The sequence below is a fragment of the Eleutherodactylus coqui genome, chromosome 4, assembly GCF_035609145.1.
Source record: "Eleutherodactylus coqui strain aEleCoq1 chromosome 4, aEleCoq1.hap1, whole genome shotgun sequence".
NCBI classification, from domain to species: Eukaryota; Metazoa; Chordata; class Amphibia; order Anura; family Eleutherodactylidae; genus Eleutherodactylus; species Eleutherodactylus coqui.
Genome location: NC_089840.1, coordinates 213,357,062 through 213,501,240, shown reverse-complemented (window position 1 = coordinate 213,501,240; position 144,179 = coordinate 213,357,062). Strand labels below are relative to the sequence as shown.

Below are 144,179 nucleotides of genomic sequence, written 5' to 3'. Positions count from 1 at the left end.
CCGAGTCAGGTCACTTACAAGGACACCAAGGACAGGTACATATGGTGCTCAAGGAAAGTCCTAATTTCAAAAACAACGTTTATTAGTCCATTCCTATAACTGGCTACAAGTCTATGACAATGACTGGGAGAAATTTGTTCCTGATTTCCTTTAGAGTGGTTATCCTATGAAGACCAACCCTGTCCATATGCCCCATTGGCATATATGGATCTTATAGTGGGAGGTTCCCTGCTTGGTACCCGCCTCTATGATCTATATCATGATACTCTGTTTAAAAGTGGTGGACTCAAGCTGTCCTTGTACTTCTTGGATAACCATTTATCTGGATGGCCACCATTTAATACTACATTACCTATCAGTGGCTTCCCGAGCAAAATTGTTTGTTCCAGGAGCAAAACCCAGGGTAAGCCGCTGAATGCCCTTGCTGACATATTATATAAGGAGTTGTCTCGGGTGAGACAAGGTCTTAATTTTACCTCTAGGCATCACTGTATACTTTTGTTCAAACTATTTCACATAACTCCCATCTAGAATTTACAGATGTACATATACACCTCTTCTGTGATGAACCCTTAAAAAACTCTTACCGATCATAGGCATATTTTAAGATTTTATTTATTCTTCGTTTTCTAGGACCCAATAACCCTGAAATGTTGCAAGGATTTAGGAAAATCTAATTTGTGCATATCTTGCATTTTACAAATTCTATTAATAGCAAGATAATAGGCAATTAGTACAGATTAACAATAGAAGAGGAGGATGGCTGCTTCAGTTATTTCCTTGCTCCATCCAGTATGTGTTCCATAACCATTCCAGTCAAAGGCAGCAAAGTCTCCACACTGGGGTTTGCTTCTGGGATGTAGCCTCCTCCTACAATGTAGTGTTGGAAATGTAAAAAGAAGATTAGAACAACTATTTGTTTTGGTTGCTCAGAACTTAAAGGGATTTTTCAAGACTAACATGTTGATGATCTATAGATCATCAAAATCAAATCTGTGGTAGACCAACACTTGGGACCCCCACTATTGAGTTGTTTGAAGAGTCCACGATGCTCATGTAAATGCCATCGCCTTTTCTCAGTCAGGAGAGGTCACGTTTATTATCACATGGCCTGACAGCAGTTCAATCGCATTCAAGTGCTTGGTATGCACTGAAGCGGCCGTGGCTCTCACTCGAGTATCAAAGCTCCTCCCTCGTTTGCATATTACCCAGAAGAGCATGAATGGCCTTATAAGTCTCCTGACTCACTCACCCTCGAGGTACTCTCCCTAAGGAGAAAAGATAGCCTTCCAGACTCAAGAGCACTTCAAACACCTAAACTAAGGATAGCTCATCAATGTCTTCAGTCTCAGAAAACCCTTTTTAATCAGTATTATTAGAGCCTTTAACACTATAGAAACTAACAACAGATGGTAATTTAACCCCTTAACGACCAGCCCATAGTCTTTTTACGTCTTTATTCTCTGAGGACCTAAAAACATGCGTCCTGCAGAGAATAAAGCCACGTGGGCTCTGGACATGACAGCTCCATGCTGTCGGTGCCCGCAGGTAGCCGACAGCATGGAGCTGTCATCCTGGGCTGCGGGCAGTCCCCCCCGGCATTGCGATCGGCGTTATCCAATGCATAGCGCCGATCGCAAAAAAGTAAATAAAAGTGCTTGAAAAGTAAAAGATTCAGCTGTCCTGATGGATCGGATCCATCAGGGCAGCTGAAAATACTCACCCAGGTTCCCCGATGTCTGACACGGAGAAAGGGTCCTCCGGGACCCGGCGCAGCTCTACTGCGCATGCGCGCCAGACGAATGATGTCACGCACGTGCGCAGAAGAATGGGAACCCCGGGGAGTTTAAAATCTCCTGGTTCCCGGCTCCTGAAGGTAGCCGGGAACCAGGAGATGTCCCTGGGGACCGCAGCGAGCGGTCCCCGGACCCGCGATCGCCGCTATCCAGTGGATGGTGGTGATCGCGAAAAAGTTTTAAAAAAGTAAAAATCAGCTTAATTTCACCTCCCCTCATGGATCGGATCCATAAGGGGAGGTGAAAATACTCACCAGCGGCGTCCCGGTCTTCCGGGACCTGAGTCCCCTTCTGCGCATGCGCGCCCGATGATTGACATCGGGCGCGTGCACAGAAGGGCTCAGGACCCGGGAAATTTAAAATCCCTCTGCTCCTGACTGCCATGTGTAGCCAGGAGCAGAGAGATGTCACTGCAGAGATGATCACTGTTATCCAATGGATAGCAGTGATCATTTAAAGTAAAAAAAGTGTAAGAAAGTAATAAAAAAAAGGGTAAAAAAGTAAAAAAAAAAAAGTTTAAAACGCTTACATTTCATCTCCCCTCACAGATCATATCCGTGAGGGAGGATGAAGTTACGTACCTAAGGCCCCCGGATTTATCCGCGGACCTTACCACAGCTTCTGCGCACGCGGCCGTCGCCAAAGCGGCAGACGCATGCGCAAAAGCCATGGATTGCCAGGATAACTTAAAATCTCCCTGCTCTTGGCTACAAAACTTAGCCGAGAGCCTGCAGATTTCACGGGGGGCCGCGGTGAGCAGTTCCTGATCATGTGTTTGCCGTTATCCATTGGGTCACGTAAAAAAAAAAGTTAGTTTCATCTCCCCTCACCGATGCGATCGGTGAGAGGAGATGAAACTTTTTACCGGAGGCCTCCGTATTTGCACCCCGGCGCGATCTTCCTCCGTGAACTTTCCCGGATTCTGCACATGCGACCGCCGGCAAAACACCGGACACATGCGCAGGAGTCGGGGAGCCCAGGAAACTTAAAATCTCCTTGCTCTCAGTGACCAACGGTCGCCGAGAGCCTGGAGCAGTGACGGGTGGCCTCGTTGAGCGGTCCCCGGTCATGTGATAAAAAGGTAGCGATCTACCTTAGGTCGGTCTCACATGACCGGATACGAATTACGGATTCCGTATGCGTTTGATTAGCGGTAATATGCAGATCAATCGCATTGGATTACACAATTCCGCCGACATTAGTGGGTTGGAATTGTGTAATCCACTCGCAGAAAAGAGAACGCAGCAGGTTCTATTTTACCGCGGATATCCGCAACATAGAGCCAATTGTGCTCCATGGTCGCGGATATACGCAACTACATTGTATACGGGCTGCGGGTACCCGCGTCATCGCTAAGCGACGGTGCGGAAAATACAAACAAAAAAAAAGTACTACGCATGACCGCCTGTGTGAGTAGGCAGTTATGCGCAGTACATTACGCAGCCGTACGCAGGGTCACAGCCGGGCTCACAGCTGGGATCCGCCTCGGGCCTCCGCAAGCGGATTCCACCTACGGCTGCGTGAGCACGGCTCTATTCAGACTGCTACCAGTAATACGTATTTTACAAGAAGCCCCGGGAACGCTCGCCTTCATGCAGCTCCAGGAGCAGCTTGTTGAGCACCTTCTGTCTGAGACCGCCGCACTGCAGCAAGATTACAAAGCCTCACAGAGGGCCACTTTTTACACCCCATCCCCGCCGCTGAGGTAACGAAATACCCCCAAGCGAGAGAGGAGGGGGGATACACGGTTTTCTTGCCCCATGTGCCCAACCCAACCAGCCTCCGTAATTACCCCTGTCTTTGGACATAAAACGCGCTTTATATTATCACTTTTATCTAATATTTAGGGAATGCCAAAAAATGGGGATAGCGCGGGTGTGTGTGTGTGTGGGGGGGTATTTTTAGGAAGTCAATTTTTTTTCCGTATAAGTGGGCAATGGGGCCTTGAATTTATTCAGTTGTACCCTGAAATCCAGCGGGCATTCCCTCCATTATGGGCCTAGCCATGTGTCCTGTAAGTAGTTTAGGGCCACAATGGGTATGTTTCTGAGCACGGGACAAACGGAGGTATCCGTTTTGGGGTGAACATCTTCATTCCTATGTACACTGTACAAAAAAACCTGTTTTTAAATTGCCATAATTCCCCAAAAAAATGAAAATCGTAATTTTTTCCTTCTGCTTGGCTTAGATTCATTCAAAAACTGTGAAGTCAAAAAAGTCATCGTACCGCTAGATAAATTCGTTAAGGGGTCTACTTTTCAAAATGGGGTCACTTGTGGGGGTTCTCCATCATTTTGGTCACTCAAGGGCTCTACAAGTGTGCAATAGGACCTAAATCTCCTTCAAGCAAAATTTCTGTTCCCAAAGCCACCGGTTGCTCCTTTCATTTTGGGCCCCATTGTGCATACAGACGTAATACTAGGGCCACAATGTGTATGTTTCTGAGCACAGGACAAACAGGGGTATCCATTCTGTGGTGTAAATCCTCATTTTCGTGTGTACTATAGAAAAAAGTCCTGTCTTTAAAATGACATATTTGCAAAAATATGAAATTTTTGTTTTTCTCTTCTAAATTGCATTGACTCCTGAAAAAAAACTGTGGGGTTAAAATACTCATGACACCGCTCAGTGGTTGTAGTTTTTAAAATGGGGTCACTTGTGGGAGTATCTATCATTTTGACTCCTATGAGCCTTTGGAATCTTGGCTTGATGTAGGAAAACAAAGTGTTCCTCAAAATGCTGAAAAGTAATGTTACATTTGTACGTCTCCTAAATGCTTAAAAAAACACAAAAGTTTTTCTAATGTGCGTCCAAAATAAAGTAAACGGATGGAAATATTTATCTTAGCAAAAATTTCTATATTATGTTTGCACATATTTGAGATATTGCTGTTGGAAATGTGAAAAAATGACGATTTTTTCAAAATTTTCCCAATTTTGGCGCTTTCAATAAATAAAAACAAATTCTATCGGTCTTTTTTTCCTGCCTAAATGAAGTACAACATGTGGCGAAAAAACAAGGTCAGAATCGCTTGGATATGCAAAACCTTTCTGGTGTTTTTCCATGTTAAAGTGACACATGTCAGATTTGCAAAATTTGGCCTGGTCATTAAGGCGCAAACAGGCTTGGTCACTAAGGGGTTAATAATGTAAGGCGTCTTAGTACTAGTGCCCACGGCCGTGCCGTGCTCCGCAAGTGGAATAGCACAGCGGAGCCTGTCACGGCATCCTCCCCAGAGACCCCATACTTACCTCCGGATCCGCCGCACGACGTCCTGCATAACGCTCCGGAGCGCATGCGCAGTAGAGCGCATGACGTGCCGGCAGTGTCATGTGACGCGGCTGGCGGTAGGCGGGGAAGCGGCTTCGCTCTATCTTCCGCTGTGCTTACAGCGGATAGAGAGCGTGACAGACGGCTTCCATTGACTGCAATGGAAGCCATCCACGCGCGACACCCGCGGCAAAATAGAAAATGCCACGGGTAAGTATGTATGATTTCACGATGCGGAATTCCACGGTGGAATTCCGCACTATGAGCATTGTGCTATTAGGTTCAATAGAACCTAATAGCTGCTGGGCAATGTGACGGATTTCTGCTGCGTGATACGTGGCGGAAATCCGCTCGTGGGAATTAGCCCTTAACAATAAAGTGGAGACTTGGATCATTTTCATTCATATCGAAACAATGGAAATCCATTAAAGTGGATGTTTTGGGCAAAATGATAAGTTGTTAAAGTCTTTCTCATTTAAATACAAGTAGTATATGTACTGATGTTTCACCTCTGCACGGGAGTCAGGAAGGATAGCTGGTGGTCTCACAAGTGTTGCGTTGACCGCTATCTAAATGCCTGAGGGCGGCTTCAGACGACTGTATTTGCTTGTGTTTTTGCATGTGTGAAATATTTTTCTGCAATATGCAGAGAATAGAACCCATTCATATCAGTAGGTTCATTCTCATGAGTGTGTCTTGGACCTGCTCTATTTTTGTGTGTATCTGCGCACCAAGGGCCTCATAGAAGTCTATGGGAGGTGTGCAAATGTGCACTTAATATATATGCGCAAATGTGCAATACACCATGCAATACGGGCAGTATGAACTCTAGATATGGCGCTGGCTAAGCTGCCAGATGAACTAGTAGAAGTATGCCTGTGAGTATCTATATGTGCTTATATGTGTGCATACACATGTATATTTAGGTGTGTACGTACTTGGATGTGTCAAGAGGATAAGGGTTGGGTGAGTATCATTACGGTAATACGGGCAGAGCATATAAATATATTTTATGTTGTGATAAAACCTTCATGAAACTCCTTAAAGGGCATCAAAAGGGGTAAAAAGTAATAAAAATATTATAGGTAGTAACAATGAGGGAAATAATCAGAGACCCCAATAACACCGTTGTAGGGAGATACTGCTGAAGAGCCTCAGCTTTAGGCCTCTTTAACACAGGCTACAGCGATCTCACATCTGTGTTCTGTGCGATATTGCTGCGACTTTGTATTGCTACAAAGTCATGATGGCTGTGATTGGTTCATTGATTGCTGCCATGATTGCCTGAGCTGTGGCGCTCAAGAACCAATCAGAGCCAGTGCTTCCTGGATGCGGGGTTTTTGAACCCCTGACAAGGAAACGCTGGGGAACAACTACAAGCAAGTGTGCCAGGGGCCTGCAAGGAGACGTGCAGTGGAGCAGACAGCGCCTCTTAGGTAATGTATTGTGGGACATGGGGCGGAGGGTGGGGTGCTCAGTAGACGGGCACTTGCTCTACTCGCAGGGACCGAAGAGACACCTAATTCCCGCTATTTAACTCTTTACACGCCGCGGTCATGGCAAAATTAGCTAAACAGAAAGTAAATTTCTTTAAAAAGTGTAAAATAAGTTGCCAAAACCCCCCCAAAACTATATAAATTTGGTATTGGTGTAATCGTACTGGCCTTCAGAATTATATTAACATGTTATATATACTGCATGGTGAACACTGTTAAAAATAACATTAAAAACATATCAAAATTGCAGATTTTTTTTGTATAAATTGTTTATTTATAAATTTTGGGGTGGATACTGAAAGAAAAAAAGGAAATCCGCTTATCGGGATCAAAAACCGGGAAGCATGTGGGAAAGAAAAACAAGAAACAGTTTCTCTGCGAACATGCAGAGCATTATTAGAATACCAAATTAAAAGCTGACTATTCTGTTTAAGTAAGAGGGAATTTTTTGCTCCCTGACTACATTCAGCAGATATACTGTCTAATATAGTCTGAAATAAAAAGCAATCAAAACCTTATATGTTCCCAAAAATTGGATAAATGAAGACTAGAGTTCATCTCACAAAAAAACAAGCCTTTATAGAGCGCCGTCTAAACTTCGTGTCTCCGGATCGTGCTGACCCCGAGAATAATGTTATCATGGTATGTATTTTGTAAAATATTATAAAAATGAAATCCAAAAAACTAAATGACAGAATTCTCTGTTTTACCCCCAATCCCCCTAAATAATTAATAAAGGTTCTACAGTACATTATACATATGTAAAAATGATGTCATTAAAAATGAAACTTGTCCTGCAAAAAACAAGACCTCATACTGCGGTGTCGACTGAAAAATTAAAAAGTTATGGCTCTTGGAATGCGATGATGAAAAAAATAGAAAAACTAGTTGGCCATTAAGGCACAAACAGTCTGGGTCACTAAGGGTTAATGTTTCAAACTTTATACACAACAGCAGCGACATGACAAGCAGATGACATCATAGACATCATGTGATGTCACAATTGGTGCAGCTGGTTAAAGTTCTAACGCTGAACCACCTTGTGTCATTTCAGCCTGACATCCTGAAGAGGACGAATCCAAGTATGCGACTCCTTGCTTAGTGCTGAGGCCTCGTACACACTTTCTCAGCTATACGATGTGTGACATCTGGGCGCGCCCTTAGATTGTAAACTTTTAGGACTAGAGTTTCTACTGCATATTAGTCTGTAAGCTCTTAAGAGCAGAGTTTCTATTGTACACTAGATTGTAAGCTCTTAGGAGCAGGTTGTATAACATGTCGCTTTCTTTACAGGATCCTGAGCTTATAATAATATACAGATACAGCAATAGGCAGCAGGACAGATTAGATCCGGGGTGATATCCGATCGCCACATCTGGGGTCAGGAAGGAATTTTTTTTCCCCTGATGACTTTCCGGGGGTTTTCTTCGCCTTCCTCTGGATCTCAGGGTCCAGGGATTCTCATCTCAGAACAATGGTGTGAACGGGCGCAGCAAGTTCTGTGGTCTCCACCGGGCTGACATTAGAGTCTCTGAGAGCCTTCTATTATTTATTAAAGGGCCGGTAATGTTTTATTACAATGTTGCTTATTGCTATTTCAATAAAGACATTAAAAATATAGATATTGTGATGTTTGTTTTTTATCGTCTTATGTGCTGGCCATAATGAGAGCGATTGCTGCTGATTAGTGTTCCAGAAGTACAAATAGACTTATCCTGCATACATAAAGATGTGTATCATCTCCTAAAGACATGGCGGCAGCTGCTGAGGGACAGAAACTCTGGTGGACTCCACATACAGAGAACATATCACTCCACCCATAATGCCAAATCCTGTCTCACGTTACATAACAAGTGTTATGGGGGTTCAGTGTCTATTTTAGGGTCACTAACATTGTGTGTCCTCCAGTCTACACAACATACTACCTGAAAGCTGAAGGTTGGGACAGGAAGAGTAACCAAGTACAGAAGACGAAGAGGTTTTGTATAAAAACAGGAAACAGACTAACGAGTAGAGATGAGCGAGCACACTCGTCTGAGTATTAGGGTGCTCGAGATGCTCGTTACTCGAGACAAACACCACGCGGTACTCGAGTCAATTCCATTTCCCTTCCCTGCATGTTTAGCGCCATTTTCTAGCCAATAAACATGTGGGGAAGGCATTACCACTTCCTGCTGTGACGTGCCAGCCCTCTGCCCGCCAACAGCAGTGAGTGGCTGGGCCGATCAGGTGACCGCCGAGTACTTAAAATGGTCCCGCCCACGGCTCGTCTCAGACGCATGCTGGCAGTGGTTAGGGAAAGTACTGCAGCTGATATGGGGAAAGTGTAAGGCCTCATGTCCACGGGGAAAATCAGGCCCGCTGCGGATTCTCCATGGAGAATCTGCAGCGGGTTCCTCCTGCCCCGCGGACATGAGCGCTGAAAATAGGAATTTAAAAGAATTAACTCACCCGCAGCGGGCCGGGAAGGTCTTCTCTTCCTCACAGCCGGATCTCCTTTTTCGGCCGGCGGATGAACTCGTCACGCCGGCGGCACGTCGCCGGCACGTCGTCGGCAAGCAAGATCCGGCCGTGAGGAAGAGAAGACCTTCCCGGTCCGCTGCGGGTGAGTTAATTCTTTTAAATTCCTATTTTAGGTCTCCCGCGGATCCGGACAGCTTCCATAGGCTTCAATAGAAGCCCACGGGAGCTGTCCCCGCGGAAGACCCGCACGAAAATGGGGCATGGTCCAGATTTTTTAATGCTCCATTTTTTTTAAAATTACTTTTATTGACCATCCGCGGGTATTTATCTACCCCGCGGGTGGTCAATGCATCCCTATGGGGTGCAGATCCGCGTGCGGGAGAAGAGTTAAAATCCGCTGCGGATTTTAATTCTTCTTTTGCCCGTGGACATGAGGCCTTAGAGTAGGATCCTGTCGTCAAGAACCCCAAGGGTCCTTCTTAGGGCTACTCCTTATTGTGTGCATTATAGTTGTGGCTGGCTGGGAGCAGTAGTGCACCAATTTTCTTTTTAAATATATATCTCTCTGCAGGGCATTACAGCTCTCCTTCTGCAGTGCATTAGGCAGAGTTGAGGGAAAGAGCTGCTTATATAGGGAACGTGTTTGAGTAGGATCCTGTCTTCAAGAACCCCAACGGTCCTTCTTAGGGCTACTCCCCATCGTGTGCATTACAGTTGTGGCTGGCTGGGAGCAGTAGTGCACCTTTTTTAATATATATATATATCTCTGCAGAGCATTACAGCTCTCAGTCTGCAGTGCATTAGGCAGAGGTCACACAGCGAAACAGTACTCTAATATTTCCTGGGACACTGCAGATCATTGCAGCTATACCGTCCTATGTGTGCAGTGCCTTAGGCAGAGGGCACATTCTCATCGCTAAATAGTACTCTAATATTTCCGGGGACACTGCAGATCATTGCAGCTATACCGTTATATGTGTGCAATGACTTAGGCAGAGGGCTCACTCTCATCGCTAAATAGTACGCAAATATTTCCTGGCCCACTGCAGATCATTGCAGCTATACCGTCCTATGTATGCAGCAAAGAATCCCCAAACTGTTTCCCACAGCATCCCCTCGCAGCAAGCCTCTGTGCAGAGGGCTAGATGTTCAAAGGTGTGGAGGTTTTTCAGTGAGAGCACGGACGACCGACAAACAGTGGTGTGCAACGTGTGCCGCACCAAGATCAGCCGGGGAGCCACCATTACCAACCTCACCACCACCAGCATGTGCAGGCATGTGATGGCCAAGCACCCCACAAGGTGGGACGAAGGCCATTCACCGCCTCCGGGTAACACCACAATCTGCCACAAAGATCCAATCCCCTTCACAGGACGCTGTCTTTGCTTTCAATTCCTGGTTATTGTTACAAGGCTTGTATAAAGAGTCTAACGTTAATTTGAAGAAATGCTGTCTTCCAATAGGTGGTACTGTGGAGGGTTTGAGTTAGCTCCCTTATCTGTATATTACTCTAAAGTGCATGAATGGCTTTTTAAGCTTTCTCACTCAACGTCTAGGTGCTCTCCCTAAGGCCTTAGTCAGACGGGCGTTTTTTCGCGCGATTTGCGGATCGCATGACGGATGCGCATCCGCAAATCGCGTGACCGGTGCGCGCAAGTCGCCCGCAAATCGCCTGAAAATCTGCTCCTAGCCGCGTTTCATTAGAAACGGGCCGGAGCTGTCCAGCGCATTGCATACAATGGAGACGGCAATAGAGCCGCCTCCATTTAAAGCAATGCGCTGCGGGCGAGCCCGGGATGAATTGTGGGTAAGGGCTTAAATATATAAGCCTTTCCCTGCAATTCATCCTAAAATGTGTTAAAATAAAAAAAAATTCTATACTCACCTTCTCCCGGCAGCCGGAGCTCCGCGCGGCCGTCCTGCAGTGGGTGTGAAGGGGGTGTGAGTCAGACCTGCCCCCTGATTGGCTCAGCGCTGAGCCAATCAGAGGCATGCCTCACTCACACCCATTCATGAATTCATGAATGGATGTGAGTCAGACCTGCCCCTGATTGGCTCAGCGCTGAGAGGCAGTAGTCACTCACCCATTCATGAATTCATGAATAGGTGTGTGAGTGAAACCGGCCTCTGATTGGTCAGGGCTGTGACCAATCAGAGGCAGATCATTCAGCAGGCGGGGATTTTAAAGCCCCGCCGGCTGAATAGTGCCGAGAAGCAGTTCAGGAGAACTGACAGCGGCCGCAGCTGGACTCCGGCTGCAGCGGAAAGGTGAGCATACAATTTTTTTTTTATTTTAACACATTTTAGGATGAATTGCAGGGAAGGGCTTATATATTTAACCCCTTCCCGACAATTCACCCCGCGCACGTCAGCAGCCCATTGCTTTCAATGGAGCGGCTGTATTGCCGCTCCATTGAATTCAATGGGCAAACATCGTTCTTCTCTGCCACAGCTGTTAAAGCTGTGGCAGAGAAGAATGATTTGTCTTCTATATGTTCTCAATGGGGTCGGCGCTGCTGCCGCCGCCCCATTGAGCGCATATACAGAAGAGAACAGGAATCGCAGATCGCAGATAGGTGCGATCTGCGATTTTCTGTTCTATAATTTATCGGACGAGCGCATAAAAAGCGCTCATGTGTCCGATACCATTGCAAAGCAATGGTTTTAAAAAATCGCCAGACGCATGCGCATGCGCAAATCGCGGCTAAAAACGCCCGTCTGACTAAGGCCTTAAGGAGAAAAGATAGCGTTTCTGACCCTCATCACAGGCCTCTCTCCAGCAAAGCCAGAATCCTGCTGGCCAGGATTGAACAAACATCTTTTAATACTTTTTTACTGACCGATATTGGAAGTGTCATATACTCTTTTAGTAAAACGTTTAATGTCAGTTTAGGATAAATCCAAAACTTTCTTTAAAACAATAAAAAAAAAACTCTTTGACAGTAAAGATATAATATATACAGGCCATACATATTCTTCTAAGACTTCTGGCCCATTTAGATGAAGCAGTTTTCATAGACCGTTGGTTACTAGAGTGGGTGCAGCAGAATATCTGGGGTCCCATAAACTAGATTTCATTGGGGATAATTGCAGCCTCACATAGCATTCAGTTTATTAAATGGATTGTACCTAGAGATGAGCGAGCACCGAAATGCTTGGGTGCTCGTTGCTCAAGTCGAACTTTTCGCGATGCTCGAGAGTTCGTTTCGAGTAACGAACCCCACAGAAAGAGATAGGGCAGAGTAGGGGCAGCATGCAGGGCTGCATCTCAGGCTCCCTGGTGCCACTATTAAGCCACAATAGGGGCAATAGTCTGTCCCCCCCAACAATTGTTAATTTGGACAAACCCTCATTAGCAAGGCACACCTTAGCTAAGCACCACACTATCTGCAACCAAGGGCAATCACTGCCTGTGGGTGACACCGCTGCCTCTTCTCCTGGGTTACATGCTGCCCAACCCCCTGCATGACCCTACGTCCACAGCACACACAAAAGTTTCCGTGCGCAGCCTTCAGCTGCCCTCATGCCACATGCTCGCTTCATAGCTACACCACCCTCATGTCTATTAATAAGTGCGTACTGGATGAGCAGTAACCGGATGCACAAATTGCAGACGGTTGGCAGGGCCAGGCAGCGACCCTCTTTGAAACGGCGCGGTCTTTATTCCAATCCTGTGCCACCTCCGTCAGGAGCTGCAAACGTGGCCATAAAGGGGACGCAGGTGCCAGCACTTTTACACATCTCCACAATGCAGCAATACTCAGTGTGGGAAGCACATAAGTGGGCCCAAGGTCAAGCTCGTTCCCAGCCTCCATCTTGTGTGACCCAAGGTGCCGCGAGTTACATAGCAATGGGGAATCTATGTGCCCACACACTATTCATTTTGTGTTGGTGTCGGATAGCTCAATCGACACCGCAAGGGGAAAGCCATCTGCACAATGCCCCCTACCCAACTCAGTCAGTGTCTTTGTGTCAGACAGGTCAAACACCGCTATGGGAAGTCTGTGTGCACCCACAGCAACAGTGGGTCCTAGGCAACCCAAGACATGAACCATGAAGAAATCAGAGTGCCCAAACATGGCAGACTTTTACTGTGCCGAAGACATAGGCTTCAGCCCACACCCTCAGCAATCGCAGGCATGAAGCGGACTTTGATGCTAGTACACCTGTGAAGGTCTCAATAAATCAGTTACGTTTTCTTTCACCGCTCCAAAGAATGGATTAGCCAGGAAAAAGTTCCACAGGCCCATCATCATTCCAATCTTGTGCCACCTCCGTCACAAAAATTGTCAGGAGCCGCAAACGTAGGCATAAAGGGGACTCAGGTGCGAGCACTTCTACACATCTCCACAATGCAGCAATACTCTGTGTGGGAAGCACATGAGCGGACCCAGGGTCAGGCTCAATCCCAGGCTCTCCTTGTGTGACCTAAGGTGCTGTGAGTTACCGTGTGGTGTTCATCTCAAGCACCCTAATACTCGAGCGAGCATCAAGCTCGGACGAGTGTGCTCATTTATCTCTACTGACGATTAATAATGTAAGGCGTCTTAGGCCTAGTGCCCACGGCCGTGCCATGCTCCGCAAGTGGAATACCGTAGCGGAGCCTGTCACGGCATCCTCCCCAGACTCCCCATACTTACCTCCGGATCCGCCGCACGACGTCCTGCATAACGCTCCAGAGCGCATGCGCAGTGGAGCGCATGACGTGCCGGCAGTGTCATGTAACACGGCTGGCGGTAGGCGGGGAAGCGGTTTCGCTCTATCTTCCGTTGTGCTTACAGCGGAAGATAGCGTGACAGATGGCTTCCATTGACTGCAATGGAAGCCATCCGCGCGCGACACTCGCGGCAAAATAGAAAATGCCACGGGTAAGTATGTATGATTTCACGATGCGGAATTCCACGGTGGAATTCCGCACTATGAGCATTGTGCTATTAGGTTCAATAGAACCTAATAGCTGCTGGGCAATATGACGGATTTCCGCTGCCTGATACGCGGCGGAAATCCGCTCGTGGGAATTAGCCCTTAACAATAAAGTGGAGACTTGGATCATTTTCATTCATATCGAAACAATGGAAATCCATTAAAGTGGATGTTTTGGGCAAAATGATAAGTTGTTAAAGTCTTTCTCATTTAAATACAAGCAGTATATGTACTGAAGTTTCACCTCTGCACGGGAGTCAGGAAGGATAGCTGGTGGTCTCACAAGTGTTGCGTTGACCGCTATCTAAATGCCTGAGGGCGGCTTCCGACAACTGTATTTGCTTGTGTTTTTGCATGTGTGAAATATTTTTCTGCAATATGCAGAGAATAGAACCCATGCATATCAGTAGGTTCATTCTCATGAGTGTGTCCTGCTCTATTTTTGTGTGTATCTGCGCACCAAGGGCCTCATAGACGTCTATGGGAGGTGTGCAAATGTGCACTTAATATATATGCGCAAATGTGCAATACACCATGCAATACGGGCAGTATGAACTCTAGATATGGCGCTGGCTAAGCTGCCAGATGAACTAGTAGAAGTATGCCTGTGAGTATCTATATGTGCTTATATGTGTGCATACACATGTATATTTAGGTGTGTACGTACTTGGATATGTCAAGAGAATAAGGGTTGGGTGAGTATCATTACGGTAATACGGGCAGAGCATATAAATATATTTTATGTTGTGATAAAACCTTCATGAAACTCCTTAAAGGGCATCAAAAGGGGTAAAAAGTAATAAAAATATTATAGGTAGTAACAATGAGGGAAATAATCAGAGACCCCAATAACACCGTTGTAGGGAGATACTGCTGAAGAGCCTCAGCTTTAGGCCTCTTTAACACAGGCTACAGCGATCTCACATCTGTGTTCTGTGCGATATTGCTGCGATTTTGTATTGCTACAAAGTCATGATGGCTGTGATTGGTTCATTGATTGCTGCCATGATTGCCTGAGCTGTGGCGCTCAAGAACCAATCAGAGCCAGTGCTTCCTGGATGCGGGGTTTTTGAACCCCTGACAAGGAAACGCTGGGGAACAACTACAAGCAAGTGTGCCAGGGGCCTGCAAGGAGACGTGCAGTGGAACAGACAGCGCCTCTTAGGTAATGTATTGTGGGACATGGGGCGGAGGGTGGGGTGCTCAGTAGACGGGCACTTGCTCTACTCGCAGGGACCGAAGAGACACCTAATTCCCGCTATTTAACTCTTTACACGCCGCGGTCATGGCAAAATTAGCTAAACAGAAAGTAAATTTCTTTAAAAAGTGTAAAATAAGTTGCCAAAACCCCCCCAAAACTATATAAATTTGGTATTGGTGTAATCGTACTGGCCTTCAGAATTATATTAACATGTTATATATACTGCATGGTGAACACTGTTAAAAATAACATTAAAAACATATCAAAATTGCAGATTTTTTTTGTATAAATTGTTTATTTATAAATTTTGGGGTGGATACTGAAAGAAAAAAAGGAAATCCGCTTATCGGGATCAAAAACCGGGAAGCATGTGGGAAAGAAAAACAAGAAACAGTTTCTCTGCGAACATGCAGAGCATTATTAGAATACCAAATTAAAAGCTGACTATTCTGTTTAAGTAAGAGGGGATTTTTTGCTCCCTGACTACATTCAGCAGATATACTGTCTAATATAGTCTGAAATAAAAAGCAATCAAAACCTTAAATGTTCCCAAAAATTGGATAAATGAAGACTAGAGTTCATCTCACAAAAAAACAAGCCTTTATAGAGCTCTGTCTAAACTTCGTGTCTCCGGATCGTGCTGACCCCGAGAATAATGTTATCATGGTATGTATTTTGTAAAATATTATAAAAATGAAATCCAAAAAACTAAATGACAGAATTCTCTGTTTTACCCCCAATCCCCCTAAATAATTAATAAAGGTTCTACAGTACATTATACATATGTAAAAATGATGTCATTAAAAATGAAACTTGTCCTGCAAAAAACAAGACCTCATACTGCGGTGTCGACTGAAAAATTAAAAAGTTATGGCTCTTGGAATGCGATGATGAAAAAAATAGAAAAACTAGTTGGCCATTAAGGCACAAACAGTCTGGGTCACTAAGGGTTAATGTTTCAAACTTTATACACAACAGCAGCGACATGACAAGCAGATGACATCATAGACATCATGTGATGTCACAATTGGTGCAGCTGGTTAAAGTTCTAATGCTGAACCACCTTGTGTCATTTCAGCCTGACATCCTGAAGAGGACGAATCCAAGTATGCGACTCCTTGCTTAGTGCTGAGGCCTCGTACACACTTTCTCAGCTATACGATGTGTGACATCTGGGCGCGCCCTTAGATTGTAAACTTTTAGGACTAGAGTTTCTACTGCATATTAGTCTGTAAGCTCTTAAGAGCAGAGTTTCTATTGTACACTAGATTGTAAGCTCTTAGGAGCAGGTTGTATAACATGTCGCTTTCTTTACAGGATCCTGAGCTTATAATAATATACAGATACAGCAATAGGCAGCAGGACAGATTAGATCCGGGGTGATATCCGATCGCCACATCTGGGGTCAGGAAGGAATTTTTTTTCCCCTGATGACTTTCCGGGGGGTTTTCTTCGCCTTCCTCTGGATCTCGGGGTCCAGGGATTCTCATCTCAGAACAATGGTGTGAACGGGCGCAGCAAGTTCTGTGGTCTCCACCGGGCTGACATTAGAGTCTCTGAGAGCCTTCTATTATTTATTAAAGGGCCGGTAATGTTTTATTACAATGTTGCTTATTGCTATTTCAATAAAGACATTAAAAATATAGATATTGTGATGTTTGTTTTTTATCGTCTTATGTGCTGGCCATAATGAGAGCGATTGCTGCTGATTAGTGTTCCAGAAGTACAAATAGACTTATCCTGCATACATAAAGATGTGTATCATCTCCTAAAGACATGGCGGCAGCTGCTGAGGGACAGAAACTCTGGTGGACTCCACAGACAGAGAACAGAGAACATATCACTCCACCCATAATGCCAAATCCTGTCTCACATTACATGACAAGTGTTATGGGGGTTCAGTCTCTATTCTAGGGTCACTAACATTGTGTGTCCTCCAGTCTACACAACATACTACCTGAAAGCTGAAGGTTGGGACAGGAAGAGTAACCAAGTACAGAAGACGAAGAGGTTTTGTATAAAAACAGGAAACAGACTGATGAGTAGAGATGAGCGAGCACACTCGTCTGAGTATTAGGGTGCTCGAGATGCTCGTTACTCGAGACAACCACCACGCGGTACTCGAGTCAATTCCATTTCCCTTCCCTGCATGTTTAGCCCCATTTTCTAGCCAATAAACATGCGGGGAAGGCATTACCACTTCCTGCTGTGACGTGCCAGCCCTCTGCCCGCCAACAGCAGTGAGTGGCTGGGCCGATCAAGTGACCGCCGAGTACTTAAAATGGTCCCGCCCGCGGCTCGTCTCAGACGCATGCTGGCAGTGGTTAGGGAAAGTACTGCAGCTGATATGGGGAAAGTGTAAGGCCTCATGTCCACGGGGAAAATCAGGCCCGCTACGGATTCTCCATGGAGAATCTGCAGCGGGTCCCTCCTGCCCCGCGGACATGAGCGCTGAAAATAGGAATTTAAAAGAATTAACTCACCCGCAGCGGGCCGGAAAGGTCTTCTCTTCCTCACGGCCGGATCTCCTTTTTCGGCCGGCGGATGAACTCGTCACGCCGGCGGCACGTCGCCGGCACGTCATCGGCGTGCCGCGCGCATGCGCCGGGCACCTCCGCCGAGCCGAAGCAAGAAAGATCCGGCAGTGAGGAAGAGAAGACCTTCCCGGTCCGCTGCGGGTGAGTTAATTCTTTTAAATTCCTATTTTAGGTCTCCCGCGGATCCAGAAAGCTTCCATAGGCTTCAATAGAAGCCTGCGGGAGCTGTCCCCGCAGGAGACCCGCACGAAAATGGAGCATGGTCCAGATTTTTTCATGCTCCATTTTTTTTAAAATCACTTTTATTGACCATTCGCGGGTATTTATCTACCCGTGGGTGGTCAATGCATCCCTATGGGGTGCAGATCCGCGTGCGGGAGAAGAGTTAAAATCTGCTGCGGATTTTAATTCTTCTTTTGCCCGTGGACATGAGGCCTTAGAGTAGGATCCTGTCGTCAAGAACCCCAAGGGTCCTTCTTAGGGCTACTCCTTATTGTGTGCATTATAGTTGTGGCTGGCTGGGAGCAGTAGTGCACCAATTTTCTTTTTAAATATATCTCTCTCTGCAGGGCATTACGGCTCTCCTTCTGCAGTGCATTAGGCAGAGTTGAGGGAAAGAGCTGCTTATATAGGGAACGTGTTTGAGTAGGATCCTGTCTTCAAGAACCCCAACGGTACTTCTTAGGGCTACTCCCAATCGTGTGCATTACAGTTGTGGCTGGCTGGGAGCAGTAGTGCACCTTTTTTAATATATATATATATATCTGCAGAGCATTACAGCTCTCAGTCTGCAGTGCATTAGGCAGAGGTCACACCGCGAAACAGTACTCTAATATTTCCTGGGACATTGCAGATCATTGCAGCTATACCGCCCTATGTGTGCAGTGCCTTAGGCAGGGGGCTCACTCTCATCGCTAAACAGAACTCTAATATTTCCTGGCCCACTGCAGATCATTGCAGCTATACCATTCTATGTGTGCAGTGCCTTAGGCAGAGGGCTCACTCTCATCGCTAAATGGTACGCAAATATTTCCTGGCCCACTCCAGATCATTGCAGCTATACCGTCCTATGTGTGCAGTGCCTTAGGCAGAGGGCACACTCTCATCGCTAAATAGTACTCTAATATTTCCGGGGACACTGCAGATCATTGCAGCTATACCGTTATATGTGTGCAATGACTTAGGCAGAGGGCTCACTCTCATCGCTAAATAGTACGCAAATATTTCCTGGCCCACTGCAGATCATTGCAGCTATACCGTCCTATGTGTGCAGCAAAGAATCCCCCAACTGTTTCCCACAGCACCCCCTCGCGGCAAGCCTCTGTGCAGAGGGCTAGATGTTCAAAGGTGTGGAGATTTTTCAGTGAGAGCACGGACGACCGACAAACAGTGGTGTGCAACGTGTGCCGCACCAAGATCAGCCGGGGAGCCACCACTACCAGCCTCACCACCACCAGCATGTGCAGGCATGTGATGGCCAAGCACCCCACAAGGTGGGACGAAGGCCATTCACCACCTCCGGGTAACACCACAATCTGCCACAAAGATCCAATCCCCTTCACAGGACGCTGTCTTTGCTTTCAATTCCTGGTTATTGTTACAAGGCTTGTATAGAGAGTCTAACGTTAATTTGAAGAAATGCTGTCTTCCAATAGGTGGTACTGTGGAGGGTTTGAGTTAGCTCCCTTATCTGTATATTACTCTAAAGTGCATGAATGGCTTTTTAAGCTTTCTCACTCAACGTCTAGGTGCTCTCCCTAAGGAGAAAAGATAGCGTTTCTGACCCTCATCACAGGCCTCTCTCCAGCAAAGCCAGAATCCTGCTGGCCAGGATTGAACAAACATCTTTTAATACTTTTTTACTGACCGATATTGGAAGTGTCATATACTCTTTTAGTAAAACGTTTAATGTCAGTTTAGGATAAATCCAAAACTTTCTTTAAAACAATAAAAAAAACCTCTTTGACAGTAAAGATATAATATATACAGGCCATACATATTCTTCTAAGACTTCTGGCCCATTTAGATGAAGCAATTTTCATAGACCGTTGGTTACTAGAGTGGGTACAGCAGAATATCTGGGGTCCCATAAACTAGATTTCATTGGGGATAATTGCAGCCTCACATAGCATTCAGTTTATTAAATGGATTGTACCTAGAGATGAGCGAGCACCGAAATGCTTGGGTGCTCGTTGCTCAAGTCGAACTTTTCGCGATGCTCGAGAGCTCGTTTCGAGTAACGAACCCCACAGAAAGGGATAGGGCAGGGCAGGGGCAGCATGCAGGGCTGCATCTCAGGCTCCCCGGTCCCACTATTAAGCCACAATAGGGGCAATAGTCTGCCCCCCCCCAACAATTGTTAATTTGGACAAACCCTCATTAGCAAGGCACACCTTAGCTAAGCACCACACTATCTGCAACCAAGGGCAATCACTGCTTGCGGGTGACACCGCTGCCTCTTCTCCTGGGTTACATGCTGCCCAACCCCCTGCATGACCCTACGTCCACAGCACACACAAAAGTTTCCGTGCACAGCCTTCAGCTGCCCTCATGCCACACGCTCGCTTCATAGCTACACCACCCTCATGTCTATTAATAAGTGCATACTGGATGAGCAGTAACCGGATGCACACACTGCAGAGGGTTGGCAGGGCCAGGCAGCGACCCTCTTTGAAACGGCGCGGTCTTCATTCCAATCCTGTGCCACCTCCATCAGGAGCTGCAAACGTGACCATAAAGGGGACTCAGGTGCCAGCACTTTTACACATCTCCACAATGCAGCAATACTCAGTGTGGGAAGCACATAAGTGGGCCCAAGGTCAAGCTCGTTCCCAGCCTCCATCTTTTGTGACCCAAGGTGCCGCGAGTTACATAGCAATGGGGAATCTATGTGCCCACACACTATTCATTTTGTGTTGGTGTCGGATAGCTCAATCGACACTGCAAGGGGAAAGCCATCTGCACAATGCCCCCTACCCAACTCAGTGAGTGTCTTTGTGTCAGACAGGTCAAACACCGCTATGGGAAGTCTGTGTGCACCCACAGCATAGGTGGGTCCTAGGCAACCCAAGACATGAACCATGAAGAAATCAGAGTGCCCAAACATGGCAGACTTTCACTGTGCCGAGGACATAGGCTTCAGCCCACACCCTCAGCAATCGCAGGCATGAAGCGGACTTTGATGCTAGTACACCTGTGAAGGTCTCAATAAATCAGACTGGATTAGCCAGGAAAAAGTTCCACAGGCCCATCATCATTCCAATCTTGTGCCACCTCCGTCACAAAAATTGTCAGGAGCCGCAAACGTAGGCATAAAGGGGACTCAGGTGCGAGCACTTCTACACATCTCCACAATGCAGCAATACTCTGTGTGGGAAGCACATGAGCGGACCCAGGGTCAGGCTCAATCCCAGGCTCTCCTTGTGTGACCTAAGGTGCTGTGAGTTACCGTGTGGTGTTCATCTCAAGCACCCTAATACTCGAGCGAGCATCAAGCTCAGACAAGTGTGCTCACTTATCTCTACTGACGATTAATAATGTAATAATGTAAGGCGTCTTAGGCCTAGTGCCCACGGCCGTGCCATGCTCCGCAAGTGGAATACCACAGCGGAGCCTGTCACGGCATCCTCCCCAGACTCCCCATACTTACCTCCGGATCTGCCGCACGACGTCCTGCATAACGCTCCGGAGCGCATGACGTGCCGGCAGTGTCATGTGACGCGGCTGGCGGTAGGCGGGGAAGCGGTTTCGCTCTATCTTCCACTGTGCTTACAGCGGAAGATAGCGTGACAGATGGCTTCCATTGACTGCAATGGAAGCCATCCGCGCGCGACACCCGCGGCAAAATAGAAAATGCCACGGGTAAGTATGTATGATTTCACGATGCGGAATTCCACGGTGGAATTCCGCACTATGAGCATTGTGCTATTAGGTTCAATAGAACCTAATAGCTGCTGGGCAATATGACGGATTTCCGCTGCGTGATATGCGGCGGAAATCCGCTCGTGGGAATTAGCCCTTAACAATAAAGTGGAGACTTGGATCATTTTCATTCATATCGAAACAATGGAAATCCATTAAAGTGGATGTTTTGGGCAAAATGATAAGTTGTTAAAGTCTTTCTCATTTAAATACAAGCAGTATATGTACTGAAGTTTCACCTCTGCACGGGAGTCAGGAAGGATAGCTGGTGGTCTCACAAGTGTTGCGTTGACCGCTATCTAAATGCCTGAGGGCGGCTTCAGACGACTGTATTTGCTTGTGTTTTTGCATGTGTGAAATATTTTTCTGCAATATGCAGAGAATAGAACCCATTCATATCAGTAGGTTCATTCTCATGAGTGTGTCTTGGACCTGCTCTATTTTTGTGTGTATCTGCGCACCAAGCGCCTTATAGAAGTCTATGGGAGGTGTGCAAATGTGCACTTAATATATATGCGCAAATGTGCAATACACCATGCAATACGGGCAGTATGAACTCTAGATATGGCGCTGGCTAAGCTGCCAGATGAACTAGTAGAAGTATGCCTGTGAGTATCTATATGTGCTTATATGTGTGCATACACATGTATATTTAGGTGTGTACGTACTTGGATGTGTCAAGAGGATAAGGGTTGGGTATCATTACGGTAATACGGGCAGAGCATATAAATATATTTTATGTTGTGATAAAACCTTCATGAAACTCCTTAAAGGGCATCAAAAGGGGTAAAAAGTAATAAAAATATTATAGGTAGTAACAATGAGGGAAATAATCAGAGACCCCAATAACACCGTTGTAGGGAGATACTGCCGAAGAGCCTCAGCTTTAGGCCTCTTTAACACAGGCTACAGCGATCTCACATCTGTGTTCTGTGCGATATTGCTGCGATTTTGTATTGCTACAAAGTCATGATGGTTGTGATTGGTTCATTGATTGCTGCCATGATTGCCTGAGCTGTGGCGCTCAAGAACCAATCAGAGCCAGTGCTTCCTGGATGCGGGGTTTTTGAACCCCTGACAAGGAAACGCTGGGGAACAACTACAAGCAAGTGTGCCAGGGGCCTGCAAGGAGACGTGCAGTGGAGCAGACAGCGCCTCTTAGGTAATGTATTGTGGGACATGGGGCGGAGGGTGGGGTGCTCAGTAGATGGGCACTTGCTCTACTCGCAGGGACCGAAGAGACACCTAATTCCCGCTATTTAACTCTTTACACGCCGCGGTCATGGCAAAATTAGCTAAACAGAAAGTAAATTTCTTTAAAAAGTGTAAAATAAGTTGCCAAAACCCCCCCAAAACTATATAAATTTGGTATTGGTGTAATCGTACTGGCCTTCAGAATTATATTAACATGTTATATATACTGCATGGTGAACACTGTTAAAAATAACATTAAAAACATATCAAAATTGCAGATTTTTTTTGTATAAATTGTTTATTTATAAATTTTGGGGTGGATACTGAAAGAAAAAAAGGAAATCCGCTTATCGGGATCAAAAACCGGGAAGCATGTGGGAAAGAAAAACAAGAAACAGTTTCTCTGCGAACATGCAGAGCATTATTAGAATACCAAATTAAAAGCTGACTATTCTGTTTAAGTAAGAGGGGATTTTTTGCTCCCTGACTACATTCAGCAGATATACTGTCTAATATAGTCTGAAATAAAAAGCAATCAAAACCTTATATGTTCCCAAAAATTGGATAAATGAAGACTAGAGTTCATCTCACAAAAAAACAAGCCTTTATAGAGCTCCGTCTAAACTTCGTGTCTCCGGATCGTGCTGACCCCGAGAATAATGTTATCATGGTATGTATTTTGTAAAATATTATAAAAATGAAATCCAAAAAACTAAATGACATAATTCTCTGTTTTACCCCCAATCCCCCTAAATAATTAATAAAGGTTCTACAGTACATTATACATATGTAAAAATGATGTCATTAAAAATGAAACTTGTCCTACAAAAAACAAGACCTCATACTGCGGTGTCGACTGAAAAATTGAAAAGTTATGGCTCTTGGAATGCGATGATGAAAAAAATAGAAAAACTAGTTGGCCATTAAGGCACAAACAGTCTGGGTCACTAAGGGTTAATGTTTCAAACTTTATACACAACAGCAGCGACATGACAAGCAGATGACATCATAGACATCATGTGATGTCACAATTGGTGCAGCTGGTTAAAGTTCTAATGCTGAACCACCTTGTGTCATTTCAGCCTGACATCCTGAAGAGGACGAATCCAAGTATGCGACTCCTTGCTTAGTGCTGAGGCCTCGTACACACTTTCTCAGCTATACGATGTGTGACATCTGGGCGCGCCCTTAGATTGTAAACTTTTAGGACTAGAGTTTCTACTGCATATTAGTCTGTAAGCTCTTAAGAGCAGAGTTTCTATTGTACACTAGATTGTAAGCTCTTAGGAGCAGGTTGTATAACATGTCGCTTTCTTTACAGGATCCTGAGCTTATAATAATATACAGATACAGCAATAGGCAGCAGGACAGATTAGATCCGGGGTGATATCCGATCGCCACATCTGGGGTCAGGAAGGAATTTTTTTTCCCCTGATGACTTTCCGGGGGTTTTCTTCGCCTTCCTCTGGATCTCGGGGTCCAGGGATTCTCATCTCAGAACAATGGTGTGAACGGGCGCAGCAAGTTCTGTGGTCTCCACCGGGCTGACATTAGAGTCTCTGAGAGCCTTCTATTATTTATTAAAGGGCCGGTAATGTTTTATTACAATGTTGCTTATTGCTATTTCAATAAAGACATTAAAAATATAGATATTGTGATGTTTGTTTTTTATCGTCTTATGTGCTGGCCATAATGAGAGCGATTGCTGCTGATTAGTGTTCCAGAAGTACAAATAGACTTATCCTGCATACATAAAGATGTGTATCATCTCCTAAAGACATGGCGGCAGCTGCTGAGGGACAGAAACTCTGGTGGACTCCACATACAGAGAACAGAGAACATATCACTCCACCCATAATGCCAAATCCTGTCTCACATTACATGACAAGTGTTATGGGGGTTCAGTGTCTATTTTAGGGTCACTAACATTGTGTGTCCTCCAGTCTACACAACATACTACCTGAAAGCTGAAGGTTGGGACAGGAAGAGTAACCAAGTACAGAAGACGAAGAGGTTTTGTATAAAAACAGGAAACAGACTGACGAGTAGAGATGAGCGAGCACACTCGTCTGAGTATTAGGGTGCTCGAGATGCTCGTTACTCGAGACGAACACCACGCAGTACTCGAGTCAATTCCATTTCCCTTCCCTGCATGTTTAGCGCCATTTTCTAGCCAATAAACATGTGGGGAAGGCATTACCACTTCCTGCTGTGACGTGCCAGCCCTCTGCCCGCCAACAGCAGTGAGTGGCTGGGCCGATCAACTGACCGCCGAGTACTTAAAATGGTCCCGCCCACGGCTCGTCTCAGACGCATGCTGGCAGTGGTTAGGGAAAGTACTGCAGCTGATATGGGGAAAGTGTAAGGCCTCATGTCCACGGGGAAAATCAGGCCCGCTACGGATTCTCCATGGAGAATCTGCAGCGGGTCCCTCCTGCCCCGCGGACATGAGCGCTGAAAATAGGAATTTAAAAGAATTAACTCACCCGCAGCGGGCCGGAAAGGTCTTCTCTTCCTCACGGCCGGATCTCCTTTTTCGGCCGGCAGATGAACTCATCACGCCGGCGGCACGTCGGCGTGCCGCGCGCATGCGCCGGGCACATCCGCCGAGCCGAAGCAAGAAAGATCCGGCCGTGAGGAAGAGAAGACCTTCCCGGTCCGCTGCGGGTGAGTTAATTCTTTTAAATTCCTATTTTAGGTCTCCCGCGGATCCGGACATCTTCCATAGGCTTCAATAGAAGCCTGCGGGAGCTGTCCCCGCAGGAGACCCGCACGAAAATGGAGCATGGTTCAGATTTTTTCATGCTCCATTTTTTTTTTAAATCACTTTTATTGACCATCCGCGGGTATTTATCTACCCGCGGGTGGTCAATGCATCCCTATGGGGTGCAGATCCGCGTGCGGGAGAAGAGTTAAAATCTGCTGCAGATTTTAATTCTTCTTTTGCCCGTGGACATGAGGCCTTAGAGTAGGATCCTGTCGTCAAGAACCCCAAGGGTCCTTCTTAGGGCTACTCCTTATTGTGTGCATTATAGTTGTGGCTGGCTGGGAGCAGTAGTGCAGTAGTGATATATATATCTCTGCAGAGCATTACAGCTCTCAGTCTGCAGTGCATTAGGCAGAGGTCACACCGCGAAACAGTACTCTAATATTTCCTGGGACATTGCAGATCATTGCAGCTATACCGCCCTATGTGTGCAGTGCCTTAGGCAGGGGGCTCACTCTCATCGCTAAACAGAACTCTAATATTTCCTGGCCCACTGCAGATCATTGCAGCTATACCATTCTATGTGTGCAGTGCCTTAGGCAGAGGGCTCACTCTCATCGCTAAATGGTATGCAAATATTTCCTGGCCCACTCCAGATCATTGCAGCTATACCGTCCTATGTGTGCAGTGCCTTAGGCAGAGGGCACACTCTCATCGCTAAATAGTATACAAATATTTGCTGGTCCACTGCAGATCATTGCAGCTATACCGTCCTATGTGTGCAGCAAAGAATCCCCAAACTGTTTCCCACAGCACCCCTCGCGGCAAGCCTCTGTGCAGAGGGCTAGATGTTCAAAGGTGTGGAGGTTTTTCAGTGAGAGCATGGACGACCGACGAACAGTGGTGTGCAACGAGATCAGCCGGGGAGCCACCACTACCAGCCTCACCACCACCAGCATGTGCAGGCATGTGATGGCCAAGCACCCCACAAGGTGGGACGAAGGCCATTCACCGCCTCCGGGTAACACCATCACCTCTTCCCCTGTACCACAACCTGCCACAAAGATCCAATCCCCTTTACAGGACGCAGGCAGGAGCACCCCCCAGCCTGCACCCACACCCTCACCTCCACGGTCCTCCACTCCATTTAGCAATATCTCTCAGCTAACGCAAGCATTAGAGCGAAAGCAGAAATACGCCGCCACCCACCCACATGCACAAGCTTTAAACGTGCACATTGCCAAATTAATCAGCTGTGAAATGATGCTGCCGTACGGGCTTGTGGAAACGGAGGCTTTCAAAAACAGGATGTCGGCGGCAGTCCCACGCTACTCGGTCTCCAGTCACCACTATTTTTCCCGGTGTGCTGTCCCCGCCCTACACCAGCACATCTCCCGCAACATTACCCATGCCCTCAACAACGCATTTACTGGGAAGGTCCACTTAACGACGGACAAGTGGACAAGTACTGGCGGGCAGGGCCACTATATCTCCTTGGGTGAATTTGGTGGAGGCTGGGACTGAGTCAGAGCCTGGGACCACTCACATGCTACCCACACCAAGAATAGCGGTTCCAACCTCGGTGCTGGTATCTGTGGCATATTATGCCACCTCCTTCAAAACCCCCCCTCCTTCTCCTCCGCCACCTCTCAATTACGAAGTGTAAGCACGTCGCCAGCAGTCGGTAGCATGCAAGCGTCAGCAAGCCGTGCTGAAACTAATTAGCTTAGATGACAAGAGACACGCGGCCACAGAGCTGTTACAGGGTCTGACGGAGCAGACCGACCTCTGCCTTTCGCCGCTGAGCTTCCAACTGGGCATGGTCGTGTGTGACAACGGCCGTAACCTGGTGGCAGCTCTACAGCTTGGCCGCATCACACACATGCCATGCCTGGTGCTTGTCATTAATCTGGTGGTTCAGCGGTTTCTGAAAAACTAACCCAACTTGTCTGACCTGCTAGGCAACCTGCGCCGCGTGTGCGCAAATTTCCGCAAGTCCACCATGGATGCTGCCACCCCCAGGACAGTGCAATGTCGGTTTCAGCGGCCAGAGCACCGACTGCTGTGCGACGTGCCCACGCGCTGGAATTTTACGCTGCACATGTTGGCCAGGCTGTACGAGCAGCATAGCGCAATTGTGGAATACCAGCTGCAACATGGACGGCGGAGTGGTAGTCAGCCTCTGCAGTTCTTTACAGAGGAGTGGGCATGGATGGCCGACTTCTGCCAGGTCCGTCGAAACTTTGAGGAGTCTACCCAAATGGTGAGCGGCGATGCGGCCATCATTAGCATTACCATCCCGCTGCTTTGCCTGCTGAGAAGTTTGCTGCTAAGCATAAAGGCCGTCGCTTTGCGGTTAGAAGAGGAGACAGGGGATGACAGTATGTCGCTTGATAGCCAGACCACCCTCACATCTATATCTGAGCAGGTTTTGGAGGAGGAGGAGGAAGAGGGGGAGGGTGAGGAGGAGTAGGAGGCGGAAGAGACTGCTGGCCACACTGCAGAGGGTACCCATGCTGCTTGTCTGTCATCTGTTCAGCATGTATGGGCTGAAGAGGAGGAGGAGCATCCTCCTAGTGAGAACAGCTATGTGTTGCGTACTGGCACTCTGGCACACTGACTTCATGTTAGGCTGCACTTCCCGTGAGCCTCGTGTTAGACGCATTCTGGCGAACATGGATTACTGGGTGTACACCGTTCTCGACCCACGGTATAAGGAGAACCTTTCCATTCTCATTCCCAAACAGGAAAGGGGTACGAGAGTGATGCAATACCACAGTGCCCTGATGGAAAAAGTGATGCTAAAGTTCCCATCTGACAGTGCTAGCAGTAGAAGACGCAGTTCAGAGGGCCAACTAGCAGGGGAGGTGTGGGGATTAGGCAGCATGTCCAGCGCAGGCAGCGGAACACTCTCCAAGGCCTTTGCCATTTTTATGGCTCCCCAGCAAGACTGTGTCACCACTCTCCAGTCAAGGAGGGACCACTGTAATAAGATGGTGAGGGATTTCATAGCCGACTGTACCACCGTCCTCCGTGATGCCTCTGCTCCAAACCCTGCAGTATGATTTTGGGGAAGGGCTTGAAATATCTTAGCTATTCATGAATGAATAGCTAAGCACTATCTGTAATTGGCGGAGCACTCAGCCAATAGCTAAGCACTAGCTGCTATTGGCTGAGTGCTCAGCCAATCAGCACAGCTCTTCCAGGAGGTGGGGATTTTTAAATCCCCGCCAGCTGAAAGTTCTGGACAGCAGTGTCTCGGAGCCAGCCGGAGGACGCGGCTTAGCGGCTGAGAGGTGAGTAATTTGTTTTTAACTTTTTTTACCACTAATTGATGCTTTTCAGGGAGAGGGTATATATTGCAACCCCAACCCGAAAATCATACTAAAGGGTTTGCGAAAAACCACTGCTTTCAATGGGACCGGCAGCAGCGCCGATCCCATTGAAAGCAATGGGATAGCATTGTGCACTTCTGCCACAGCTGTGACAGCTGTGGCAGAGGATTCCTTCATCCCCGCAGGGATGAAGGAAACTCCTGCCACAGCTGTCACAGCTGTTGTGACAGCTGTGGCAGAAGTCTGCGGTATTCTCCATATCTTTTCAATGGGGCTAGCGCTGCTGCCGCTGGCCCCATTGAAAAGACTGGTGATTAGAGATGAGCGAGCACCAAAATGCTCGGGTGCTCGTTACTCGAGACGAACTTTTCGCAATGCTCGAGGGTTCGTTTCGAGTAACGAACCCCATTGAAGTCAATGGGCGACCCGAGCATTTTTGTATATCGCCGATGCTCGCTAAGGTTTTCATTTGTGAAAATCTGGGCAATTCAAGAAAGTGATGGGAACGAAACAGCAACGGATAGGGCAGGCGAGGGGCTACATGTTGGGCTGCATCTCAAGTTCACAGGTCCCACTATTAAGCCACAATAGCGGCAAGAGTGGGCCCCCCCCCCCCTCCCAACAACTTTTACTTCTGAAAAGCCCTCATTAGCAATGGATACCTTAGCTAAGCACCACACTACCTCCAACAAAGCACAATCACTGCCTGCATGACACTCCGCTGCCACTTCTCCTGGGTTACATGCTGACCAACCACCCCACCCCCCCGCACGACCCAGTGTCCACAGCGCACACCAAACTGTCCCTGCCCAGCCTTCAGCTGCCCTCATGCCACGCCACACTCATGTCTATTTATAAGTGTGTCTGCCATGAAGAGGAACCACAGGCACACACTGCAGAGTGTTGGCACGGCTAGGCAGCGACCCTCTTTAAAAGGGGCGGGGCGATAGCCCACAATGCTGTACAGAAGCAATGAGAAATCCAATCCTGTGCCACCTCCATCTGGAGCTGCACACGTGGGCATAGCAATGGGGAACCTATGTGCCACACACTATTCATTCTGTCAAGGTGTCTGCATGCCCCAGTCAGACCGCGTTTTTTTATAAATAGTCACAGGCAGGTACAACTCCGCAATGGGAATTCCGTGTGCACCCACAGCATGGGTGGCTCCCTGGAACCCACCGGCTGTACATAAATGTATCCCATTGCAGTGCCCTGGACAGCAGAGCTAACGTCAGATTAAATGCAGGTGGGCTTCGGCCCACACTGCATGCCCCAACCGGACCAGGGTTTTTAATTCATAGACACAGGCAGGTACAACTCCCTATTGTGAAGTCCCTGTGGACCGACAGCATGGGTGGGTGCCAGGAAGCCACCGGCGGTACATAAAAATATCCCATTGCATTGCCCATCACAGCTGAGGTAATAATGTCATGTTTAATGCAGGTGGGCTTCGGCCCACACTGCATGCCCCAGTCAGACTGGGGTTCTTTAGAAGTGGACACATGCAGTTACAACTCCCTGTGGACCCACAGCATGGGTGGGTGCCAGGAAGCCACCGGCGGTACATTAATATATCCCATTGCATTGCCCATCACAGCTGAGGTAATAATGTCATGTTTAATGCAGGTGGGCTTCGGCCCACACTGCATGCCCCAGTCAGACTGGGGTTCTTTAGAAGTGGACAGATGCAGTTACAACTCCCTGTGGACCCACAGCATGGGTGGCTCCCTGGAACCCACCGGCGGTACATAAATATATCCCATTGTATTGCCCATCACAGCTGAGGTAATAATGTCATGTTTAATGCAGGTGGGCTTCGGCCCACACTGCATGCCCCAGTCAGACTGGGGTTCTTTAGAAGTGGACACATGCAGTTACAACTCCCTGTGGACCCACAGCATGGGTGGGTGCCAGGAAGCCACCGGCGGTGCATTAATATATCCCATTGCATTGCCCATCACAGCTGAGGTAATAATGTCATGTTTAATGCAGGTGGGCTTCGGCCCACACTGCATGCCCCAGTCAGACTGGGGTTCTTTAGAAGTGGACAGATGCAGTTACAACTCCCTGTGGACCCACAGCATGGGTGGCTCCCTGGAACCCACCGGCGGTACATAAATATATCCCATTGCATTGCCCATCACAGCTGAGGTAATAATGTCATGTTTAATGCAGGTGGGCTTCGGCCCACACTGCATGCCCCAGTCAGACTGGGGTTCTTTAGAAGTGGACAGATGCAGTTACAACTCCCTGTGGACCCACAGCATGGGTGGCTCCCTGGAACCCACCGGCGGTACATAAATATATCCCATAGTATTGCCCATCACAGCTGAGGTAATAATGTCATGTTTAATGCAGGTGGGCTTCGGCCCACACTGCATGCCCCAGTCAGACTGGGGTTCTTTAGAAGTGGACACATGCAGTTACAACTCCCTGTGGACCCACAGCATTGGTGGGTGCCAGGAAGCCACCGGCGGTACATTAATATATCCCATTGCATTGCCCATCACAGCTGAGGTAATAATGTCATGTTTAATGCAGGTGGGCTTCGGCCCACACTGCATGCCCCAGTCAGACTGGGGTTCTTTAGAAGTGGACACATGCAGTTACAACTCCCTGTGGACCCACAGCATGGGTGGCTCCCTGGAACCCACCGGCGGTACATAAATATATCCCATTGCATTGCCCATCACAGCTGAGGTAATAATGTCATGTTTAATGCAGGTGGGCTTCGGCCCACACTGCATGCCCCAGTCAGACTGGGGTTCTTTAGAAGTGGACAGATGCAGTTACAACTCCCTGTGGACCCACAGCATGGGTGCCAGGAACCCACCGGCGGTACATAAATATATCCCATTGCATTGCCCATCACAGCTGAGGTAATAATGTCATGTTTAATGCAGGTGGGCTTCGGCCCACACTGCATGCCCCAGTCAGACTGGGGTTCTTTAGAAGTGGACACATGCAGTTACAACTCCCTGTGGACCCACAGCATGGGTGGGTGCCAGGAAGCCACCAGCGGTACATAAATATATCCCATTGCATTGCCCATCACAGCTGAGGTAATAATGTCATGTTTAATGCAGGTGGGCTTCGGCCCACACTGCATGCCCCAGTCAGACTGGGGTTCTTTAGAAGTGGACACATGCAGTTACAACTCCCTGTGGACCCACAGCATGGGTGGCTCCCTGGAACCCACCGGCGGTACATAAATATATCCCATTGCAGTGCCCATCACAGCTGAGGTAATAATGTCATGTTTAATGCAGGTGGGCTTCGGCCCACACTGCATGCCCCAGTCAGACTGGGGCTCTTTAGAAGTGGACACATGCAGTTACAACTCCCTGTGGACCGACAGCATGGGTGGGTGCCAGGAAGCCACCGGCGGTACATAAATATATCCCATTGCAGTGCCCAACACAGCTGATGTTATGTCAGCTGTAATGCAGGTGGCCTAAAAATTAATTGGATTACACTGTAGGAGAGGGCCCCCAAAAATTGGTGTACCAACAGTACTAATGTACCTGAGAAAAATTGCCCATGCCCAACCAAGAGGACAGGTGAAACCCATTAATCGCTTTGGTTAATGTGGCTTAATTGGTAACTAGGCCTGGAGGCAGCCCAGTAAAAATAAAAATTGGTTGAGGTGAAAGTTTCAACGCTTTAATGAGTATTGAAACGTATAAAAATTGTTTTAAAAAATTATATGACTGAGCCTTGTGGGCCTAAGAAAAATTGCCCGTTCGGCGTGATTATGTGAGGTTTCAGGAGGAGGAGCAGGAGGAGGAGGAGGAATATTATACACAGATTGATGAAGCAAAAAGGTCCCCGTTTTTTCTGGTGATAGAGAACGATGCTTCCATCCGCGGGTGCAGCCTACGTATTGCTTAGGTATCGCTGCTGTCCGCTGGTGGAGAAGAGAAGTCTGGGGAAATCCAGGCTTTGTTCATCTTGATGAGTGTAAGCCTGTCGGCACTGTCGGTTGACAGGCGGGTACGCTTATCTGTGCTGATTCCCCCAGCCGCACTAAACACCCTCTCTGACAAGACGCTAGCCGCAGGGCATACAGCGCGAGTTCAGGCCACGTGTCCAGCTTCGACACCCAGTAGTTGTTGGGGGCAGAGGCGTCACGGAGGACGGTCGTGCGATCGGCTACGTACTCCCTCACCATCCTTTTACAGTGCTCCCGCCGACTCAGCCTTGACTGGGGAGCGGTGACACAGTCTTGCTGGGGAGCCAGAAAGCTGTCAAGGGCCTTAGAGAGTGTTCCCCTGCCTGTGCTGTACATGCTGCCTGATCTCCGCGCCTCCCCTGCTACCTGGCCCTTGGAACTACGCCTTCTGCCACTAGCGCTGTCGGATGGGAATTTTACCATCAGTTTGTCCGCCAGGGTCCTGTGGTATAGCATCACTCTCGAACCCCTTTCCCCTTCGGGTATGAGAGTGCAAAGGTTCTCCTTATACTGTGGATCAAGCAATGTGTACACCCAGTAATCTGTAGTGGCCAGAATGCGTGTAACGCGAGGGTCACGAGAAAGGCATCCTAACATGAAGTCAGCCATGTGTGCCAGGGTACCTGTACGCAACACATGGCTGTCCTCACTAGGAAGATAACTTTCAGGATCCTCCTCCTCCTCCTCCTCCTCCTCCTCCTCCTCCTCAGGCCATACACGCTGAAAGAATGACAGGCAAGCAGCATGGGTACCCTCAGCAGTGGGCCAAGCTGTCTCTTCCCCCTCCTCCTCATCCTCCTCATGCTCCTCCTCCTCACTGCGCTGAGATATAGACAGGAGGGTGCTCTGACTATCCAGCGACATACTGTCTTCCCCCGGCTCTGTTTCCGAGCGCAAAGCATCTGCCTTTATGCTTTGCAGGGAACTTATCAAGAGGCATAGCAGAGGAATGGTGACGCTAATGATTGCAGCATCGCCGCTCACCACCTGGGTAGACTCCTCAAACTTTCCAAGGACCTGGCAGATGTCTGCCAACCAGGCCCACTCTTCTGAAAAGAATTGAGGAGGCTGACTTCCACTGCGCCGCCCATGTTGGAGTTGGTATTCCACTATAGCTCTACGCTGCTCATAGAGCCTGGCCAACATGTGGAGCGTAGAGTTCCACCATGTGGGCACGTCGCACAGCAGTCGGTGCACTGGCAGATTAAACCGATGTTGCAGGGTGCGCAGGGTGGCAGCGTCCGTGTGGGACTTGCGGAATTGTGCGCAGAGCCGGCGCACCTTTCCGAGCAGGTCTGACAAGCGTGGGTAGCTTTTCAGAAAGCACTGAACCACCAAATTAAAGACGTGGGCCAGGCATGGCACGTGCGTGAGGCTGCCGAGCTGCAGAGCCGCCACCAGGTTACGGCCGTTGTCACACACGACCATGCCCGGTTGGAGGCTCAGTGGCGCAAGCCAGCGGTCGGTCTGCTCTGTCAGACCCTGCAGCAGTTCGTGGGCCGTGTGCCTCTTATCTCCTAAGCTGAGTAGTTTCAGCACGGCCTGCTGACGCTTGCCCACCGCTGTGCTGCCACGCCGCGCGACACCGACTGCTGGCGACGTGCTGCTGCTGCTGACACATCTTGATTGCGAGACAGAGGTTGCGTTAGAGGAGGAGGAGGAGGAGGGTGCTTTAGTGGAGGAAGCATACACCGCTGCAGATACCACCACCGAGCTGGGGCCCGCAATTCTGGGGGTGGGTAGGACGTGAGCGGTCCCAGGCTCTGACTCTGTCCCAGCCTCCACTAAATTCACCCAATGTGCCGTCAGTGAGATATAGTGGCTCTACCCGCCTGTGCTTGTCCACGTGTCCGTTGTTAAGTGGACCTTGGCAGTTACCACGTTGGTGAGGGCGCGTACAATGTTGCGGGAGACGTGGTCGTGCAGGGCTGGGACGGCACATCGGGAAAAGTAGTGGCGACTGGGAACTAAGTAGCGCGGGGCCGCCGCTGCCATCATACTTTTGAAGGACTCCATTTCCACAACCCTATACGGCAGCATCTCCAGGCTGATAAATTTGGCTATGTGCACGTTTAACGTTTGAGCGTGCGGGTGCGTGGCGGCGTACTTGCGCTTGCGCTCAAACACTTGCACTAGCGACGGCTGGACGCTGCGCTGACAGACATTGCTGGATGGGGCTGAGTACAGCGGAGGTGAGGGTGTGGGTGCAGGCCAGGAGACGGTAGTGCCTGTGTCCTCAGAGCGGGGTTGGATCTCAGTGGCAGGTTGGGGCACAGGGGGAGAGGCAGCGGTGCAAACCGGAGGCGGTGAACGGCCTTCGTCCCACCTTGTGGGGTGCTTGCTCATCATATGTCTGCGCATGCTGGTGGTGGTGGCTCCCCGGCTGATCTTGGTGTGACAAAGGTTGCACACCACTGTTCGTCGGTCGTCTGCACTCTCAGTGAAAAACTGCCAGACCTTTGAGCACCTTGGCCTCTGCAGGGTGGCATGGCGCGAGGGGGCGCTTTGGGAAACAGTTGGTGGATTATTCGGTCTGGCCCTGCCTCTACCCCTGGACACCGCACTGCCTCTTGCAACCTGCCCTGCTGCTGCCCTTGCCTCCCCCTCTGAAGACCTGTCCTCAGTAGGCGTAGCAAACCAGATGGGGTCAGTCACCTCATTGTCCTGCTGCTCTTCCTCTGAATCCTCTGTGCGCTACTCCCTCGGACTTACTGCCCTTACTACTACCTCACTGATAGACAACTGTGTCTCATCGTCATCGGCCTCCTCACCCACTGAAAGGTCTTGAGACAGTTGCCGGAAGTCCCCAGCCTCATCCCCGAACCCCGGGAACTTTCCAAAGGTTGGGCATCATTCACGATAAACTCCTCTGGTGGGAGAGGAACCATTGCTGCCCAACCTGAGCAGGGGCCCGAGAACAGTTCCTGGGAGTCTGCCCGCTCCTCAGAATGTCTCATTGTAATGGAGTGAGGAGGCTGGGAGGAAGGAGGAGCAGCAGCCAGAGGATTCTGAGTTGCAGCAGTGGACGGCGCAGAACTGTGGGTGGACGATAGATTGCTGGAAGCACTTTCTGCCATGCACGACAGGACCTGCTCACACTGCTCATTGACCCATTAATTGTGCGATGAATGTGGGGACGCCAGAAACATGCCTCTCTCCTAATCCCGCAGCAGTCGGCTGCGATACACCTGGATCAGGAGCTCGGCCTGTGCCCACACCCTGACTTGGGCCTCCGCGTCCTCGGCCGCGTCCACGTCCTCTAGGCCTACCCCTCAGCATGCTGTATTACCAGTAATGCAGAAACAGAACGCTGTAATTAAATGTGCCGCTTATTGGCCTGTGGTTGGAGGCTGACTTCGCTTACGGAACGCCAGGAAATAATTTGGCGCAAGCCTGCTGTAACACTTAGCTGGCTGCGTATGATTTTGCAGAACTACTACACCCAGCACAGACCCAGAACACTGAGCACAGTCACAGGCAGGCCAAATAGATTTTTTGCCCCAAATTTTTTAGCAAAGGCCCACTGCCTATATTCAATCAATATGTCTTCTGTCCCTGGAGTATGTCAAAGAACTGCAGACTGTTGCACTGTGGACTGCAATACAGCAGTGATTTCACAGCCCAGACAGAGCCAGGAAATAATTTGGCGCAAGCCTGCTGTAACTCTTAGCTGGCTGCGTATGATTTTGTAGAACTACTACACCCAGCACAGACACAGAACACTGAGCACAGTCACAGGCAGGCCAAATAGATTTTTTGCCCCAAATTTTTTAGCAAAGGCCCACTGCCTATATTCAATCAATATGTCTTCTGTCCCTGGAGTATGTCAAAGAACTGCAGACTGTTGCACTGTGGACTGCAATACAGCAGTGATTTCACAGCCCAGACAGAGCCAGGAAATAATTTGGCGCAAGCCTGCTGTAACACTTAGCTGGCTGCGTATGATTTTGTAGAACTACTACACCCAGCACAGACCCAGAACACTGAGCACAGTCACAGGCAGGCCAAATAGATTTTTTGCCCCAAATTTTTTAGCAAAGGCCCACTGCCTATATTCAATCAATATGTCTTCTGTCCCTGCCTACGCACTTCTGTCCCGGGAGTATTACTGCAGGGCGCAATGCTCTGCACGGCCGATATACCAAAAAAAAAAATGTGCAACACTGCACAAAGCAGCCTCCACAGCACTGCACACGGTTAGATGTGGCCCTAAGAAGGACCGTTGGGGTTCTTGAAGCCTAAAATACTCCTAACACTCTCCCTATAGCAGCTCCACCAAGATACCACTTTCCCTGATCTATGTCAGAACGCATCTGTGGCGAGCCGCGGGAGGGGCCGATTTTTATACTCGGGTGACACCTGATCTCGCCAGCCACTCACTGCAGGGGGGTGGTATAGGGCTTGAACGTCGCAGGGGGAAGTTGTAATGCCTTCCCTGTCTTTGAATTGGCTAGAAAAGCGCGCTAACGTCTCAGAGATGAAAGTGAAAGTAACCCGAACATCGCGTGGTACTCGTTACGAGTAACGAGCATCTCGAACACGCTAATACTCGAACGAGTATCAAGCTCGGACGAGTACGTTCGCTCATCTCTACTGGTGATATCCCGGTCTTATTCCGGCGTCTTTCTTGCGCTGCGAGGCGAGTGTTTTCACATGCTCTCACAGCGCAAGATAGAAAATATCACCAGTGGGTGTCAGCGCTAAGGGAGACAAGAGTTTTTATTTTAAATTTTTAAATTATTTTTTTACTTGTTTTTTTTTTAACTTTGTTTTTATTTTTGCCCCTTTAGGGGACTTTCACAGAGACCCATCAGGACCCCCTGATCACATTCCGGGGGTCCGATGGTGACAGCCCTTTACATGCTGCAGTCATATAGACTGCAGCATGTAAAAGGTTAACACAGCATAGATCGGAGGTTTTCTCTGATCTCTGCTGTAAGAGCTAGTGCCTGGCTATCCTTTGACAGCCAAGCACCAGCTCTCCCTGCCACAGAGACCATCGGATTGCTTCTGACAAGCCGATCATCTCTATGGCAACCTGTAAACAAAGCAGGACTTTGAATTCAGAAGCAGGAGATTGCCAGCAGATCGGCAATATCTTCCTGCTTCTGTTTTTCAAAGTTCTGCACTGGTTTTATGTGGGACTGTGCAGGCAGAGCACAATGCCACAGCTTGTGGCATGGTGCTCTGCAGCTCCCATAGTGATACATAGCCCGGAAATCTTCCGGGCTATATCACTATCGGCAGTGGAGCTTGTCCCGGAAAATTTCCGGGCGTGCCACTCAAGGGGTTAAATTACATTTTACTTAGACACACAGAGAAAAAATGACTCAGACAAAGTATAATAGGTTAAAAAATGTAATATTTATTATTTGTGTATTATATGTGTTTTGGTTGTTACCTCCCATCACTCACGAAGAGGGAACAGCAACACGCAGGACAGGAAAAACCCCCAGTGGAGGAAACCTGTAGGGAAACCATGGCCGCTGTACTGCCCTTCCTCTGGGCATACTAAGGGAGGTAACACTATAAAATGTGTGCAAGGTGACGGTGTGTGACTATCTACAGTGACTGCATGTGACTACCTACAGTGTGCGGGTGTGTAATCATGTTTATTGAAAGTGTTTTTCGTCTGCACGTGTGTGTGCACATGAGTAAGTATGAGCTATGAATGTGTGAGGTCTTGTCTGTGTTCATGTGGTGACCATAGGAAGGAAATATGACGTCTTCATCTGTCGTCGCAGCTGTTGGGATCCGTGTCGGGTTCCCCTTCTGCCTGTTGGACTCTCCACATCGGTGGAAACCTGTGGATGTTCTTACAAAGGGTGCAGGGTGGAGGTGGGCTACCCCATGGGCCGTGGATGGTGAACTCCTCGTGATGTCTCCTGAATATGGGAATGGCCCAGCTGTGTTGTATCTGCCGCTGTCTTCTCCATGCCCAATGTGTAGGATCTTCTGCCATGACCTAGGATTAAACAGTATATGATTAATATTATTATCCCATAGACTCTTCATTCAAGATTGGAGTGTTTTGTATTATTCTTACTAACCCGTTCACAGGTGCTCCGGTCCACCAACGCATTCATTCCCATCCGGCGGAATAGCTGGTTCCGTTGTTCCAGAAATTGTTCCTTCCTCTTCCTCCAGCCATCTCCTAAGGCCCAGGCATAAATTTCATCACAGAAGTCGATGTCTTCCTCCATCTGGTTGGCTAAGAAGCTGCCAGAAAAAAAATTAAACCAGATGATGAACAAGTCAGAATAGTGTAAAGCAGATTACCTGTCTAAGGAAAGACCTGGAGAAAAGGGGAGAGCTAGCGAACACTAAAACAAGTAATGCTATGGGGTCCTTGAATCTTCTCCATAGTTCACTTGGACTCCTGTTACTTGTTTTATATTTCTACATCCGCCTGTAAATACAAATCTGTTGTAATAAAAGCAACTCACAGCGCTGGGAAGAAGTTTATTCTATATTCCTCGGTATGCAGTCCGGCTCTTCTGAAGTACACGAGGACCATCGCCAGGAGGTACTGGTGAGAGGAGAAAGACAGTGAGAGGCTGGAAGTAGATTTACTATCTACATAACTTGGAATTTATTATATATGTGTCAAGCATGTAGCGCTATTCTACCACCAGTCCTGGAATATCTGGGGATGGAAAAAAAATTTTAAAAGTGTAATTGCAAAAATATTTAAAATTATTGTCTGGATTTAACTATAAACAATAATTGTCGCTCCTTTAAATATGATGTAAATTCTGTTACTTGCCAGATTTTCTATTTCTTTCCAAAATATTATCTTACCTTGTCAGATGTTCTCATGCAGCTGTCTCTGGTTAGAAACTTCTTGAAGTAATCAAGCTCTAGAAAAATAGGAGAAATATCAATATTTTAGCAATTAATGTAGCAGTGTGTCTGTTTGACTTGGAAACAGAGCTCTGAAGTCCATGAGGCGGGCCACACTAGACTCTCCTCGCCTGCAGCTTGTTGACTGACAGTCCTCTCTCTGCTTGTGTATAGGGATAGACCTGTCAGTTACCATGATGCGGACGAGGAGAGTCCGGCACGGCCCGCCTCATTGACTTCAGAGCTCTGTTACCAAGTCAGACAGGCAAACTTCTAAGTGTGTTATTCTGAAACGCGGCAGTGTTTCAGAATAACACATGCGGGCACCTTGTATTCCTGTCCTAAGATCATGATTTATCATAGATTTATCTAAGATGCTTTAAACCTGCTGCAACACAAGGAACATGGGATGGAGTCTTACCGAGGACACGGAAGAAAGCTTCCCTTTCCTCCTGTAGTTGGGCCCGGTCATCCCTCCTTCTCTTCTGGAGGTCTTCCTCACACGGGCAGAGTTTTATCTTTCTCTTCCGGCTGGGGCGTCCTCTGTTGTTTCTTCTGGACAGCGTGCCATCCGTAATCCTTAGCAGGGGAAATAAAAAGTGATTATTATTAGGCCAATATTCATAGTTTCTGTGCCCAGTATAAGGGCTCCTACCCACTTACGTATTTTTAACTCTGCGATTACAGCATTGTTGTACATTGGAGTTAGTTATAGCAATGCGTTAAATATCAAGTAAATATTGCTACAGTTGTACATGTCTCCAAATAGAAGCCATGAAAAGTTTGTTAAAAATAGTCAATAATAATTTGCTGCATTTAAAAAAAGATCCGTCACATTATTTGTCTTCTACACATTTATATCTAATTCATGGAACCAAACTGAAATACATGCGCACATTTTGCAAAAAACTTGAAGTAATTCAGACTACTGCTCTATGGACAAATGAGCAAAAAGTGACATTTTCTGGATAACACGGGTGCTAATATTTCTGTTGACATTCAATAACATTCTATTATAAAACTATCACATCAACAGTGACAGTAATATGTTGTCCGCACAACCCAGTCCAAGCCAGAACCCAACAGCAGTACGGTAGTGTAATATCAAGTAGGAAAGTTCTATCTATCTATCTATCTATCAGCCTATCTATCTATCAGTAGTAGTCTGCGCACACCTCTATAGGTAATGGGACCATAACAGAAACTGTTACAAATACTGAATTACACGGTTAAACATAATCAAAACACATTTAGGTTACATCATTATCCTGCAGTTCTGTAACAGCTATCTGCAATAAACACTATCTATCAGAAGGATTTGTCTAACAACTCCCTACAGCTGGACATCCCTCATCTATCACTGCATACCCCCTATATTATGTATAACCCCTACATTATACACTCTACATATAAGACATGTCTATATAATACACTTCTCATATAAGTACACTGCCAAATTATACCCTTGGACCGTATATAAAGTACAATGGCATGACTCTTACCAGGCTCTAGTAGTATAACACATGTTTCTTCCACCCCACCCCTAACCACCCCCCCCCCCCAAACAAAAAAAACTAACAAAAAAAAGGAATAACACAAGAAAGCTGCAGGTCTGTAACACACCTTTTACAAGCAGGCTCAGCATATGGCAGTATACATTCCTCAGATTGGGTACTTACCTCTCCTCACGGACAGCGGGCGGTGTATTCTCCATCACTGATGTGGATCCGAATCTCAGTTGAAGATAAAAGTCGCTGAAGTCGCTTTAATAAGAGCAACAGGGAGCCGGTCTCAACTCTAGTAGAGCAATCGCTGACTGGCACCAACTGTCGTTTTCCTGCTCGGCTTGGAAGCAAATCCTGCGATCCTATTGGCTGTTGCTGGTGGCAGCTGTCACAATGGTTCACACAACAGTAATGTAAAGGGAGGCCGCACTCCCATCATCTTACCATCCATACTCATATATTAGGGCTTTGAATGGCTACTTAAAACTTTCCCTTTCTTGTATTTTCCATTATATTATCCATCTAGCGCCATTTATAGCGGCTGCCATGTTGTTCTTGGGTGAGATACAATCTGTCATGCTGTATATTCATACACTTGGGTATATTACAGCTTTATTCTTATGTTATCTTTAGTGAGTTTTTCCTGCCGCCTCCAGATGTTACCCTCTATGAAGAGAAAACTAGTTTTTTAACCCCTACATTTCCTATTGGTTGTTATTTGCCATTTACATCAGTTTTGTTCCAGCTTTTACCTTCTGATTTATATGGCAATTAGTAACTGTTGGCAATATGTGGATCAGGGGTCAAACTCATTTTCACCGAGGGGCACATCAGCCTTATGGTCGCCTTCAAAGGGCCGATTGTAATTGTATAGTAAGGGTTCGTTCACATGAACATATTTGCGCAGTGCTTTATGTGTGCAAGTGTTGTGTATGTAATAAGCAGTGAATAGAACCTATTGATTTCAATGGGTTCGTTGACATGAGTGTATTTTTTCACGTGACGTGCAATCACCTGGAAAAATATGCAGCATAACCTATTTTGTTGCGTATTACACACCACAATAGGCCATTAAAGTGAATGATCCTGCCAGTGTAAAAAAACAGATAAAAAAAATTTCCCCCTGTGTCCCATCCCCGTCTCCTTGTCCCGTAGTCACCCATCCTGTGGTCAGTCAGTGTAGTGTGAGGTTAGTCAGCATAGTGTCAGTGTTTTCAAAAAATTGCTGCTGTGTTCCCATTCCATAGTCACCCATCCCATCGCTAGTCTGTGTAGCCTCAGCATTTTTCCTGCTGTGTTCCTGACCCATCCCGTGGTCCCCCCACCCCAGTGATCCTCCCGTGTCCTGTGGTTACCCACCAATAATGCACTTTATGCAGTTCTTTGGGTGTATAATAAATGTATATATCTATAGTATGGCCTGCAGGAGGTTTACTGTGGAGGAGACTTACATAATATTTTAAGTCTGAGTCAGACTCAGCTAATGAGGAGGACCCCACTTTTCTGGCATTATCCTCTTCAATATCAAGCGAGTTTGAACCCCCTATACTCCCGAGAAGGTGCCCAAGGACTGCTACACTAAAGGATCTCCGTTCACCTAATGCTCAGTGGATTACCCCAGAAAATTTCAGACCCAGACCCCTGACTTTACTGGGAAGCCAAGGATACAATTTAATACAGCAGGGCTCAGACGGGGGGACTTTTTGGATGCATCAGAAATTGCAAAATTTTGGGGTATTGTATCATGTATTGGGCTAGTAGAAGCCGAGTATTAGGGCCTAGTTAAGTACGGATATTTTATAGCACACCCGCACAATATTCCGCATGGCTCTGTTAAGGGCACATTTTGAAACAACTTAACATTCCAGCATTAGAATGACAATATACAGTGCCCACCCAGCAATGACGCCAATTATGATTGCTTATATAAAATCAGGCTGGTAATAGAGCATTTTAATGCTAAATTTGCCCAGGCATACACCCCTAAGCAGGGGCATAGCTAAAGGTTTGTGGGCCAGGGTTCAAAAGTTTAGCTTGGGGCCCTTCTGAAACTTCACGACCGTGTCTCCCCCATCACGTTTAGCAGCATCGCTCGCTGGCTTTTTTTTTAGTGATTCATTAATGTAGCACAAGCCTTCGAGAGATAAGTACCCCCTCCACAATGTATTGTATATGCACACTGAAGACAACATCAGATAACCTTCATGCCATGTTAGATTCAGACACGGTATAATGGTCAGATATTAGATTTACACAGTGATAGCGATTACAGTGCAGTTACCTTCAGTGATCACAGGTGAGGACATATCTGATTAGGATCATTCACTTTTGGTTTTCACCTCTACCTGGCCCAGACTGCCGTGAAAACTGTTTCCAGCCACCATGCGTCTATGCAGAATTTGTAACACAGACATCTGGCTCCATGGTTTCCCACCACACACCACATCCACACACTATCCACAAACCTTCATCCTGTTGCCCCCTTTCATAATGCCAACCAGCTTTAACATCTAATAAGTCATCTCTCACAGACTGCTCCCTATGCTGCTCTCCCTCACAGAGTGTTCACCTCTCACACAGACTGCTCCCTATGTTGCTCTCTCTCACAGACTGTTCATCTCTCACACAAACTGCTCCTCATCATTCCCTTATCTTTACACAGATTGCTGAAACTCCTTATGGTTCTGCCCTTTCCCCATCACACAGAATGCCCCTCGTTGACGGCTCCTCATTCTCTCCCCTGCCTCGTCATGACACAGAATGCCCTTTCATGGTTCTGTCCACCTTCCTTGTCATACAGAATGTCCCTTATATTTCTCCCCTTCCTCCTTCATCACACAGGATGCCCCTTCATGGTTCTCCTTCTACCTTGTCATACGAAGTGCTGCTTTTTTCCCCCATCACACAAGATTCCCGTTATATTTCTCCCCCTCACCCACACATAATGCCCCTTATAGTTCTCCCTCTGTCCTCCTGTCACACAGCCTATGGAAGTCGTCTGGTTCCGCGGCACACCCGCAGCTAAATTCCTGCTCTCTGGCACGGGTGGCACGGGAGCGCGGGAGAGCAGGAGTTAAAAAAAAAAGTGCATAGCGCATGTACGCAGCACGCTGCCGGCCTGCCGAGCACATCCGCCAGGCCGAAGAAAGAAGATCTGTCCGTGATGGAGGGCAGATCCGCAGCGTCCGGACAGGTGCGTAATTCCTTTTTTTAGGCCTCATGTCCGCAGGAAAGGAGGGACCTGCTGCGGGATTCTGCATGGGGATTCCACGGCGGGCCTGATTTTCCTCATGGACATGAGGCCTTATAGTTCTCTCTCTGCCCCACTGTCACAGATCATGCCCCTTCTAGTTCTTCCTCTGTCCCTCTGTCACATACAATGCCCCTTATAGTTCTTCCTCTGCCCCCTGTCACACATCATGCCACTTACAGTTTACCTTCGAATACTAATAGAGACCTAAGAAGAGGAGAGACCACAGGTAAAGCTATATCTCAGCAGGTGTAAAACAAGTTATAACATAATATAGCAAAATTACATGCTATCGCCTTATGGAGCATAGAACTTTTCCTTTGAGTCACCTGTAAAGGCATTTGTGGTTGCTTTAATCTTTTAATACAGTGAGCTGAACCATTTCCCGGCAGACACGTTAGACCATAGGTGTGATGACCAAATACTTCACTGTACTCAAGACATACTCCCCAAAGACATTAGTAGTCGTGACTGTGAGGTTTCTTCCCCAATGGTTGTCCACCTCTGCTGGGGATAAAGGAAATCTCTCCCCAAATGTATACTGCACAAACCAGTGACAGGGGTCCTGGCTGTAGCATGGGGTCCGTCATGTTGTAGGTGCAGTAACATTCAAGTTCCTGTGCCGCAGTGTGAGCGTAGGATGTAGTCTGCTCCATGCAATTATCGCCTTGTGTAGTCCAGGATTCATCCCTCCCACCTCCCCAATTGTTTGCGTTCTTCCTATGCACAGTATTTGTTAGTGGGTCCCTTGAGAATGAGCAGATCAGTATCTCCCTGCTGGGATCTTTGGTGACCGCCTGTAATCTGTGGGCAAATCTGGCAGTAAGTCTTGTGGTAGGTTTTCCTAAACACGGGGTATATATTGGGGTGAAGCGCGATGCTAAACATGGACAAAATCTGGAAAAGCATCATTATCGGCATCACAACTAAACACAGGATAGTGCAAACCACTGATCTCCCCATAGCCATGTATGGATGTGAAAGCTGGGCTGCGAAAAAGGCTGATAGATGGAGGATTGACGCGTTTGAGCTGTAGAGTTGGCGAAAGCTGCTGTGTATGCCCTGGATGGCGAGAGTAACAAACAGAGAAGTCCTGAATCGTATAAGACCCGATATATCACTGGAGGACAAGATGACCGGGGCTCAGAGTCACTAGAAAAATCTATAAAGCTTGGACAGATCAGTGGCAAAAGAAGACCCGGACACCAAAGGACACGATGACTGATACTGTCAGAGCCGATACTGGCATGGATATCACACAACTGAAAGAAGCCGTGCAAAACCGAAAAACATGGAGGGAGCTCGCCTTTATGGCCGCTGAGGGTCGTGAAAGGCTAAACGGCTAACAACAACAACAAGTCGTTAATGAGATATCACAGAACATGCACACTATTAATTATATACCCTTCTTCTCAGCATCCCCACAGCATCGGGTAGGGATTCCGAGACATCTGCTGACTCATCACTTGTTTGATATTTTAGATCTGACTGATGTAATTATACATGTTCTGCATTGTGAGCAGTCACTTCTGTTCCTGGCACTAAACTAGGTGATACAGTTCTAGGCGCTGGTGACATCTAGCGGCTTTCTATAAGTCTGCATCATCTTCCTTATTAGGAGAATAGCGATACATGTGGGGTTCATCTTTCTAGTATTTATTTGCAGTACATCGCTCCGGATCACCAACCCGATGCCCTTCAGTCTTACAGTATTTGGTATTTTTTGCTAGCAGCTTATACCTGGACAGATAACATCAGGATTTGGGTATTAGCTATAGATTATATATGATTTTGTTCTGCTGCCTCTATTATCTATGGAGTACTGTGGTTGGATCAGCTATATGATTTTGTGGTCCAAATGTACTTTATTTTTTGTTTTCAGCGGTTTTATCCTTATTGTCTGTTTTTGCTTTATGCCCAGTAAATTTGATATACATTTTAATGGGTGTAACACATTTATTGTGTGCTTGCTTGGAAAGGAATAGCGCCTGTAGACCTCCCAAAGGACCCTGCAAGGTGTTATGCTGACGATACCGATTGAGACTGTCTGGTTATAGGTGTATTCTGGGACTTTCAATTTTTTTTTCTCTTGCTGACTGACAGGTTATCAGTAGATGATCGGGGGAATCATCGCTTGGATCCCATTGAATTCAACAGGAGCTGCGCTGCAGTACCAATCTGGACCTCTGCACTATGGTCAGGACTTTCTGCTCCTACACTGACCACAGTGACAGCGGACACGAGAATCAGCTGATCGTCCAGGATCCGAGAGGTGGATAGCTTAGCGAAAAGGGCCCCCCGCAATATATTGCCTCACTGCTGCAGCACGTGGGCAACTGTGGGTGGCACTCAGGGAGACGAGGGCCATTACCTGGGGAGCCAGCAGCCAATTACAAGCTGCAGACTTCCTTGACGAGCGGTCCTTCCTTTACACTGAGAGACTACAATTGTGATTGGTCAAAACTACAGTGTGTACTGTATATAATTATCTATATATAGCTGGGATAGGTTATACCAGCTGTACATACATAATCATATACAGGAGATGCCCAGGGTATACCAGCATGCTCTATATCACTATATACATCCTCTGTATATAGTGATAGAGACATGTTGGTGTAACCTGGGTATCTCCTGCGTATAATTTTATATGTACAACTTGCATTAGTTATACAACTCCTGTATATAGTGGTATGGACCATGCTATATAACCTGGGTATTTCCTGTATATGATTATATATGTCAGCTGGTATAAGATACACATTTCCTGTATATAGTGATATGGACAATGCTGGTATAACCTGGGTATTTCCTGTATATAATTGCACACACTACACACAATAAAGCAAAACGCATCAAAAACCTGCATGCAGTTACTTAAAAAACGCATCTATTGTTTAAATCCGCATGCGCGTTCCAATAGTGCAGGCGGTTTTTAATGTAATTTTAATTGTGGTTCTCAAATACAATAAAAAACATGAACACAGCCTTAAGCTAACGTCACACGGGTGAGCGCGATATGGGGCCATGAATCCATTAAGGCGGTGGAACACAATAATCATGCAATGCATGAAGGGACAGGGCAAGGTTTTATTGGGGGCTAATTGGGGAAGGAGCAAGACAAAGGCTGGACTTAGACATGGAAACACGGAACCAGGAACAAGAGACAAGGGATGAGGAACAAAGTATCAGGACTCAGAGGAGCTATCCAACATGCTGAATAGCTCAATCAGCAGAGGCTTCGCCCAGCTCATGTGAGGTCACCTCGAATGAGGTGAGGTGGCAGTGCCGCATAGTATGAGATCAGCTGCAGACTGCTGGTTGGCAGTCGAAATCCTTCCCAATAGAAATATCCGCTGCAGATATTCTGCAGCATTTACATGTAAATATACAATAAGTCATCTAGAGCTTTGCTGCCATGTGCAGAGTGGCCTCAATAATAATAGGGTCCCCTATATTGGCCCCAGTAGTAATAGTGCCCCCCTTCCCTGCAAGACCTTCTCAGTTTTATTCTAGGATTGCCATGGCCACTTGCTGCCCCCCTGTGAATGACACCTCACTAGTCTGTTTTTTGTTTGTAATACAAGACCCCCTGTGTCTTTTGTACTCAGTTGCTTTTCCTGTTCCTGCCTTCAGTCTTCTTTCTGGTAGCATGTTGTGTAGACTTGAGGACACACAATGTTAGTGCCCCCCAGTACAGAGTCTGAACCCCATATGCTGGGTGTAGATTACAGTTTAATACTAATTCTGGAGAGCAATTCGGTGGCTGCCAATAGAGACTACCTGTGCTGCCGCACTATACATGGTAGTGATACACAAAAAGGTGTCTTCTGCGTGTAACAGGTAGCATGCAAGGCACAGTGTGCTAGGTAGCCCACCGGGAGATCAAGAATGTGCAACATCCACACTGCTCTCAGTTTTCTCCTCAGCGCCGGCTGGCCACCCATGTGCTTAAGTAGCTAATCTTGTGTTGCTTGCTGATTGGTGGGAATCTCACCATTTGAGTGCCCCACCAATCTCGAGAATAGGGTCCCGTGTCCCCCCTCCTCACTGTGGGCTTGCTGCACCCCCTGCAGTAAAGAGGAGACTGAATGGAGCATTTGAGTGCGCTGCCTTTCCATTCACTTTCAGTGGGAAAGGTGTGGAGATAGCCTAGGTGCAATCACTCGGATATTTTCACCAGCCCCAAAAAAATGAATAGAGCTCCGACTATGCATCCTCAGCCAGCGGTCCATTCATTGTGATGTTACCTGAAAGGAGAGAAGCAGCTCCTGCAGTGACAGTCTGATGAACACAGGACCCACATTCTCAAGATCAGTGGAGGTCTGAGCGGTGACACCCCCACCAATCAGCAAGTTATCCCCTATCTAGTGCATGGGAAATAACTTGTAATCTTGGTACAACCCCTTTAACCAAAGCCAGGAGTGGATCCAAAAGAAATGAAAATTCTAACGATGTACACGCAGTATCATTTTAACAGCATTGTGGCCCCCCCAGGCAAAGCAGTGAACTGGGGCCCCTACGACAACAACTCACAGGAATAAAAATGTAAATTGTTGGTAAAATTAAACATATATTTATTTTATTGGCACTTCCAACAAAATCAGTGTTGAAACATTAAAACCATGCTGTGCAGGAACAACTAATCAACATGATGAAACGGTTATTCACCTGGACATGTATATTGTATGGGGATGTGGCAGGTATGGGACGACGTCGAGAAAACTCGGGAGGACGAGCCAGTTAGTAATCGGCGACCTAGACCAGAGGACTGGTTGTTCATAGTCCCAGGCTACTTTACTCCAGAAAGTAACAAGACGATGCACTACGCTTCACGAGGGGATCCACACATCCATTCAGCTAGTGACATAGCGCACACTGACCTGCAGGAAGCAGAATGCCGAGAATGGATGTAACGTGACAGGAAGAAGAGGATCCAGCCGGCTGGAGGTGAGGTGATCCGGGGGACAGGGAGGCCAAGAGAAGATGCGGTAAGAAGACTGACGGGGAGGAATAGGTAAGTATAGGATTTTTCTTTTCTAATAACAGAACCCCTTTAACGAGTTAAAGCTGTATTCCCGTCTCAGCGTCTCACCCTCTCTTGCTCTTTGTCACATCCAGGCTGTCTGAGGTGGCCAGGCTTTATGGAAACAGACAAGTAGACTGTTCTATGTTCTTTCCTTGTCACTTATGGCAGTGAATAGGAGATATGTAATCAGCGTCATTTCTGGGATGCGGAGACAGAGTACCTCTTAATAAATCCTGCACTTGAGCAGGGGGTTGAACCCGATGACCCTGGAGGTCCCTTCCAACTCTACCATTCTATGATTCAGTAGAATGCTGTCTTGTTAACGGTCACACGACTTTTGCAGGTAAACCGCAGTTTTACTGAGAAAACTGTACAGCCATTAATCAATGTTAATAGCTTGCGGTTTCTGCATGGGACTGTGTGTAGGATGAAACCATAGGCATCTGAAAACCGCACATGGTTTGACTATTTTCTGCAGTTTTGTGATGTAGTTGCTGGCCATGGGTATGTTTGGAAATGCGCCCCTTGACCCCTATTGTGGTGAGAGCTGTTTTCAGGTAGTTGAAAACTGTTGACAGGTTCCCTTTAAGTTGTGAGATGTACTTTTACTTTGCAGGCACTACATGTCCCTATTAAACTAGTATGACGTTAGCTCAGGAAGTGTTAACACGCCGTGCATTGAGACCCGTCTGAGATATAAACTTTGTGCTCTCATAGGACAATATTTGTTATTGATGAGCTATTCTCAGTATATGTCCTCAATATCAGATCGGTGGGGGTCTGTTTGAAAAGGCTGTGGCCTTTGGGTGAATGCCGCAGCCTCTTCCCAGGCATGGGATGTCACATTTAGCGGTTATATGGCCTGAGAGTAGCTCAGTTCTATTTAAGTGAATGGGATTGAGCTGCTATACTGTAAGCAGCACAGTGGCCACATCACTTATCCAAGCTCTGCAGCTACTTCAAACAGCTGGTCGGGGGATCCCAAGCAGCAGATCCCAACTAATATGATATTGATGACTTATCCTAAGGAAAGGTCATCAATATCTTAGTCTGAGAAAACCGCTTTAGGCAAAACAGCTCCAATACTGCTCATCCATTAGTCCCTATAGAAGTCAATAGGGATGTGCAAATGGGAGTGCAATATGATAGGAGTTACATGAAACATTGTAAATGCGTAGGAAAAAGAACACATCTGGAACTCATTAGACTAATTAGCTATTTAAATGGTTGGGAGCATTGGTGCTTTTTGGCACGTGCAAAAAGCAACATTCATTCCGCAAAAACGTGACACTCATGCGCGCCCAAATACACATTGCTCGTATGAAGCCGGCCCTAGGCTGGCTTCAGACAAGTGTATCTCAGCTCTGTATTTGGTCCATGGGACCGTACTATGACGCTACTATAAATTTATGTATTTGTTCACATGGCCGTTTTTCCCAGGTGTTTCTTAAAAATGCATGATGACCCATTTTGGGCGTTTTTGCCTCCATATTGTGATTCTTTTCTATAGGACAAATATGGATCAACATTTTCCCAGTAGAAAATATAATAAACAGAGACAAATACTGAACAAATATTGATGAAATACTGATGATATACGGTTGTAATGTCATGTAATACATCCCTATTACAAATCCCATATTTCGGTCATATTAGTCCAGAAAGTAGAAGATTTCCAGCAGCAGCTTAAGGATAAAAAAATTACTTTTATCCCTCCATGTACAAATCACAGAAAATAGCAACGTTTCAGCTCCAATGCGGGAGCTTTCATCAAGCCTGTATTGGAGCCGAAACGTCGCCGTTTTCTGTGATTTGTACATGGAGGAATAAAAGTTATTTTTTTCATCCTGAACCTGCTGCTGCTGGACATCTTCTACTTTCTGGACTATCGTGGTGCAGATTTTGGATCCATCTGCTAGTCCGGCGCGCAGCTTTACCAGTTCCAGCCATATGGGTTTGGCCTACATGTGAGTGCTGCTGACACTCTCTCTTGAGCACTACTTTGCGGTCATATTACAATACACTAGTATGAAGCCAGCCTTAGGGCGCCCACCCACTGGCGATTTTTTTCCCTGCGAAATTCGCAGCATTTTTTTCTCTGCAGTGGTCTATGGGACTTGTAATGTTAAAATTGCGATCGCGCAAAATCGCAATTTACCGCGAAACATTACAAGTCCCATAGACCCCTGCAGAGAAAAAAATGCTGCGAATTTCTCAGGGAAAAAAATCGCCAGTGGGTGGGCGCCCTTACGCTGAATTCACACAGCCATATATTGGCCGGGTTTTGACGTCCGACCGATATACGCTGCCCCATCTGATGCATTGGTTTACAATGCATCAGTGCACATGGGCATAGTACCACCGTGTAAAAGCGCCCAGCAGGCCAAGATAAAGCATTTTGACTGGGCGCTTTTACGCCACTACCAGCTGCATAGACTCCTATGGGAGCCTATGACAGCTGCTGGAGAAGGGAGGTGGAAGGGAGTTTAGTAACATGACTGCTAAACTCCAACTCCCTTCCCTGCTCCTCTCTGCCCCTTGCTGGCTGTTTGCAATGGGAGGGGGCGGGTCAGAGAGGCTGGCTGTGACTAGGGGCGGAAAGGGGGCGGGAGCTTATCACACAATCTCCTGCCCCTTCCCGCCTTATCTCCTTGTCAAGAGACGGTGAGGGGAAGGGAAGGAGAAGACAAGGGGCATACATGCCGAGGCATTGCGGCCTCGGCATATGTGCACCAGGCTAAGGTCGTCGAAACGGGCGCACAAACATTAGATTTGTGCATCCATTCCCATGTTTTTACATAGCCTGGGGCGAATGTAAAAACACTGACGCCTGTGTGAATCCAGCCTTAGGAAGTGTTCACATCACAATTTAGTCTCCGTCCAAGGGCTCCGATTAAATCCCTAAAGACCGGGATTCAGGCGGAGCCTGGCACAGAACTATAGGCCGTTACTGCTTTGTGGCCTATATCCTCCCAGCACCTATCCATGTCCCTGCACAATAATAGTTAAAATAAAAAATACAAGGAATAAGACTCTAATTATCACAAAAAGCCTATACTTTATTCATTACGACAACCATGAATAACAGAATAACGAAATTGAACCCACATAAATACAAGTAGTGTAAAAACAAGAGGTGTCCCCCTCTGGGGACACCCATGAGGAGACGAAAGCCCAATAGTTACTCAGATAAATTAAACATATTCCTATCGGATATGCCAAAAGTGTAAATATGACATTAGATGTACAAAATAATAGCATATGGTTCAATCCATGTCACTCTGTATCATCGGTGCCCTTGTGGAATTGCACAAGTATCGCTGCTTTTCAGTGGCTTCCTCAGCTGTATATCACGATTCTCATAGGATACAGTATATAAACTGATCAGTCATAACATTTAAACCACTGACAAGTGAAGTGAACACCATTGATTATTTTGTTACAATGGCACCTGTCAGGCAGTGGGATATATTGGCCAGGAAGTGAACAGTCAGTTCTTAATGTTGATATGTTGGCAGCAGGAAAACCGGACCAACATACGGATTTGAGCCATTTTAAAGTGTTTGAATAGAGTTTAGTTCCGTTGCATTACTTACATGTTCACCATGGCATCCCGTTACCTTCACACCGGGGCACAGAGCCAGGGCAGCTCTTTCAGAATTAATAGCCCGGAACTGGACATAACCAGCAGTGAACTATTCTGCAGAACAACTGGGGTCTTACTTGCTCCTTCTTGTGAATAATATGATTTTGTCTTCTCAGCACTTCTGAAGTCATATACAATGGAAATAAAGGTCCGTTTCCTGTAAGGCAGGCTCCAGCATTATACACCACTCGGTATGTCTGGGAGATAATTAACTTGATTATGTATATATGTTATTTAAAGTCTCACAATTTACATTAGGACAATCGTCCAGAACTGTAACCCATTTTCTATGTAGATTTTTGCAACCAATTTTTTAAAATCCAAATTGTATTAAATTTAGGAAAATATACTGTTTATTATATGCAACTGTGATGCTGCTACAGTATGTGTCTCCACAGTTAGAGACTATGTGCAGTGTGATCCTGCAATAAGTGATTGTTAAATGGATTGCCCCATCTTAGCACTTTCTGACTGAGATGAGAAACCCGTGGCCTTTTTCCCGACCACCTTCCCGAAAACAGTCTAGGCAGGAGTCTTACGTTGTTTCCATAACTTCTATTAAAGTGAATGGGTTTTATGCAAATAGCGTAGAGTGCTGTTCTGCACTGTTTCTGTAAATCCCATTCACTGCAAAGGGAGTTACGGTGACAGCGTAAGGCTGCTGCCTTGGCTGTTTCTACCTAGTTGGTTGGGAAACGGGCCATGGGTTTCTCATCTCATACAGGATGAAAAAGCGTCATATCTGTGGTCGGTGCTACTAAATAGACATACCCAAATACAAGAGACTTCTGTATTTTTTAAACATTTCAATTACAAGTGTATTTGATACTATAGACTTGCACCTTCTACAAGAAAAGCAGCTGTCAGGAATCAAACTAGGGACCTCCTGCTCTTTAGTCAGTGGTTGTCACTACTGAGCCATCCAATCTGTGATAGTACCCTTGCATTACTATCATCCTTGTTCCATGATCCCACCTATTTAGCTCCTGCCTCCTGGTCCTGACCCCACCTCTTGTAAAAGCCTAACCATGCTACTGCACCAGCGTGTGATTAATCTGCTGCACGGCACTGTTTGATCAAGCTCCACATTGCCTGCTCCTCTGCTATTCCTGCAAGATCTCCTGATACTGATTTCTGGATTCCTCTCTGACTATGCTACCCACCTCATCCCTCTGTGCTGCAAACCGAAACCTCCCGTTGCTGACATCTGGTTCACACTTGACTCTGGACCTGTGGCCATTACACCTGAGGCTCCAGCCTTGTACCCAAAACTGCTACAGTAGCTTTTTTCATTTTATGGAGTACTTACTTGATACAGATGGAAGAGATTTCCATCCAGTTGAGTAAAGAATAGAGATGAGCGAGCATACTCGTCCGAGCTTGATACTCGTTCGAGTATTAGGGTGTTCGAGATGCTCGTTACTCAAGACGAGTACCACCCGATGTTCGAGTTACTTTCAATTTCTTCCCTGAGAAATTTGCACGCTTTTCTGGCCAATAGAAAGACAGGGAAGGCATTACAACTTCCCCCTGCAACGTTCAAGCCCTATACCACCCCCCTGCAGTGAGTGGCTGGCGAGATTAGGTGTCACCCGAGTATTAAAATCTGCCCTCCCGCGGCTCGCCTCAGATGCGTTCTGACATAAATCAGGGAAAGTGCTGCTGCTGGTGCTGCTGCTATAGGGAGAGCGTTAGGAGTTATTTTAGGCTTCAAGAACCCCAACGGTCCTTCTTAGGCCATAGAAATCGCAGATCGCACCTATGTGCGATCTGCGATTCCTGTTCTCTTCTTTATATGCGCTCAATGGGGCCGGCGGCAGCAGCGCCGACCCCATTGAGAACATATAGAAGACAAATCATTCTTCTCTGCCACAGCTGTAACAGCTGTGGCAGAGAAGAACGATGTTTGCCCATTGAATTCAATGGAGCCGGCAATACAGCAGGTTCCACTGAAAGCAATGGGCTGCCGGCGATCGTGGGATGAATTGTCGGGAAGGGCTTAAATATATAAGCCCTTCCCTGCAATTCATCCAGAAATGTGTTACAATAAAAATATATACCGTATATACCGGCGTATAAGGCGACGGGGCGTATAAGACGACCCCCCAAATGTCAGCTTATACGCCGGGAATACAGCGGAGCAAAGAATAAAAATCATTACTCACTCCTGTGAAGTAGCAATCCAGGAAACTCTGGAGCCAGCCTTGCCAGTATGGTAATATTTTTCGATTACTATGAGTATTACTTGGTGCTTGGATAGTGGAAAAAATTATAATTTGCCCTTTGTATACTGGGGTTTATTCAGTAACAGTATGGGTCTATTTGTTACTTACTATAGCATATATAAAGCAAGATAAAGCGCAATATAATGGGATGCAACAGTATAATAACTGTAGACATTTTCAAAAAGATCTTAGTCAATTTGCAATTTCCTCACATAATCTCACATTGACAATCTCTATTGGTCCTTCTGGATTTTATTCTTTGCAGGAATAAAGGTTATTATACCAATTAGGGCTCACACCCACTGGCGATACAACTTCCCTGCAATGGGAAAGTGAGTGAAAACGCATGATAATGAAACCAATGATTTTCAATGGGGTTTGAGAGGGGGTGGGGCTAGAGGGGTTATTATAGTAATCTTTCTCTAGCCAAGTGAGGCGGCAGGGCTAGCAGGTGGAATCCACTAGCCCCACCCCTTTAATTGATTAGAGAGGTATCACTTTTTTAACAAACGGGAGAGTAGTGAATACTTTTATAGGCACTGTGATTATATGGAAATTTCTTTATGACACATTGCTTATGTAATGTACAGAATAAGACCAATAAGGCCAAATGCATTGCAAAACCAACATTTGTGAATTCACCAAAATGTCAACAAGTCTGGGAATGGAATGTCGCTAACTGAAAGATCTGACCGTAACACCAATATTTTTGCTGCGTTTCCTGAATAGCAAGTGAAATAGGTTTTTGCATGTCAAGACCACAAAACAAATTTACCATATATAAAAATAAATCAATAAATCTTGTTATTTGCATAGCGCCAACTTATTCCGCAGCCCCTTCAGGTAATTTATTCATCACCCCCTAGCAAGCTGGTTACTGATTTTTCCTTACCCCAGTAGGATGAAAGGCTGAGTCAACCTTGAGCTGGCTACCTGAACTATGCAGGGATCGAACACTAAACCTTCAGGTCATGAGCGAGAGCTTAGGACTACATTTCTGCTGCCTTCACACTCTGCACCACACGAGGCTCTTGTGCAAGCATTTCTTTCACTTCCCTTATGTTCAAAGTTTTAATTTTTAAGTACAAAGGTGTTCGAATTTATTGTGATTTGTGCTTGGATTCTGCGGCCCTAGGTCTTACATTAAGCGCATTAAGGACTGTGTGGTAATATTAAACATAGATGAGGGCTGACGTTATGTTTGTTGAATATCAAATCATCTGCCTGGGTAATCTTTGTACTATATCTAACTATTATGCACATAGGCAGTGACTGGGGCTTAAAGGGGACATAACAGAATTCTTCACTTTTCACTTTGATTTGTCCTTAAGCCACAAGATACATGGTCGTATTAGGAGCTTATATTGCCATACACTATCTGTATTGATTGCATAAAATAATGTATGGAATAGTGACACGTAATATCCAGCCTACAGGCTATTCCATTGGTCATGTTGCTCAAGTTTAGGTCGGTACTATATGGGTAGTCTTCTCATCCATCCTCCCAGTGGATGGCCATGGAATAAGGAGGTGGAACAGGATTCTAGAGGTTAACAACTGGCTATGTCAATGGTGGTGTCAGGAAGCATTTGGATTGGATTACGTGCTAGAGACGGGCTGCACCTTACAAAGTCAGGTAAGCATATATTTGGTGGGCGCCTTGCTACACTCATCAGCAGAGCTTTAAACTAGAATAATATGGGAAGGAAAGTGAAAGGCCAGGTAAAAATATACAGCTAATGAACGCAATTGAGAACCTTGCTATTAGAAGTGGAAAGAAAGAACAAAGACAAAAAATTCAGAAGGAAAGTAGAGGAGTAAGAGACACTGATCACAAACTAAAATGTTTCTACACAAATGCACAGAGTATGGGAAACAAATGAGAATTGGAGCTCCTAATACAAGAAGAGAAATATGATGTCATAAGCATCACAGAATCCTGGTGGGATGATACACAAGATAGTTGAAGGACAACCTATAAATATGAAACAGACCTAAAAAAAGTGGAGGAGGTATTGCATTGTATGTTAGGAAAACATTAATCTCCACAGAGATTCAAGCTTCAGAGCATGGTAGTTCTGTAGAAACTGTTTGGGTAAGAATACAAGGAGAGAACAACAGAAAGGACACCATTGTAGACATTTACTATAGGCCACCTGGACAAGCAGAAGAAATGGATGAACTCTTTCTACATCACATGGCCACGCTCTAAAAAAGTACGACATAGTGATTATGGGAGATTTTAACTATCCAGACATTTGTTGGGAATCTCTCTCAGGTAAAAGTAATGGACCCAACAAATTCTTATTGCTCTTGTTGACAACTTTATCTGCCAAAAGGTAGAAGAAGAAACAAGGGGATCTGCTATCTTGGACCTAATTCTTACCAACGAGGTAAGGTTGAGGAACCAATGGTTGAGGAACTAAGGGTGGCTGGGACCTTAGCAGGCAGTGATCATGCTACCCTTGAATTTTGGATAAAAAGGGGAGGAAGAGCTAAGAAGACTTAGACCTCAAGGTTGGATTTCAGAAAGGTAGATTTTAATGAACTCAGAAAGAGGATAGGAAGAATCCAATGGCTGGATGTTCTTAAGGACAGAAATGTCTAAGACAGGAAATTTTGGAAAATTAGATTCTCAAAGCACAAAAGTTAACAATCCTTAAAGAAGAAACTCGCACGAAATGTGTGCATTGCGAGATGTGCGAATATAAACCCCATTCTTTGAAAGGAGTCATACACATGAGCGATGTTTTCCAGCACCGCGGTGCGAGAAGAAAAATTTCTGTATGCCCTATCTTTTCGCATTCTTTGGAATGCATCGCCAATTGTTATCAATGAGACAGTAAAACACATTGCACGACCTGTGATGTGGACACGAGTGCGATACAGGAGTTCCCTTTGAAAACATGGGAAGTACTTGACGATCCTCTAACATGGTTGAAAGCTGTGCCAGAGGATTGCTACTTCACAGGAGTGAACGGAGGTATGTTTGACAGAAAAACGCCTCGCATTGGTGTGAAAACTGTATTTACAGCTTGTGTTGCCCTAGCTATAGTCTGATTACATCCGGTGTAAGTAATTGAACTTGATTCCTCCTTCTATGGTATATTCACATATCACTGTTCTGCTACAATTTTCTATGCGTTTTTGAGAAAATTGTGGCAAAACTGTGACAAAGGTGTGAATGTACTCTTACTTATGATGGGTTCATTTTAGTCGTACCTATACCTGAACATGTTTTATAAAAGTGAGTAACTGCACTTCAGGCCTTTGTAGAAATTAGGTCCCCCCAATAAATACTACACTAATGAGCAGTATTGTGTAGCATGCGGTACACTGGCTGTTCTGAAATTACAAGGGCAATATTTAAAACCTTTTGGGTTGTAGTGGGGGCTTCACAACAGATACACAGCCACATGTTGCATACCACTGGTCTTTCGTATAGTACACTGACAACTAAAATACAGCCGCTCACCTTTAAAAGGTGTGCCCAACTTTATTAAAAACTTTATAATAAGCTGGTGAATGTGTATCAAGGCTTTGCTGTACAAATAATGGCTAGGTGCTTCTATACTGGTATAAACAGGTGATCCAGGACCGGTGATATAAAACTTTAATTTTATTGCTAATGAGATGGACACTTGTTTCTTGGACCAGAATTAAAGCTGCCCCATTACATCTTTATATGGATATAATAGCACCCATCCAGTGTATTCTTCCTTGTATACCTTACCAGGCACTAACCTATGTACAACCTCAATTTTCAAAAAAAGTTGGTACACTGTGAAAAATGTAAATAAATCTGAAGAAAAAAAAAACATGCAATGATTTGGAAATCTCAGTGCCATATTTTATTCACAATAGAACATAGAACACATATCAGAAGGAGAAAGGGAGACATTTTTCCATTTTTTTTTTAAATTAACTAATTTAGAAATTGATGGCAGCAACACATCTCACAAAAGTTGGGACAGGGTTAACAAAAGGCTGGGGAAGTAAGTGGTACTAATGAAAAACAGCTAGAAGGTCAATCATCTACTAAGTCACATGACTGTGTATGCAAAGAGCGTGTTAGAGAGGCAGAGTCTCTCAGAAGTAAAGATGGTTAACCAATCTATGCAAAACTGAATCTAAAAATTGTGGAACAATTTTAGAAAAATGTTCATAAGCAAAAAAGTGGTAGAGACTTGGATATCCCACCATTTACAGTACATAATATCATCAAAAGATTTAAAGAATCTGGAGAAATTCATGTGCACAAGAGATAAGGCTGATGGTCAATATTGGATGCCTGAGATCTACGGGCCCTCAGGCGTTAAAAACAGGCATGATTCTGTAATGCAAATCACTGCATGGACTCAGGAATTATTTTTTTGTGAACAGACGTGCAAGCCACAAATTTAATTTAAAGCTGTATCATGCAAAAAAAAAACATATATTAGCATCTTCCCTGGGCCAAAGCTCATTAAAATGGACTGAGGCAAAATGGAAATCTGTTCTGTGGTCACCTAAATCAAAATCTGAAATTCTTTTTGGAAACCATGGATGCCGTGTAGAGATGAGCGAGCACCAAAATGCTCGGGTGCTCGTTACTCGGGACGAACTTTTCGCGATGCTCGAGGGTTCGTTTCGAGTAACGAACCCCATTGAAGTCAATGGGCGACCCGAGCATTTTTGTATATCGCCGATGCTCGCTAAGGTTTTCATTTGTGAAAATCGGGGCAATTCAAGAAAGTGATGGGAACGACACAGCAACAGATAGGGCAGGCGAGGGGCTACATGTTGGGCTGCATCTCAAGTTCCCAGGTCCCACTATTAAGCCACAATAGCGGCAAGAGTGCCCCCCCCCCCCCCCCCACTGTCAGCATAAAGATCGTTCTCCTCTTCCATAGCTGTAACAGCTGTGGCAGAGAAGAACGATGTTTGCCCATTGAATTCAATGGAGCCGGCAATACAGCAGGTTCCACTGAAAGCAATGGGCTGCCGGCGATCGTGGGATGAATTGTCCGGAAGGGCTTAAATATATAAGCCCTTCCCTGCAATTCATCCAGAAATGTGTTACAATAAAAATATATACCGTATATACCGGCGTTTAAGGCGACGGGGCGTATAAGACGACCCCCCCAACTGTCACCTTATACGCCGGCAATACAGCGGAGCAAAGAATAAAAATCATTACTCACTTCTCCTAGTGTTCTGCGGCGCTGCTGCAGGCTGTCGCTCCCTCCTGGTTCAACCGACAGTGCCGACAGGCTTACACTCATCAAGATGAACAAAGCCTGGATTTCCCCAGACTTCTCTTCTCCACCAGCGGACAGCAGCGATACGTAAGCAATACGCAGGCTGCACCCGCGGATGGAAGCTACGTTCTCTCTCACCATCCAAAACGGGGACATTTCTGCTTCATCAATCTGTGTCTAATATTCCTCCTCCTCCTCCTGCTCCTCCTCGTGAAACCTCACGTAATCACGCTGAACGGGCAATTTTTCTTAGGCCCACAAGGCTCACTCATATAATTTTTCTAAACAATTTTTATATGTTTCAATGCTCTTAAAAGCGTTGAAACTTTAACTTGAACCAATTTTTCGTTAAACTGGGCTGCCTCCAGGCCTAGTTACCACTTAAGCCACATAAACCAAAGCGATTAATGGGTTTCACCTGCCATCTTGGTTGGCCATGGCCAATTTTTTGGATGTACATTAGTACTGTTGATACAGCAATTTTTGTGGGCCCTCGCCTACAGTGTAATCAAATGAATTTTTAGCCCACCTGCATTACAGCTGCCGTTACATCCGCTGTGTTGGGCAATGCAATGGGATATTTTTGTGTATCGCCGGTGGGTTCCAGGGAGCCACCCATGCTGTAGGTGCACACGGAGTTTAACCTACATGTGTCCACTTGTAAAGAACCCCAGTCTGACTGGGGCATGCAGTGTGGGCCGAAGCCCACCTGCATTAAGCACGACATTACTACCTCAGCTGTGTTGGGCAATGCAATGGGATATTTCTATGTACCGCCGGTGGCTTCCTGGCACCCACCCATGCTGTGGGTCCACAGGGAATTATAAATGCATCTGTTTCCACTTGTAAAGAACCCCAGTCAGACTGGGGCATGCAGTGTGGGCCGAAGCCCACCTGCATTAAGCACGACATTACTACCTCAGCTGTGTTGGGCAATGCAATGGGATATTTTTATGTACCGCCGGTGGGTTCCAGGGAGCCACCCATGCTGTAGGTGCACACGGAGTTTAACCTACATCTGTCCACTTGTAAAGAACCCCAGTCTGACTGGGGCATGCAGTGTGGGCCGAAGCCCACCTGTATTAAGCACGACATTACTACCTCAGCTGTGTTGAGCAATGCAATGGGATATATTTATGTTCCGCCGGTGGCTTCCTGGCACCCACCCATGCTGTGGGTCCACAGCGAGTTGTTACTACATCTGTCCACTTGTAAAGAACCCCAGTCTGACTGGGGCATGCAGTGTGGGCCGAAGCCCACCTGTATTAAGCACAACATTACTACCTCAGCTGTGTTGGGCAATGCAATGGGATATTTTTATGTACCGCCGGTGGCTTCCTGGCACCCACCCATGCTGTGGGTCCACAGGGAATTATAAATGCATCTGTTTCCACTTCTAAAGAACCCCAGTCTGACTGGGGCATGCAGTGTGGGCCGAAGCCCACCTGCATTAAACATGACATTACTACCTCAGCTGTGATGGGCACTGCAATGGGATATTTTTATGTACCGCCGGTGGGTTCCAGGGAGCCACCCATGCTGTCGGTCCACAGGGACTTCACAATAGGGAGTTGTACCTGCCTGTGTCTATGAATTAAAAAGCCCGGTCTGACTGGGGCATGCAGACACCTTGACAGAATGAATAGTGTGTGGCACATAGGTTCCCCATTGCTATGCCCACGTGTGCAGCTCCTGATGGCGGTGGCACAGGATTATATTTCTCATTGCTTCTGTACAGCATTGTGGGCTATCGCCCCGCCCCTTTTAAAGAGGGTCGCTGCCTAGCCGTGCCAACCCTCTGCAGTGTGTGCCTGCAGTTCCTCCTCATGGCAGACGCACTTATAAATAGACATGAGTGTGGCGTGGCATGAGGGCAGCTGAAGGCTGCGCAGGGACAATTTGGTGTGCGCTGTGGACACTGGGTCGTGCGGGGGGGTTGGGCAGCATGTAACCCAGGAGAAGTGGCAGCGGAGTGTCATGCAGGCAGTGATTGTGCTTTGTTGGAGGTAGTGTGGTGCTTAGCTAAGGTATGCATTGCTAATGAGGGCTTTTCAGAAGTAAAAGTTGTTGGGAGGGGGGGGGCCCACTCTTGCCGGTATTGTGGCTTAATAGTGGGACCTGTGAACTTGAGATGCAGCCCAACATGTAGCCCCTCGCCTGCCCTATCTGTTGCTGTGTCGTTCCCATCACTTTCTTGAATTGCCCAGATTTTCACACATGAAAACCTTAGCGAGCATCGGCGATATACAAAAATGCTCGGGTCGCCCATTGACTTCAATGGGGTTCGTTACTCGAAACGAACCCTCGAGCATCGCGATAATTTCGTCCCGAGTAACGAGCACCCGAGCATTTTGGTGCTCGCTCATCTCTAGTCTAGACCTTTCTTAAACTCTTCTATGGATTTTGTCATCACCACATCCTCAGGTAGAGAGCTCCACAGTCTCACTGCCCTTACAGTAAAGAACCCCCTTCTGTTTTAGTAACGGAATCTTCATTCCTCAACCTATTATGCAGCACGGTGTCAAATGCTTTAGAGAAATCCAGATATACGAGATCAATGGACTCTCCCAGGTCCAGCCTAGAACTTACTTCATCGTAGAAGCTGATCAGATTGGTCTGACATGATCGCCCCCTTATGAACCCATGCTGGTGAGGAGTTATTCCGTTGTTTTCCTTGAGGTATTCTAGGATGGCGTCTGTCAGAAACCCCTTGAATATTTTTCCAACTATTGAAGTGAGACTTACCGGTCTGCAGTTACCAGGCTTTCTTCTTGACCCCTTTTTGTACATCTATGTCCCCCATGACGTTATATAAGACCTCTGGGAGTCATTCACATTGTCTTCTTTTTCTTTTTAATTCACACTTTTCCACTATAGCTGGGGCATTCATAGGAGCAGCATCCATAGGAGCCCCAGTTACAGGGGAAAACATCCCCTGTAGTGACATTAGTCACTAACAGAGCTGATCTGAGTCTGCTGGGACCCTGACGCTCTGCCATTGCAGGGGACACCCAGTGGTCACATGACTGCTGGGTCGAATAGCGGAAGCGTCATTTCTATTTTCTCTATTCACTGCACAGCTCTTGTTGATCGCTGTGTAGCCTGCAATAGAGAAGGATGTATTTTTACTATGTTGTGGGATTATAGCTCGGGACTACGTGGCGTTAATTTACGGTGCTTGCTCCTTATCGGATTATAAAAAGTTTTTTAATCTTTTAAAAGTAGTGAAACAAAAGTTATATAAATTTGGTGTCACCGTGAGGGCTCATACACACAAGTGTAAATATGGAGCTTATTACATGCGTAGTACGCAGTGAATAGATCCCGTTGCTTTCAGTGGGTTCATAGCTTCATATTTTTCTCGTGACTTTTTGTAATACGAACAAAAACGCAGCATGTCCTATCTTGGTGCGTATTACACACCGTAATAGCCCATTGAAATCAATGGGCATGCGTGTACGTACACAGGAAACCTGTGTATTTGCTGTGTATTTACAAATATCAATAGGATTTTGAGCTTTTTTTAAGTGTGCAAATACACTGTGTATTTATGTATGTAAAAAAATTGCCATTAGGCAGAAATATGCAAGGTATCAGAGTACTTCGGCCTGAGAATACGTTGCATATTCATATGCACTATGGAGAACAGAGCTCCAATGTCGGAGGATGTTCCACATATCTATATTACAGTATGCAGAACAGCACCGGACATCAAAGCTCTGTTCTGCATAGTGTAGCATAGATATATGAAACAGTCTCCAACATCAGAGCTCTGTCCTGCATAGCGTTAGAATTATGTGTCGGACCTCGCCCAACATCGGAGCTAAGGAGGGAAATCTTTTGTGTCCAACACTTGAGTGGAATGGGTTCAAAAATACTCCTAGAAAAAAGCAAGCCATTGTATGGTTATGTCAATGTTACAGTGTGCCAGCCATAACAGGAAGTGGAACCAGGGTGACGTTATTACGTCAGCCTGGTCCATGTCCATGTGGCTGGTACTTCAGGTTTGCTGTTTGCCTATTACCTGTCTCTGCAAAAGGTCCCTGTGAAATTGTGTGTTGGAAACCCTCCTCTCCACTCTACTATAAATTATCCTATGGTATATGGACTGATTGTTTGACAGGGAGGTGTGTCTTGTGGTTGACCAATCAGCTGTGGTGTGGGTAGATTTAACCTGGTCACACCTGTTTTTGGTGTGGGTCATTCTGTAGGCTGGCTCTTTGTTCTCCTCCAGTCTGTAGGTGTGCAGACACCTGAATCGTCTAGGGACAGACTGGGTCCTCAGGTACAAGTCGCAGGGTTGCCCTTGTCAGGACAATTGCCCTGCTTGTAGCATCCTCTTCCCCATAAGTTGTAGGGGTAATTTTCTGTTTTGCATTTGTTGGGGTGGTCCCTCTTGGACTGTTATATTTTGTTGTGAACCCCTTTTTTAGTTTGTGCAGGCAAGGTACACGAAAGTTGTAGTCTACAAAACAATAGAAAAATGAAGGCTCTTGGAAGGCAAGGATGAAAAAACGAAATTGATTGAATACTGAAGAAGTAAATGACTGCAGCACAAGATTAGCGCTGCTAAGCAAGGAATTCGATGTATTTAAGAATTTTGGTCTCTTCCCATTGTGAAGTGGCATCTTCATTCCTATAAGGGGTCCTTCACACTGGCAAAAAAATTGCGCGATTTTCTCGGGATGTCAAAGTGAGTGAAAATACATGATTACGAAACCGATGATTTTCAATGGTTTCATTCTCATTTGCGATGTTTTCACTGCTGCAATGCTGCATGAAAAAAAAACTTTTCTTTTCTTTTTGTGGTATCGCCCATTGAAAACAATGAGAGAACACCTCAATCCCCTGCTGCGGCTGGGACAGCTGCGGCAGGAGATTACTTCAGCCCTGCAGGGATGCAAGGCTGTTGCATTCAGGGGTTTCCACGTGTTTTGAAAACCCCATTAAACTCCATTAAAAACGGTGGAAGGACATTGCAATCTCCTGTCGCGATTGTGATAGCCGCGGCAGGGATGAAGGGAACCTCCGCAGTGATGCGAGGCTGTTTCCATGGAAAAATGCCTCACATCCAGGGGTTTTAAGAAGGATTGCGAGGGCAACATCGGGCAGTAATTGACGCCCTCGCCAGTGTGCAGGAGACCTAAGGCCGTTTTTATATGGTCCATAGCCAGTTGGCTCTAAGATTCTCAGGTGCGACTCGCATCCTACAGAACACAGATACCGTGCCTAACGCCGCACACTTGCATGCACTAGGCTTGCATGAGACTCACATGAAAATAGGACATACTGCGATTTTCTTCCATCTCACAGCATTGCTGCAAGAGAAAGATCGCTCACGTAAATAGACCTATTGCAAACAAAGGAATCTATTTTCATGCGAGGTTTATGTGTCTCGAAAGAGAATATTGACCACTTTTACATAACCTGACCAGCGGCGATGTAGTAACTAGAGGCCGCCGAGTGAAGAAGTGCTCACTTCATGAAGAAATTGGAGGTGAGGAGTGGTGCTGCTAAAAATTAGCTGCGGAAATGCAGCTGATTTCTAGTCAAATTCTGCATCAATGGTGCGGAATTTGATTGTGTCTTTTGCAGAAATGTAGCAGATTTTGCCACAACATTTTCCACTGCAGAAAATCCGTAGCATTTCCTCTACGTGTAAACGTTTCCTTAGGCTGGGTTCACACGGGGCGTATTCCCGTCGGAAATCTTTTTTGTTAAAAAAGAAAAGGCCCACTGTGTCTATTCAATGACTAATATAACTGTGTTGCGGCCCTGCAAAAGTGTCACGGAACTTTACTGTTGCAGAGTTATTAACTGTGGCAGAGCAGGTATTTCCCAGGCAGGAAAGAAATTGGCGCAAGGCTGCACTCAACCGTAGCTGGTTGCGTCTGATTTTTTTACGTTCTCCACGCAGCACACACGTACCCAGAGCCCTTAGGACTGACAGAGGCAGGGCAAATATACTTTTTTCCCTTTTGTTAAAAAAGAAAAGGCCCACTGCGTCTATTCAATGACTAATAACTGTGTTGTGGCCCTGCCTACACAATTCTGTGCCTGTAGTATCAATGCAGGGTGCAATGCTCTGCACCGCCGATTTTGAGAGAAAAAAAAAAAAAGCAACACAGCTAACAGCAGCCTGCACAGTACTCCACACAGCTAAATGTGGCCCTAGAAAGGACCGTTGAGGTTCTTGAAGCCTACACTCACTCCTAACACTCTCCCTGCCTAAGCACCACTTCTGTCCCTAATACCGGGTGCAATGCTCTGCACTGCCGATTTTGAGAAAAAAAAAAAAATTCTCCACTGCTAACAGCAGCCTGCACACACGTAGATGTGGCCCTAAGAAGGACCGTTGGGGTTCTTGAAGCCTACACTCACTACAAATACTCTCCCTACAGCAACTCCAATAGAACTGGACTTTCCCTCAGCTAACTCACAAGGCATGTGTGGCGAGCCGCGGGAGGGGCCGACTTTTATACTCGGGTGACATCAGATCTCCCCAGCCACTCACAGCAGGGAGTGGTATAGGGCTTGAACGTCACAGGGGGAAGTTGTAATGCCTTCCCTGTCTTTCAATTGGCCAGAAAAGCGCGCTAACGTCTCACAGAGGAAAGTGAAAGTAACCGGAACACCGCGTGGTACTCGTTACGAGTAACGAGCATCCCGAACACCGTAATATTCGCACGAATATCAAGCTCGGACGAGTACGTTTGCTCATCTCTAGTCTAGACGTCTTTTTAGAGCGCTGTGATATTACAGGATATAGACATTAAATAACCAGTGGGGTTGTTGATCCGGGTCTTGGAGTAAGGTAGGAACTTTCAAACATTGATCCAGGGATTATTCTGACTGCCATTATGTTTTCGGGAAGGAATTTTTCCCCCCAAATTGGCTAAATTGGCTCCTGCCTCATTGAAGGTTTTTTGCCTTCCTCTGGATCAACAAGGGGAGGGGGGACAGTCTGAACTAGATGGACTTTGTCTCCTTTTAGCCTAACATACTATGTTACTATGATGTTAAAAAAAGAAGTGAAAAAAAAAAATACAGAGTAAGGCTGGCTGCACACGGCCGTGACGGGCTCCGCCGCGAAATTCCGCGGCGGAGCCCGTCACGGCGCCCCCCAGGAGACCCCATACTTACCTGCGGATCTGGTGTCCTCGCTCCCGCATGACGCTTCCCCGCCCACTGCCGCCGCGTCATGTGACACGCCGGCCACGTCACATGACACGCCCACCGTGTCATGTGACGTGCCGACCGCGTCATATGACGCGGCGGCGGTAGGCGGGGAAGCGTTTTCACGCTATCTTCTGCTGTGCTACAGCGGAAGATAGCGTGAACGGACGGCTTCTATTGACTGCAATGGAAGCTGTCGGCGCGTACACCCGCGGCAAATAGAGCATGCCGCGGGTGAGGACGGGAGATTTCACGGTGCGGAATTCCACCGTGGAATTCCGCACCATGTGCCCTGAGCTATTAGGTTTAATAGAACCTAATAGCTGCGGGCAACGCAGCGGATTTTTGCCGCGAATTACGCGGCGGAAATCCGTCCGTGTGAAGGAGGCCTAAATATGTATATATACTTGTATATATTATGTATATATCAGAAAACAACCCATCACCAATGCTAATCCAAACTGTCGCCATATGCACATTGCAATCTGAGACTATACAAATTGTATATCAAAATGTCCGCAAATGAGGAACCCATTCTTTTACTTTATCCTACAGTAAATATACTAATTTTCAAAATAAACAATTATAAATGAAAAAAAAATCTTTTTAGCTTTTTACACCTAATAAAACAAAAAACTGAAAAAAGTACAGCGAAAAAAGATCTAAAAAAATAACCCTATATGTCACGCTAAAAAAAATGAAGCAAAAATAATCTTCCTTATTTGTCCTATAGGACTGAAACACCATGGTCTTTATGGCCGACATCACATGGGCTTATACGTATTTATGGAAAGTTTTTTTTGTGTGTGCATCGGCACATTTTACTGTACTTTTTCTGTGCGCCAGGCAAGTGTATTTGCGTGCGGCAAAAAAATCTGCACCGATTAAAATGGCTACTCAGTCTACTGAGTTCCAGATGTGTTGTTTATCCTGCGTAATTAGTGCTTCACGCATTTCCTGGCACATTGTATGTGCATCTGTGCGTCGGCATTGAGGGTTTATTCACACGTCAGTATTTTGTAATGCAAAACCAGGAGAGGAACGTATAGAACAGAAAGTATAATGGAAAAATGTGCATTTCTTCCATATTTTGGACCGGCTCCTGATTTTGGCTCACAAAATACTGATGAAACATACAGCTGTGTGAATAAGCCCCGACTTCTATGGGGTTTTTGCTGCGCAAATACGCAAGAAAATTTAGCACGCTGTTTTTTGCACAGACAAGATCCGTGCATGCGATCAAACTCATTGAAATCAATGTGTTCTATTTTCTGCGTATTGCTCGCGCAAATTTTGCGTGTGCAAATATGCCTGAATGATGCCAGCTAGAGATGAGCGAACGTACTCGGATAAGCACTACTCGTCCGAGTAATGTGCCTTATCCGAGTATCTCCCCGCTCGTCTTGAAAGATTCGGGGAGCGCCGCGGAGCGGGGAGCTGCAGGGGAGAGCCGGGAGGAACGGAGGGGAGATCTTTCTCTCCTTCTCTCCCCCCCCGCTCTCCCCTGCTCCCCGCCGCAACTCACCTGTCAGCAGCGGCGCTCCCCGAATCTTTCAAGACGAGCACAGCGATACTCGGATAAAGCACATTACTCGGACGAGTAGTGCTTATCCGAGTACGTTCGCTCATCTCTAATGCCAGCCTAAGGAGTTAAAATTGTTTTCTGTTGTCAAAGTCTGAGCATTGTAACATTTTTTTCTATTTACGGCGCTGTGTGAAGGTTGTTTTTAGCATGGCAAGTTGTAGCTTCGCTGGCTGCCATTTTGGCACGCAGACGTTTTACTGCAAATTTTCAAGGGGCAGCGAAGTGCCCAAAAATTGGCAAAAGGACACAATTCAGGCATAAGTCTTTTCTTTTTTGTGGTCTTCATTAACATTTTAATAGTCTGGATTAAAAAAAAAAACCAATTATGTTTATTCTAATTTTTTTTGCCTTATTTCGTTAAAAAAAAATCCCTCTCATCTTTATAACAATTAATTCGGCACGGACAAAGCCTCACAATCCTACAGCAACGACTAAATAAAATAGCTATGCCGGCTGTCGTTAGAGAGAAGGAAAGACGAATCTGCCGTGTGGGTAACGTTACTACATGTACTCTACAGCTCCACGGCGTCCTAACCACGTGACTCCACTACGCCAATGACGGAAAGCAAAACTCATAGCTCCGCCCGCATTCTGCTGCTGGCTCCTGATTGGTTGGAACGGTGGTGAGCCTACATGCACGCTGCTGGGAGAGAGCTGATAGACATAGAGGTAAGTGCACGTGTGGACGTCGGAGCTGAAACATGTGCTCCGTGTGATGGCCGGCGTCCAGGCCGAGCAGTGTGAACACACAGTCCACGTGTTATCCAGCTTTCCCAGGCTTCTGCATAGGAGTGGCATTACCTTCCCATACAGCATATAGAGGAATGGACTGACCAACATCCCTGCACAATATGCAGCAGATCGTTAAAGGGCACGAAGAATTTGCGCAGTGGTAATTCCACAGCAAACTCTGCATCCGAAACTGTCAAAATTAGCATCTTTGCTACAAATGTTGAATCGAAATAATCTGTGGTTATGCCAGCGTCACCTGACCAGCGGCGCTGCGCTCAGTAGAAGCAGCCGGGCAACTTGGTGCGCTGATGGTGCAACAACCTCGGAGGTGAAATCCGCGCCAGTGGTGTGAATTTTGACTCTATTTTTGAGTTTTGTGTTGCAGAATTCCCCTCCGTGTATGGTCGCCTGCACACGAGCGTTCCGGATTCCGCTAGTGGATTTTCACGAGCGTATGGTACCTAAATGTGCTTGCGGATAGGTGCGGATGCGTGAAAAATCACGCGCGGATATACGCGGATGTGTTGCGGAAAAAAACGCGCAGAAAACCCAGCAGACACCCCTTATTGTAAACCCATCCACTAGAGAACTGCCCATTCCTTGGAAAACAGCTTAAAAACCAACACCCAGACTCCGTTTTGTCCCTCTTGCTTGTGCGAGCACCGTTAAATTATTGATGTCTTTGTGGGCATGGTTGATCCATGTAACTTTTTTCAGGCGCTTCTCCAGCGTGACTTTATTTCAGTCACTGCAAAAAAATTCACAAGAGGAATTCATTACTACAGATTTTGCATTCTTACATCCTGCATTGGCAATAAATACTACCTATCTCCCTCTACAAATTTGCCTGTGAAGCTCTGTGCTGTGTGTTGGGACGCCTCCTACCATGCCTACTTCCTGTAGTCATAGCAACCAGTGACTCCATCCGCAGCTGCACTGCGGATGTACTGCGTGAAAAAACGCACCCATTCACTTGTATTGGAGGCTTCACGCGCAGAATCCGACCCAAATTAGAACAGGTCGCAGATTTTTTCACGCGCGTGAAAAAACGCGATACAAATCCGTCCGTCTGGGGACAACTGCGGATCCTCATAGGAGTATATTGGCTGCGGTCTGGGGCAGATAATGTGCCTAAAATAACGTGCTGGAAATTCCGTTCGTGTGCAGGCACCCTATACGTACACTAAAGGGTTTGTGGGGGGAGGGACACTTTAAAAACAATGGCAGGCTGAAGCCGGCTTCATACGGCGTACTAGAGCACGTAAAATTTGCGTGTAAAACAGGCAGAGAACAGATTCAATTGATTTCAATGAGTTCGTTCACATGCACATATTTTTCCTGCATGTCTCGGTTGCACACGCACAAAAACGCAGCATGTTCTGTTTTCTTCCAAAAGTGCCCATAGAAGTTAACGGGAAGGGGGTACAAAATCCGCAAGGCCATACGTGAAACACTACGTAGGTGAGTAGGAAATAGAACGCATTAGACTAACTAGCCGTTCCAATCGGTGTGTGAACATGCCTTGCCTGCAGAAAAAGTACGGTAAAATAGGTTGATGCTCGCAAAAAAAAAAAAAAGAAATGCATTGTTCATTCTGCAAAAAACGTTAAGCTCAAGCACGGGCAAATATGCGTACGCAGGTGTGAGAGGGGCCTTAAAGCATGTTAACCTAGCACTGAGGCGCTGTGTATGGCGCTGGAGCCCCTACAGCCCCCCCGCAGAACCTGGAAGAAGGTGGCAGGTGATTACCTGCTGTAGATTGTGAACACGACTGCTCGGCCAATCACAGCTGTCAGCGACCATGGAAGAGTCACTGCTACAATTGGCTGAGCGATTGCGTACACAATGAGTGGCACATGGCTGCCAGTCTGCTTCTTCAGGGGTCTGGGCACCGTGCAGTGTTTGCAATGCGAGGTTTCCCAATGAACTCGTGTGCACCTCGCATGGGGTGTGATGCTTCGCCGGCCCTATAAAAAACAATGGGTGAGACATTTTGAGGGAACGCCTAAAAATGGGGCAATTTTTATCCAGCACCATGATGTGGGGGGAAAAAACCGCTTGTGCGTATGACGGCATTGTAAAGAACAGGGTTCATATTCATACGTCACGCAACACACAGATCTTGTGCAAACTTTTTTTTCTTGGGGCCGTGGGAAAGCAGTCATTATCTTTTCTGTTCAGTCATTCACTTCGCTGCATCAGTGAGTGCAAACAAGTGATTGGTCAGTGTTTAAAGGGAACGATTAGTGAACAAGCAAATGATGATTGTTAATAGAGATGAGCGAGCGTACTCGTTAAGGCCTCCTTCACACGGGTGACAAAGTCGCGCGATTTTGTAGCACTGCTACGATGCCACAAATCGCATGTATGAGAAGCCCATGCTTTCCTATGGGTTCCTTCACACATGAGATGTTTTGTAGCATGCTACAAAACGACACACAAACCTCACAGGTCCGGCGATATGCCCGCGACACGGGAGGTTTTGTAGCCCATTTTTCCCTATGGAGCCTTCCTCTCTGTTGCATCGCATCGTACGAAAACGCGGTTTGCATGCGATGCGGTGCGACTTTGACAGTAGCAGATGCTACAAAGTTGCGTGATTTTGTAGCGTCACATGCGACTTTGTAGCGCTACAAAATCGTGGTATTGCTGCGAGAAAATTGCAGCGATATCATACAGTGCAGCTATGCGATATCGCCCGTGTGAAGGAGGCCCAAGGATAGATACTCGAGCGAGTATTGTCCTTACCGAGTACCTGCCTACTCGCCCGCAAAGATTCGTGTGCCGGCGGGGGAGATCTCTCTCTCTTTTCTACCCGCTCCCACAACACAGTGCCCACCCCCCGCCGGCACCGAATCTTTGCGGGCGAGCAGGCAGGTACTCGGTAAGGACGATACTCGCTCGAGTATCTGTCCTTAACGAGTACGCTCGCTCATCTCTAATTGTTAACCCTGCATAAAATGAACGAATTATCGTTGATCGCTCAATCGTTGGCCGTGTTTACACTGAACAATTTTCGTTCAAATTTGAAGCATTCGGGGGCGGAGCCTGACCGCGGAGAGTGATGGCCGCTTAGAGAGAGAGCTCCATCACAGAGGCACCGATAAAGGCACCCTACAGAAGCCTATCTACCCCAAAATGGGTAAACTAAACAGGGATAAAGGAGGAGAACAACTGGGGACCCCTCGGCAGGCTCGAGGGCAGACTTTCATCAGGCCGCCTTTTATTGCTCCGCGGTCCCCTTTAATGGTCAGGTGCCCACTGTAGCAGCTTCTTCAGGGATCAGCACTGGTCCTGGCACCTCTCAATCATGGCCAGCAGTAACGTTGTCAACAATCTGTGGGATCTGACCAGACAAACCATTCACTGCATGCTATGAGCGCACCGTGTGAATAAGCCCTGACACTTGGACATTTCCTTGCTTCTAATGCATCAACTTCAAGAACTGACTGGTCACTCGCTTCGCACAATATGCAGTGAAATGAACCCATTGATTTGAATGAATTTGTTCACATGCGTGTATTTTTGTGCATGTTTTGGCTACAAAAAATTAAAACAAGAACATGCTCTATCGTTCTAAGTATTTGCGCACCAAAGGCCCCCCATAGAAGTCAATGCGGATGCCCATACACAAAAAGCTGCATGAAGCAGTGTAATTCTGCTTGTAAAAGAACTGTTCTGGAACTAATAAGCCAATTCATTCAATCCGTTCGTTGGCCGTGCACAAATGTGCAGTAAAATATGATACGCATGCAAAAAAAAGCCTAGTTCATAATGCTAGACTGTTGTGCCAATGCACGCGCAATTGTGCTTACACTTGTGTGAAGCTGGCCTAATATATCCCACCGATTGGCATTGTCAGGAGGTAAGCAGCATCAGTCTCCAGTTATATGGTAGGGTAAGGGGGGACGGATTGGAGGTCACGTAATACAACTTCTTCATTTATCACCAATACTCTGTGCCCTGCTTCCACATAAAGCAGTGAAGGAGGTGAAGAAGAAGTTGCACTACTCCAAGAGTTCAGCTCCGAGTAACATTCTGCTGGAAGTAGTGGAGCGCTGCGACTTCTCTGCGTGTAGACGGTAGTGCGTGCTGGCAGTACTGTTGTCTGGTCCCTCTTCTAATAGAGAACTCATGCATGCTACCTTCATACATATGTCATCTCATGGAGCATGCCACATTTTCAGTTAGTTTTTCTATGGCATACATTGCTCTACTACAGCCCCATAGAAGTCTATGGGTGCACTATTAGGGCTCCTTGCAACCATAATGTAAACTCTAGCCATGTGTTTACCCCACAGAAATCTCGCAGGTCAAATAGACCCTGTAGCAAAACTTGTATTGGGACATTTCTTCAAGTAACCCCTGATGTTAGGTAGGAGACTGTTTGCATCTTCCCAGAGGTCATCTTGAAGGTCAGGAAGATCCTCCCTCCACTTGGAGAAAGCCTTACCAAAGGCTTTAGTCTCAGTAGAGTGCGGTAAGTTTTATATAATATATATACATATATATATAAGACCTGAGAAGATCTTCTGGAGACAACTGGTGGTCTTGGGGGAGAACCAATTGTTTAACTCCAGTACGCCGCTACAGGTACTGGATTTGCTTCCTATTAGCCCGTAGGCACACAACGCCCTGAGTTCTGGTTTCAACGTATCTGATCCTTTGTTTCTCCCCAGGTAATGCCACACCGTCATAACATATCTTGCCGTTGTTCAACAGGAAATGATTACTCCATATATTTCTCAGCTATCTTAGTCGCATCATTTGGAATCGGTTGTATCACAGGCCCTAAAGGAGATTTTTCTTGCTTTGGTGTTGACTAATTGTAGACCACTGATGGCCTAACCTTAGGATAGGTCAGGAGTATTATATCAGCAGGGGTCCGCAACCCAGGATCCCCTGCTGTTCACCAGGTCTTGGTGCTCATGCAGTTAGCTGTTTTCTTTTGTTTTGTTTTGTTTTTTTACAGGAAGCAGACAGCTCCATTCTTACTGCAGTGGACAGGCTTTATATTACAGGCAAAGTTCCCATTCTGGCCACTGCAGTGGAAATGGAGCAGTCTACTTCCTGCAGAAATCATCTTAGTGCAAAAACACAGTGCCCAGGCGAACAGTTAATTGTCAGGGATCATTGGTGGCAGATAGGCCAACAGTAGTTTACAACTGGACAACCCCTTTTAAGGAGTTGTACCAAGTTTACAAGTTAGGACAGGGAATAACTTACTGATCGGTAAAGGTCTTACTGCTGTGATGCCTGCTGCTCTTAAGAATGGGGGTCTCGTGTTGTGCACACTGCAAGGTTATAACACCCCCAGCATTGAGGAGGAGACTGAATCATGTGCTGGTCGAGCACTATATTAACCTGGCCAGGTTTTTGTCAGCCCCATTGAAATGAATAGAGCACCGACTGCGCATGCTTGGCCAGCGTTACATCCATTCTGACGTCGCTGCCTGGGGAGAAGCAGCCCCTGCAGTAACGAGCAGAGAGGGACGCTGGAACTCTCTTCTCGAGACTGCTACCAATCAGTAAGTTATTTCCCTTGGTCACCTTGGTACAACCCCTTTAAGTATTGCTCGATCTGTCTATTATACCATAGCTACACACATTAAATTCGGTCATAATTTATCTTCTACGCTCTGATTCTCCTTCCAGAATGGCTGTGTTCGTGGACCTCAACATTACAAACTGCAAAGAAGTAAAGAAGTTGCAAAGCATGATAGAAATGGCAGCACATCGTAAGTACGGCATGGTTTGGGCTTCTTACCGGAGGGTCTCTTGCTGTACATTACAGATCTGAGACCTGTTTTTAACAAGTACATCAATGCTGAGATGTGACTCCTTACATTACAGACCCAAGGCCTCAGAGATTCTGGTAACATGTCAGCTAGAAGGCTGTCATGAAGACCGTGCGTGGATTAAAATCGCCATCTACATCCATGACTGCTGCTTTTCAAGCTGGAAAAGACGTAGATTTTGATGTATTTGGTGATTTGACTCCACACAGTGTCTTCATGATAACAGCGTGGATGATGAGTAATAAGGGGACGTGTTGGTTTATATCATATATCGGATCATACAGAAGTAAGAAATGCAGTCACCTACATCGGAGATCTACAAAACTGGGATGCCATGGCAAGAAGAAAATTAGTCCTGCTAATTAGTTTCTGCTTCCTGGCCATCTACTCAGCATCTCAACCGCAGCTCCATCTCTTCCTGCATAAGCAAATCGGGAAGACAAGCACCCGGCAGCAATCATATAATGCTTCATGAATTGATTAGTTACCAGAGACTGATACGTGAAGCTCAATACAACAATAGGCTGCTGTATGTCACCTCTTCCCAGCAGGGGGCGCAGAGGGATTGCACTTGAGGTGACTACATGTGGGGTGTTGCTGTGATCCCTGATTAAAGTTTTTGAACTAGGTAGGGAATACTTAACGCAACAGGACGTAAACTTACGTCCTGTAGATGGCGTGGGCTCAGAAGTATTATATCTGTAAAGACCTGTACAATAAGGCTACTTCAGACGGGTGACAAAGTTGTGCGATTTTGTCACGTTGCGACATTGCTACAAATCGCATCTATGTGAAACCCATGTTTTCCTATGGGGTTCCTTCACACATGCAATGTTTTGTAGCATGCAACAACCCGATACAAAAACCTTGTGGGTCCGGCGATATGCTTGCGACTCGTGAGGTTTTGTAGCCCCTGTTTCCCAATGGAGCCTTCCTGTGTTGCATCGCACGAAAACTCGATTTTCATACGGTGCAATGCAACTTTGACAGTAGGAAATCCTACTGTCAAAGTCTAATCTAAGTTCTAGATGCAGAAAAAATGTTTTAAAAACCACATACATCACCTTAGAAGCGATATACGATCCTGCTGCAGCTTCCTCTTAGTACCCGGCACTGTTTCTATTCATCTCTTCTAGCTGGGGGTTGAAAAATCCCCACCTCCTGGAAGCACTGGCTGTAATTGGCCGACACTTAACCAATCACAGCCACCGCTCGATGAACCAATCACAGCCATTCATCAAGTGCTGGCTGTAATTGGCTAAGCGTCAGCCAATTAGTCACCGCTTCCAGGAGGCGAGGATTTTTCAAACACTGGCCAAAAGAGATGAAGACCACTGCCAGGGACCGAGAAGAAATTGCTTCTAGGTGATGGATACTTTTTTTTTTCTGCAGCTACGGCATATTTTTGGGGTAGGGCCTATATTTAAGTCCATTGCGTTACGCAAGTGAAACCGGGGTTTATATACATTACACACATAAAGCAAGAAGAATAAACCTGAATTAGATGACTTTGCGAACTGGTACAGAGGGAGGGAGGACACTGCCTCTGATGGCTTACAGTCTGCACAGGAGGGGGGAGCAGAAGTAGGGAAGGTTAGGAGATGCTCATACAATGGGACTGCAGGGTTACTTTAGGTTGTAGGCTTTTCTGAGCTTTCCAAGCTGGTGAAGAGTCTGATGTGTTGCAGTAATAAGTTCAAGAGTATGGGAGACGCACGGGAGAAATCCTGGAGATGATAATATAAAGAGCACATTAGGAGAGAGCAGAGGAAGAAATCTTGTGGGGACCAGGGATTACATGTGGGGAGGTATCGGGATATTAGGTCAGACATGAATGGAGGGAAAAGGTTATATAGAGTATATTACATGTGGGGGAGGTATCGGGATATTGGGTCAGAGATGAATGGAGAGGAAAGGTTATATAGAGTATATTACATGTGGGGAGGTATCTGGATATTGGGTCAGAGATGAATGGAGAGGAAAGGTTATATAGAGTATATTACATGTGGGGAGGTATCTGGATATTGGGTCAGAGATGAATGGAGAGGAAAGGTTATATAGAGTATATTACATGTGGGGAGGTATCGGGATATTGGGTCAGAGATGAATGGAGAGGAAAGGTTATATAGAGTATATTACATGTGGGGAGGTATCGGGATATTGGGTCAGAGATGAATGGAGAGGAAAGGTTATATAGAGTATATTACATGTGGGGAGGTATCGGGATATTAGGTCAGACATGAATGGATGGAAAAGGTTATATAGAGTATATTACATGTGGGGGAGGTATCGGGATATTGGGTTAGAGATGAATGGAGAGGAAAGGTTATATAGAGTATATTACATATGGGGAGGTATCGGGATATTAGATCAGAGATGTATGGAGGGGACAGGCTATACACTGTATATTACATGTGGGGAGGTATCGGGATATTAGGTCAGACATGAATGGAGGGAAAAGGTTATATACAGTATATTACATGTGGGGAGGTATCAGGATATTAGGTCAGACATGAACGGAGGGGAAAGGTTATATCGAGTATATTACATGTGAGGAGGTATCGGGATATTAGATCAGAGATGTAATATACAGTGTATAGCCTGTCCCCTCCATACATCTCTGATCTAATATCCCGATACCTCCTCACATGTAATATACTCGATATAACCTTTCCCCTCCGTTCATGTCTGACCTAATATCCCGATACCTCCCCACATGTAATATACAGTGTATAGCCTGTCCCCTCCATACATGTGGGGAGGTATCGGGATATTAGGTCAGACATGAATGGAGGGAAAAGGTTATATACAGTATATTACATGTGGGGAGGTATCAGGATATTAGATCAGAGATGTATGGAGGGGACAGGCTATATACTGTATATTACATATGGGGAGGTATTGGGATATTGGGTCAAAGATGTATGGAGGGGAAAGGTTATATAGAGTATATTACATGTGGGGAGAAATCGGGATATTAGATCAGAGATGTATGGAGGGGACAGGCTATATACTGTATATTACATGTGGGGAGATATTGGGTCAGAGATGTATAGAGGGACAGGTTGTGGACGGCCTTGTACGTCACTGATAATATCTTTTACTGAATCCCTTGGGTGATGTGTAGCCAGTGAAGGGACTGGCAGAGGGAAGAGGTGGATTAGCCGGACAGCAGAGTCGAGAATGGATTGAATTACCATTCATATTATAGCCACAACATACCGACCCCATAGGGCTCTATAGTAATCCATGTTCAGTTGGTTGAATTGCATTTGAATCTTTTTACTAATATTGTTATTCTTTTGCCTTTATAGTTGGCTACTCCGCAGTTGCCATTAACCATGTAGCAGAGTTTGGAAAAAAGAAAGCGGTAAGATTTACATAGTGACCTCATGTGTTTAATATTGTGGCAGATTACAACTTACTGCACTAATAATGACGACTTCTGGGACAAAAACAAGCTTTTTTCTGTACTGAAGGGTAATGACTTCAATTCTTACATTTGTTTTCTTTTAGGAAATTGTGAAACCTATAGCTACTAAGGATCTGTTCCCATCACCGCCTACCGTACAGGTACTACTACCTCATAATGCAGCACACAAGACTTCATACATTGTTTTGCAGCTTTTTTAAACACATGTTATTAGTTGTTGAAGAGAGGTCCAAAGTATTCTGCTATTCCCATGACAACACTTAGTGCCTGTTCTTATAATAGGGACATTGAGTCATTAAAACCTATGGTGATGACATGTGAACAGTACGCTTTAAGCTATGAATACAATAGATTTAGTGTCCCTCCAGGCATACTCCTCCGTCTGATCTGACATTGGGCATGGAAAGACTAAGCTGCCGGCTGTGCGGTACAGTTTCCGAGGAAGCTGCGCGCCACCCAGTGGGTATTGTGCACAGGTCCTGTTATAATTAGTAGGACCCATGGCATTGATACTCGCTGGATCTTGTGAAGTTACCTCGGTAACCGTACCCCACAGTGTTTAGTTGTTTCTCCCAGTGTCTCACTGTTTAAAGGGAACCTGTTATCACCTTTAAGCCCCATAATCTATGTTATGGAGCTCAAAGATGAGGGAACGGGGAGTCCGGGCAGCTGTGTTTCATACTCAGCCGGTGGCCCGTTCCTGCCACCCACTGCAGGATAATCTGATGGTGTGGATTTTTACTCCGTTATATGCGGAAATGCTGCAGAATTTCCTGCCCTGGAGATTCCGCAGCATTCCACCCCCCCCCCCCCCCCCAACCTTCCCGCATAAACATACCCTTAAAGAAGGTTGGTAGAGCTGTTGGCTCAACAAGCATCAGGTCCACAGCTTTCTTGGCTCTGTTCAAATCTGTCTCCAAGAACTCAATGTACCCCATTATAAGTCACTAGGGCCCATCATGGGCCTCTGTGTGACCAATTCAGCACTATGTCATAGTTTCTGTTATTAAGAAGGTATGAACAGAAACCTACGTGTTTGTGTGTGTGGCTAAATTTTCCATCTAAACAAGTCCTAGTTTGATTTTTTATTTTTTTTTCTCCTTTGCTAATTTCCTGCAGGGTAAATCAACACCCATCAAAATTCTTACAAGGCTGACAATTGTGGCATCGGATCCATCCCATTGTAATGTACTGGTATGTAATACCGCTCTTCTTCATTTTCATTCTGTTGAGGAAACTGATATTGCCGATATCAGCGTCCCGTCACCTGGACTTTCATGTTCAGTATGAGCAGCGTTAATAAGTGTCATGGTTAGAGCAACGCTGCACATCCTGAGACTTGTAAAGCTTGGGGCGATTTCCACCCAGCTACAACTCAGACCTGGAGGTCCAACTGCCATATCCTCAAACCCAAGCAGTAAATATATCCTAGACGATCAGCCTTATGTATGCCGCCTAGTTGTAATTTCCTTGTAACCTGGATATGCGCCTTAACCTGCTGTACTCGCTGCGGCATCCACATGTGCCCTGCTGTATACCCTGAAGAATTCTATAAGGGAGCAATGTCTTAGAAGTGGTACTCGCAGAGGAGCCGGCTTTTCAATCATAGGCTGTATTTGCATGGGTATTGCACGCATCACATGCGGGATACCACACATTACATGTCCTGTTCTCGTGCGAGGAAAAATGACATGCAGCGACTTTTATTTATTTTTTTAATTTAATATATATATAAATTCATTTATTTTAAACTCTGACCATCGGTCTGAGTGAAAAATCACTCATGTTCGTGAGCCTGTTCAAATGAATGGGTTCTTTTCCCATGTGAGTTCTGTCCAAAATTCAATCGGATGGCAGCTGCACGAGAAGATCGCTCATATAAATACACCCATAGTCTGTTATAGTCACATCTTCCAAAAATATATGCTCCCAAACGGAGTTGGGAGGTTGGCACTAACAATCCCAAGTAAAAATGGCCTTTAAAATGGAAAAAAGTAGCACGACGCTTGCCAGTATTTTGCAAATCGTTTTATCATGAGACAGTGGCTGAGTCAGAGCATCTCACTTTTATTATTTTTCCTTTATATTTTTACTTGTGACCAAGTTTGGAGCCAGAAGAGTCTGTCCTCTTATCCTCTTAGATATGGTAATGGCTGGGTCTCTGTAGGTGCAGCTTCTGCCAGAGAACCTCTTCTCCCCCCCCCCCCTTCCCAACAGCAGTCCAGAGGGCATATATCTATATTACACCCCAGTTCGTCACTATGCAGCAATTCCAGCAATCTCATTGGTTGTTTGGCTTGTGTGATTCAACCTCACTGGTTGTTTGGGTTCCCTGATTCAACCTCATTGGTTGTTAGTGCCGGACTGTGGTTTAATATAGATATATGCGTCCAGAGGGGCTCTATGTCAGGCGGTAGTCTGGGACCAGATCAATGCAGTGGAGCATCCCACACAATTATCCCCTATTCTTCTGATCAACAGTAGTAGTTGAACCCTCAATTATCAACTTTTGTGGGATACCCATTTAAGGTGTGCTTACACATTCTAAGAATGTCAGGCAGACCAAACATCTAATGTATATAGGACTGTGACTACTTTCCCCAACGGAGGTTAGAGGGGAAGGATAGGTTAGGAGTGTTGGATTTCAGCATGCCCCATCCTTATGTTCTAAAGGAAGAAAAGTCTCCGCCAGATGTCGGGCAGTGGATTATTCCCTTCTCAATATTAAGAACTCTTCCATGCTTGGTCAAGTGAGCATGGCAATGGAGGGAGTCGGAAGGAACAGCCGTTGAAGGGTATTCTCCTACAGCTGTCTAAAACGTGTGGCTACCTTTTAGTTAATTCTTATTGGGGCTTTTCTATAACTTTTTTATTTTTTAAATATAATCTAGTATTTGCCTACCGTGATACCGGAGCACTGAATGGTGGCCTGTGATGTCACTATGCTGCATGGGCTTTTAGGTTAAATCAAACGTGTCTGAGCTTTTATGAGCGTATCTCAAAGTAAACAATATACAATAGGACAATGCTTAGAGGGTTTTCCAGTTAGCTCTAGACAGGTATAGACACCGGGTCGGAGTGGAAGCCACTGTGTAGTGGACGGCACTCGTGATTACAGGAGCTGCTCTCATTGAAATTAATGGAAGCTGCACTTGTTATTGCAGACTGGGGTCCTATTGATGTCGGTGAGAGCTGCGTCGCCTGCAATTATGAGCGCCGGCAACTATACAGGGGCCAGAGTAGCAGGTTCCACTCCGACTTCGGTATATCCTGGCGGGTGCTGTCTGGAAAACCACTTTAATCTCTATTAGAGATGAGCGAGTATACTCGCTAAAGGCAATTGCTCAAGCGAGCATTGCCTTTAGTGAGTATCTCCCCGCTCGAGACTGCAGGTTCGGGTGCCGGCGCGGGGGAGCGGTGAGTAGCGGCTGCCAGCAGGAGGGAGCGGGGGGGGGGAGAGAGAGATCTCCCCTCCGTTACGCCCCGCTCTCCCCCGCAGCTCCGTGTCCGCCGCCGGCACCCGAACCTTCCGTCTCCAGCGGGCAGGTACTCGCTAAGGGCAATGCTCGCTCGAGCAATTGCCTTTAGCGAGTATACTCGCTCATCTCTAATCTCTATGTAACAGTCCTTCCAGTTCTTACATTGGCTATCACCTGAGCATAAGTTGTTAGAAAAGTCAGTGACCATTTAACTCTGTTCTAACCAATTACTACCAGTCGCTTTAAATTCACCGCTAACCAAGGGATCTCTGAAATTCCTTCACTGTTTTTAACAAGATTTTAGCTTTTGATGTTAGTACTTATCAAATCACCAAATGCTAATTTCTGCAAATTACATGCCTTTTAAATGGGGTCAATCAACCTTGTTTTCCCGATCCTGTTTGTCTCCCCCCCAATCAGTTCACACAATCTTTGTTGATCTTGTGAAGACAAAATGTGGGATTCTAGAGGGTTAAGTTTGTACCTTCTATAAAATATAATTATTTCCGTGCACAAGCATCGCCTTGTCATATTATTTCTCTATTTGTCCAGAAAAGAGACATTATTGCAGCTGCTGGAGATTAATTATATCTTTTAGTGTTACAGCTTGTATAGCATTCATTGGTACAGTACATTGTGATACGCGGGACAATGATGGAAAATAAACCTGCCATTTATATGCCCATTGTCTGCCAATCCATAATTATAGCCGTGAGAACGGCTCTTGATGCTAAGAGATTTACACTGAATATAGGTTTAATTCACTTCTTCACTAAAGTCTATTATATTATGTTTGCTGACTACTTCTATGTGTCTGCTTTAAAGAGGCACCTGCCATATTCTCTGACGAGCGGGGCGAATTATATACCTTTACAAAAGTGCTGATTCCATTTTTGTTTTCACCAACTTGTAAACCCCCACCTGTGTGCCCACAATGTCTGGCATTACTTTTAGACTTGGAAAGCTCAAAAAAAGAACAATCGTACCAGAGACTCTTGGAATGAGATGAGTATAATAGATTCTACTTTATTTCATTCGATATAATAGGTTCCACATGTAGACAAAAATAGTAATCCGATGCAGAAATAGTCAAAGGTGGCGACTTTTCAAACAGTATGACCTTTTATCAATGATTGCAGACTCAAATTGAATGTTATGGGGAATCCCCTTAGCACCAAGATGATTGTAAATAAGTGAGGGGCAATGAAGACAACCCCTGCTAGTCCCATGCCGCGTGCAGTCCAGACATGCCAGGAACCTTCTGGAGGTTCTGGACTGAAGGTTCTGGTCTTCTGAACCCTTCCCCTTATATTTTTTAGAGGTTGTGGTGCCAACAGGGCTCTTTAGGGTTGTGGTGCCAACGGGGGCTCTTTAGGGCCATGGTGCCAATGGGGTTCCCCATGACATTGAGTTTGAGTCTGCAACAGATTGATAAAGGACATTATTGTCCACAACGTTACTACATTTGACTATTTCTACATCTGATTACTATTTTTGTTTCTATGCGAAGCCTTTTATACAGAGTGAACTAAAGAAGAATCTTTTATGTGCATCAAGAGTCTCTGGTGTGATTGTTCTTTTTTGGCGCTTTTGAAGTCTATGAGACCCTGAGGCAGTAAGGGTCTACCTTCGCACATAGCATCCTTTGGTTTTGCCAGGGTTTGGTGCTGCTCAAAATAAAAAATAGATCTGGCTTTCTCTTCAGTGCCTGATACTAGTCCACTGTCAAGTGGATGGTCACCACCAAGTGTCATGGTCATGTCCATCATTGACTGTCCACTTGATAGTGGACTAGTGCCGGTCTCTGAAGGTATCAGGAGCCTTGGTGGGCAAATGAGGGCGGGGGTGGAAGGCTACAAAAAGAATAAAACTGTATAAGGGTACTTTTAGATGAAATGTTATCGTTCAGACGAGCGAAAGTGAGCAATAATCTTTTAGTCTGAATGCGAGCCAACGACCGAACGAGAATCATTCGTTGATAATTTTATGCTGGTAGAAAAACCATCGTTGGCTCGTTCACTTATCCTTCAGTTCAAACCGCGCTCGTTGAGTCACTAATACAGCGAATGGCAAAGACTGAACGATTTCTGGTTTTAACAGGCCAACAATGTATCTGCCTGTATAAACGGGCTGCGTAACAGCGAACGATGACAACACTCGATCAAATGATAATTCGGCTGGTCTTGAAGGGCACTAAGGATATCGGTGAGGCCGCAGCTGTATGTAGCCTGTTCCACTTGTCAGAGAATGCGACAGGTCCTCTTTAAAACGGGTATTCCGATTTTCAGCTTTTTCCATATAATTTCTGTATCCGTTCCTTACAGAGTTAGGCCCAAGGTCCGCTTGCACACACGGATTTCATCTGCTGAATCCCGCAGAGCATTCCAGCTGTGCCTGCGGACATGGACAAAAAAAACAACATTTTCTTACCTGTTCAGATCCAGCGCGAGTCGCCTCCGTGCCGGACGGATCTTCTTTCTTCAGCACAGTTGATGCGTCCAGTCGCCCTGGCTGACGTGCCGGACGCATGCGCAGTGCATTTTTATTTATTTATTTTTTTTAAACCTCCTGCGGATCTGCAGCAATGGAAGCCGTCCCTGTGGGATCCGCAGAAAAATGGAGCATGCTGCGATTTCTTCCCGCGTGCCAGGGAAAAAAAATCACATCCACATGCTTTAAATTGTTTTGCGGATGCTAATGCATTCTTATGGGCGGCTTGATTTGCGGATCTCCTGCCAGGTGCCACAAATCAGATCCGCCCATGGACATTGGGCCTTAAGATGCTTGAAGTTATTTAACCCTCCTTAACAGACTTTCTAGTCAGAAAATGTCCTATTGTATAAATCAGATTTTAATGTTAAAATTCTTAAGTTTTAATTTTCAGTGATACAATTCGTATAAAAATTAAACACTTCCTAAAATCCTGCAGTTTTCTCATGGACTACTAGGTCTAGCAGTAATCTGACACTTCCTGTTCTGTAGACATAACTGCTCAGCAGTCATCTCGTTATAATCACAATCAGGATTACACTGAAAGAACAACACTTTTTTTATGCACCAATAAGACAAGATTCACCGTTTACAATAGATGATGGTCAGAGCTCACCTCCTCCCCCTTCCTGCACGATCACCTCTACGAGGATTCCAGAAAAGGCCTAGAATGTTCTCCCACATTGTGTGAATGATAAAGGCTTTCTGTTGTAAAGCATCTGTCTAAACGCTGTTAAAAACCCCTCAGGCAATTTGACAGCCCCCATCGTTATGTACGGGCAACAGAATACAAACCTCCACATTCAAAAAATAAAAACCAATTCCAAAAATGGAGCGTTTCACATTTTGGTTTTAATTAGTTAAAAATAATTTTTTATATACCAGATTTTTATAGGTTTGCTTCCCTCCGTTTTACTGCTTTTGTACAAGATCATTTAAATGTTTGTTTTTTATTTTTATGTAAGTGTTACTATATTGAGCCATAACCTTATTATTTTTCTGTCGACAAAGCAATACGAGGGCTTGTTTTCTGCAGAATCAGTTGATCAGTACCATTGAAAGTGCATGCATACAACGTCTTGATCAGTTTTTGTGCAGGGTTTTGTTTTTTTTGAAAGGGAAGAGATTTTTTAAAAAACTCGGCCCATTTTCCATTTTTTTTTTTTTTTTTGAAACTTTATTTCTTGTAATGTTCACGGTGCAATTTAAATACATTGATAATTTTATGGTTCAGGTCATTTAGACGCAAAGGGGGTGGACAAAAATATTGAACCACTGTACAAAATGCATGCCTTGTTTCTATGTGTCCTATTGTAATATGATTCATAATCCCATGTAATTTAAGTGGAGGTAATATGACACAGATGCTGCTGGGTAGAAGTGAACATTCGTCCGAGCTACAAGGTTCCATTGGTCAGGGGTGTGAGCTGCTCAGCTGCTGTTACCAGCTGCTCCCAAAACCACCCAGAGCAGGGCAAGAAGTGAAGTAAACACAAATTTGTTGGGAAAGCTCTAAGCCAAGTAGGGGTCAAAAGGCCAGCTTAGTGCTAACGATTAAAATCCCAAGCATTTCCTACAGTGTTTCCATATTTTTGTCCACCACCTGTACCTTTTGACATAATAAAGCTCTTTTTGTGGCGCAGTGTGTGTGTTTTTTTTCCCTCTGGTCTTATTTTTTAACATTATTGGTTAACAAATACGTATAAGGGAATGAAAGCTATTAGCAGCAACCTTGTACAACTAATATCCCCCCCCATTATATTATATTGTAAATTTAGAGTGTTTTCTACTAAACCCCTTTTAACATATAAAACCCTCTTTAGGTTGTTTTCTATATGTGGTGTTTTTAGACTTTTATTCTAGTTGTCAACATTGTTTTTCCAGAGATCCAGCTCTCCTATAACGAAGCTGTATGATATTGTGGCCATCTATCCCGACACAGAGAAGTTGTTCCATGTAAGTACTTTAGTTGAAGGATCTTTATATACAGTTTTTATAGTTCTCCGGGAACTTCAAGTGAATTATCGTTAACCCCTCAAGGATATGGCCTGTTTTGGCTATAAGGACATGACCATTTTATTTTTCTTTGGACATGACCATACGGGGGATTGTCTTTTGCGTGGCAAACTATAGTTTCTATTGGTACCAAATTTTGTGCAAATATGATGTATTGTGGAACTTTTATGCATTTTTTTAGAGCAGGTTGAGAAAATGCACGAATTCTACCTTTTTTGCAGCATAAATGACATGATAAAATATTTTCTGCAGGTTGGTATGAGAACGACAAAACAATTGCTTTTTTTTCTCGGTTTTTTTGCACAATAAAACACCCTTTTTTCTATATCATTGCACTCAAAGGCTTTTTATCACTTTTTTATGTTTTTTGGAAGGCAAGACTAGCAAAATAAGCATTTTGCCTCCATTTAAGTGGGGATTTTTTTAGTTTGTTTTTGACGTGCGGGATAAATAGTGTGTTCAATTTCTTGTACAGGTTGTTACGGATACAATGATACCAAATATGTGGGATTCTTTTATTTTTTTTTCCAAATAAAGAAAACTGCGCGAGAAAAGGTTTTTTTTAAATTTTTTAGATGTTCTTTATGTCTTGACTTGAACTATAACGGCTATGATAGCTGTGATAATGCATTGCAGGACTTTTGCACTGCAATGCCTTATCGCATACAAGAGCAGCTTATAGCCAATGGCAAGCTGGAACGCCAGTATTTGGGGTCCTGCTGCCACGGCATTTTATTCAGGTCATTGTAGGTTCATCAAGCAGAAAGCCTGCAAATCCAGTGGGCGTGCAGGATACCTGTTCAAACCATATGGTACTCATATTGTGCTGCTGACAACTTTTTTGCCTTTGCAATCAAGTTTGGCACATTCTGTAGTGTTATGTAGGGAGGAGCAATCATTTAGTGTATTACACATTTTTCATGCCTGCACTAAAATCTCTTCTGTCTCCTTGTATCAGACTGCGTGCACCGCCACCGATGTTGATATAATATGCATCAATGTGACCGAAAAGTATCCATTTTTCTTCAAGAGGCCGCCTCTAAATGCTGTAAGAAAAGTGTTCCATAGTATCATCATGTTCTTTCTCTCTGTTCAGCGAGGGTGTAACTTGCATTTGAGGCTCTGTAGGCAGTGCTGTCTGATTTGACAGCAAAATCGTGGAACCCCAAAATAAGTCAAAAGTCAGTTTGCTGTCCATTTGACAAGGGTTCCATTTGTTTTTGCTACATTTAGAGTATAGAATAGTGTATTCCAGTAAGCTATTCTAATGGAAGTGAACTGAATACTAGAGATGAGCGAGTATACTCGCTAAGGCAAACTACTCGAGCGAGTAGTGCCTTAGCCGAGTATCCTCCCGCTCGTCTCTAAAGATTCGGGGGCCCGCGCGGGTGACAGGTGAGTTGCAGCGGTGAGCGGGGGGGAGAGAGGGAGAGAGAGATCTCCGCTCCGTTCCTCGCCGGCCCCCGAATCTTTAGAGACGAGCGGGAGGATACTTGGCTAAGGCACTACTTGCTCGAGTAGTTAGTCTTAGCGAGTATACTCGCTCATCTCTACTGAATACCTGTAAGACGGACATCACATTGGTGTCATTTTGACTGTTTCAATACCATTTTTCGGCACTTGTGACCGAACCCCACAGCATAGTGCGCAACACTGGAAATAAAGCCTGATATTTTATGTAATAGTATTTCCAAAAGTATCTCTATATATGTCTTTACAGTGTTCTGTATATTCCAGGCAGTCGAGAGAGGCATATTTTTTGAGTTGATTTATACACCAGCAATCAAAGATTCCACGTTAAGAAGATATACAATTTCTAATGCACTCAGCTTAATGGAAGTCTGCAAAGGAAAAGTAAGTAATACTATAGTATTGCAGTGCACATGCACTGATTGGCCGCTTTGCTAGAGACACCCATCTAATAGAGCGTTAGACCGCCTTGGGCCTTCAGAGATGCAGCAGTCCTCAATGTTATCTGGTAACAAAGGACCCAGGGTGTGCCAAGAAATCATTCCCAACGCCATTACTCCTACTGTACCAGCCTGAACTGTTGACATCTGACAGGAAGAGTTCATCGGTTCATGCTGCTTGTGCCAAATTCTGATCCTCCCATCAGCACGGTGCAACAGAAATCTTGATTTCTCTGACTAGACAATGTTTTTCCATTGCTCAGTGATCCAATTTTTGCTTTCTTTTGCCCACTGAGCAATTCTTGACATCCTCCCCTGACTCCTTTTTTGTTGAGGCCGTCTTTTCTTGATCACACTATTCTTTCTATTATGTCCACACCGTTGCATGACAATGAAAACATTACATGGTTGGCAGTGTTTGAAGTACTGGCCAGACTAGTTTAGCACCGATGACTATGCCTGATTTGAAGTTGTTCACATTGCTTGATTTTTCCCATTCTAATGTGGATTCATACTGAAACTAATCCACAGAAAACTTGCTCACTTGATTTGATGCCGTACTCCGGGACCACATGTCTAATTTCCATACAGGGAAGCCGTGTAAGGGCTGGTGTCTCTGAAAAAGTGGCTGTTCAGTGTAGAATTCTGTGGTTTAGAAAGATAGGGAAGATTTTTTTTTCTATAGCCTTTTAGGTTAGAAAATTTTGAAAATTAAAGTTGCACACTGATGCTGTAAATGATAGTAAGTAGGGGATGAAACAAGGATAGTAAAATGTATTTCAGACTTAAAGGGGTTGTCCCGCGTCTAAAGAGAAATTTTTTTTTTGCCCAGTCCCCCAGTACCTGTAAAAGAATACTGCTGACAGGTGTTATTTAAAAAAAAAAAAAATTCCCTTACCTGAATCCCCGTTCAGCAACTTTAAAAAATCTTCTTTCCAAGATGGCTGCCGCTGATCTTCTCCCATGGTGCACCGCGGGTCTTCTCCCATGGTGCACCGTGAATGTTCTTCTGCTGTCTGAGCTCCACTGCCGATTCCAGCCACCTCATTGGCTGATCGGCACCACGTGACGGGGGTGGAGCTACGCGATGACGCTGAGAAGGGGAGGAGCCAGGACGCAGCTCTTGAGCCTGGACCATCTAGAGGAGGATTCCTCTCTGCGCAAGCGCGACTGTTCCAGCGACCAGAGAAGGAGTTTGGTCGTCGCAATGGAGACGGGGACGCCAGCACCGGAAGGGGGTAAGTATATAACTTCTGTATGGCCAATATTTAATGCACGATGTATATTACAAAGTGCATTAATATGGCCATACAGAGGTGCATAACCCCACTTGCTTCTGCGGGACAACCCCTTTAAATAGCTATTTCTGGTATAAAATACACATCATCACAATAAGTTATTCTGTAATAGGCTAACTACCTGCTGTAGCTGTTTACTATCACGTGACCCTTCACCTGGAAGATATCTCCACTTCCTTTGATATCTTGCCCGCAATTGCTACTTCCTTCCCTGTCTATTGGGGAAGGGAATGGAAAACCACCCTGCAAAAAGTAGTCTGCCAAGAAAACGTCATGATTAGAGATGAGTGAGCATACTGCGTTTTCATGCAATACAACACAGAGGAAGGGTCCATAGGGAAACATGGGCTATAAAACATAGCTAACCGCGGCATGCTGATTTTTTTTTTCCTTGCAATGTAGCGGCCTACAAAAGATCGCTAATGTGATAGAACCCACTGGAAAGCATGGGCTTCACATACATAGGATTTGTAGCGCTATCACAAGAAAATCATGCGATTTTTGTCGTCCGTATGAAAGTGGCCTTAAGGAGCCACTTTTTCACAAGTGTATGTCACGTGCCCGGCACGCTTTTAGTGCACATGGTGGATATTGCTGTGTCTTCCAGTGAGCCATGTAGTAGGTCTTTGCAGGCCATCTATGACAGAACATGAGAAAGTCAACAATGTACTCTTGATTGTGTTATCATGGAGAAGACAAGCTCTATAATCTCAAGAATGCCGTTCACATACTTACCCTGGTGTTGTCTTTACTTGTAGAACATAATCATATCTAGTGGTGCCGAGAAGGTAAGTTCTCCTTTTTACTACTTACAAAGCATCTGCACGTATATTTCACACATGTACAATTATGTACACACGGGTGAATTAATTAGTAAAGGGATTTACATTTTTAAAGGGGTTATCCAGGATATTAACCCATTAGGGAATACAGCCTCGTTTGGTACTTAAGGATGTGACAATAACTTTTTTTTTTTTTTTTTTTTCCGTTAACATAGCCATATGATGTTTTTTTTTTATTGTATGGTGAGCTGTAGTTTTACAGAGTTCTGCTAGAATTCGGAAAAAAATAGCATGTTGTACTATTTCATCTGGGTAAATGCTGCAGGCCATGTCGGAAGCTGGATGGGCCCCATTAAATTCGATAGGTTCTGTTGGCCGCTGTTCGCTTTCATCGTAGGACGGATCAGTTCTAGCCAGAGATCTAGTTTCCTGATCCCATGAGAAACAGGAAAACTTAATCCATAAATGGCCATGTGAGTGCGCAATAAGGTATCTCTCTATAATCAAAATAACAGATAAAATAAAGTTATTGCATCTGTAAGGTAACTTTATAGATATAGTTAATGTTAAACACTAACGTTTATGTAATAATAATCTGTATTAGTATAGCGCCAACTTATTCCGCAGCGCTTTATGTAAAAGAAAGTGAAGATTTAATACTGCAAATATGGACTTAAGGGAATACACCGCTGAATTCATTACACAGAAGACTTAGCCTCTTAAATTAGTAATTGTATCAGCTGCTACATGGCCTATTACATAGCACCTGCAATGTTTGTCCTGGCTACTGTCTGGATCTAGTACTTTCACACAGACACTGCGATATTCAGCTGCCCGAATCACGGCCGAAAATCGCATGAATGAGAGTCAGCCGTGACCGAGTTGCGACTGCATCTCCCGTTTCCTCTCAGACGTCCGGGTGCGGCGTGTATATGCCACAGCCTGGAATACTGTTGGACAGGGAGAGAGAGTTCAGCTCTGCTAAATTCCCTGCCCCTTGCCGGCTTGCCTGGCATAGGGAGGGGGCAGGAGTTTAGCAGAGCTAATCATGTTAAACTCCCTCCCCAGCTTATAGGAGCTGCCGGCAAGGGGAGGGGGATGGACTTTAGCAGCACGAGCCACTGCTAAACTTCTTCCCTCTTCCCTTTTCTAATGATTTCCATAGGAGAACGACCGGCGTATTCCGGCAAAAGATACGGCATATCTTTTCTAGCCGGTCTAAAAGATGGCACACGCGGAGCGCATTCCGGACGGCCGGTTTTACACACTGGGAAATCGCCCATCCGAACAAATGCACTGAAATCCAGCGCTTCAGATGGGCGCGATTTTTGGCCGACGTTTTATCGCGGCAAAAGCGTCGCGATGAGACGCTCGTGTGAAACTAGCCTATGGCTGATAACACACCTGCGTATTCTGTCCACATTGATGCGTCCTTATTAGAGATGAGCGAGCACGCTCGTTTAAGGCTGATGCTCAATCGAGCATCAGCACCATGCGGCAGGGGAAGAGTGATCGGTGCTCGGTTGAGGTAATCAGTTACTCGACAAGACTGATGCTCGATCAAGCATCAGCCTTAAACGAGCGTGCTCGCTCATCTCTAGTCCTTATTATTATCATTATGTGTCCCAGCCTGAGCGTGACTCCTTATTACAGACATATAAATGTGGCCAGAATATGCTTGTGTGTCACCACCCTAACTGCAATCCGCTTTACTTAGTGAGAAACTTTTCAGCCATTAAAACTGACTTTACCAGATTGCAAATTTCTTACATTAATCAAATCCATGTGACTATAAAGTGATTTCAAGTTTTTCTTTTTGTAGCCGTTGGAGCTGAGAGGTCCATATGACGTTGCCACTTTGTATCCTTGTATCTGATTCATATCCAGCATGGCTGCTATAGTTTAGTTATTGGAGGTACCCAATATTACCTGTCGGTATGAAGCACGAAGGTGCAGATATCCCCAACATGGAGAAGGGGGGGGGGGGAGGTATTTGGTTGATCAGTTTGCACTCTTTGTCATGCATAATCGGGGCGCACGCTGTGACTTCTCACCTCTCAGAATGTAGTCGGTTTTCTTTCTCTTACAGTAGAGAAGGTTCCTCACTGGCTTTATAATAAAGGTTCATGTAACTTTTTGTAGGCAGACATCATGCTGAAATTGGTGCATGACCACAATAAGGCGGTATGCCTTTTCCAGTACTGCTCATCTCGGACCTCTCAGAGAAAGCAGTAATTGGTCATGGCTCTCCACACAAACCATGGGTAAGCTTATAAAGTGAAAGCAGTCATTTTCCTTTGCATTGCTTTCATACAGTATTTCTAAATGCACCGTCCATTTGTGGATTGCCAGTTCAATCCATTCTTTGGCTTATACATCCAAATTGCTCTACGCAGTTAAAGGGAACTTTTCATGTTTTTTAATGCTGCCTTCACTTTGGGCAGCTTAAAATAGTGATATACCTGCTAATTTCAGTGTTCTGTTACTTATGGGCTAAAGTGCAGTGATTTATAAAAACATTGGTTATTTCTGCAGCTCCTGACAAGAAAGGAGTCCAGATTGTTCGTGAGGATTGATGTCTTCTTGAGACAACCCCTCTAAATGATGGGAGTATCTAGAGAGACGTCTGCTGGGTATAATTGAACCAAACTTGGTACTAAAACTATCCAGGACATGTAGAAGCAATCCATGGGGAAAAATCCAAATTTCACCACCAGGGGTCAGTGTGGCTACAGTGAGATGGGTAAAATGAATTCAAGGAACTATCCAGCTTCTTCATTTAACTGAGGATTTCCAGTGCAAGCATCAGTCGCATTCCTGGGTCTCCAGGAAGCTGTTCTTGCAATTGGTTTTTATCTTATACTGGAAAAAATGCAACAACTTACGTACGATTTTCTGCACCTTTGACTGGGCCGTGTCTAACTGCCTTGAAACAATTGATCACTTCTGTGTGTCCTAGATTGTATCACCAAGTTTGGTTCACTTAAGCCCAGTAGATTTCTCTCTAGATATCTCCTGAATAGGGATAATTTAATTATGATCGCCCTGTATTATTTTGGGAGTATTCAATTAAATTACACACTTTAACTATATGTGAGTGTGTCTAAAGCCCCATTTACACGCAAAGATGATCAGTCAAAATTTGTTCAAAAGATAGCTTGAGTGACAGTTTGAGCAATCATTTTGCATAAACTGCTAATGGCCACTAATGCCCATTAGTAGCTTATTAGCTTTATTTGCATGTAAATGAGGCTCCCTTTGTTGTATGCGGAGAACAGCAGATGATCTGTTATCTGCATACAGCCCCTTTGTTTTGCTGCTGTACTGCAGCTAAAAACAATGTTAGCAACGCTCCCATGGAGAATCGCAGCGTGCGGTCCCTGCTATCAGCTGCCTAGCCGAACAATGGATTTTATGCTGAACTAAAAATCATTGTTCGGCCGAAAAGCGAATGATGGTAGCATTTACACGCAACGATTATTGCTTGATAGACATTGTTTAAACGAATTTTGAGCGATAATCGTGTGTGTACATGGGGCTTACGACAGGGACGCACAGTCTTTTCCTGCCCAAGGGCCACATTGTAATATTGAACTACTTGCAAGGGTTGCAGTAAAACTTAGAGGTATTTTACAATGTGAGACATTTGCCGCATACCAAAAGTAGACACCAGAAATGTCTCATAGGTGCTGATCCCACTTCAAAGACTCCCACTTATTGGGAGATGGAAGTCCCTTTCTCCCTTAGTCAGCACTCCATAGAAGAGAAGACCATGCATGCATATGGCCATCTCCATTATAGATAATGGGCATTGTGGTATCAACCTAATTTTTCACAACTCTTATAAACTACAATGGAGAAAGCCACATGAATAGATAGCCACTTTTAATTCCTTTCTGGAGTGCCAAACAGGTATCAAAATACCCCATTCTCCTGATATGTGGGGGACCCAAAGATAGCTTCACAGTACTCAATTAGTCCATCCATGATCATTATCTCTATACCATTCCTTGCTGGCATGGAAATTGCATATGTGCTCCCCTGGTCTAATAGGTCTGAGTATTTCGAATTGTGTCTATGGGGTGGAGCTTTAACGTGACCAATGACGGTTACTGTTGTTGGTTGCGGAACTTAAGGTTGCATAACATACTAGTTGGCTGTATATATGTTGAGGAAATTGCTAAATTAAGGAAGGCTGTTGAAATATGTACTTCCTAAGGGATATTTCTGAGTAACTATGTTTATTGCAGCAAAACCAGAAAAATCACAATTTAAGTAATTTAAAGGGAATCTGTCACCATATTTTTGCAGGCCTCACTGAGAGGTCTTTCACAGTGATTAGTGATCTGTCTGCTGTGTGGATCTGTGCTGTAGTTTTAGAGAAACTTGCTTTCTATTAGTAGAGATAAGCGAGCATACTCGCTAAGGCTAACTACTCGAGCGAGTAGTGCCTTAGTCGAGTATCTGCCCGCTCGTCTCTAAAGATTTGGCAGCCGGCGCGGGTGACAGGTGAGTTGCGGCGGTGGTGAGCAGGAGGAAAAGAGAGGGAGAGAGAGATCTCCCCGCTGGCACCCGAATCTTTACAGACGAGCGGGCAGATACTCGACTAAGGCACTACTCACTCGAGTAGTTAGCCTTAGTGAGTATACTCGCTCATCTCTATCTATTAGCAGCCAGACACAAAAGTAGTCCTGCATATTCATGAGCTGCCGGCTGGCCACACCCACCCAGCCCTCCAGCCAATGATTGGCAGTCAATCAATGGCTGGAGACAGCCTGCAGCTCATGAATACGCAGGACTACTTTAAGTAATCCTCTATCTATGTGCTGATAAAATGTAAGTTTCTCCCAAACTACTGTACAGATCCACACAGCAGATATATTGCTGTAATCCATGAGACAGGCACTAACTTGTGCTGCCCTCAGAGTGGGTGCAAAAATATGGTGACAGTCTCTTTAAGCTCCTATTTTGATGTTGCCCCTGATAAGCGGTTTCCTTTTGAAACATTAAGTTATTAAGACAATCTGTCATTTCCTATGAGCCCCATGAAGTAAAGTTGTGGGCTCATAGGAGATACAACACTGAGGCCGGGCATGCCCATTTATACTTGGCTTCCCCGCTGTCCACCTGTAAAGCCACCTCTACATAGTCCTCATTATGTGTGCGTGCATAACTCGCAGGATTCATGGAGCGGTTGTTTTGTATCTTTACTGGGGACAGGAGGGGGTAGGCAACTATTCTTTCACTTGGCCCTTTATCTCCTGTGAGCCCATAACTTGAGTTTACGAGGCTCGTAGGGATGAGTCTCTTTAAGAACCAGTATTCAGAGTTAGATCCTGAACCCAGTATTAGAGGCTTGCTGTTCGGGTTGTCTGAAAGATCTGCCAAGTCTGCGCTGTCTACCAACTGTCGAGCTGCCCTACTACATGGTGGTAAGTTGGTTTTATGCATTTATGGTGAGAAATACAGTGAAAATTATTTTCTGATGTCTGACGCAGCTAAGAGCAACGAATTGGTGACAAGTTCTGCAAATGACTCACATTCCTGTAGCTCTGCTCCGAGATTTCTACTGCTGAAAACAGGAGAAATATATTATATATTTTATAGAAGGAATTCAAGTAGCCTTTTTGGTTTACTTTGTTGCTTTTTGCTTGTATATTGTCAATTTCAGCAGGGGGCGCCATAATCCCAACTTAGAAATGCTGTGCTATGCACGCCCGTACTTGCCTTCCCTCACCACCTGCTTGCAGAAATACGTTCTATGCTTTTCATGAGAAATGAATTGAAGGAATCTTTGTTGCTACATAAAGAGGATATTTCTCCTCAAATGTAATGCTTATATTCCACATGAAAACAATTTTGGGGTATTCTTTTATTAAAGGGGTTGCCCTTGACTTTGGGAATTTTTTTTCCCAATTTGATGACTGATCCACAAGATAAGTCATCAATAGATTACAATATCCACAGACAGTGCAGGAAGTAGACTGCGCTGTACATATTGCAGTGGCCCATGTTAGTATTGCAGGCACATCTCTCATTGAATTTAATAGGAGCTACACCTGCAACACCAAACTGTACCACTGCAATGTTGTCAGTGTTATCGGTTTCCAGCGCTGTCCACAGTGACAGCAGCATCGGGGAATCTATTGATAACCTATTCTGAGTATAGGTCATCAGTAATAAATAAATGCCAAAAATCCCAGACAACCTCTTTAGTCCTGCAGTGTAGTGTTCCCCTGTTACTCCTGCTTGAAATGTATGAATAAATTGACAACTGGGTGTTACCTTTCGCCATGTCAGTAGGCAAAATACTGTGAGCACCGATTAGAATGACACTTTAAAAGTAATAAAAAAAAGAAAAGTTTTGGAACTCTGCATTGTACCTTTCCTTTGTTCCTTCTCCTAGAAGTGTATGAAAAAGGGAATTCAAAGAAACATTTCTGCCATAATTTTTGCAACAAAAAAATCCCTAAAACTAAGTTAACTTTATAGGTTGGTATGAATACAACAATGAAAAATAAGTACAGGTTGTTTTAAAAAAAATAGCATATTAATGGGGAAACATTTTTTTAACCTTTTTATTAAACTTCATTTTTTTTCCAGTAGAGGGCTTGAAGCAGTGATCTCCTGCTTGTCCACCGCTACAGAGTATACATAATATACCAATACATTATTGCCTGTTAGTATTAGACTGACACTAGTGGTAACCTATTGGGACATATCTCTGGCAGACTTGGGGGTCTTCTGTAAGGCCATGGTAACCCATCAGAGTCCCTGCATTGTGTTGCGGGGTGCTGACACACGGAGCCCCCCTCTGTCAAAATCCTTAGAGCCCCATCTCCATGACTTACGTGAATGTCACTTTGTGCCAAAGGGTTAGATGAGCAAAAACGTTGGCCTGTCTTTATGAAAGGCCATCAATGTTCATTTGTTGTGGGTCCAACCCTCGTTCCCCCCACCAGTCAGCAGTGGGAGGAGGTTGCACTCTTCAGTGTATAACTAGGCTCTGCACCCCTTCATTCTGCTGATTCATCGGGGTTCTTGGAAGTCTGTCCTTATCCATCATTGTTTCTTCTATTTTGTGTCACCGATGCTTCACAGATCTACACTGTAGCTGCCTCAAAGTTGACATTTGTAGTTTTAATAGCAAATGAGGTTGAGTACCTTTTTTAATCCTGAGAGTCGCTCCCATTATGCATCAGGTTGCATTCACAGAGGCAATTACAATCAGTTTAATAAAAAAATCATTTTTTTTCATGCGTTTTTGCAATTTCCATTTGTTTTGCACCTGCTTTTTCACACGCTTAAATAAAAATGTTGGTTCTCTAAAACAGATACCGAGGAACATGTTCTCACATGTCTGTCTGTCTTTCTCTTTTTTTAATTTTTTATTTACAATTGGGGCCAGCAGGGGGCGACATGGTCACACATTTCAGTTGCTGCACACTAGTTATGCACTCATACGCACTTCCCTGTGCCACCTGCCCTGTTTCTTGTCTCGGGGGAAGACTTTCTCTTTGCACACACCTGGTTATATGGAAAAACATTATTCTTTGAAATCTTCAATAGGTGATCTGTTATTCTACATGTGTTATTATACTAGTAGGGGAGACTACATGAAAAGTTGTGTGCCTACTGACATCTTAAGGCTGCGATCTGTTTGCCTTTTCATATTGTGCTCTGTAGTTTCGCCTAATCCTTTGATGCAAAATTTCCATATTTCAAGTCGGTAGGCATATGGCACATTTAATGGTGTGTTTTCAACTTCAGAAACCAGAAAGACTGCTTTTGGCATCACTTATACAGTGAAGAAACCACGAGATGATGAAGAACAGGAATCTGCGGAACCGCCGTCCAAGAAGGCAAAAAAGGAGTAACGTTTCCTACATCATTCGACGTGCTGAAGAAATCCTTCAGAATGTAATGAGAGAAGACGGGATCAACCTGTGAACCGATCCGTGATCGGCCCGCCATGAAGATACATGATGGAATTCATCATATATGTTCTTCAAAGACTTTGCACATCCGTTTGCCTATTGCACCCCGTGACCAGACAGGTCATTTGAGTCCGTTTTGTGATTCTGTGTCTGTAACAATGCATAGCGGGCCAGAGAGAAGACAAGACAAAGACTCACACAAAGAAGAGTTTAACAAATTTATTGCTAAACAAACTATTTTTTTTCTGCTGAAACCATAAAACAAAAATGGAATTTTTGAGATGTTTTATTTACCGATTAAATATTTTACCCAAAATCCCATCTGTGTACTGGCTTCGTTTTATGGCTTCCCTCTGTAGAAGATACTGCATCAAAAAGTTTGTCCCGGGTCAGCAAGACATGGATGGCCGCTTTCTTCCAAAAACAGCACCACACCTGTCCACAGGTTGTATTGCAGCTCTGCTTCCTTTGAAGTGAATGGAGCTGAGCTGTAATAACCTGTGGACAGGTGTGGTGCCGTTTTTGGAAGTAAGCAGCTAGATTCTTCTAACCCTAGACTTCACTTTTTAAGGATAGAAAATCAAGCAGTTTAAATAGATTTCTATATTTTGTGCCCTTTTTGTTACTGAGGCACAAAGAGCTTAGTCGGTGGCTGCTTTTGGTGGATGGGAAGCAGCAAGTGCACTTTGAGCTATGGTAAGCTTTGCACTAATACAGGTTTAATGCATTTATTAAATGCATTGTTTTACAGTCTTCTATAGTACAGGACAGCAACATGTTGCAAGGTAATCGCCACTAGGGGGTGCATATTAATCATCCTTGATCATGCTGCTCATCATCCATACCATGTTACATATTACCGTTTCGGCCTTTAAAAAAATGATCAGCACTATGCAGGATCACTATTCAAGATCACAGATACAAGAATATTACGCCACAGAAATCCGCACCGCTCAATATTCCAGTACTGGTGAAAGCGGCCTTACTGTTGCAGTGTCACCACGTGTCTTGCAACAGAGGCACTCCAAGATACTTGTGGATCCTTGCTAGTTTGATTCATTATAAGACCAGGACAATCAGATGTACATGTTGTTATTTCTGTGTTAGAATCAGTATGACTCACTTCTTTGTTCCATTATTTGGTACCGTATATAAAGTCAAGACCTTAGTCATCTGTTAGGTCATAAATACAGGAAATCAATACAAAATGTACAGAAAATACAATACAAATATACAAAAGGACCTTCCAAGTACAAACTTTTCCATTTGCATTGCATTTCTTTCTAGTCTCATCTGGTGTCTCAACCAATCATACTGTGACCAGCATTACTTATGGAGTAGAACCCGAGAGACATTAGGGGCCCTAGACCATTTCATTGCCTAGTAGCTTGCAGACCATTCTACATGTGCACGCCAAAGCCATTGGTGACCCTTATATTATGTAGACCTTATATCATTGTGTGTGCTGCATTGCATACACGTCCAATACCCTGTCCGTTCCCATCATTCGGTTATGGGATAGGGAGATGCAGAAGAAGGCTGACTTCTTTTATAAATTGGCACTCCAGGGAAAACATATACACTATGTTATGCACAGTGCAGTGTATCGGGGCGTGCATGACCGGATGAATCAAGGACGTTCCCGGCGTCGTGCTTTAGGCATAAGTATTGCTTGAAGTGTTTCTTTATAGAATACATAGATGATCTATTAAGGCTACACTGGTACGGTCTACCCAACGTGCTTCATTGAAACTGGGAAAAGGGCATTCCTTTATAGACCTAACGTTTTGCCAGGCGGTCCCCTAGATCAGAAGAAGCACAATAATGACTCTGGTGCCACAAATACCTTCCTTGCAAGCTACATAGTGGGGTTAATAAGACAAGAACTCTTGTTGGTCGTCTTCCAGCCCTGCATTCTCATGGACACATCTGGTGCCTCTACTCAAACTCCAAAACATATTTCATGAGTGAGCCGAAGCAGCACAAAAATGTAATCCATGCCTTTAAGATTACCGGCTTAATGGATAATACCCCTCCGCTTACCGACGTTACGTTTGTCTCCGTTATAGGTTAAGTATCTTCGCTGGGTAGGGAGCCACAAATTGAATTGGGCCTAACCCAATGCAGAAGCTTTACATTTCCAAACATTCAGCCAGAAATACTTCTTGGCTTTACCCGCTGTAAATCCCATCTTCATAGTCCAACACAATGGCTAAATTCCAAAGCGTGGAGCTCATCATACAAATATGTGCATCATCTATATATGTTAATAGAACTATATCAATCAGGCATCAAGTGTGTCTCTATTGTGATCGAGGACACCAGAATTTTTGCCTTCATGGAATTTAGTATAAAGCGCAATAGTAATGCAGACCTACAAAAATGACATAAATATAATAAAACATTGAAAAGTGCAAGAAGTTTCAAATAAATAACATGGAATAGTCCAATCTCAAAGCATGGAGCAAAAAATATAAAAAGTGCTTAGCGAATGCTTCCTCAGAATGATGCGCTCTGGCAGCTCTGTCAGAATTTCTGCATGTCAGAGCCCTTGTATGACTTTTCCTGAAGGCCATTGAATATTTCTTTTGCTCCGTTCTGCCACTGCAGAACAAGTTCCATCGGTGTCTTTCCCGCCTGTCAGGGCAACATTAAAAGTAATTCAGTCAGACAGGAAAATATAAAAATCCTTGAATCATTTCAAATCAAGTATAAAAGCAATAAAGATGTATCCATGATATGTTTATATGAAGTACAAATGAACCAAAGTCCACACTGCTCTTAAAGCAGTCTTACTTTATCACTGATGGTGTGAAACTTATAGATCTTGTCTTCTATAATTGGCATGAATCTAGCTTACTAGTCCTCCACCTTATCGTCCTGTTAGCTGGGACAATTGTCGGGAGCTTAGGCGCCCAACAGTTTTTCTCATCGATAATCGGTCATTGAATGGAGGTTGAGCGGGCTGGAGATTGCTTCCGCCTGCCTCAAATTCACAATAAATGGGTAGTCGTTCATACAGCCCAAGCTTAATTTGATTTTTGTGCACAAACTAAACGATGAGTGAACTCATTATTAATCCTTGTTTGCTCACTGACAACATTTACCCTGAATGAGTGCTCTAAATTTGCATGATCCAGCGAGAATCCCCACTGTACTGCAATTCCTGGTCATTGTTACAAGGCTTGTACAAAGAGTCTGACATTGACTTGAAGGAATGCTGCCTTACAATAGGTGGCGCGGTGGAGGTATTATTCCATCTATCTTATTTGTATATTACCGAGAGGAGCATGAATGGCTTTTAAGTCTCCTCACACATTGTCAAGGTGCTCTCCCTCACAAGAAAAGATAGTGTTTCTGACCTACAAAGGAAATGTATCGCTACATGCGGTCATTCAATTAAATGGCTGCCAATGTAATACATGGCCAGACAAGATAAGCGAGAGAAGCTGTTTGTAAGGGCTTGTACATACATACTAGGGCTTATACATAGAGCCTTGTGCAAGGGAATCACCATATGCCCTAAAAGAGCACATGGGAAGGGTTATATCTTTTAAAGTGAATTGCCCCATTAAATAAGTCATACCCTAGGAAGAAGAAATCACCGAGGTAGAAGGATCTAATAAGTATAAGTGCCCTTCACAGAAAAAGAACCCTATAATATAAAATATAATGTAAATATAAAAATAAGGGCTAGGACAAACAAATAACTAGTGACTATCCTCAGTATTGGGTAATCCAAATGAGAAGCGATCCTCTAAGGAATAGAGAATGAGAGGACCTAAAGGGTATATGTACTGGATAATTATGTTATCGCTTCTCATTTGGATTATCCAATCCGTGGAATAGTTACTAGTTGTTTGTTTGTCCTAGCCCTTATTGTTTTTATTAATAAAAGTTTATATTATAGGGTTTTTTTCTGTGAAGGATACCCTAAGAAGTAGGGATCACATATTTTCCTAATGGCATAACAGATGTTGTGTGGCAACCACTAATGACCGCCATTTGCTACAGATGATCTCAGGACAAACAGTGCTGTGGGTCACATACAAATGGAAGAGTGTTGCATAGTGGCGAGTGCAATAGTGAAGGAACAGACAAGACACAGAGTTTTAACAGCAAGAAGAGGACCTCATGGAACAGCTCCTGAATGCCTTCTAGTGCTTTAAATGAATTTTGAAGTGTTATACAAGCATCACTAAAATTTAAAGGACATACTCCAGGTCGAAATGAAGAATAAGACATTTCATTTGAAGAACTTACACAATTTTTGATGCTTAAGTTGGCTCCATACAGGATCAAGAGTCTTATCATTTTGTAGCGATTTAGTCTTACTCCGTCATGCATTGGTGTGTCTCCTTCCTGCAGGATCACAATAAGGGTGTTACTGGAGGTTGCAAACAGTCATATTTTGTTGTAAATGTCAGATGTTTAAACAGCTACTCCGGTAAATTTTTAAAAAATTCATGATGTAACTAGACCCCCAATATATATAAATTAGCTAGTGCTACCTTTGTTAGGTATTGCTTTCTATCTGAGGCTTCTGGCCTCTCTCTCTTCAGGTGGGCACTAGAGATGAGCGAGCATACTCGTTAAGGACAAATACTCGAGCGAGTATTGTCCTTTTCAAGTACCTGCCCGCTCATTAGAAAAGATTCGGGTGCCGAGGGGGTGAGCGCTGTGTTGCGGGAGTGAGCGGGGTGGAGAGAGAGAGCGATCTCCCCCCCTCTGTTCTCACGAGCGGGCAGGTACTCGAAAAGGACAATACTCGCTCGAGTATTTGTCCTTAATGAGTATGCTCGCTCATCTCTAGTGGGAACGTAAGCTCAGTTTTGACCTGCACAGATTTACTTGGGTGTATATCAAGCTAATCAGTTTTTCAGTAAGTGTAAGGGCCTATTCACACTGCCACTAGGCTCAGTTAACCATTTCCATTTGAGCAGCAGAGAAACAGGGGAAAAAAAGGAATTAAACATTTCCTTTTTATTCTCCATTGATTTCAAAGGATTAAAAATTAAATATTTCTGTTTTTTTTCTGTTTAATTCCATTCTGTTTTATTTGTCAAACGCAACAAATAGTGCAGCGGACTGTGTTAACTGTTCCATATCAAAAGCAGAAATAAACGGGAATATTTTCTTTTTTTTTAATCCTTTGAAAGCAATGAAGAATAGAACAAACATTTAATTCAGTCTTGATTTACATTTTGCTGCTCCTCAAATGGAACAGAGAAATGGAAATGGTTATCAGAGTCTTATGACAGTGTAAACAAGCACTAAATTCCCTTGTGGTGATATTATATGGAGTGTACCACACAAGCTCCTCATAGGGGGACAGAGATACTCCTATCACAGTTACTGATGAGGATTACACAGCTGCTGTCACACAGTTATAATAGAGGACATCACAGCTGATCATCCTGACTGTATAGTTATAGTCTGTAGCTTATTTAGGTGAAAATAGAATGTAATGGTAGTGAAAAAACTATCATAGAAGTTTGTCAGACGAGGACAAGTGGATATTTTAACAACGGATCTGTCCATAAACTGTGAGGTGAGCCTAGTCTTGCTGTAACAATGTCATAGTTATATACTAGGAGTCTCGGCAGGTGTGTTCTCAATAAATCAGTTCCATGAGATAAGAAAATGAGAATCTTCTCACCCGATCTTTGGCATTTAAGTCTGCTTCACATGCAATGAGATGTTCTGCGCAGTCGTACTGTCCTGTTCTCACTGCGACATGTAGGGGAGTACTTAGTAACTGCAAAGACGGAAAGAGCAGAGAGACATATGACCAAATTGTACCTAGACTTCTGCACCATTAGGTAAAAAATAGATGCTGTGGGATATCCATAGTGCATGAGTTCGCAAATATATAAATAACGAAGTATGAAAATTAATGAGCATTCATTTGGAGAGTTCTGCATTTCCAACTGTAACACCATCTGGCTGAGTAAGGGAAATCATTTATAGTATGTTCACGCTCGCCAGACTCAACTGAAAAAATCCATCCCATACATGTGAATGGGGTTATTTCTGCAGAGCACATTCATATGAATACGTAATTTTTTTGAATGGATTCATTCACACAAGCAATCCCCCCCCCCCGCAGCATGTTCTATCTTTGAGCGTGCCCTAGAAATGCCTCGCCCATTGTTTTCAATGGGACCTCGAAAGACATCACATCGCACTATTGATCGCAATGCGATCCTATTACACACAGGAGGACCGCAATTTCACTGAAGCAATGCAATGTGATTTTTAATCAAAAATGCTTTGCATCGTCATGACTTGAACTCGGCCCGATATTGAGCTCACCCTGGTTAATGTAGCCCTAGTCCTACATTAAAAGGACAGCTATGTAGTAAGGGACTAAAGCATATTATGAGACTAGATTGACAATGTTAAGTGCCTAAATACAACATCTGAAGTGTTAAAGAGATATATCACAAGACCACATTAGTAGGGTATGAGAGCTTGGAACACAAATTATTCCAAATCTGAGGCCATGGTATTTCTTAAAGCATCTCAATACCTTCCCACTTACTTGATCTACTATTGAGAATTATCTCAAACTTGTTCTACCACCCGCCTTATTCTCACTCTTTGTGAGGGCATGCAATTGACCACTAGCTAATCTTTAAAGCGAGCCTCTGGTTTCGGGACAAAAATCTGTCCCAGGACTGGAGGGTGGAGGTATATTACCAGTCGTTGTTTTTCTCTGCCAACGTCCTTCAGATCTGCCAGTTCCAGGCCACATCTTCAGTCGATTCCTGCTGCAATTTTTTAACTACCTAATGCACACTGTGCACTGCACTCTGATTGGCCAGCTCTGATCATGTGAACAGTGCTGGCCAGTCAGAGAACAGGTATAGCGCATTAGTAGTCTAACACTACCAATGCTCTGTGGGGATTAGATAGTCTGAAGATTGTGTTGGCCATATTGGAAGGCTGAAAATAGGACCTGGAAATTTCAGATCAGAGGGATATTGGTGGAGAAGAACAATGTATGATTATATACCCCCACCCTCTGGTCCTGGAACAAAATTTTGTCCTGAAACCAAAGGATCACTTTAATGTAGATTTTTACATATCCTATTCCTAACATAAAGAAGAGTATTTTCTGGTTGCTGGCATTTGTTTTTTTTTCTGGTAATTGAATAAGTCTTAAGAACCTTTCAACTTCTCTTAAGGGGGTGTGTCAAGATATAAAGTTATTCCCTATCCAAAGGACAAAGGCTAACTTTATGATTAGTGGGGGTCTGAACAATGGTAACCCCACCAATCTAAAGAATGGTCCTCACATGAACGGAGAGGAGATTACACATGTGCTCCACTGCTCCATTCAATTCAGTGTCAGCAATTTTCGGTGCTCCCATTGAAGTGAATTGAACACTAATGAGTATACGTGACCTCAATTCCATTCATGCGAGGACCTTCGGGGTCCCAGCAGTTGGACTACTACTGATTATAAAGTTATCTTCTATCCTTTGGATAAGGGCTAACTTCATATCTTGGCACAACCTCATTAAGTCTTGTTGAGCTTCACATTTTGGGTTTAATATTTTAGTTTGAAATAAAGGGAAGCTGTGTGGAAGTTCTTTATGGCCAACATACCTTGTCTCTTGCATTGATTTTTGCTCCTTTGTTAAGCAATAGTTTCAAAACGTCAACACTTCCACCACGGCAGGTCCAGTGTACTGCTGTGGATTCAAGCTGTGAAGGAACCAGATTATATTAAGTGAGATGTTCACAAAGGCTTGGATTTACACACATGTAATTCATAAATCTGACCAAATATATTTTGACTCCCCACTAGTATTTAGTGATTAACACTAGTGAGGAGTCCAACCTGATTTAAAAAAATAAATGTGAATCGGGACTCCAAATTCCGACGTCCGCTAAACCCAATAGGAGTAAAAAAAATCTGGTTCTCTAATTTGGCCTCCTTGAAAAACCGTTGAATTGGTGGTGATGGTGGCCCCGACGTTAGCACTGCTGCCTTGCAGTTGTGGGGTGCCAGGTTCAAACCTAGAACTTTAACACTGCTAAGCCAACACACCTGTCCTTTCTGCTCAAATCAGAGAGCCAATAGTTTGGCGATTTTTGCTAAAAATCAGATCGAGATGATCCTATCCAATTTAGCAAAAATCAACCTGATTTTATCACCTGGCCGATCACGATGAGCAACACAACTTCCCGCTAGTGTTGCGTGACTATCGTAATAATCAGGTCCAGAGTGACTGACCCGATTTTAAAATATAATTGTGAATTGAGACTCCCGATTCGGAATTCAATTACAAGCAATGGGAGTACAAAGCGGGTTTTCTAATTTGGCCTCCTTGAAAAACAGCAGTGGTGATGGCGGCCCAGCGCTTAACACTGCTGTCCTACAGCAGCTGGGCTTCAGGCTCAAATCCCAATTAAGGTCAGATTCAAACCTAGATCTCCAGCATTACAAGGCAGCAGTGCCAAGCCAACACACCTGTCCTTTTTGTAGAAAGTTGATATTTTTGGACAATTTTTGCTAAAAATCAGAACAGGATGATCCAATTTAGCAAAAATCAGACCGATTTTATTGTCCGGCTGATCACAACGAGCAGCACTACTTCCCACTCGAACCCCCCCCCCCCCCCCCATACCATTCTCTTTTCTTGTATTGTTCTCACATTTCTTGTATTTTTCTTAAAAGATGCCTATTAACGTAATAGCTTTCTAATTCTTCACAAGAATAGTTTGCAGAGCTATTTTGGTCGAGTTGACCATTTTCTTTGTTTCTTTAGAAATCTTTACTGCAAAAATGTTGGCATGCCTCCCTATCTTGTACATGTATTGTCTGAAGGGATTCTCCTGACTTTAGCTTCGATGGCCTATTCAGTCTAATTTCCGGGACCATCGCCAATCAGCAAAGTGATGTTGTCAAAGAGGTTATGCAAGTAAAGCTTCCCATTCATTGTCTGCGTAGGCACAGCAGCTCAATCCATTCCCTTTGCTTCTAATCTCTTATAACCCCTCTAAACTAACTCAATTCTTTACAAACTACCGCAAGCTACACTTCTGCCTTTGGGCTGTATACATCGATAAAAAGGTTGGTTAGAAGGGTTATCGAAGCAAGAATAATTGTGGAAATATGTGGTGGAAAAATATGAAAGACATACCTTATGCTGACCCCCCCCCCCCCCCCCATCATGCCAATTTTGACACTGCCCGATTCCTCACTGCTCTTTACATGTGATCACTGCAGTAAATCACTGTCCAAAGTGAGCCAGTGACTGGCAGTCACATGTCCCTGGTTTTGGTGACATCATCACTGGAGTAGGAAATAAAGAGCAGTGGGTATGGGATCAGCCTTTTATGATTTTCCATCACAGTGAGCACCTTTCAAAAAAGGAATTTGCCTGAATGCCCCCTTTAAATAGCATGATTTAAGGATAATGGGTTAAGTGCATAGATTGTACCTAGTTTCTATATGCATTTCATCTAAGAGAAATAAATGGCCACAAGTTATGAAATCCCCTGTGCATTTCCCTGCAAACTTCCTGTCTATACATGTTAAATTTAGAGCGCAAGAGATAAGTCACATGTTTTCTATCATGTATCTCTTAAAATAAGCGAGAGAGTAATAATGAAAGCGAAAGATTCTCTTTATGGGTTGTGCCTATTGTTAACTTTGATTTAAAGGTTCATTGCAGTAGTCAGACATGCTTTTTTTTAGCGTGTCCTATTTTGGTCTGTATTATGGACCAATATTGGCCATTAAAGTCAATGGGATTGTGTAGATATGCAGTGAATATGTCTATTTATGCATGAAGGCAAGATAAATCTATGGGTCCTTTTTGCGTGTTTTTTTTTTGCGCACATAAAAAACGCAATGAATACGCACAGGAAGAATACTAGAAGGTCCAAATAAATAGTGAATACGCACAGTTTCGGTCTGTACTGAAACTGCGTATGCCCATGTGCATGAGCCCTAAATGAAACTACGCCTTAACATGGCTATGGAGCTGTATGCCATGTTAAAGACCAGGTTAGATAATAGTTGGTCCCTTCCACCCATTTAGCACTTAACTTTCTACTCTGGAGAGTGGCTAGGGTGCCCAGTAGAGCTGTGCCACCTACGGTGAGTTGTTGTACAGAGCGTTGTGGAGGTGCGAGCCGGAGCTTACAATCACAAAGACTTGGTGGACCAGATTCGGCCCATTGGCCTTGAATTTGACACAAGTACTAAGTCAACACAGCACCCAGTCCTTATTTCCTTGGACCCATTAATACCAATGATAGAGTTAACAAAGAGTAACTTACAGAGCAGGTCGGTTTTTATTAACGTCTACAAGTCTCTAGGTGGCGCTGTTTCTGTTTTTAGACATTTTTTTTTCACCTAATTTCCTATCTAAATTCTAACAAAAATGACATTAGGCTTTGTTCTACGGTCGCAGGAATTAAACACTACCCAGGTTACATTTTCCTTGATGAAAATGCATCAATTGAATTTCCAATTTGATCTTTCTTGTGACTAAATGGTGTCATAATTTTGTTCTTTCTTTAGATAATTGCAGGGCAGGGAAAATGGCACTCAGCACACTTTACTGGCAGGAGGTCATAGAAGTAACCGGCCATTATCTGTTATTTTGCCTTTTTGATTCGAGAGCTTTGTAAAATGTAGCAGTTTTATGTTCATAGGATCATTGTTTGTAATCTAGCAAAAGTTTTCCAGTGAAATCTCCAGCATTACTCCAGTCGCTGTGTTGTGCTTGCTTTCAATGTGTGTATTGGAAAAATCCACATACCATGTCGTGGAATTCAAGATTTGCTCCAGCTTCAATTAACTTCTCGACAATGGCGAGGTGTCCTTCTGAGCATGCTCGGTGCAGGGCTGTGCGTCTGTACTGGAGAGATGATAGTAAACACATTGTTACAAATGGGAACTTTCTTCCTAAACCCAATGAACTTGGCAGGAGATGATTTATCACTTCCATGGGGGGGGGGAATTGTCATTTGGCACCACTTTATACATTAAAGCTTAACCATACAGCGACACACAAATGGATTTGTGCTGCTTTATAGCCCCTGTGCAAATGCACTGTGTAAAACACAACTTACACTTAGTAGTCAATGATGATGAAAAGTACAGATTTGTCCACCCTTAAAGGGGTATTCCGGTTGGGGTTCTGCTTTGGATTTTGTATCTGTAGCTCTATTATCTTGGAAAATAGCAATGTGAGGACATCAGAAATAGAGGACAGGATAAGAAGGTTTTGGTTCACGATTTGTACCCATGAACAGCTGTCCATAAACATAGAACAAACACCTTCCATATCTAGAATTATAGAAAATTTGCTTCACGACTGGAATACCCCTTTAACTTAGCTGGAACTTCGTAAAGTTAGGTTACATTCAGACTACGTTTAAGGTCTACATTGAGTTTTCCAACTACGCTATTGCATTCTCCAAAAAGACTGAAACTATTGGAAACCAGGTCAAAGACTAAAAAATTTGTACCTTTCACTTCCACTTGCCTTATTAGGTGCATTCACAAGTAGTGGAAATGGTGCAGATTTTCCGCAGCAGAAAATCTGCACCAAGAACCCCATCAAAATCCAGCAGATTTCACCCTTTGAATTAAAGCGCTGAAGTCTGCTGCGGATCGGCAACAAATTCTACTGCACAATCCGCACCGATGGTGTGGTTTTTGATGCAGTTTTTGGTGCGGATTTTGCGCAGTGGAAAATCCCCACTAATTCTGCTACATGCGAACATACCCACAAAGATGATGGTTTGGCTATGGGCTTCTTTTGGATACTGTTGTCAGGTATTGAAATGGAACCTTGAGACAGAAAGCTCAACGTAGAGCTGAGAAATAATCCCAAAATTGTCTTTTATTACCTGCCCACGAGATAGGTAATAAAAGTTTGATTGGTGAGGGTCTCACCACTGAGACCCCCAGTGATCCTGAGAAGAGAGGTGCTATGTCCCTCTCTCCTCCCCACTGTGAGTTCGCAACACCCGAGCAGTGAGGAGGAGCTTGAATGGAGCAGCATTCGAGAATGCGCAATGCACTCCATTCATCTTCAATGGGACTGCTGATGGTAGCTTTGCTTTTTCTCAGCTTTTTCTCTGACAGCCCCTTTAAAATGAATGGAGTGGCTCCACGTATGCTCAACCACCGCTTCATTAAATCTTCACATCACTGTGGGGAGTGCAGTGGCTCCAAAAGGAGGAGAAAAGAAGGACATGCGACTCCCATTCTTTGGGATTGGTGGTAGTCTCAGGGGTGAAACCTCCACCGATCAGACTTTTATCGCCTATTCTATGGATAATGTGATAAAATTCAATCTTGGGAATACTCCTTTAAGGAAGGACACATCCATAGTATGATGAAAGGTAGCTGTTGTAACTGATAATCATATCCACAAATTATTGGTTGCTTACATAAACAGTTAACAATGGGACTTTGGAAGGAAATTGGGGAGTGTGGATATGTAAAATCCACCATACAATTTAGAAAACTGGCAATTGAAAGCCTTGACATTGATTACATTTGTTGTAGTAGTGCAGAATTTTGTCATGCTTTTTTTCATCCCGAAGACAGATAGACAACTGATAATCCGTTAGATCATTAATCTGTCGAAGAGGATTATTTTAAGTGTCAGTCCTAGTCCATATCTAAATACCCTGATGAGAGCAGAGTACCATGTTAGTGCCCGTCCTGGCACCCAGCAGCCGAGGCACGTGCCCCACCAACCCTCACCTCCCCCAGCCATGGCTTTCCACTCCAACATTTAAGTGGCAGTGGGATCTGTACACATATTTGCATGTCTATTGCAACAAATGATTTCTAACCTTTCTCCTTATATCTAAATACAAGTCTAAATCCACTTTTTGGTTCAATACTCTGATTAAAGTGGAAACTTTATTTAACCCAGTAGTATATACATATTAGAATCTCCTTATCGAGTAATATTAAAATCCGAAATATTTTGGTATGTATGATTAGTCTTTATGCCGTTGTCACGATTGGTACAATGCCCAGTCGGCATCTGTATTTCAGCTGTTGCTGAACATCAACTTTCATGAAGCTGGACTGATCTCTGGCATGCCAAGCATAATGTAAATTGCAGCTCGGTGCCAATCGGGATGCTGTGGCTTGCCAAACTCTTAGTTTAACAATAGAGAAAATAAGCACAATACCTCATCGCAGAAATTGGGATCCCCACCATCAGCTAAGTATTTCTCGATTATTGGCATCTTGTTTTCCAGAGCAGCTTTCAAGAATGTCTGTTCGTCTACATGTTCGATCTAAACAAGAGATATTATTTAGCATTATGTCTCTAGTGTCAGGCTGATTTGTATATGGTTCCTCTATCAATGCCCACATACTTACCACTGGTTCTGGCTCCGGTTCCTTTATCAGCGGCACTTTCACTTTTTTACATCTTTTTTGTTTTCTCAGCGTTATTATAGTTTGCAGATCTTCCAAGCTATCAAGCTTTGGACGTTCGTCTAGTTTCTTCTTAAGGATCTAAATGAAAACAATGGATTAGGTTTAAATGATGTGAAATAATCCTTGGAAAAATAGAAAAACTTTATTTTTAGAAATGAGAATTGTATGTCGTATATTATTTTATCTTGCTACCTGCCAAGTGCATTGGCTTAGTCCATTCAACACTCATTTTAGACTTGTTTGTAACCCTCAAACCAGGTGAAAAGTAAGTATTAATTTTGTCAAATCTGGGTAATGTGATCAACGTAGATGAAAAATTTCAACTTTGTGATGTTGTTCGTGTGACAAGAGGTCCAGTTTAGAGTCATATCTCAGATGTAATAAAAAGAGGACTATGTGATACCCCATAAAATTTAAGTCCAAGCAAGATTGTTAAAAGTTGAACAAAAGAACAGTCCATCGTTTCCAGTTTCCCATGGACCCTTAATTCACTTGTAGTGGCAAGATAAATGAACATCATATTCCATGTCAATAAATAACGTAGCGTCTATTTTTTGAGTGCCTATGAATAGAGATGCTCATAAGGTAAACACATTAGATGCTCATCAGTTGGCATCAAAGATCAAGGTCTTTGTAAGGTCATTACCTCTGCCTTAAGCTGTTTCTGTCTGGCTTGTTTCTCCTCTTCCAAATCAACTAATGATTTTGAAGTTGTCCTCAAGTCATCTTGTTTTTCTAGGGTGACGGCCGTTTCATATACTCCATTTTCTCCAGACACAAAGTCTCTAGAGTCTTTGTTTCCACTTTTCTTCCCAGTTACCTGTTGAGAAACCCATTAATAACTCTCAAGTTCCTTAGTAGAAACAGTAAGATGCCTTAACCTTGTCTCATGATGTTCTATATGGTTCAAGACGTGATGTTCTACACGAAAAATTCTAAAACGGAGAGTAAAAATACAATATCAAGTGCCAGTGTGGAAAACCGTATCTAATACTGGACAGATCTAAAAAGAAATGTTATTGAGATATAAGCAGCTATAAACCACAACAAAATCAGATCGGAATTTTTAATTAAATTTTTGAGTTCCATTTTCCTTTCTTTTCTCATTTTTTGGAAAAGTATTTACTAAACCTCCCATCTAATAGTGTATCTATGTAGTACGTCATAACTGCAGTGTTCATCATTTCATCCTTATCACCCCAAAGACCCCAACTCAATATAGTTTAGAAATCAGTTTTTTGTAAAGATACTATCTTCTACTAAACAACCGAAGAAATCTACGTTTAATAAGGATGATGCAGCATTTTTTAAGGTAGCGGTCTCCAAGACAATTCAACTGTGGCTTTGAGTGCTTTATAAAAAAACAAAAAAAGATAAAACCTAGAAATTATATATATATATATATATATATATATATATGCAAAATATCTTAAAATAAACCTACAAGTTTTTGTCTCCTACAATATTAATTGCGGTAGTATCAGAATATACAATTGATTTAGGATTATGATTAAATCGTAATAACATGCTAATTACTAATATTATCATTAAAAGAACATACCAATTCTTCTACTTTCAGCAACATTTTGCCTGCTGTGAAGTCTTCAAATCTCCTTTCCTGATGTTATCCTTAATGAAGACAAGTTAGCTCCCTCTTCTCCAAGTTCAGTGCAGTCTTGCTTTATATACTCTGTCCCTGGCAAGGTTGGATGAGGTAATGTTCCAACCTGGGAACCAACATCTATGGTCCTAGCTCAGACACGGTGATAGGTGCTCACTCATTCCAGACATGCTAACTAGCCAGATCTTGTGTCATGTGAGACTGTACAAGGGGAGGGCAAGCATAGCAATGGGCCTTATGATAAAAAAAAATCCCATACACTAACCACATTGCATTTCCCCCTTGGTATGAAATGTGAGATGACCATTTCATTGGCGATGACTTAAGGCTTCAGCAATGCGAGTCATTCTATCTGTACCAGTATGACAGCTGTCTGTTGGTCTTGCACTAGATTTATCTTCTGACAGCACAATGACTAAAAGATGTTGGAAAAGAGCATGTACGAGAAACCGTATTTGATAAATAGGGTAACTCGCTAAGGTGAGGCAGAGCGCTTTCTTTTATTTCATAGCTTCACAGTAAAAAGTTGGAGGATGAGGGGGGGGGGGTAAATAATTCCAACCATCTTCTATATTTGTTCTTCTGAAGTCTCTTGAGGATTATGGTGTAAGACCCGTGTCTCCTAAACTAAAAATGACATTGATATAATTGTAACCGCCCTGCTTTGTGAATAGTTCGCACACAGAGGAAGTAAACAAGTTTTGAAATATAAATATACATACATTTATAGGGCAATATATATACATTCATTTATAGGGCAAGAACAGAAGAAGATGTTTAGTTTCAATGGGAAAGAAACTAATATCAGCTTTTTTTAAGTGGAACGCTAAGCAAACAAAATAACAAATCTGCTTTATTATGCTTTTATTGAACGTCTTCAAATACAATTATAAAACAATATTAGATATCGGTGCTCGATTCAGCTGGGGTGAAGTTCTTGTCACATGATGGGCCAAAGAACCACCATTAGTGAACTAGAAATGGAAAATGGCCTTGGAAAAAAATTCTAAAAGTGGACACATGTTGTAGGTGGGTCTAAATTGGTAGCAAGGTAGAGCAGAACAAGTCGGTGGGATCATGATACCATTAGTCATTGCCACCTTAATGGTAGTTGTTGAGGCCAAATAAAATACAATGGTAGGCAAAGCCTTTATAGTAGGTGAGGCTGAGGCACAAGTAAGCGATGCCACAGCAAAGGAGTTTGGAGTTCCGCTCCTGCCTCTTCTAGTCCTGCAACTTTCAGCCAAAACTAAAACATAAACTATAAGTTGAAATCAAACTGGCAGTGGGTTTTAAAGCCCTCGGAAATGTCAACCCAAAACGAAAAAAAAAGGACCACAAAAAAAGATGTAATATGTATATATCGTATCTTTCGCTCTATAAGTTGCACTTTTCTTCCCCCCAAAGTGGGGGGGAGGGGTCAGTGCATCTTGTAGAGCCAACGTACTGAAGCTCAAGGTTGCCAGCACGATTGCGATTGTGCGAACAAATGTGATCATTTACTAGTTCTTTAACCTTTGCATTGACATCCGTTATGTACTGCTGATTGGTGGTGAGTGTTGGCGGGAACTGCTGCTGCTCCCGTGCCTCCACCAATCGGATTCTTCGCTTCCACAGCACGTACACAAGTGCCGCTGTCATGGAGCTCAGGTGTTTCAGGGCTCTGCTGCTCCATCGCCCGGTACTATCCTATTGCACTGTCCCTGGGCTAGTTCAAAATATTTTTTCCTTATTTTCCGCCTGGGTTGCATGTTATCGCCTGGTGCGTGACATAGAGTGAAAAACACGGTATACTGTGACGTGATTGTGTTCGTTATCCCTGTACTGTAGCACGACTGTGTGTATTATCTTTTTGTTTTATCAGTGTTTTATTAACCCCTGCATCACCGTATATACTTTCCTTGTACTGTAATGTGATTGCATTCGTTATCTCAGTACTGTGGCACCACTGTGTGCATTATCTTTGTATTCTGATGCTTCATTTATTATCCCAGTGATGTAACATCACTATATTTATTTTTTGGGTCATACTCCTATACTGGGATATGACTGTGTGCTGTAACCCTTTACTAGAACTAAACAATGTGTATGATCCATGTCCTGTGACGTCAGTGTGCGTTACTCATGTTCTGCATGATCACTGTGTTAGTGATACAATGTGACCATGATCACTGTGTCAGTGATACAATGTGACCACGATCACTGTGTTAGTGATACAATGTGACCACGATCACTGTGTTAGTGATACAATGTTCTGCATGATCACTGTGTTAGTGATACAATGTGACCATGATCACTGTGTTAGTGATACAATGTGACCACGATCACTGTGTTAGTGATACAATGTGACCATGATCACTGTGTTAGTGATACAATGTTCTGCATGATCACTGTGTTAGTGATACAATGTGACCATGATCACTGTGTTAGTGATACAATGTGACCACGATCACTGTGTTAGTGATACAATGTGACCATGATCACTGTGTTAGTGATACAATGTGACCACGATCACTGTGTTAGTGATACAATGTGACCACGATCACTGTGTTAGTGATACAATGTGACCATGATCACTGTGTTAGTGATACAATGTGACCACGATCACTGTGTTAGTGATACAATGTGACCATGATCACTGTGTTAGTGATACAATGTGACCATGATCACTGTGTTAGTGATACAATGTGACCATGATCACTGTGTCAGTGATACAATGTGACCATGATCACTGTGTTAGTGATACAATGTGACCACGATCACTGTGTTAGTGATACAATGTGACCATGATCACTGTGTTAGTGATACAATGTGACCATGATCACTGTGTCAGTGATACAATGTGACCACGATCACTGTGTTAGTGATACAATGTGACCACGATCACTGTGTTAGTGATACAATGTGACCACGATCACTGTGTTAGTAATACAATGTGACCACGATCACTGTGTTAGTGATACAATGTGACCACGATCACTGTGTTAGTGATACAATGTGACCACGATCACTGTGTCAGTGATACAATGTGACCATGATCACTGTGTTAGTGATACAATGTGACCACGATCATTGTGTTAGTGATACAATGTGACCACGATCACTGTGTTAGTGATACAATGTGACCACGATCACTGTTAGTGATACAATGTGACCACGATCACTGTGTTAGTGATACAATGTGACCACGATCACTGTGTCAGTGATACAATGTGACCATGATCACTGTGTTAGTGATACAATGTGACCACGATCATTGTGTTAGTGATACAATGTGACCACGATCACTGTGTTAGTGATACAATGTGACCACGATCACTGTTAGTGATACAATGTGACCACGATCACTGTGTTAGTGATACAATGTGACCACGATCACTGTGTTAGTGATACAATGTGACCACGATCACTGTGTCAGTGATACAATGTGACCACGATCACTGTGTTAGTGATACAATGTTCTGCATGATCACTGTGTTAGTGATACAATGTGACCACGATCACGGTGTCAGTGATACAATGTGACCATGATCACTGTGTCAGTGATACAATGTGACCACGATCACTGTGTTAGTGATACAATGTGACCACGATCACTGTGTTAGTGATACAATGTGACCACGATCACTGTGTTAGTGATACAATGTGACCACGATCACTGTGTTAGTGATACAATGTGACCACGATCACTGTGTTAGTGATACAATGTGACCACGATCACTGTGTCAGTGATACAATGTGACCATGATCACTGTGTCAGTGATACAATGTGACCACGATCACTGTGTTAGTGATACAATGTGACCACGATCACTGTGTTAGTGATACAATGTGACCACGATCACTGTGTTAGTGATACAATGTGACCACGATCACTGTGTTAGTGATACAATGTGACCACGATCACTGTGTTAGTGATACAATGTGACCACGATCACTGTGTCAGTGATACAATGTGACCATGATCACTGTGTTAGTGATACAATGTGACCACGATCACTGTGTTAGTGATACAATGTGACCACGATCACTGTGTTAGTGATACAATGTGACCACGATCACTGTGTCAGTGATACAATGTGACCACGATCACTGTGTTAGTGATACAATGTGACCACGATCACTGTGTTAGTGATACAATGTGACCACGATCACTATGTTAGTGATACAATGTGACCACGATCACTGTGTTAGTGATACAATGTGACCATGATCACTGTGTCAGTGATACAATGTTACCATGATCACTGTGTCAGTGATACAATGTGACCATGATCACTGTGTTAGTGATACAATGTGACCATGATCACTGTGTTAGTGATACAATGTGACCATGATCACTGTGTCAGTGATACAATGTGACCATGATCACTGTGTCAGTGATACAATGTGACCATGATCACTGTGTTAGTGATACAATGTGACCACGATCACTGTGTTAGTGATACAATGTGACCATGATCACTGTGTTAGTGATACTGTGACCATGATCACTGTGTTAGTGATACAATGTGACCATGATCACTGTGTCAGTGATACAATGTGACCACGATCACTGTGTTAGTAATACAATGTGACCATGATCACTGTGTTAGTGATACAATGTGACCACGATCACTGTGTTAGTGATACAATGTGACCACGATCACTGTGTTAGTGATACAATGTGACCATGATCACTGTGTCAGTGATACAATGTTACCATGATCACTGTGTCAGTGATACAATGTGACCATGATCACTGTGTTAGTGATACAATGTGACCATGATCACTGTGTCAGTGATACAATGTGACCATGATCACTGTGTCAGTGATACAATGTGACCATGATCACTGTGTTAGTGATACAATGTGACCACGATCACTGTGTTAGTGATACAATGTGACCATGATCACTGTGTTAGTGATACTGTGACCATGATCACTGTGTTAGTGATACAATGTGACCATGATCACTGTGTCAGTGATACAATGTGACCACGATCACTGTGTTAGTAATACAATGTGACCATGATCACTGTGTTAGTGATACAATGTGACCATGATCACTGTGTTAGTGATACAATGTGACCATGATCACTGTGCTCGTTATCTGTGCGCTTTGACACTATTTTCACTGTGGTTATTAGTATTACCCAACTATAACATCTCCATGTTAAAGGTCCAGTAGGGTACTACAGCCTCTCTTCAAGGGGGCAGTTTTCCGCAATAAATTCTCCTTTTGCTCTGATATTGTAATCACCTACTTATATGAATCTTACAATCACATAGAGGAAGTTTCCTTCCATTCTGACAACTTCTTCCAGGGGAGGGACTGTTTTTGAGGATGCGATGAGTGTATTTAACCCTTAATCAGTGCAGCAATAAAGACTGATGACCTCTCGGCCTGTAATGACTGCTGTTCTGACACATACATAAATACATGTGTCCGGTGTTGACTGGTGAACATGCTATTCTTCCATGTGTTTGTCCATAGACTGATGTACATGGCCAGCACGGGGGTGGGGGTGAAGGTAATAAATTCTCCTGATTGTGCCTCTGAGTTTTAGCCATCTCTCGAGTCTATAAGTTTTAATATCAGAAAAGTATTGAAATGTGTTGCTTTACGTATTCATAGACAATAACTGGTCAAATGTAGTTGAGTGCAGCATTTTTGCATTATCCTTTTTTTCCTGCGCATCAGAATATTTTACTGTATTTTTTGCGCCTGCATGACATATTCATTTGTGCACGGCAAACAAAGACAGGCCAATTGAAATGGCTAATTAGTCTTAATGAGTTTCAGCAGATGTGTTCTTCTTCTAGTTGAATGGCGCAGTGTTTCACGCATCTCCTTGCATATTGTGTGCACATTTGAACAATGCCCATTGACGTCTATGGGGACCTTTGGTGAGCAAATATGCTGAAAAAATGAACATGTTAAATTTTTTTGTGCAACCCCTACATAATGTACGAAATCTAATTTTACAATGTCGTACAAACATAATATGTGGCATGACCATTCTTTAGGTCCGAAATAGGAAAAGTAAAGAGGTCACAACTCGATTATTCAATGCGAAGTGCTGCCCCTTAGACAGCTTATTAGTTCTGAGGGCATAGACTTGTAGGAGTGCCATATATATCAGGCTCCCCCCTCTTATGACATCAGACCTTATGGTTCCTGATGAGTTGTAGATCCAAATGAAATGCGTCAAACCATCTTGTACCTCCTCATGTTTGCATTGTCGGATCCCTTCTAGGAATCTTTTGATCATGCTCTGAACTCTGATACACTTTTTAGAGTTCTTCAAAATTAGTTATCTTCTGTTCTGACTGGAGAAATATGCTGTTTGGTCATTCCAGCGGGGTTAATCCATCAAACAGGCAATTCCTGTGCAAAAGTAAGAGGACCCCTATGTAATGTACCTAATCTAATTCTCTAACTTTCCGGTGTCATCAAGACTTGAAATTTGGCACAACCATTCTTTAGGTCCTAAATAGGAAAAGTAAAAGGGTCACAATTTGATTATATAATGCTAAGTGCAAAAGTTAGTGACCCCCTATGTAATGTAACTTCCTGGTGTCGTACAAGCGTGAAATTTGGCACAAGCATTCCTTAGGTCCTAAATAGGAAAAGTAAAAGGGGTCACAACTTGATTATTTAATTCTAAGTGCAGAAATAAGTGACCCTTATGTTATGTACGTAATCGAATTCTCTAACTTCCCGGTGTGATCCAAACTTGAAATTTGGCACGACCATTCTTTAGGCCGTAAATAGAATTGAATAATTAAGCTGTGACCTCTTTACTTTGCCTAAGTGCGAAAGTAAGTGAATCCCTATGTTATGTACCTAATCTAACTTCCCGGTGTCGTACAAACATGAAATTTGGCACAACCATTCTTTAGGACTTAAACAGGAAAAGTAAAGGGGTGGCAACTCGATTATTCAATTCTAAGTGCAAAAGTAAGTGATCCTCGATGTAATGTAACTAATGACACACATCTGAACTGCACAAACATGAAATTTGCCCCAATCATTCTTTATGTCCCAATAGGAAAAGTGAAGGGGTTGCAACTTCAATATTCAATTCTAAGCATGAAAAAATGAAAATCTGTGATACATGACATAGTTCTCTTCTCAGAAACCATAAAGCCTAGGGAAATGATTTGTATACTGAGGAGAATCTACCTCACCTCTGTGTGTGTTTATACTGAGGAGAATATTACTTCTATGTGCATATACTGAGAAGTTTCTACCTCACCTCTACAGTGGGGAAAAAAAGTATTTAGTCAGATACCAATTGTACAAGTTCTTCCACTTAAAAAGATGAGAGACGCCCGTAATTGACATCATAGGTAGACCTCAACTATGAGAGACAACATGAAAAAACTCATCCAGAAAATCACATTGTGAGAATCTAATGCTCCTCTATGTGTATATACTGATGAGAATCTAACTGACCTCTATGTATATATACTTATGAGAATATAACTGATCTCTGTGTGTATCTACTGAGAAGAATCTACCTCACCTCTATGTGTATATTCTGAGGACAATCTAATGCTCCTCTATGTGTATATACTGAGGAGAATCTAACTAACCTTTATGTGTATATACTGAGGAGAATATAACTGACCTCTGTGTGTATATACTGAGGAGAATCTAACTCACCTCTATGTGTATATACTGAGGACAATCTAATGCCCCTCCTTGTGTATATACTGAGGAGAATATAACTGACCTATGTGTGTATATACTGAGGAGAATGTAACTGACCTCTGTGTGTATATACTGATGAGAATATAACTTATCCCTGCGTGTATCTACTGAGGAGAATCTACCTCACCTCTATGTGTGGATTCTGAGGACAATCTAATGCTCCTCTATGTGTATATACTGAAGAGAATTTAACTGACCTCTATGTGCATATACTGAGGTGAATCTACATCGCCTCTATGTGTATGTACTGAGGAGAATATAACTGACCTCTGTGTGTATGTACTGAGGAGAATATAACTGATCTCTGTGTGAATGTACTGAGGAGAATCTAACTGATCTGTATGTGCAAATACTGAAAGGCTGTAAAGTACATAAGGAAGAGGCCATGGACTGCAGGGATGGAGCATGCCTTTAAGGCTAAGAAGGGGCTGCAACCTCCAGTCGGGTTAAATCTGAATAAAAAGGGGTGTTACCTTTAAGGGTAAAAAACAAGGAGAGTGGGAAGGGTGGCAAATTCTGCAGAGGGACATTGGTACATGCAGTCTGAGGAGAATCTAACGCTTCTCTGTATGTATACATATTATATTCCTCTATTCCACTGAAGTAACCATAACTTAATAAAATTTTCAGTGCAAAACACCTGTACCAAATTAACTCCGATGAAGCTGGGTATATCAGCTAGTGTAAACATAAAACTGTATTTTTCCAAATGTTTAATATATACATTTTGTTCTCAAAAACCTAAAAAAAAGTTCAGCTACAGAACTATTTAAAAGACTCTACAGTGAGAAATATATACTACTTAACCCCTTAACGACCAATGACGTACTGGTACGTCATGGAGCGTCAGGGTATGTATGAAGAGAGGTTGCGTGGCATACAGTGCGGGGGCCAGCTATTTATAACAGCTGACACCCGCGGGCAATAGCCGCGAGCGGCCGCGTGGCCGATCGCGGCTATTAACCATTTAAATGCCCCGAACGATGTTCGGGGGTCCCGCACGGCCCCCCCGCGGTGAGATCGGGGGAGCCGTGCAGGTGTCATGGCAGCCGGGGGCCTAATGAAAGGGCCCAGGGCTGCCTTAACAGACTGCCTATGAAGCCATCCCCGTGGGGTGGCTTCATAGGCTGCCTGTCAAAAAGCAGTATGACGTAATGCTATAGCATTACGTCATACTGCAGGAGCAATCAAAGCATCGCATATTAAAGTCCCTCAGGGGGACTTCAAAGCAATGTAAAAAAAAGAATCAATAAAGCTTTTTTTAATTGAAAAAAAAAAAAAAGTTGCAAAAGTTTAAATCACCCCTTTTGCCATATCTATTATTAAAAAATCTAAATAATAAATTAAAAATATGTATTTGGTATCACCACGTCCGTAAAAGTCCGAACTATCAAAGTAGCGCATTATTTTTCCCGCACAGTGAACGTCGTCCAAAAAAAAAAATAAAGAACGCCAGAAATGCACTTTTTTAGTTACCCTGTCTCTCAGAAAAAACGCAATAAAAAGCGATCAAAAAGTCGTATGTACTCCAAATTGGTACTATAAGAAACTACAGAACATCCCTCAAAAAATGAGCCCTTGCTGAACTATGTCGACGGAAAAGTAAAACAGTTATTGCGCACACAAAATGAGGGCAGAAAATAATTGAAAAAAATTAAATGTCTTTGAAAAAAAAAAAGAGGAGTATAGTAAAAAAAAACCTATACAAGTTTGGTATCATAGTAATCGTACCGACCCATAGAATAAAGTTATCATGTCATTTTGTTTGCTGTTTGTGCGCCGTAGAAACAAGACGCACAAAAAGATGGCGAAATGTCGTTTTTTTTTCATTTTACTCCACTTAGAATTTTTTAAAAGTTTTTCAATACATTATATGGTACCTTAAATAGCACCATTGAAAAATACAACTCATCCCGCAAAAAACAAGCCCTCATACAGTGACATCGATGGGTAAATAAAGGAGTTACGATTTTTTTTAAAGGGGGGAGGAAAAAACGAAAATGGAAAAAGAATAAGTGCTGCGTCATTAAGGGGTTAATGTGTAATGCATTTTTCACGGACCAAAATTGCATATACCTGTGTGAATGAGCCCTAGCATGCAGAATGATACTGAGGGGGGGTGCCACCACACTTGTGGTCCTATAGTTGGTGACTTCATTTTTTTCCATTCCAAAGCAAGTAGGTTAAGCCGTCAGCATACCAATAAGTGCAGCTTTATTCTGAGGTAAATGTACACAAAAGCAGCAAAGTATCAGTCCTGCAGGGGTGGTTTCAGGTGAGCGTATGGACAGTATTACGCATGTTCTTGCATGTGCACTTTTGCACCTCCCATAGACTTCCATGGGGCCCTTGGTGTGCAAATACACAGGAAAATAGAGCAAAAAACAGAAAATGTTCTCTGTGTTTTTGCGCACACACTTTTCGCGTGTGCAAATACGTACATCTGAAGGAGCCCTAATAGAGCCTTTATGAAGGTACTCTGACAACCCATCCTATTTTCTTTAGAATTGAATGAAGGACCATCATCCAAGACGGTCTGTTGCATCAACCCTGTGTGAGGTGGTGGTGCTCTTACAACTATCATCCTGCTTGGTTCGATGTCAGGGCATTACTGTATCGGCACCAGCCTCGTAGCATCATCACCCAACTGGCCTACCAGGATTTATCCTGATAAAGCTAATTCCCAATCTGCCTTATACTTTCCTAGTTTACTGGGAATGCAAAATATATCATAATAAATCATATTCAGGAATATGAAAGAAAGAAAAATGCAATTTCCGTCTCGCTTTCCAAGGATCTTGGTATCTGGTGTCTCTCAGCCTGGAGCTCTCTAGAATTCTCCGAACTTCTACACTTCAGTGCATCCACATCTCCTACATAGGAAGTTTACTCAATGGCTACCAGTAGGTGATCTAGACCCTCCCCAATTAAAGCCATGAGGTTGGGTTGTTTGAAGGCCCAAGATTGGTGACACTGGAGTACCTGAAATCCCTGGTGTGGCGGCCCTTTAACTGATTGCCCATTTGTACACACTTCACTTTCACACATTTGCGCACATTCACCTCTATTTGTTTGAGTCTTCTAACTAGGCAATATAAGGAATGTTTATAGTTCCAGCGGGTTGTCCAGGCCGTATTCACGTTGCACATCTCTAGATGGGTTCTCCTTAAGCTTCTGCAAAGGGAAGTCATCGATCCCTGATCCTTGTAGTGTCTTCTCTCTTGGATTGTTGGTGGCCCTTCTCCAGCTGCAGTGGGCTTGCCATAGACTTGTGCTCTTTTTTATGACCTTGTGTGAATGAGAGTACATACTTAGACTTTCAAAAAACGATTTCTATGTTTTCTTAGACACCATATTACAGAGTTTCTAAGGGAGAAGCAGCAGCACAGACAGCCCCATATGGCAGTACTCTGTAGTATGGAACTGAAAGGGACTTCTTGTGCCACTGTATAGCCTTCTGCTGTGCACATTAGGCCTAAAGGTGAGTTAAGATCCTGTATATTGATGGCAAAATTAGCAATGGGAAAATTAAGCATCACACTCTAAAATGCAGACAAGATTTTTCACCAGTGCTTTTGAATGGAGTTTCTTTAAACTTCATTCATTAGCAATATATTCACTAACTGCTATTTGTATCAGATTATCAGTAACCCATACCAATTTATAACTGAGATTATTGAAAACTCTAAACAGTCATGTATGTATACCACTCTAACAGCTATTAATAATACACTAAAACTCCAAATGCCCAATAGAGTTAGCAAATTGATGAGACTAATAAGCAAATTTATTCACCCGTTGTATTCTATAGCTCTGCAAATCAGGAAATCGGCTGAACTGAATTCAATATCAGATTGGTGGGGGTCACCAATCAGGACCCACCACCGATCAGCTGTCTGAAGTGGTTTCAGCACTTGGTTGAGTACCACAGCCAATTCACTTTATACAAGGCATAGTGCTTCTGGCCGCCTGCCTCCATTCACCGCGAACAGGCAGTTGCTCAAAGATTGAGTGACTCCTGTTTACACTGAGCGAGATGTTTCTCAGTGGTCATTCTGTTTCAGTGAGCTGAAACGGAATGACTAGAGACTACTGAGCGACCTCTCACTCAGTGCTCTGTCGGGGCTGTGTTCATAGGCCGATAGTCACCCATAATCGCTCATTTCATGACTATCGACTTATTCGAGCGACTATCAATCCATGAAAAGGTACCTTATCAGTTCATAAGATCAACACTTTGGATGGTAATGCTCCATAATGTTGAGGAAAGAGTGAAGGAAGGATGGCATAAGGGAAGGCAATGAAGGGTGGAGGCATCAGCACCCTTAGATTTGGTGGAGGATCTTACCTAGTAAAGCTTGTGGTAGATAAAGTAAAGGAGAGGCACTTTGGTTTCTGCTCATGAACTAACTTATGAAACGTCAATGATGTCATTCTGCTCATGAACTAACTTATGAAACGTCAATGATGTCATCCACACATATTTTTGTAAATGTTTTGGAAGTTTTTAGAACTGGAGATATGTGACCTAACATAGTGATTGTGGGGGTAGACTAAACTCCCCAACTACCCTCATCCCATTCAGAAATGGCTACTTACAAGGAGCAATAGACATCATTCAGTTATGCAACATATGTAAATAGCAAATACTTAAGTGTTCCCACCCTGGCCAAACATGGCCACTATGGGATCATTACTCTGTAGAAGGTGGGCAGAAGTACAGAAACAACTCAGTGTGGCTGGGCTATGCTGTTTCTGCAACTCCCATAGAAGTCAACGGATGTTATGCAAACAGCATAACTTGGGTAATGGAAACAGTGTAGCTCGCCGTGATATGTAACTTCTTTGGGAGTTATAGAAACTTTGTAATGAAGCTTGCTCAGCTATCTCCGTAATCCTGACCGCCCCTGGCCAACTTGTACAGCCGGGCCGAGGGTGGGACTTCACTTATCTGACTTTTATGGCACATCCTGTACATATAACATAAAAGTATGAGACAAAAGTACCTCTTTAAATACATAATACATTCCTTTTCAACCTCAGAACTTCAGATTATTGTAATGCCACGCTCCACCTCCATCTTTTGATGGAAAGGCAGCTTAAATACCCTTACTTAGGATTGGTATGTTTCTGTCTGGTAGAGGTTCTCCTATTACCCTGTTGCATCATATCTGAGAAGTCGATCATTAGTGAATCAGAGTCTAGTAAGTCACCGGTATGAGTAATATCTACCTGCTGAGATCCCATTAGCATGATTGTACATATATAGCTGAACTTCTATGCTTCCCATTATAGGTGTCATGTTTTTATGGATTTCTAAAGTTACATCATTTATTAAGGACTCTATGACTTCAGCTGCTGGTTTTGTCATCGGGCCAATATTTTAGGCCACGGGGTCCTCTCATTGGAGAGGCAGCAAGAATGTAAAGAAACATCTACCATCTCATCACATGCTACATGCCCCGTAAATGACATACGCGGTTACTGAATAGTGAATAATTTCTCAGAGCACCATGGTGTAGGGTAACAGGACAAGTTCATAGACGGTGCCATCGACTGCTACTTTCCAAAAAAAGAAGATACTAGCTTGTCCTAAAGCAACATTTATGGCGGGTCATACAGAATGTGAAAAAGAGGATATGTATTCAATGATGTCTTACTGTATACACTGGTAGGGCTTCTTCACCGTATTCGAGCACGTAAAATATTCTCTGTGTATAAGACCCATTGATTTCAATAGGTCCCGCCCTATCTTTCTCCATATGGCACAGCAAAGGCCCCCATAGAACTCTATGGTATGTGCACAAATACACAAGGGGAAACGTGAAACACTGCGCAAAACCAAGGGGAAAAAGAACACATCTGGACCTCATTAGACTACATACGGAAGGCTTTTAATCCATGAAAGGGGTGTGACGCGTGTGTGTGAACTAGCCCTGAGTGCGCAAAAAGTACATTACTATGCGCAGATATGCACGTTAATCTACCTCATCAACCTTGTTCATGCACAAATACGTCGCCCTGAGGCGAGCGTATTTGCCCATATGCTCTTATGAAGCCACTCTTGCATATAGTATTGTAAGTAACATGTAGTAGGGTATCTTCACCCGTGAGATTTACTTTTAAGGCTACATTCATAAGGGAGAGCGTGATATCGGGCCGAGAAACTCGACCTGATATCGCACTTGCCAATGTGCGGTTTTCACAGCGATGTGAAGCATTTTTGATTAAAAAACATATGGCATCACCTCTGGGAAATTTGCGATCCTTAGGCATTGACTTCAATGGAAACCATTGCATTGCACTTACATGCACATCGCACAACATGCGAGTGCCATGTCATGTTTTTCAAGGTCCCATAGAAAACAATGGGCAATGCATTCCGAAGGAACACCCAAAGATAGAACATGCTGCGATTCTTTTTCCTAGGGGAAAAAAAAGATCGCTTGTATGAACGACTCCATTGAAAAGAACGGATTTCATATTTGTGCGAGTTTCGTGGACATTGCTCAAAACTCGTGCGAAAATATCGTTCGTGCGAATTCGACCTGAGAAAGAAGAAAATTGTAGATCAAATGAATCCAACAGGGAGCTTTACTAAACACAAGTGCAAGTACAATGGCAGCCAGCGCATTCTGATTACAGTCTCCTTAGGAGGCACAATAATCTTGGAGGTTTCAGTACACACAAGGTGGCAGACTTTCCCTCAATGTTGAAAATAAATGCATAAAATACATAGAAAGTAATTAAAACTAACTTTGCCAGGCATCTATTCATCTCCCAGAGTCTATACCCAGACTATGCTACTGCACACAGGCTCACACCATGTTTTCAACACCATCTGGTGTCCAGACGCTCACTCGATCCCAAGCTTAACTCTCAAGGGCTCCAGCTCCTGTGTCTCAAGGGTTTGGTCTCACAGACATTCATATAGCAAACAGAATAAATGGCTCAACCGCAGCTATGCGAGGCCCTTGACTGGAGTCAAAAGTAGAAACAGTGAAAGAAGAATTCTGCATCTATTAAAAATCAGCTTTACCGAGGAAAAATGTAAATCTCATCAGTAAGGAGACAAACAGAGGAACACGTTAGAAAGTCTCTTTCCTGTTATGTTTTTAATTTTATTTCAATAAAACCTATTTTTAATGGATGCTGAATTCTTCTTTCTCGGTGACAAACATTCATCTCCAGTAACGTCCAATATGCAGTCTCACTATGGACCAATTCAGACCAAAGCTCTGGTTTTCAATACTAGTAAGGCAGCTGTCACACTAGGACCATGAAAGGCTGCTGCATCACCACCACTTCCACTGTCTACTCCACCAAGTCCAATTTAATTCAGGACTGTATCACCAAGCCATGTCTCAGTCCTGCAGGTCAACCTCTTGGCACTGTAGTTATCACACTGGCCTACAAGGACGGGTCTTCGTCAAGCTCAACCAGGACCTAAGTACAGCCTCCCTTGGGTTTGAGCACAGCACTACTTGCCCCCAATAATAGTTCCCATATGGAGCTGACTACTCCCACAGCCCCAGCGAACTTCCCAGAGCTTAACCACACATGTGGTGTTACACCTCAGCCCTCACTATCTAGGCTATGGCTTACACAGAACACAAGCAGACTCACCTCCTATCAGAACCACATATCAGAACCACACTATTAGCTCCCAGGCCACTAATGGTCATTTGCTAGCTCCCTGTACATGAATTGTACTTCAGGTCTTGCTTGGCAAAGCAGCCACAATGCTTTCCTCTCAGAATTCACTTATTCTATGTAGACAACCTCCTCCTCGGTTCCACAAAGGCCCACATCACACACGATCTCCTGAGCTCTGATAACCAACCCTCTCAACCTGCTTCATCTCTCCCATCTCACCACAGAAAAACAAGCAAAGTTTTTGCCTCTATCATGCGCCGACTTTAGTCCGGCACTTGACATGCATTATTGCACACCCCCAGAATGTTACTAATATACATATAATATACACTCTTTGTAAGACGTTGTCATTTTGCTGCAAAACTTGGCATGCAGTTACATCTCAGGCTGATATAGAGTTGTAGCATGATTAGATGCACGGTCTTGCCACCTTAGGCACTAAAAGTGGTTCCGGCCTTGGCCTATAAAAAGGCTTTTGGAGCCCCCTTGTGTAAAGTGACCTCTTCTGCTTGTGTAGAACTTGTTGACCACTAGATGCTTCTACGACGCAAAGAGATTTTCTCAGTTAACAGAGTCTGAGAGGGGGACATTATTGGGATGTGAGAAGCTGGATGGTCGTATCAACGAATTGCCGCCACTTGGGTTCTTCTGACCAGACTGTTAGGAGGTGTTGGGACCAGTGGATGTGTAAGGGCACACAAGGTGACCAGGCTCAGATGCCCTCAACTGACCACCAGCAGAGAGGAGCATCTGATCGTCCAACAAGCATGAGCAGGCATAGAGGCTCTAATAGCCTGTTCAAGCCATTCACATGCATGAACCCATTGGAATCCACAGCTTCACTAGGTCGCGTTTTATGGACCTTATAGAAGTCAATGCCCCACATTGACTTCTATAAGGATTTTTGGTGTGCAAATGTGCAAGAAAATAAAGTGTCCTGCCTTTTTTTGCGTGACCGAAATGCACAGGAAAAAATAAACACATGTGAACAAACCCTTTGAAATCAATGGGTCCTATTCTCTGCGTATTACGCCAGCAAGTTTTACAAGTGCAAATACACTCCTGTGAAGGCGGTCTTAGGATGGTACATTGAAAATGTAATAATTTACTTGTTACTTTACTGTTTCATTTTATAAAGGAATTTTATAAAGACCATTCTAAGGTCGGCTTCACATGGGCATTTTTGCACATGTATTTGTGTGCGCAATCTGCAGAAAATAGCACCCATTGATTCCAATGGGTTCGTTCACATTTCCATATTTTTGACGTGCTTTTCGGCCGTGCAAAAAATATAATAGAATATATTTTTCTGTGTATTTGCACTCCAAAGGTCACCATAGAAGTCAATGTGGGGCACGCAAATGTGTGCGCAATATGCAAGGAGATGCGTTAAACACCGTAATTGTGCTGGAAAAAGAACATATCTGGAACTAACTAGTCATTTCAATTAGTGCGTTTGTTTGCCATGTGCGCAAATGAACATGCCTTGTGGGGGGGGAAAGTACAGTAAAATACGCCGATGCGCATACAAAAAAGCATCATTCTTTCAGCAAATACGCGCACACAAATACGCTTACGCCGGCCTAATTCTCATTTCGTGTCCCAGTGTTAGATGTTTCTGCTTGTTTTACGACCTGCTTGGTTGTCTATTTAAGGTAGTATTGATGTGGCTGATACAGGACAAAAAGAATGGCAGGAGAATTGCTACATAGAAAGACTGCACTCAATTCCCCAGCTCAGAATGGTAACAATGTAACATTAGATGAAATCAACAATGTAATAGATCCCCTCCACGGTGGCCCTCACACGGTCCAAGGTCACAGCCAAACAATGTGATAAATGTCTGTACTCCATCCAGCAGGCTTTGGATGGTCGTAAATGAGAAGAATTCACCTAATTTACTCACCACAAGGGAGCCAACAGTATTGACTATGAAATAACTGGACATGGAGCTTATTTACATCGTGCTCACACTTTCAGATAACTTTTCAGAATTGGCTGCTGTGTGTATGTACAATAGGAATAACACTATTTCTGGTCATTTTAGGATGTGTATCCTGCATTTTTTACTAGTTTTCCCTTCTGATGCTGTATCTCTCATTCCCAGTTTTCTCTGAGCTGGTGGAGGGAAACTTCTGTTATGATATTTCTTTATAAACAGTAGATTGTGCTTTCCAACTCCTTTTAGCGAACAGAGGGGAATAAAAGTATCATTCGTGGACAATATTTTAGAGCAGTACTGAGCAGTGTAGATGTGACTTCAATGGCTGTAGCATAGTAAATATTTGTCATAGGTGGCGGTGTGACACAGATTCAGGATGACAGAGCAGCTGACGAGGATGGAGGTCAGATTTTTCTTATTAAAAATAAACTTTAGTGAACCGAAACTTTTAAAGGTTAACTTTTCTCGCTAATGGAGGATGCTGTTACTTTTAACATCTCTTAAACTTAACCAAACTTTCTCACTACAATATGTCTATCAATATTAGACTGCTTCAGCATCTCATGGATCTGTCCATCTTCATCCGAAGTACTGCATACTGAATTCCTAAAGGTCCATGGTACACAATTACATTGTAGCCTCAATGCACCATAGGCGCCAATGTCTGCACATTCTACAGGCTGTAACTGTCATATAATTTCAGAGTTCGACCTACTTGCAGAATCACTGCACCAAAAGTGCACAAGGTACATCAAATACAGCTGCACTAAATGCAGTCCATCACTTCCATAACTTCTCCCTGATGCATAGCGTCTCCATATAGCACCCTGCCAAACCGCTACATCTTACACAGCACATCATTAACCCCTGTATAACCAGTCGACCTTATTAACTTAATGTATACCCAAAACTAAGAGCCAGTTAGCCCCCACGTAACCGCAACACACATCAATTAACCATGTATGTCCGACCCATATGGACATGTATGTCCAACCCAATAATCAGTCAGGTGTATGCACACTAAGGGCTCCTTCACAAGAGTGTATGTGTTTATACGTTCACCCATATGCACTGTGTAGTCCTATGAATGATTTTTTGCCACAATCGACTCCCTATCCTAATTTGCATATTTTAAGCCATTCCCATAGGGCACTCCTATGTAAAAACACATGCTGGAGTGATGGCAAGCAACAATCGGACAAAATTGCTCCGAATGACCAATAATAACATAATATGTTAGGCTGAAGGAAAACAATGTCCATCCAGTTCAGCCTGCCCCCCCCCACCTTGTTGATCTGGATGAAGGCAAAAAAAAGCAATGAGGCAGAAGCTAATTTAGCCCAATTGAGGGGAAAAAAACTTCTTGCCGACACCATAATGGCAGTCAGAATAGTTCCTACCTGACTCAAAGACCCAAATCAACAACCCCACTGGTTATTTAATGTCTATATCCTGTAATATCATAGCACCCTAGAAAGCGTCTAGTCCCCTCTTAAACTCATCAATGGATTTCGCCATCACGATGTTCTCAGGCAAAGAGTTCCACAGTCTCACTGCTCTTACAGTAAAGAACCCCTTTCTGTGTTGGTGATAAAACCTTCTTTCTTCTAGAAGTAGTAGATGCCCTCTTGTTACCGTCGTAGTCCTGGGAATAAACAGATCATGGGAGAGATCCTTGTATTGTCCCCTCATGTATTTATACATAGTTATTTGATCACCCCTTAACAGTCTTTTCTCCAGGATAAGTAATCCCAATTTGGATAGCCTCTCTGGGTATTCCAGTCCCCTCATTCCGTTTATTAATTTAGTTGCCCTTTTTTGAACCCCCTCAATCACTGTAACATCTTTCCTGAGCACAGCTGTCCAGAACTGTGCACAGTATTCCATGTGGGGCCTGACGAGTGCCTTATATAGTGGAAAAATAATGTTCTCGTCCCTCACCCCTATACCGCTTTTAATGCACCCCAAGACTTTATTTACTTTTGCAGCAGCTGACTGACATTGATTGGTCCAGTTAAGTCTACAGTCAAACAATACCCCCAAGTCTTTTTCATATCACTAGCAGTACCCCATTTAGTGTATATTGGTGACATCCGTTTCTCCTGCCCATGTGCATAACCTTACGTTTATCAATATTAAATTTCATTTGCATTTTTCTACCCAAGCCCCCAGCTTATCTGGGTCCGTTTGCAGCTGTACATTGTCCTCCACACTACATAAATTCTCCCCTAGGTGCTCAGACTTTTTAATCCTTCTGCTACCAGTACTTATTGGACAATGACAGTTGCACCAATATAATCATACACGTGAGGAACTGTATGGCTTTATGTGATGCCTCTCTGAAGCACTGAATTCACTCATAGAAACAAGAAGCCCTGCATGACCCCTTATGAAATGGAGCCATAAAAAAATTGCCATGTGCCCGAGAACTTGATTGCATAATTCTACTGCAGGTTGGAAAATCCCTGAGTGATATCAAGTAGTTCCACTGATGGGTAAGACTCAACATCAATCCCTATACCCTGTACTGCTTGATTCTTAGCCCAATCACAAGATATGCCTGGCACTTGGCAAGAATATATGTGCTGTGTTAAAATTACGTGCCCCATCTGTTCAGTTTAAACTATCAACTCTATATGAATGCAGTTAGCTAATTTTGAAAAGCGGTGACAGAATTTCCTGTCTGTTTCCTAGTATCTATATTAAATTTATCATGACTTCTTCATCTCAAGCTACTAACCTTACAGTTCTTCATTGTCAGACTGGATGACTCTATTAAACATTCTCCATGCATTGCTAAAGCACTGAGTATTTTATTAATGTGCACCTGTGAATTCTGTCTGGTGATTCAGGACCTGCAGGTCTGCATGCCAGTCACTTTACAGAACAGCATGTAGCTCTCACTGGGAAGCAATCTGACCATGCCAGGCACACGACTCTCAAGTGTTCATTGACAGGAATATACAAATGACCAGAGAGTCATATTGAGATGTCATCATGAGAAGGTTAATGCTCTTAACTGGTAGTGAGAGTCGAAATGCCCGGAGAATGCAAATATTAAACAGAAACTTGGTAGTAGAAGAAAGTTTGTTTCTATAGAAATATTGCAAAGTAGCCCATAAAATTGCTCGTAGCTCTACATTGTGACTTGCATAAAACAGGGATGGGTCACATAAGTAGGCAGTTAAGGAGCTCAGACCCCAATTGATTGACCACATAGCAAAACACTCTGGAAAAAAATTATTATATGATCACCAGGTGCTGAATTCAGTGATGAAACTTGATGTTTCTTGCCTCAATGTAAAATATGTAGCAGATATTCCCAAGTATCATGCATCATTTACACTGCTAATATGGGGCCCAGGTGATACTGTAACCTCCCATTGTGGCATGCCGGCTGCAAATAAGAAGCGGAGCTGGGGTGACATGAAGACGTCAGCCTGAGCCCACATGACCACGCCTTTGGTGTGTGCGCCCTGTCATTTGTTGCTGGATGTCAATGAGTGCCTTCTTCCTGTCACTGTAGAAGGTCCTTGAGGTGTCGTCTGTTGGAAATCCCTCAGTGGGCTCAGTGTATAATGTGCCCTTCTTCACAACCCTGCTATAATATCTCCTGTTGTGTATGGAATGAATAGCCAATGGGGAGGTGTATTCCCTAGCTGGCCAATCAGCCATAATAGAAATATATTTATTCTGGATCCGCCTCTACATGGGTACTAGTTATTGTGCTGCCTAAGGTGTTTGGTGAGGCAGCAGACTTCTATCAGCTAAGTACTTGTGGCTATTTATTCTGCGTAAAACTTATTCACTTCTTGTTACATCCGTGCAGGCCAAGGGAACAACCTACATGAACGCAATCTAAATAAGGGCTGGAAAGGAAAGTACATGGACTCACATGGACACCAACAACATACATAAACCGAACGTGCGTACAAACAACCACAAAGACAACAGACGCCAAAATACTTACTAAATGTACTATAATTCGAACAGAAGGAAATATGAAATTAGGTATTGGAAATTAGAAAATTAGGAAATTAGTAGGTATTGGTTTGTATTTTGGCCAGAATATTCAAGCTCACAAGCCCATGTCAAGGGTCGTCATTCTCTTGTAAAGCTCTACACTAACAAGACAACTACAAAAAAGGAAAGGGAATCCTGCCTACTAGCAGGGCGATTTTCCCAATAGGGATGGCCCCATGGTCTTGCCCTGGGTGACACCAGACAAGGGAAATACAACATACACACTGAACAGGACCTTATTTACACCAAGTGTAGTCCACACCTTCAGACATACACTGAAAAGTCATTTTTCGCACCTGAAGTCTGTTCACCTTACTGAAGAAAACCCCACTTATGTATGCATAGATAAACAAGAGCTATTTCAAGTGTCCACACACTAAGAAATGGGCAAGAGTGTCAGACACAAAACTAACGTAAAAGAAACATGTTGTCATATATCACCCACCTGACAACATACAAGACATCAGATGTCTGGAGGCCGCACCTGATAACAGGGAAAAGAGAAGAGGCAAAACATGCAGACAGGGAGATAAGGTGTCCAGACCATCTTCAGGGAAGGTGGGGAAAGTAACTCAAACTAGCAGCATGCATGACAGTAAACACCTGTTCTGAGAGGGTAAGAGATTATGACCATCTCCCTTTAGTAAGACGGGCTGGTATTTATATGCAGCAGACCAGTGGTGAATGGCTGCCTGGAGAACTCCACATAATCAGCCAGCAGAATCAACCACACCTGCAGCAGTGTACATAGAACCCCAAGTCCCGAGAACACAAGTGTGACACTTCTACCATGTACTGTGTTTTATACATTGCTCTTTCAATCTACATTAAACATCTTCCCTATCCTCCACCTAGGTCCACCAAGTTCCTGATGTGGGCTGCCCTAATGGGCAGGGTCTGCCACACCAAAGATGGTTAGAGATAGCATCCTCATCCCCATATTTCTGTTACCGTTATTTGCCCTATTTTGTGTTCCCTACATTTTGGTGATATATTATATGCCTATACTGATCTATTGAGGACATTAATTACATTGTGGTGTGATGTATTGGTGATGTCCGTAAAGGGCGCCGTACTTGCAGCCTGCACAAATGTAATACCTCTGCACCACGAGATAATATTACATGAAAGATAAAAATACATTATTATGTCTGATCTCCCAATCCCCGGCCTTCATAGATCTATTCTAAGGGATCTGAGCAATTGTATTTTGATTTAAAGGGAACCTGTCACCTATAAAAAATACATCCCCTGGCTCCATGTCACCTCCCCTAACAGCAGCATAACTAAGTTTATGGTACTGTAGGGAGGTGACATATTCCCTTTAACTTAATTATATCTAAATTAAACCGTCACTACATGCACCATACAATCACTATACTACCATAATATGGGAGTCACAAGCATCTTATATACTTATTGAGCTTTTCATGTAAGAATCATAGGCATTAAAATGGACTGTACCTAACTATAGCCTCTATTCTTATGGGAAGGGTTTTTGCGACATTTTGGAACATGGCTGACTCAGAATACTCTCCTATAAGACACAAATTATATTGCTGTTTGTAGAATACTGGGGAGATCAGATGACACCCGAGTATTAAAATCGGCCCCTCCCGCGGCTCGCCACAGATGCACGCTGAGAGAGATCAGGGAAAGTGCTGTCTTGCTGTAGCTGCTATAGGGAGAGTGTTAGGTGTTATTTTAGTCTTCAAGAACCCCAACGGTCCTTCTTAGGGCCACATCTGACCGTGTGCAGTACTGTTGAGGCTGCTGTAAGCAGTGTTGCACAATTTTTTTTTTTGTATATCGGGCGTGCAGACCATAGCGTCCTCAGTCTGCAGTCATTTTACAGAGTATAGGGGCAGTACTGGTGAGGCAGGGAAAGAGGTATACTGGCTATATAGGCAGTGGGCTTTTTCCCAAAAAGTGGAAAAAAATACTATATTTGGCCTGCCTGTGACTGTCTTCAGTTTACGGCGTGTGTGCTGGGGGTAGTAGTCGCTGATTAATACCCAGCCTTGCGCATAATTGTTTCCTGGCTGCACTGGCCTTTCAGTAACCACAGTCATCCTCCAACAGGGAAATCCAAATACAGCGTATATCAGAGGCAGTGGGCTTTTTCCCAAAAAGTGGAAAAAAATACTATATTTGGCCTGGCAGTGACCGTCTTCAGTTTACGGCGTGTGTGCTGGGGGTAGTAGTCGCTGATTAATACCCAGCCTTGCGCATAAGTGTTTCCTGGCTGCACTGGCCTTTCAGTAACCACAGTCATCCTCCAACAGGGAAATCCAAATACAGGGTATATCAGAGGCAGTGGGCTTTTTCCCAAAAAGTGGAAAAAAATACTATATTTAGTCTGCCTGTGACCGTCTTCAGTTTACTGCGTGTCTGCGGGGGGTAGTAGTCGCTGATTAATACCCAGCCTTGCGCATAATTGTTTCCTGGCTGCACTGGGCTTTCAGTAACCACAGTCATCCTCCAACAGGGAAATCCAAATACAGCGTATATCAGAGGCAGTGGGCTTTTTCCCAAAAGTGGAAAAAAATACTATATTTGGCCTGGCAGTGACCGTCTTCAGTTTACGGCGTGTGTGCTGGGAGTAGTAGTCGCTGATTAATACCCAGCCTTGCGCATAATTGTTTCCTGGCTCTGCTGTGTCCGTTACATGATCGCCGTCATCCCGCCAGAGGGAAAGAGTATACATATATACGCTGCATACGGTGTCTGTCTGGTTTTTCACCTCACCATTTTAAAAAATTGAAGCAAAATACTTAAGGCCTACCACTGGCCTTTGGCCACTTGACTGGTTCTGCCCTGTGAATTCCAGTAGCTCAGTCATAGGCACCTAGGTCTCACTACAGGCTTGCGCATAATTGTTTCCTGGCTCTGCTGTGCGTTCTGTAAGCGAAGTCAGCCTCCAACCACAGGCCAATAAGCGGCACATTTAATTACAGCGTTCTGTTTCTGCTCTACTCGTAATACACCATGCTGAGGGGTAGGGGTAGGCCTAGAGGACGTGGACGGGGGCGAGGACGTGGAGGCCCAAGTCAGGGTGTGGGCACAGGCCGAGCTCCTGGTCCAGGTGTATCGCAGCCGACTGCTGCGGGATTAGGAGAGAGGCAAGTTTCTGGGGTCCCCAGATTCATCTCACAATTAATGGGTCCACGCGGTAGACCTTTATTAGAAACTGAGCAGTGTGAGCAGGTCCTGTCGTGGATGGCAGAAAGTGCATCCAGCAATCTATCGAACACCCAGTCTTCTACTCTGTCCACAGCTGCAACTCTGAATCCTCTGGCTGCTGCTCCTCCTTCCTCCCAGCCTCCTCACTCCATGAAAATGACACATTCTGAGGAGCAGACAGACTCCCAAGAACTGTTCTCGGGCCCCTGCCGAGATTGGGCAGCAATGGTTCCTCTCCCACCGGAGGAGTTTGTTGTGACCGATGCCCAACCTTTGGAAAGTACCCGGGGTCCGGGGGATGAGGCTGGGGACTTCCGGCAACTGTCTCAAGAGCTTTCAGTGGGTGAGGAGGACGATGACGATGAGACACTGCGTCTCCCCCTGTGCCCCAACCTGCCACTGAGATCCAACCCCTCTCTCAGGACACAGGCACGACTGTCTCCCGGCCTGCACCCACACGCTCACCTCCACTGTCCTCGGCCCCATCCAGCAATGTCTCTCAGAGCAGCGTCCAGACGTCGCTAGCGCCACTGTTTGAGCGCAAGCGCAAGTACGCCGCCACGCACCCGCACGCTCAAGCGTTAAACGTGCACATAGCCAAATTGATCAGTCTTGAGATGCTGCCGTATAGGCTTGTGGAAACGGAGGCTTTCAAAAACATGATGGCGGCGGCGTCCCCGCGCTACTCGGTTCCCAGTCGCCACTACTTTTCCCGATATGCCGTCCCAGCCCTGCATGACCACGTCTCCTGCAACATTGTACGCACCCTCACCAACGCGGTTACTGCCAAGGTCCACTTAACAACGGACACGTGGACAAGCACAGGCGGGCAGGGCCACTATATCTCCCTGACGGCACATTGGGTGAATTTAGTGGAGGCTGGAACCGAGTCAGAGCCTGGGACCGCTCACGTTCTACCCACCCCTAGAATTGCGGGCCCCAGCTCGGTGGTGGTATCTGCGGCGGTGTATGCTTCCTCCACTAAACCACCCTCCTCCTCCTCCTCCTATGCAACCTCTGTCTCGCAATCAAGATGTGTCAGCAGCAGCACGTTGCCAGCAGTCGGTGTCGCGCGGCGTGGCAGCACAGCGGTGGGCAAGCGTCAGCAGGCCATGCTGAAACTACTCAGCTTAGGAGAGAAGAGGCACACGGCCCACAAACTGCTGCAAGGTCTGACAGAGCAGACCGACCGCTGGCTTTCGCCGCTGAGCCTCCAACCGGGCATGGTCGTGTGTGACAACGGCCGTAACCTGGTGGCAGCTCTGCAGCTCGACAGCCTCACACACGTGCCATGCCTGGCCCACGTCTTTAATTTGGTGGTTCAGCGGTTTCTGAAAAGCTACCCACGCATGTCAGACCTGCTCGGAAAGGTGCGCCGGCTCAGCGCACATTTCCACAAGTCCAACACGGACGCTGCCACCCTGTGGACCCTGCAACATCGGTTTAATCTGCCAGTGCACCGACTGCTGTGCGACGTGCCCACACGGTGGAACTCTACGCTCCACATGTTAGCCAGGCTCTATGAGCAGCGTAGAGCTATAGTGGAATACCAACTCCAACATGGGCGGCGTAGTGGGAGTCAGCCTCCTCAATTCTTTACAGAAGAGTGGGCCTGGTTGGCACACATCTGCCAGGTCCTTGGAAACTTTGAGGAGTATACCCAGATGGTGAGCGGCGATGCTGCAATCATTAGCGTCACCATTCCTCTGCTATGCCTCTTGAGAAGTTCCCTGCAAAGCATAAAGGCAGACGCTTTGCGCTCGGAAACGGAGGCGGGGGAAGACAGTATGTCGCTGGATAGTCAGAGCACCCTCATGTCTATATCGTTTTGGAGGAGGGGGAGGAGCATGAGGAGGAGGGGGAAGAGACAGCTTTGCCCACTGCTGAGTGTACCCATGCTGCTTGCCTGTCATCCTTTCAGCGTGTATGGCCTGAGGAAGAGGAGGATCCTGAAAGTGATCTTCCTAGTGAGGACAGCCATGTGTTGCGTACAGGTACCCTGGCACACATGGCGGACTTCATGTTAGGATGCCTTACTCATGACCCTCGCGTTACACGCATTCTGGCCACTACGGATTACTGGGTGTACACACTGCTCGACCCACGGTATAAGGAGAACCTTTCCACTCTCATACCCGAAGAGAAAAGGGGTTCGAGAGTTTGGTTGGGCATGGGCAATTTTTCTGAGGTACATTAGTACTGTTGGTACACCAATTTTTTTGGGCCCTCGCCTACAGTGTAATCCTAGTAATTTTTATGGGCTTCGCCTGCACTCGTGGTACAGCAAGGTGTGTGGGGTTGGCCTACACTTTTGCTACATAAATGTAACTGGGGCCTTGTCTATACTGCAACTACTGAAATGTGAAAGAGACTGTTATCTCCCTAAACTGCTGCAACGGGAATGTTACTGTGGCCTGTCTTGACTGCTACTACTACTGAAATGGAACTAATACTGTGCTCTCCCTATACTGCTGCTAGTGATATGTTACTGGGGCCTGCCTTGACTGCTACTATTACTGAAATGGAACTAATACTGTGCTCCCCCTATACTGCTGCTAGTGATATGTTACTGGGGCCTGTCTTGACTGCTACTACTACTGAAATGGAACTAATACTGTGCTATCCCTATACTGCTGCTAGTGATATGTTACTGGGGCCTGTCTTGACTGCTACTATTACTGAAATGGAACAAATACTGTGCTCCCCCTTTACTGCTGCTAGTGATATGTTACTGGGGCCTGCCTTGACTGCTACTATTACTGAAATGGAACTAATACTGTGCTCCCCCTATACTGCTGCTAGTGATATGTTACTGGGGCCTGTTCCTAATGCTACCGCTGAAATGTTACTAATTCTCGGCTCTGCCTATACAGCTGTTAATGCTATGTATGTCACTGGGGTGTGGAAACGGAGGCTTCCCAAAGACATGATGGCGGCGAGGCCATTTCCCACCAACACGGTTACTGTTAAGGTGCATATAACCACGGACACGTGGAGAGGACACGTAGTGCCTCAAAAACATCCCCCTCCTCCTCCAACAATGAAAAATATGGCATTCTTGGCAAATAACTTTGCATTGGTCCGTCTGGTGGCAGTCCAAGAATTTCACTTTTAACGACACAACAAGAGAGCCCCCCCCACCATCCCCCCGCCACGGCCCACTTAATCATGGCCACATTCCGAAAACCAACTAAATAAAACCGTGCTACTAGGTCCACAGTCGCGACCACATTCCCACCAACGTGGTTACTGTTAAGGTACATATTACCAGTCTGACTGGGGCATGCACTGTGGGCCGAAGCCCACCTGTATTTAATCTGACGTTAGCTCTGCTGAGCAGGGCACTGCAATGGGATACATTTATGTACTGCCGATGGGTTCCAGGGAGACACCCATGCTGTGGGTCCACAGGGACTTCACATTACGGATTTGTACCTGCCAGTGTCTATGTATTAAAAACCCCGGTCAGACTGGGGCATGCAGTGTGGGCCGAAGCCCACCTGCATTTAATCTGACGTTACCTCAGCTGTGCTGGGCACTGCAATGGGATTTGTTTATGTACCGCCGGTGGGTTCCAGGGAGCCACCCATGCTTTGGGTCCACACGGACTTCATATTAGGGAGTTGTACCTGCCTGTGTCTACTTATAAAAAAAAGCCAGTCTGACTGGGGCATGCAGTGTGGGCTGAAGCCCACCTGCGTTTAATCTGACGTTACCTCAGCCGTGCTGGGCAATGCAATGGGATTTATTTATGTAACGCCGGTGGCTTCCTGGGACCCACCCATGCTGTCGGTCCACACAGAGTTGTACCTGCCTGTGTCTACTTATAAAGAACCCCAGTCTGACTGGGGCATGCAGTGTGGGCCGAAGCCCACCTGTATTTAATCTGACGTTAGCTCTACTATCCGGGGCACTGCATTGGGACAAACTACAGGAGCAATACAGCGCTAATGAGACGTGCACAGCTACGCTAGCATTGGAGTCCGCTGTAGGCACGCGATTGCTGAGGGTTTGTGCAGAGGCCTATGTCCTGGGTGCAGTGAAAGTCCACTTCCAGCCTAGGATTGCTGAATCTGTGGGCCGAGGCCTATGCCGTGGGCGCGGTGCAAGTCTGCCATGTTTGGCCGCTCAGATCAATTTTTTGTTCATGTCTTGGGTTTCCTAGGACCCACCTATGCTGTTGGTGCAAACTTAGTTCCCATTGCGGTGTTTGACCTGTCTGGCACAAAGGCACTGACTGACTTGGGTAGGGGGCAAGAGCGCTAACGGCTTTTCCCTTGCAGTGTGGATTGAGCTATGCGACACATTGACAGAATGAATACTGTGTGGCACATGGATTCCCCATTGCTATGCCCACGTGTGCAGCTCCTGACGGAGGTGGCACAGGATTGGAGTTCTCATTGCTTCTGTACAACATTGTGGGCTATCGCCGTGCCCCTTTTAAAGAGGGTCGCTGCCGGCCCTGCCAACCCTCTGCAGTGTGCTCCTCCGGTTCCTCCTCATGGCAGACGCACTTATAAATAGACATGAGGGTGGTGTGGCTATGAGGCCAGCGTGTGGCATGAGGGCAGCTGAAGGCTGCGCAGGGACACTTTGGTGTGCGCTGTGGACACTGGGTCGTGCGGGGGGGTTGGGCAGCATGTAACCCAGGAGAAGTGGCAGCGGAGTGTCATGCAGGCAGTGATTGTGCTTTGTTGGAGGTAGTGTGGTGCTTAGCTAAGGTATGCCTTGCTAATGAGGGTTTTTCAGAAGTAAAAATTGTTGGGGGGGGGGCCCAATCTTGCCGCTATTGTGGCTTAATAGTGGGACCTGGGAACTTGAGATGCAGCCCAACATGTAGCCCCTCGCCTGCCCTATCCGTTGCTGTGTCGTTCCCATCACTTTCTTGAATTGCTCAGATTTTCACAAATGAAAACCTTAGCGAGCATCGGCGATATACAAAAATGCTTGGGTCGCCCGTTGACTTCAATGGGGTTCATTACTTGAAACGAACCCTCGAGTATCGCGGAAAGTTCGACTCGAGTAACGAGCACCCGAGCATTTTGGTGCTCGCTCATCTCTAGTTTATAGTAAAACATGCAAATGTCTATGTGTATAGAAGGAGTATTTTTAACTCTTATGCCTTTAAATTCAAAATAGAAACTAGTTATATCTCGCACAGCCAAAGACAGAAAAGAATTCTTAATTTTGGAAGTAATGGACCTGCGTCCTACACACACCTGTTTAGGCTGGATAAAAAAACTTTGCTTTACAACACCTGACAGTACGAGGGGGTGCTGATAGGTCTTTGTCTTTACCCAGAAATAAACGAGATAGGAAGATGAAACCTTACATTTATTCCACATACTCTCCACTGATGGCAACACACTTCTTACATCTGTATTCCAAGTTCTGTAAGCCTTGCAAGAAGAAGGATTTCAGTTGTGCCTCAAACCAGTCATCCG

General features: G+C 44.6%; 3 protein-coding genes across 5 annotated transcripts; 1 reads left to right on the top strand and 2 right to left on the bottom strand.

Annotated features, from left to right (window-relative positions):
• Positions 1 to 39,240: 39,240 nt before the first annotated feature.
• On the bottom strand, positions 39,241 to 41,389 carry LOC136626593 (speedy protein 1-A-like). The gene is made up of 4 exons (XM_066601639.1): positions 41,321 to 41,389; positions 40,063 to 40,220; positions 39,600 to 39,658; positions 39,241 to 39,327 (listed from the first exon to the last, which is right to left on the bottom strand). Exons 1-4 carry the CDS (start codon positions 41,353 to 41,355, stop codon positions 39,241 to 39,243), a joined length of 339 nt encoding a protein of 112 aa, XP_066457736.1. The 5' UTR covers positions 41,356 to 41,389.
• Positions 41,390 to 69,902: 28,513 nt separating this feature from the next.
• On the top strand, positions 69,903 to 99,491 carry RPP30 (ribonuclease P/MRP subunit p30). Of its 3 annotated transcripts, none has more exons than XM_066600720.1 (12): positions 69,903 to 69,966; positions 75,685 to 75,767; positions 79,142 to 79,197; positions 79,344 to 79,400; positions 80,380 to 80,454; positions 87,114 to 87,185; positions 88,204 to 88,293; positions 88,983 to 89,099; positions 91,212 to 91,241; positions 93,058 to 93,095; positions 96,588 to 96,667; positions 99,006 to 99,491. In XM_066600720.1, the coding sequence occupies exons 2-12, from the start codon at positions 75,686 to 75,688 to the stop codon at positions 99,110 to 99,112; spliced, it is 804 nt and encodes a 267-aa protein (XP_066456817.1). In that variant the 5' UTR covers positions 69,903 to 69,966; position 75,685; the 3' UTR covers positions 99,113 to 99,491. The 3 variants fall into 3 exon arrangements, with proteins under 3 accessions (XP_066456817.1, XP_066456819.1, XP_066456818.1); XM_066600722.1 differs by lacking the exon at positions 69,903 to 69,966 and adding an exon at positions 70,172 to 70,189; XM_066600721.1 differs by lacking the exon at positions 69,903 to 69,966 and adding an exon at positions 74,195 to 74,509.
• On the bottom strand, positions 99,376 to 114,259 carry ANKRD1 (ankyrin repeat domain 1). Its single transcript, XM_066600719.1, has 9 exons — positions 114,172 to 114,259; positions 113,257 to 113,430; positions 112,551 to 112,688; positions 112,358 to 112,465; positions 109,957 to 110,055; positions 106,787 to 106,885; positions 104,832 to 104,930; positions 103,436 to 103,534; positions 99,376 to 101,809 (listed from the first exon to the last, which is right to left on the bottom strand). The coding sequence occupies exons 1-9, from the start codon at positions 114,193 to 114,195 to the stop codon at positions 101,699 to 101,701; spliced, it is 951 nt and encodes a 316-aa protein (XP_066456816.1). The 5' UTR covers positions 114,196 to 114,259; the 3' UTR covers positions 99,376 to 101,698.
• Between the last annotated feature and the right edge of the window lie 29,920 nt (positions 114,260 to 144,179).

Excerpts from the sequence above, each read along its gene's own strand:
- ANKRD1 (XM_066600719.1), bottom strand. The coding sequence starts at position 114,195 with ATGTTGCTGAAAGTAGAAGAATTG. Across the intron at positions 106,886-109,956 it reads ATCTTGAATTCCACGACATG|CTTGAATCCACAGCAGTACA; the intron begins GTATGTGGATTT and ends GTTCCTTCACAG. Across the intron at positions 103,535-104,831 it reads ACTTAAATGCCAAAGATCGG|GAAGGAGACACACCAATGCA; the intron begins GTGAGAAGATTC and ends GTGATCCTGCAG.
- LOC136626593 (XM_066601639.1), bottom strand. The coding sequence starts at position 41,355 with ATGGAGAATACACCGCCCGCTGTCCGTGAGGAGAG. Across the intron at positions 40,221-41,320 it reads CCCGCTGTCCGTGAGGAGAG|GATTACGGATGGCACGCTGT; the intron begins GTAAGTACCCAA and ends TCCCCTGCTAAG. Across the intron at positions 39,328-39,599 it reads GCATGAGAACATCTGACAAG|TACCTCCTGGCGATGGTCCT; the intron begins GTAAGATAATAT and ends TCCTCTCACCAG.
- RPP30 (XM_066600720.1), top strand. The coding sequence starts at position 75,686 with ATGGCTGTGTTCGTGGACCTCAACATTACAAACTGCAAAGAAGTAAAG. Across the intron at positions 79,401-80,379 it reads CATCACCGCCTACCGTACAG|GGTAAATCAACACCCATCAA; the intron begins GTACTACTACCT and ends AATTTCCTGCAG. Across the intron at positions 96,668-99,005 it reads AGCTGCCCTACTACATGGTG|AAACCAGAAAGACTGCTTTT; the intron begins GTAAGTTGGTTT and ends TTTCAACTTCAG.